Raw genomic sequence first — 144,179 nt, forward strand, 5'->3', positions numbered from 1 at the left:
TCCAAGGAGTCCCTCGCCTGCGAAATGGGAGTGGGACTCCATTACTCCCATAGGTCCGAGGCTTGCTTAAAATGTTCTGAGCTCGGTAAATTCATGAAGCAGGATGCTATCCTACTTGCACATAGTCCAAGTGAGGATCTCTCCTCTGACGGGTTATGGACCACCGGTGAATTGTATAGTCCTAGCCGCCTGAGCACAAGGAAGGCCATGACTCAGAATATGTTCCGAGATGCCCACTCCCTTTCCATAGCAACTGGTATCCCGACTCTCAGGACCACTTACTAGGCCACTCAGCCGTTGCCCATGGTTCACGAACTAGGACGTGACTACAGTAACCCACAAACATGAACCACAATAAATAAATAAATAAATAAATAAATAAATAAATAAATAAATAAATAAATAAATAAATAAATAAATAAATAAATAAATAAATAAATAAATAAATAAATAAATAACATGCATAGGCCTTACATCTTCATTATAGACTGTTATGCCTTTCGGCGTTCAGTCTGAAAGTCTCTGTGAATATACTAAACGCCGCCACATTCCTCTATTTATAACTAGCCCTTTGGCTCGTTTAGTTTATATACCATTTATCCTTAAACCATTAGAAACTGAGTCTCACCATTTTCGTCTTGATCTCCCTCTACTTCTCTTACCCATCATGACCGAGTTTATTATCCTCCTAGGTAACATATTCCCCTGCATTCGCCTCACATGACCCTGGTTCATGCGTAGGTACAGCGTCATCAATCGAGTTCAATCCTATCTTATCCTTTATCTCCTCATTCCGAGTAAACGCTTGCCATTGTTTCCATCTGTTTCCACCCGCGAATATTCTCGCTGCTTTCATGTCTGTTACTACTAACTTATGAATCAGATATCCTGAATCCACCCAGGTTTCACTTCCGTAAAGCAGAAAACAGATCGGTGTAAACATAGTTCTGTCCTGGAAGTGATTTCTTCCTATAGACTACTGTTGATCACTGCATTAGCCTTGCTGCACCTTGATTTAATCTCATTTATTCCATTGCCACACTGGCAGGAAACAGATCCTAAAATACTTTACATGATATAACTGTTCCTGTTTTGTATCCCCAACCTGACATTCAATTATCTTAGCTTTTTTACCTACTAACATCATTTTACTTTTGGAGAGGTTAATTTTCATATCATACTCATTGCACCTATTTTCAGACTCCAAGATATTAGACTGCAGACTTTCAGCAGAGTCTCCCATTAAGACCAAATAGTCGGCTCAGGCCAAACTGTTAATTACATTTCCATCTAAATGAATCACTTTATACCTTTCAGTAGATGATTCATGTAAACTATGAACAACAGAAGTGAAAGATTACAGCTCTGTCTAAATCCTCTAAGTGCCTTGAACCAAGAACTCGTTCTACCATCAATTCTCACCATTGCCCTATTGTCAACATAAATACCTCGGATTGTTTTTAATAATCTACACTTAATCTCATTGTCCTCCAGTGCGGCCGACATCTTTTCCCTAGGTACTCTGTTATGTGGCTTCTCTATATCCACGAAATATAAACATAACTGTCTGTTCCTCTCACAGCATTTTTCAATTAGGCCTACCTTGCGCATACTGAAAACCTGACCCTGATAGTCCCTCTGTGGTCTGAAACCATACTGGTTTTCATCAAACGTATACTTCTCAACCACTGATTGCACACTCCATTCCAAAATGCCAGTGATCACTTTGTCTGGTATACTGATCAATGAAATACCTCGATAGTTGTTGCAATCCTCCCTGTGGCCTTGCTCAAAGATACGTGCAATTACTTCTCTCGTCCAATCAGTAGTTGCCTTACCAAAATTCTATGTTAATCGTGTTATTCTGTGAATCCATTTCATCGCTACCTTCCCAACATATTTCAATATTTCAGATTTAATTTCATGTATCTATTCATGCCGATTTATGATAATGGAGCTTATTTACTATCCTTCCCAATTCCTCAAGCGTAATTTCACCAACATCATTGTCCTCCTCCCCATGAGCTCGGTTGTTCGAAACGTCACAAGAAATATTTCCTTTTACGTTGAGAAGTTTTTCAAAATATTCCTTCCACTTGTCCGGTGATTCCCTGGGATCTATAAGTTCACCTGTTTGACCCAAAATACCGTTCATTTCTTTTTTCCCTTCATTTCTAACATTCTTTATTACTGTCCAGAAAGGTTTCCCTGCCGCTTGACGTAGCCTTTCCAGGTTATTACCGTAATCCTCCCGTGACTACTTCTGGGAATTAACAATTATTTGTTTCGCTCTATTTCTTTCGCCTACGTCTGCTTCAATCCTTGTTTGGAACCACTTCTGATAAGCCTTCCTTTTAGTGTTTACAAGCTGCTCTCACTCAATAATTGCGCCAAGATATTTGCTTTTTCGATTATCTTTACACGCACAGTTGTTCGCAGGCATTCCTGTTTCGACTACAGCTATCTAGTTTCCTACCTGTTCTTTTTCAATATCCTCAGCCAGCTTACAGTGTATTGTTTGAAACCATTAACCATATCCATGTAATTCTGTCTAATTTCCTCGTCCTGGAGATTTTTACCCTTATTCGTCTGTAGACAGATTCCACTTTCTCTATGGTAGGCATAGAGAGAGTTAGTTCACTGCAGATCAGATAGTGGTCTGTATCATCAAACAATCCGCGGAATACCCTCAATTCCTAATAGATTTCTAGAATTCAAAGTCGGTTATTATATACAGTAGCCTTTTTCGGATCTGCTGCCCTCCCTGTGTTACGGTGAATAGCTTTGCGACTGAAGAATTTATCCGTAACTGCTAATCTCATACTAGCACAGAAGTCCAGTAAGCGATTCCCTTTCCTATTAGTTTCAGCATCTTCCCCCAAACTTAACCATCACCTAATCATATCGTTCAGTTCCATTTCCAACACTCGCATTAAAATTGCCCATTAGCACCATCCTGTCCTTGCTGTTGACCCCGACTACGATGTAAATCGGTGCTTCATAAAATTTGTAAAGTTCATCCTCATCTGCACCCTCACATGGTGAGTAGACTGAGACAATTCTCGTCCTAATTCTTCCAACAGCTAAATCTGCCAACATCATTCGCTAATTTACGTGCCTAACAGAAAGTCTGTTGCATGCAATAGTATTCTTGACGAACAGTCCTACCCCACACTCTGCCCTTCTCTTTTTAACACCTGTTAAGAACTCTATAATCTCCTATCCCTTCCTCGTTTTCTCCCCTTACCAGAATACCATTAACTCCTAACACATCCAGACGCATCCTCTTTGCTGACTCAGCCAGTTATAATTTCTTTCTTCCATAAGTCCGATTAATATTGATAGCTCCCCATCGAATTTCACTTCGTTCGTCAAGTTGATTCCAAAGAGTCCCTCGCCTGTCAAGTGGAAGTGGGACTCCGTTACTCCCTCAGGTCCGAGGCTTGCTTAAAATGTTCTGAGCTCGTTGAATTCTTTGAATTCTTTGTAGCAGGATGCTATCCTACTTGTCCTAGACAATATAGCATTGTTAACGTCTAGGACAAAATAAATTATATTTAGTGTAGTAATAATCAAATAATTGTGAGAGGAAAATGTAATGCATGTATCAAACTTTAATGAATTGCAAGAAAATAGTGATCTCCCCTAGTTTCAGACGATCCGGAACTAGGGGATGGGAGTACTCTATTCTACCCTATTCTATTCTACTTACAAAAAAATGAAATGACGTATGGCTTTTAGTGCCGGGAGTGTCCGAGGACAAGTTCGGCTCGCCAGATGCAGGTCTTTTGATTTGACTCCCGTAGGCGACCTGCGCGCCGTGATGAGAGTGAAATGATGATGAAGACGACACATACACCTAGCCCCCGTGCCAGTGAAATTAACCAGTTATGGTTAAAATTACCGACTCTGCCGGGAATCGAAGCCGGGACCCCTGTGACCGAAGGCCAGCATGCTAAACATTTAGCCATGGAGCCGGACATCCTACTTACACATAGTCCCAGGAAGGATCTGTTCTCTGACGGGTTATGGGCCACCGGTGGAATATATAGCCCTAGCCACCTGAGCAAAAGGAGGGCCATGACTCAGAATAGGTCCGAAACGCCCACTCTCGTTCCATAGCAACTGGTATCCCGACTCTCGGGACCACTTACTAGGTCACTCATCCGTTGCCCATGGTTCACGAAAAAGGACGTGACTATTGTTACCCATAACATGAATCAGTAATAATACGAGGACGATTCACCTCCTCCGAAATCTACCTCTGTGGGTTAGTAGTAGAAAGTTGGCATCCGGGTCTCAGGATCGCGCGTTCCATCCCCGGCGGGGATAGTCAATTTTCTGAAGGGTAGAGAAAGGCCAGTTGGACACTATGTCGTACGATATCGACATGTAAAATATCGTTGGTGACACATTTTGTGTTTACCAGACTACTAACAATCGAACGGAGACTCTTGTTTTTCTGTCATCTGGTAGAGTAAAACATAAGGTCAAAATTGCCGTGCAGGCAGTCTGAATGGCCTCATAATATAATGCCTGCGCACGATAGATAAGGCCATACGATTCTTAAATTATTATTATTATCATGGAATATTTTATCTGTAATTATTTGAGAGAGGGAAATACAAATAAAAAGCGTCGGTCTGACCTTTTTGACTGGACATCTTACCCGTAGTTTCCTGCGGTATGTATGACGTATAAATTAGGAGGAAGCGCCGCAATAGTGGCAGACTGTCGTGGCTGGAACTGAAACCTCAATCCACCGGAAACGACGGCTCTCCAGTCACGTATGTGCTGTACCTACTCCACAGATGCCATGAAATGTTTCTACACAAACCGGGCACACTCTTTTGGATCTAGTGACCTTTTAAATAATTTATCCCATCATCCTGTGTTTTAAACCAGGTCTGAACAATTTCCTCGACACTTGACAGTGTTCTAAGGGAAAGATTACATCGTGGGTAGAAACCTCACCGTCTTCCCCAGTTCTTGAGCCTCCTAGACACAAATTAGGCTTAAACTACGTAACAATGGACATTTAAGCAGAATAATATTCCACACTGTCCTTAGACTCTCGTTATGAGAGGTTATCAAGTTAATTTCCCTTACTTCGTGACTAGCGCAAACTCTTCGCCTACGTATGAACTCAAAGCCAATTACAACCAAATTTTGAGAACTAAAAGGAGGTACTGGTGTTGGTGACGAAAGCAGAAAGTTCTACTTTTCTTCTTGGCTAAGCACGATAGTCACGCGCCGTGAATCGTTAGATGTTGAGGGTATTTAAATACAACTCCGTGTCTTGGCGTCCTGTGAGACAAAATTCCGATGTCTTGGCGTCTCCTAAAACCTGCAGCAGTTGAAGCGACGTTAACCAATCATCATCATCATCATCATCATCATCATCATCATCATGCACCATTATAGGGCTGGAAAAGTGAATTATTCTGATGTTCTATTTTCGAAGCTAATAATGGCTATCTTGGACGTGACTTCTCACCAGTTTGTACTCATTCACTCCAGCAAATATTGGGATTGTACTTATTTCAAGTTCAAGGCACCAATTCCATTCTTTGGCCCAAGTAACTAAAATGACACAGATCCAGAGAACCCCTGAGTAATAGAGTTTGTCAGATATTTCTGAATAACAACGAGGACGACGACAATTTAAGCTCATTGTGTATCATCAAGTTTCGTTTCTTGCAATGGCTTTCGGTTCTCAAGATATTGACCCCGATGAATGAAGTCCATTTTTTTCAAAAATGCTGCATTCTGTTTATGCTTCCCTCGGTCTCTTACTCTCAATTAGTGCTTTAATTCTGGATGTCTTCCTGCCGTTGGAAAATAGGTTAGTGTAATACCCATCCATAAATCCAGTCACAAGCATAACCTCTCCTCATACAGACCCATTTCATTCTCATCTATCCTCTCAGCAATCTCTGAAATGATTTTACACTTCCATCTGATGTATTCTACAGCCCATTTCTGGTCAGACGAACAACACAGCTTTATGGAGCGTAAATCTTGCCTAACAAACCTATCTCTCCTCAACCAATATGCTACCTCCGCTATCGCTAAAAAAGACACAGTTCGACGACATGTACACTGACCTGGCTATAGTATAACCTACTCAAATACAAACTATTGTGCAGGTAATCTTTTAACACTTATAACAAACTATCTCCTCATTCGTCATGAGCTAGTCGTGGTTCCAAGTCCCATCTCCTCCTGGCTGAATGTCTCGTCTGAAGTCTCACATGGAGGATTTTTCTCTCATCTCTGCTATTTTCTACCTTTGTGGATGATCTCCCAAATGCAATAAAGAGTACCCCTTGCCCCATATTCCTATGCGCAGATGATCTACAAATTTTCAAAAACATAGTGAATAGTGATTGTGTATGTATTCAAAATGCTTTGGACTTGTGCTACAACTAGGTGAATTGATGGAAACTCAAAATTAATGCAGAAAAATGTGTTAAAATATCGATCTCCCAAAATGAACGTGAGATTACAAGGAGGTACGAAATAAATGCCACTCAATAGAAGCCTGTTCTCAGGTCAAGGTCAAAGATCTTAAAATAATTTATGATAACAAGCTCAATTTCTCTCTTCATAGACGAGGTAAAATTCCATGCCATGAGATCTCCTGGAATTTTGTTCAGATTTACTGAAATTCGTGACTCCAAAGGCTCTTAAATTATACTTCTGTTGATTTCTGTTCCGCATTAGTAGTATAATGGGAGAGTTCTAGCGCCTCCTCCGCCGCACGCCTCCTCCTCCGCCGCCTCCTCCGCCGCCGCCGCCCGCGGGAAATTTGAATTTTGGCGGGAAATTTGAATTTTGGCGCGAGATTTGAATTTGTAAACAAAGCCATGTGCTTTTTGACAGCTGTCATCGACAACAACGCAACGCTAACCTCACTGCTGCCATCTTGACGGGCCTAAACCTCACTAGTGCCAACTTAACCTAACTAGCATGAGGTAAACAAAGCCACGTGTTTTTTGACAGCCACGTGCTTTTTGTCAGACAACAACGCATCGCTAACCTCAGTACTGCCATCTTGACGGGCCTAAACCTCAGTAGTGCCAACTTAACCTAACTAGCGCGAGGTAAACAAAGCCACGTGCTTTTTGACAGCCACGTGCTTTTTGACAGATTTGTAAACAAAGCCACGTGCTTTTTGACAGCTGTCATCGACAACAACGCATCGCAAACCTCAGTACTACCATCTTGACGGGCCTAAACCTCAGTAGTGCCAACTTAACCTAACTAGCATGAGGTAAACAAAGCCACATGCTTTTTGACAGCCACGTGCTTTTGACAGATTTGTAAACAAAGCTACGTGCTTTTTGACAGACAACAACGCATCGCTAACCTCAGTACTGCCATCTTGACGGGCCTAAACCGCAGTAGTGCCAACTTAACCTAACCAGCGCGAGATAAACAAAGCCACGTGCTTTTTGACAGCCACGTGCTTTTTTGTCAGCTGTCATCCGCCATCTTTAAACTACAGAGCACCGTGCTGCCCTCTTTCGTCACCTGTCATCGGCAGTGCTGCCATCTTGACGGACCTAAACCTTAGTGCTACCAACTTAACCTCACTAGCTCGAGATAAACAAATCTACGTGCTTTTTGACAGCCACGTGCTTTTTTGATAGCTGTCATCCGCCATCTTTAATCTATAGAGCACAGTGCTGCCCTCTTTAGCTGCTTACCTTTGAAATGTGGTGGCGGATAATTTGAAAAATGCTTTTCGACAAGCAGCCATCTTTAATCCAGAGAGAACAGTGCTGCCCTCTATGTGGTGGCGGCAAATTGAAAAATTCCACGTGCTCTTGTTTGAAAACAAACTCACGTGCTTTTTTGACAGCTGTCATCTGCCATCTTTGAGCACAGTGCTGCCCTCTTTAGTTTGAAATGTGGTGGTGGTAAATTCCACGTGCTCTTGTTTGGAAACAAAGCCATGTGCAGCTGTCATCCGCCATCTTTAATCAACAGAGCACTGTGCTACTATCATGCGGGCAATTTCATCACCTGTCATCCGCCATCTTTAATCCACAGAACACCGTGCTGCCCTCTTTATGGCTACTACCTTAAGCACGTAGTAGCGGGCAATTTGAAAAGTTCTGTTAGCTATCATCCGCCATCTTTAATCAAGAGAGCACCGTGCTGCCATCTTTAGTTAGATACCTTTGAAATGTGGTGGCGGCAAATTGAAAAATTCCACGTGCTCTTGTTTGGAAACACACTCACGTGCTTTTTCGACAGCTACCATCCGCCATCTTTAATCAACAGAGCATAGTGCTGCCCTCTTTAGTTTGAAATGTGATGGCGGCAAATTCTACGTGCTCTTGTTTGGTAAACATAGTCATGTGCTTTTTTGACAGCTGTCATCCGCCATCTTTAATACAGAGAGCACCGTGCTGCCCTCTTTATCGTAGTAGATGTAAATTCGTCACCTGTCATCCGCAGTGCTGCCATCTTTAGCTAGATACCTTTGAAAAGTGGTGGCGGATAATTTAAAAAGAAAAATTCTACAGCAGCCCTCTCTCGACGCTAATTGCATAAGATGGCGGCTATACATGACTCCTTAAGGGTGCTTACGCAAGATGCCTGCTATACACAGGTTCTTATGAGACGCCCTTGGGATGCTTGCGCAAGATGGCAGTTATACATGACTCCTTATGAGATGCCCTAGGGATGCTTGCGCAAGATAGCGGCTGCTCTTATGGGACGGCTTAAGGGTCCTTGCACAAGATAGCTTGAGACGCCCTAAGGATGCTTGCGCAAGATGGCGGACACAAGATGGCGGCTATACACAACTCCTTATGAGACGCTTTAAGGGTGCTTGCGCAAGATGGTTGCTACTCTTAGCTTAGAGGCTAACGTGTCGTGATAGTTCGATTCATTAAATTTAGGGCTTAAATGCAAAATGTTAAATATATCGAAAACGGTGCACCGTAGAGCAAAACGGACAAAATTTTTCTGCCTAATACCTAGGTTCGCAGTATGAGGAACAAGAAAATCATAGTCTAATGATGGGATCAACGGTTCGGTTCCTACTTAGGCCCTTTGGCATTTGCTCTGTTTTAGCTTGTATTGAAGCGAGTCTTCGTAACATGATCAGGTCTAGCTATGGTAGAGAGTATAACGTACCGTGCAGGTTCGATTCATTAAATTTGGAGGCTTAAATGCAAAATGTTAAATATCTCGAAAACGATGCATCGTAGAGCAAAACGGACAAAATTTTTCCGCCTAATACGTAGGTTCGTAGTATCAGGAACAAGAAAAAACATAGTCTAATGATGAGATCAACGGTTCGATTCCTACTTAAGCCCTTTGCCATTCGCAGCTATCTATTTCTACAAGATGGTGGCTGCTCTTATGAGAAACAAGATGCCTTGAGACGTCCTAGGGATGCTTACGCAAGATGGCAGACACAAAATGGTGACTATACATAGCTCCTTATGAGACGGCCTAGGGGTGCTCGCACAAGATGGCGGCTACTCTTATGAAGAAAGCTAGCTTAGAGGCTACTGCGCAAGATAACAGCTGCTGTTATGCATGTGGTGGAGGGCAATTTGAAATTCTATGTGCTTAATCAACAGAGCACCCTGCTGCCCTCTTTAGCTGAAATGTGGTAGTGGATAATTTGAAAATTTTTTTTGACAGCTATCATCTTTAAACAAAGGCGACTATACATAGGCTGTTAAGGCCTTATCATTCTCCTCCTCCTCCTCCTCCTCCTCCTCCTCCTCCCCCTCCTCCTCCTCCTTCTCTACCTCCTCCTCCGCCTCTTATGTCAAGGCATAGCTTTATATCGAACAAGTTTAAACCTGCATCGCGAAGGCAAGCGTGTGCAGCGATAACATTATTGTGCATGTTTAGACTTTCGAAACATAAGAAGAGTAGAATCAAACGCTGTACTCGATACGACATGTGATCAGAACATTGATTGATGCGTTCAGAAAACAAAATAAGTGATCAAGACTAGAATCGAACGATGTACTCAATACATCATGTGTTTAGAATATGTCAGGGGATACGCTTGTTCTAAGAAGATCAGATTGAAACATAACAAGACTAGAATAGAACACTGTAATCGATGTTGTTAACTTCAACATGTGATCAGAACATTGATTGATGTGTTCAGAACACAAAATAAGTGATCATGACTAGAATCGAACACTGTACTCGATACAACATGTGATCAGAACATTGATCGATGTGTTCAGAACACGAAATAAGTGATCAAGACTAGAATCGAACACTGTACTCAATACAACATGTGTTTAGAACATGTTAGGGGGTACCCTTGTTCTAAGAAGATCAGAATGAAACATAACAAGACTAGAATCGAACACTGTAATCGATGTTGTTAACCTCAACATATGATCAGAACATTGTTTGATGTGTTCAGAGCAAAAGTACAATTTTGATGATTTGCGCAGCTAACTCGCTCGGTAAACGATATAGCCAAAGTATATCTTCAAATTATTTACCTTCCATCATTCGTCTTGTGTGTAAAAATCAGTCGAACAAGTTATCGCATAAACATGGCTGAAAAAAATCGTGATAGGGTATGGAACCCAGGGGTTACATCTTATCAGAAGGGCAAAAAGGATGAAAGGACTCTTCCTCCTCCTTACCGCACATTCCTTGGCTAAAGGGCTAATGGGCTAAAGGGCTAATGGGCTAAAGGGCTAAAGGGCTAATGGGCTAAAGGGCTAAAGGGCTAAAGGTGCAACAACCTCATCGATCGCTATCAGCAAGAACGCTTGTACTTTGTAGAAAATTAATCTTTATTCGTAAATGGTTTTATGTTCAGAACAAGGAATGGAACCTAGGGGTTACGTCTTACGTAATAAAATCCCCGAGGTGCGATGAGTTACGTTTTTCGAACTAGTGTTTGGAACACTGAACTTTTCAAGATGGCAAGAGTGAGGTTAGCAATGTTCTGTTGTTGGATTTTAAATTCCACGCTACAACATGCATAAGGTGGCAGCCTTGAGGTTTACCGCCGTAAAGATGGCAAGAGTGAGGTTAGCAATGTTCCGTTGTTGGATTTTAAATTCCGCGCTATAACATGCAAAAGGTGGCAGCCTTGAGGTTTACCGCCGTAAAGGTGGCAGCAGTGAGGTTAGCGACGCTCCATTGTCCTTCAAAGTGAGGTTAGGGTTCGTCAAGAAGACAGCTGTCAAAAAAGCATGTGGCTATGTTTACCAAACAAGAGCACGTGGTCGTGACGTCACGGTCACGTAATCAATCCTTAGCTCGACGTCGCTAAGAGCAGCATTAGGATTAGCTATTCTTAAAAGTCTTGGGAACAGAGCAGCAGTATGAATTGCTATGTTTCAAAGCGTGTACACATCACCTATCGATTTTACATACATCGACCATCGAACTAAACTTCATCCGCTAGATCGTGCTGCTATCTTAGCATGACTTTAAAGTACAATGAATAGCCATGTTTCAAAGCGTGTACACATTACCTATCGATTTTGCACGCATCGACTCTCGTACTAAACTTCTTCCGCTAGATTGTGCTGCTATCTTAGCATGACTAAGATGCATGAACTGAAAGTACGAAGAATAACCATGTTTTAAAGCGTGTACACATTACCTATCGACTTTGCATGTATCGACTCTCGTACTAAACTTCTGCAGGTAGATTGTGCTGCTATCTTAGCATAACTTATACGCATGAACTTAAAGTACAGAGAATAGCTATGTCTCAAAGCGTGTACACATTACTTATTGATTTTGCATGCAACAAATATCGTACTAAACTTCTTCCTCTAGATTGTACTGCTATCTTAGCATAACTTATACACATGAACTTAAAAGTAGAAAGAATAGCCATGTTTCAAAGCGTGTACACATTACTTATTGATTTTGCATGCATCAAATATCGTACTAAACTCCTTCCGCTAGATTGTGCTGCTATCTTAACACAACCTATACGCATGACCTTAAAGTAAAAAGGTGTGTACACATCACCTATCGATTTTGCATGCATCGAATCTCGTACTGAACTTCGTCCGCTAGATTGTGCTGTATCTTAGCATAACTTATACACATGAACTTAAAAGTACAAAGAATAGGCATGTTTCAAAGCGTGTACACATCAACTATCGAATTTGCATGTATTGACTCTCATACTAAACTCCTTCCGCTAGATCGTGCTGCTATCTTAGCATAACCAATACGCATGACCTTAAAGTAAAAAGAATAGCCATGTTTCAAAGTGTGTACACATTACCTATCGACTTTGCATGCAACAAATATTGTACTAAACTTCTTCCGCTAGGTTGTGCTGCTATCTTAGCATAACCTGTACGCATGAACTTAAAGTACAAAGAATAGCCATGTTTCAAAGCGTGTACACATTACTTATTGATTTTGCATGCATCAAATCTCGTACTAAATTTATTCCGCTAGATTGTGCTGCTATCTTAGCATAACCTATACCAATGAACTTAAAGTACAATGATTAGTCATGTTTCAAAGCGTGTACACATCAACTATCGAATTTGCATGTATTGACTCTCGTACTAAACTCCTTCCGCTAGATCGTGCTGCTATCTTAGCATAACCAATACGCATGACCTTAAAGTAAAAAGAATAGCCATGTTTCAAAGTGTGTACACATTACCTATCGATTTTACAAGCATCGACTCTCGTACTAAACTTCTTCCGCTAGATTGTGCTGGTATCTTAGCATAACCTATACGCATGGCCTTAAGGTACAAAGAATAGCCATGTTTCAAAGCGTGTACACATTACCTATCGATTTTGCATGCATTGACTCTCGTACTAAACTTCTTCCGCTAGATTGTGCTGGCATCTTAGCATAACTTATACACATGAACTTAAAAGTACAAAGAATAGCCATGTTTCAAAGCATGTACACATTACCTATGGATTTTGCATGCATTGACTCTCGTACTAATCTCCTCCCGCTAGATTGTGCTGCTATCCTAGCATAACCTATACGAATGACCTTAAAGTAAAAAGAATAGCCATGTTTCAAAGTGTGTACACATCACCTATCGATTTGCATGCAACAAATATCGTACTAAACTTCTTCCGCTAGATTGTGCTGCTATCTTAGCATAACTAAGATGCATGAACTGAAAGTACGAAGAATAACCATGTTTTAAAGCGTGTACTCATTACTTATCGATTTTACATACATCGACTCTCGTACTAAACTTCTTGCGCTAGATTGTGCCGCTATCTTAGCATAACCTGTACGCATGAACTTAAAGTACAAAGAATAGCCTTGTTTCGAAGCGTTTACACATTACCTAATGATTTTGCACGAAACGACTATCATACTAAACTTTTCCCACTAGATTGTGCTAAAATCATGTAAGTGTGCTGCTATCTTAGCATAACCTATCGATTTTACATGCATCTACTATCGTACTAGACTTCTTCCGCTAGAGCATGTAGCAATCGCTTTTGTGTATCCCTAACCCATGTGCACGAACTTAAAGCATAAAGATGAGCTATGTTCTAAAGCGTGTACACATCACCTATCGATAATGTATGTATCGAATATCGTACTAAACTTCTCCTGCTAGAGCGTACGAGTATCGCTTGTGCGTGCACGAACTTAAAGCATAAAGAATAGCAATGTATAAAAATCTTGTAAACAAAGCAGCAGCATTACGTATAGTCAAGATTAAATGCGTGCACACATCATGTATCCATGACGCACACAGTACTAAACTTATTCCATTAGAATGTACAAAGTTCGCATGTGTTTGTGCTGCTATCTTAGCATAGCCTATGTGAATGAACTTAAAGCATAAAGAATAGTGATGTATAAAAATCTTGTGAACATAGCAGAGTGTTAACTATGTAGGTGTAGACATTGAATTTTGCATGCTGAGGAAGCATACTACGTAACCGTGACGTCACGACCACGTGCTCTTGTTTGGTAAACATAGCCACATGCTTTTTTGACAGCTGTCTTCTTGACGAACCCTAACCTCACTTTGAAGGACAATGGAGCGTCGCTAACCTCACTGCTGCCATCTTTACGGCGGTAAACCTCAAGGCTGTCACCTTATGCATGTTATAGCGCGGAATTTAAAATCCAACAACAGAACATTGTTAACCTCACTCTTGCCATCTTTACGGCGGTAAACCTCAAGGCTGCCACCTTATGCATGTTGTAGCGCGGAATTTAAAATCCAACAACAGAACATTGCTAAACTCTCTGCTATCATCTTGAAAAGTTCAGTGTTCCAAACACTAGTTCGAAAAACGTAACTCATCGCACCTCGGGGATTTTATTACGTAAGACGTAACCCCTAGGTTCCATTCCTATCCTGAACATGAAACCATTTACAAATAAAGATTAATTTTCTACAAAGTACAAGCGTTCTTGCTGATAGCGATCGATGAGGTTGTTGCACCTTTAGCCCTTTAGCCCTTTAGCCCATTAGCCCTTTAGCCCATTAGCCCTTTAGCCCATTAGCCCTTTAGCCCATTAGCCCTTTAGCCAAGGAATGTGCGGTAAGGAGGAGGAAGAGTCCTTTCATCCTTTTTGCCCTTCTGACAAGATGTAACCCCTGGGTTCCATACCCTATCACGATTTTTTTCCAGCTATGTTTATGCGATAACTTGTTCGACTGATTTTTACACACAAGACGAATGATGGAAGGTAAATAATTTGAAGTTATACTTTGGCCACATCGTTTACCGAGAGAGTTAGCTGCGCAAATCATCAAAATTGTACTTTTGCTCTGAACACATCAAACAATGTTCTGATCATATGTTGAGGTTAACAACATCGATTACAGTGTTCGATTCTAGTCTTGTTATGTTTCTTTCTGATCTTCTTAGAACAAGGGTACCCCCTAACATGTTCTAAACACATGTTTATTGAGTACAGTGTTCGATTCTAGTCTTGATCACTTATTTCGTGTTCTGAACACATCGATCAATGTTCTGATCACATGTTGTATCGAGTACAGTGTTCGATTCTAGTCATGATCACTTATTTTGTGTTCTGAACACATCAATCAATGTTCTGATCACATGTTGAAGTTAACAACATCGATTACAGTGTTCTATTCTAGTCTTGTTATGTTTCAATCTGATCTTCTTAGAACAAGCGTATCCCCTGACATATTCTAAACACATGATGTATTGAGTACATTGTTCGATTCTAGTCTTGATCACTTATTTTGTTTTCTGAACGCATCAATCAATGTTCTGATCACATGTCGTATCGAGTACAGCGTTTGATTCTACTCTTCTTATGTTTCGAAAGTCTAAACATGCACAATAATGTTATCGCTGCACACGCTTGCCTTCGCGATGCAGGTTTAAACTTGTTCGATATAAAGCTATGCCTTGACATAAGAGGCGGAGGAGGAGGTAGAGAAGGAGGAGGAGGAGGGGGAGGAGGAGGAGGAGGAGGAGGAGGAGGAGAATGATAAGGCCTTAACAGCCTATGTATAGTCGCCTTTGTTTAAAGATGATAGCTGTCAAAAGAATTTTTCAAATTATCCACTACCACATTTCAGCTAAAGAGGGCAGCAGGGTGCTCTGTTGATTAAGCACATAGAATTTCAAATTGCCCTCCACCACATGCATAACAGCAGCTGTTATCTTGCGCAGTAGCCTCTAAGCTAGCTTTCTTCATAAGAGTAGCCGCCATCTTGTGCGAGCACCCCTAGGCCGTCTCATAAGGAGCTATGTATAGTCACCATTTTGTGTCTGCCATCTTGCGTAAGCATCCCTAGGACGTCTCAAGGCATCTTGTTTCTCATAAGAGCAGCCACCATCTTGTAGAAATAGATAGCTGCGAATGGCAAAGGGCTTAAGTAGGAATCGAACCGTTGATCTCATCATTAGACTATGTTTTTTCTTGTTCCTGATACTACGAACCTACGTATTAGGCGGAAAAATTTTGTCCGTTTTGCTCTACGATGCATCGTTTTCGAGATATTTAACATTTTGCATTTAAGCCTCCAAATTTAATGAATCGAACCTGCACGGTACGTTATACTCTCTACCATAGCTAGACCTGATCATGTTACGAAGACTCGCTTCAATACAAGCTAAAACAGAGCAAATGCCAAAGGGCCTAAGTAGGAACCGAACCGTTGATCCCATCATTAGACTATGATTTTCTTGTTCCTCATACTGCGAACCTAGGTATTAGGCAGAAAAAGTTTGTCCGTTTTGCTCTACGGTGCACCGTTTTCGATATATTTAACATTTTGCATTTAAGCCCTAAATTTAATGAATCGAACTATCACGACACGTTAGCCTCTAAGCTAAGAGTAGCAACCATCTTGCGCAAGCACCCTTAAAGCGTCTCATAAGGAGTTGTGTATAGCCGCCATCTTGTGTCCGCCATCTTGCGCAAGCATCCTTAGGGCGTCTCAAGCTATCTTGTGCAAGGACCCTTAAGCCGTCCCATAAGAGCAGCCGCTATCTTGCGCAAGCATCCCTAGGGCATCTCATAAGGAGTCATGTATAACTGCCATCTTGCGCAAGCATCCCAAGGGCGTCTCATAAGAACCTGTGTATAGCAGGCATCTTGCGTAAGCACCCTTAAGGAGTCATGTATAGCCGCCATCTTATGCAATTAGCGTCGAGAGAGGGCTGCTGTAGAATTTTTCTTTTTAAATTATCCGCCACCACTTTTCAAAGGTATCTAGCTAAAGATGGCAGCACTGCGGATGACAGGTGACGAATTTACATCTACTACGATAAAGAGGGCAGCACGGTGCTCTCTGTATTAAAGATGGCGGATGACAGCTGTCAAAAAAGCACATGACTATGTTTACCAAACAAGAGCACGTAGAATTTGCCGCCATCACATTTCAAACCAAAGAGGGCAGCACTATGCTCTGTTGATTAAAGATGGCGGATGGTAGCTGTCGAAAAAGCACGTGAGTTTGTTTCCAAACAAGAGCACGTGGAATTTTTCAATTTGCCGCCACCACATTTCAAAGGTATCTAACTAAAGATGGCAGCACGGTGCTCTCTTGATTAAAGATGGCGGATGATAGCTAACAGAACTTTTCAAATTGCCCGCTACTACGTGCTTAAGGTAGTAGCCATAAAGAGGGCAGCACGGTGTTCTGTGGATTAAAGATGGCGGATGACAGGTGATGAAATTGCCCGCATGATAGTAGCACAGTGCTCTGTTGATTAAAGATGGCGGATGACAGCTGCACATGGCTTTGTTTCCAAACAAGAGCACGTGGAATTTACCACCACCACATTTCAAACTAAAGAGGGCAGCACTGTGCTCAAAGATGGCAGATGACAGCTGTCAAAAAAGCACGTGAGTTTGTTTTCAAACAAGAGCACGTGGAATTTTTCAATTTGCCGCCACCACATAGAGGGCAGCACTGTTCTCTCTGGATTAAAGATGGCTGCTTGTCGAAAAGCATTTTTCAAATTATCCGCCACCACATTTCAAAGGTAAGTAGCTAAAGAGGGCAGCACTGTGCTCTATAGATTAAAGATGGCGGATGACAGCTATCAAAAAAGCACGTGGCTGTCAAAAAGCACGTAGATTTGTTTATCTCGAGCTAGTGAGGTTAAGTTGGTAGCACTAAGGTTTAGGTCCGTCAAGATGGCAGCACTGCCGATGACAGGTTACGAAAGAGGGCAGCACGGTGCTCTGTAGTTTAAAGATGGCGGATGACAGCTGTCAAAAAAGCACGTGGCTGTCAAAAAGCACGTGGCTTTGTTTATCTCGCGCTAGTTAGGTTAAGTTGGCACTACTGCGGTTTAGGCCCGTCAAGATGGCAGTACTGAGGTTAGCGATGCGTTGTTGTCTGTCAAAAAGCACGTAGCTTTGTTTACAAATCTGTCAAAAAGCATGTGGCTTTGTTTACCTCATGCTAGTTAGGTTAAGTTGGCACTACTGAGGTTTAGGCCCGTCAAGATGGTAGTACTGAGGTTTGCGATGCGTTGTTGTCGATGACAGCTGTCAAAAAGCACGTGGCTTTGTTTACAAATCTGTCAAAAAGCACGTGGCTGTCAAAAAGCACGTGGCTTTGTTTACCTCGCGCTAGTTAGGTTAAGTTGGCACTACTGAGGTTTAGGCCCGTCAAGATGGCAGTACTGAGGTTAGCGATGCGTTGTTGTCTGTCAAAAAGCACGTGGCTGTCAAAAAACACGTGGCTTTGTTTACCTCATGCTAGTTAGGTTAAGTTGGCACTAGTGAGGTTTAGGCCCGTCAAGATGGCAGCAGTGAGGTTAGCGTTGCGTTGTTGTCGATGACAGCTGTCAAAAAGCACGTGGCTTTGTTTACAAATTCAAATCTCGCGCCAAAATTCAAATTTCCCGCCAAAATTCAAATTTCCCGCGGGCGGCGGCGGCGGCGGAGGAGGCGGCGGAGGAGGAGGCGGCGGAGGAGGAGGCGTGCGGCGGAGGAGGCGTGCGGCGGAGGAGGCGCCAGAACTCTCCCATTATACTACTCGCATTTGGTCGTCGGTTGTCCCCGCAAATACCAATAAAATTACCCGTTTATTCTCATTCTCTGCGTACATTGAGAAAGCTCTTAAACTCGACCTGAGACAGTTTAGTACGAAATAAATTCTATCATACTTCAACATCATGACCTGAGTAAACGTTTGCAGTACACAGACCTCTCCTTTTATCAAAGAATTGTTAATGGCACTTATTTCTCGTTGCATGTTCCTCCACGTAGGATTCAAGATAGACCACTATTTCACGTTCCTCGTGTGCACCTAACACTCCAGCAACGCTCCATGTTCTACCGGTTTCCAACAACAGCAAATGCCCTGCGTGAAACCGACATCTTCATTTCTTATCATATCTTGAAAACCAAACTGAAATATGTACTAAAGGAGTAAGCTAATATTAAGCCCCGTCCTTGTTACATCTAACTATTTGTGTTTCTTATTGTAAATATTTTATGTTGTTATACAGCCAGTATAAAATGGAGTACTTCATACCTGTATCTGATTACTGCTAAACAAACAAAAATACAATAAGTACGAGATTTAACCCCAGCTAATAATAATAGCATGCCTGCCTCTTACGCGGAGGCCCCGGGTTCGATTCCAGGCCAGGTCAGGTTTTTTTTTTACCTGGATCTGAGGGCTGGTTCGAGGTCCCCTCTGCCTACGTGATTAGAATTGAGGAGCTATCTGACGGTGAGATAGCGGCCCCTGTCTAGAAAGCCAAGAATAACGGCCGAGAGGATTCGTCGTGCTGACCACACGACACCTCGTAACCTGCAGGCCTTCGGGTTGGGCAGCGGTCGCTTGGTAGACCAAGGCCCTTCAGGACTGTAGTTTCATGGGGTTAGTTGTTTTACAGATAATAATTGCGTGTGGCCTCCGAGGAGGCCTACTGCAGGTCTTTCGAGTTGACGCCGTATAGACAACCTGCGCGTCTATGAGAATGTGGCCCTACCTGTGAAGAATTCTAATGCTGAACACGGCACACACTTCCAGACCCCAAGCCATCGGAATTAACCAATGAAAATCAAAATCCCCAAGAGGGCCGGGAATCGACAAAGTTCAGCCCGCTAACCATTTAGCCGTGGGTCCGGGCTGGTGCTCCTATTATTATTATTATTATTATTATTATTATTATTATTATTATCATCATCATCATCTGATTTAACGATGTTAATGTTCAGTATTCACATAGCCTAGGTCATGTGGACGAGTGTATTGGGATATCTATAGACAGAATTAATAAAATATTAACTTTAATTCGTGAATGCTGAGAAGGGGAAGAGTGGCGGGCCGGAGCTCTCGGTCTCTCTTGCTTATATCCTACTTTATTGCTGGCTAACACAATAACTGTCCGTCAGTTAGGAAGACGTACTCTTTTCCATGAACTGGAGCTTGGCTAGGACACCCACACTCACTCAAGTGCTGGTTAGCGAATTAACGCCGGTAAGTGCTGTCAATGAGAACCCCTCACGCAACACTCTTCTGGAAGAGGACAACCATTATAATCTTTTATTGTTGTATGGAAGGATATTAGACCTAATTATATCCCTTTTACAGAGTATAACCTACTCTCTGTGACCCTGTGGAATACGAACATCCGAGGGCTCACACACTTGTATCATAGTTGTCTCTGCAGATATGGTGTACAGTGATGTAGAGTGTGGTTGTTCTGTTAATGTCGTACCGGAGTCAATTTCAAAAAGGCAGTTACTTGAAAACTTGAAGCTGTGTTCATAAATAATTTACAGCAAACCCCTTTGAATTTTAATCTGTGCGTTTTGAACCAATCATGAATTCCGATTCGTAATACGTACCTTTACTTATCATTTCCAGTTTTCCAACACTGAAATAATAAGCTTTTGTGTATAAAAATATGGATCTGTATTCATAGGCATGCTGAAGCTAGTTTGGTACCATGTCATATTAATGTTAAGGCAGTTACAGGTTTGAATGTGTTAATATAGGGAAGGTAGATTCATCGTCAGAAAGTATTAGGTACTGGGACAGACAAGCTTCCTTTATGTTATCAAAATATTATCCTTCAAGACAGATACACAATACGTCTATATTTATTTTCAGGAGGAAAGCATATTACTGAAATGTAATTATGATATGCAGGTTGTTCTGCTTTGTAAATAACAGCTGCTAGCCTTGATGCCAATTCATTAAAACGATCATTACAATTACCTTTTACAGGGGTTGGCGTTAAGTTTCACTTCTTTATTAAGTGAGTTCTTTTCTTTTTTCGTGACTGCAGACATCGCGATCTTCAACACGGGACCTCCAGTTTTACGTGGAATCCGAACCATAAGGACGTGACTTTCAATTTCAAAAACTCGACATGCATTGGCCAAGATTCGAATCGCGGTCGCCTTGGTGAGAATCGAGTGAATATGCCACTCGGCCATCGTGTCTTCCCTCACTTCTTTACTTTCGGCTTATCAGTCACATACACTTGTTTTGCTATAAAATAAATTACATTTCTATTTCTCTTTCGGATATAATGGTTTCCACGTACTTACTATTGTGACTCGTAATAATTAATCCCGTATATATAAAGTAGTTACTCTATTGGACACAGAATGTAAAACTGTTAGGATTAATGTACAGTAGAACCCCGCTTAACCAAACTTCGGTTAACCTAAGCCCGGCTTAACCGAAATGCTCTGGCAAAATTGTATTTTAATATTTTGTTTTTACTCCCTCGTTCTTAGCCGTCGATTTTAGTAATTCTCTTGCTATACGTGCTGAGAGCTACTAGGCCAACCCTATTTTTACATTATGACTTATGTCAGAATGCACGTGTAGCATAAAACAAAACAGTTTCTTACCCTCTAGTTTGTTCCATGATACATTTTCTCTAGAACCAGCAGGAATTATTATTATTATTATTATTATTATTATTATTATTATTATTATTATTATTATTATTATTATTATTATTACTGTATTATTTGTCATGAATATTATGCAGACGACTCCGACTTTGACAATAGCAGTTCTGAGAATCGAGTTGCAACAGATGATGGATTTAATGCATTGGACGTAAGATTGATTTCGATTTTTTATAAAATACAGTACCACACGCTTTAATTACACTACTGTAATAAAATTACTGTATACAGTATTCACTTCAGAAGTAACAAAAATGTTTCATTATTTCAGATTGCTTTGCGCTTTGTTGAACAAAGCAATGAATCTACACCAGCTGATGTATTGTTGATTAAACGGTGGCGCGATGTAGCTGCACGACAGCGCTGCACCAAGAAAATTCAGAAGAAGGTCACTGATTTTATACAATGAGTGACATTATGTAAACATTTTAATGTTAATATACAGTGTGCACCTTTGCTAAACAGAGTTTATGTATTTTTACTTCTACATTTAACTTTCGAAAATATTTGCCATCTATCAACCGAAGTGCCTCCGCCCCCTTTATTTCGGATAAACGGGGTTCTACTGTAATTGGTTTTACGTCTAACTACTTTCACGGTTTCCGGAGAAGCTGATGTTTTAGTTCCGTAGGAGTTCTTTCACGTGCCGGTAGCGTACCGACACGAGGCTGGCGTATTTCGTTAACTTCAAACACCCCTGGACTGAGGCAGAATCGAACCAACCAACTGGCCTCATGAGGCCAGCTCTCTATCTTCTGAGCAACTCAGCCCCGCGAAAAGACAAATAGATATCGTAAATTTATTAAACACTTTCCTGCACGAAAAGCCCATTTAATTAATGTTATTGGTTTTATGTCTCACTACCTACTTTTACGGTTTTCGGAGACGCCGAGGTGCCGGAACTTTGTTTTGCAGGAGAACGTGCCAGTGCGGGTAGGGTGTTGGTAGAATTTGAATCCACCTGTCTGAGCTATTCAATCCGGTTAAAACATTTTGAAAAGGTTTGTAAACTGCAAATCGTGCACCATAACATGGTTAAAGGGATCTAGGATATAAGATAATGATTGTTCTAACGGAGTTCAATGTGCGCAACCCGATGAATGGACAGACTGCCTGCGAAACCGCTCCGTATGCATGATATTCCGCGCTGATGTGTTTATCTATAATATGACAGACGTTATCACTATCCCAACATTTGCCTGGAGATGAAATAGAAAATCACAATAAACATATTCAGGGGTAGGGTGATGGTAGAATTTGAATCCAGCCAAGAATAACGGCCGAGAGGATTCGTCGTGCTGACCACACGACACCTCGTAATCTGCAGGCCTCCGGGCTGAGCAGCGGTCGCTTGGTAGGCCAAGGTCCTTCAAGGGCTGTAGTGCCATGGGGTTTGATTTGTCTTCTAAATCCAACGATGTTGGTCTATTGCCTCTTTATTTACACTGACTGACAGAGCAAATGCAACACCATGAAGAAGTGGTCAGAACTTTATGCCAATTGCAGGGTAGACTGACGTCACTGAGGTATGCTCATGATGTGAAATGCGCCGCTGTGCTGCGCACGTAGCGAACGATAAATGGGACACGGCGTTGGCGAATGGCCCACTTCGTACCGTGATTTCTCAGCCGACAGTCATTGTAGAACGTGTTGTCGTGTGCCACAGGACACGTGTACAGCTAAGAATGCCAGGCCGCCGTCAACGGAGGCATTTCCAGCAGACAGACGACTTTACAAGGGGTATGGTGATCGGGCTGAGAAGGGCAGGTTGGTCGCTTCGTCAAATCGCAGCCGATACCCATAGGGATGTGTCCACGGTGCAGCGCCTGTGGCGAAGATGGTTGGCGCAGGGACATGTGGCACGTGCGAGGGGTCCAGGCGCAGCCCGAGTGACGTCAGCACGCGAGGATCGGCGCATCCGCCGCCAAGCGGTGGCAGCCCCGCACGCCACGTCAACCGCCATTCTTCAGCATGTGCAAGACACCCTGGCTGTTCCAATATCGACCAGAACAATTTCCCGTCGATTGGTTGAAGGAGGCCTGCACTCCCGGCGTCCGCTCAGAAGACTACCATTGACTCCACAGCATAGACGTGCACGCCTGGCATGGTGCCGGGCTAGAGCGACTTGGATGAGGGAATGGCGGAACGTCGTGTTCTCCGATGAGTCACGCTTCTGTTCTGTCAGTGATAGTCACCGCAGACGAGTGTGGCGTCGGCGTGGAGAAAGGTCAAATCCGGCAGTAACTGTGGAGCGCCCTACCGCTAGACAACGCGGCATCATGGTTTGGGGCGCTATTGCGTATGATTCCACGTCACCTCTAGTGCGTATTCAAGGCACGTTAAATGCCCACCGCTACGTGCAGCATGTGCTGCGGCCGGTGGCACTCCCGTACCTTCAGGGGCTGCCCAATAATCTGTTTCAGCAGGATAATGCCCGCCCACACACTGCTCGCATCTCCCAACAGGCTCTACGAGGTGTACAGATGCTTCCGTGGCCAGCGTACTCTCCGGATCTCTCACCAATCGAACACGTGTGGGATCTCATTGGACGCCGTTTGCAAAGTCTGCCCCAGCCTCGTACGGACGACCAACTGTGGCAAATGGTTGACAGAGAATGGAGAACCATCCCTCAGGACACCATCCGCACTTTTATTGACTCTGTACCTCGACGTGTTTCTGCGTGCATCGCCGCTCGCGGTGGTCCTACATCCTACTGAGTCGATGCCGTGCGCATTGTGTAGCCTGCATATCGGTTTGAAATAAACATCAATTATTCATCCGTGCCGTCTCTGTTTTTTCCCCAACTTTCATCCCTTTCGAACCACTCCTTGGTGTTGTATTGTCACTGTCAGTCAGTGTATATCATTTTATTTTTATTCATTTATTTTAACCCTCTTGGAGCCAGCGGGTAGTGCGAGCATCAGCCCCTTAAATTGCCAGAGCCGATCTGGACGGTCTTTTAAAATCCAGTCGGAAGTTGCCTGTGGCGATAACATCGGCCGGCTTGAAATTCTATGATATACATAATTTTGTGGCAACCTATAGTGACGTGTATACTTTTGCGAAAACCTATGGAGAAAAGGCTACTAGTTATTGTGTGCGTAGCCTTACTTTGGGAGTTTTAGGAGGGTGTTCTAGCTTATATAATAGTTATTTCCTGTGTTTAGAAGTACTGCTAAACTGTTGGTAAGTGATTGATCCTTACAGTGAGTGGATTTGTGAAAACAAAATGGTAAGTAGTTCTCGTGATATTTTCTCGTCGGATGTTGATGACGATAAATTAATGGGGTGTTTGGAATATTGCGAAATTAACGCGGATGATTTGTTATCGGATAGCGATAGTGAATTTAGTTTCGATAGTAGTGAGGAAATTATACCGGACACGACCCCTGTATCACCGCAACTAAGGAAGAGATTTAATTGTTTCTAATGGCACTAAAGCTACTATGAATGTGGTGGTGGATAAAATTACTGATGATGATGACGACGACGATGATAATACACTGACTGACAGAGCAAATGCAACACCAAGGAGGAGTGGTTCGAAAGGGATGAAAGTTGGGGAAAAAACAGAGTCGGCACGGAAGAATAATTGATGTTTATTTCAAACCGATATGCAGGCTACACAATGCGCACGGCATCGACTCAGTAGGATGTAGGACCACCGCGAGCGGCGATGCACGCAGAAACACGTCGAGGTACAGAGTCAATAAAAGTGCGGATGGTGTCCTGAGGGATGGTTCTCCATTCTCTGTCAACCATTTGCCACAGTTGGTCGTCCGTACGAGGCTGGGGCAGACTTTGCAAACGGCGTCCAATGAGATCCCACACGTGTTCCATTGGTGAGAGATCCGGAGAGTACGCTGGCCACGGAAGCATCTGTACACCTCTTAGTGCCTGTTGGGAGATGCGAGCAGTGTGTGGGCGGGCATTATCTTGCTGAAACAGATTATTGGGCAGCCCCTGAAGGTACGAGAGTGCCACCGGCCGCAGCACATGCTGCACGTAGCGGTGGGCATTTAACGTGCCTTGAATACGCACTAGAGGTGACGTGGAATCATACGCAATAGCGCCCCAAACCATGATGCCGCGTTGTCTAGCGGTAGGGCGCTCCACAGTTACTGCCGGATTTGACCTTTCTCCACGCCGACGCCACACTCGTCTGCGGTGACTATCACTGACAGAACAGAAGCGTGACTCATCGGAGAACACGACGTTCCGCCATACCCTCATCCAAGTCGCTCTAGCCCGGCACCATGCCAGGCGTGCACGTCTATGCTGTGGAGTCAATGGTAGTCTTCTGAGCGGACGCCGGGAGTGCAGGCCTCCTTCAACCAATCGACGGGAAATTGTTCTGGTCGATATTGGAACAGCCAGGGTGTCTTGCACATGCTGAAGAATGGCGGTTGACGTGGCGTGCGGGGCTGCCACCGCTTGGCGGCTGATGCGCCGATCCTCGCGTGCTGACGTCACTCGGGCTGCGCCTGGACCCCTCGCACGTGCCACATGTCCCTGCGCCAACCATCTTCGCCACAGGCGCTGCACCGTGGACACATCCCTATGGGTATCGGCTGCGATTTGACGAAGCGACCAACCTGCCCTTCTCAGCCCGATCACCATACCCCTTGTAAAGTCGTCTGTCTGCTGGAAATGCCTCCGTTGACGGCGGCCTGGCATTCTTAGCTATACACGTGTCCTGTGGCACACGACAACACGTTCTACAATGACTGTCGGCTGAGAAATCACGGTACGAAGTGGGCCATTCGCCAACGCCGTGTCCCATTTATCGTTCGCTACGTGCGCAGCACAGCGGTGCATTTCACATCATGAGCATACCTCAGTGACGTCAGTCTACCCTGCAATTGGCATAAAGTTCTGACCACTCCTTCTTGGTGTTGCATTTGCTCTGTCAGTCAGTGTATTATCACTGCATATCATTTTGTGGACATTTCTCCGAATGAATATGACAACATTCCTCAATCTCCTATCTGTCTCCTTCATGAAACTTCCTGGACCTATACATGCCCTTCCATCTGATTCCACGCCCATATCATACTTCAGTTTTTTGCTAAACCTTATAGTCACAGAGACCAAACGCTACGCTGACCAACTTCTTACATGCAATATGAACTGTCACCTAATTCCCGAACTCGATGTTGGAGACGCGCCACGATTAATGAAATAGGGGCGTCCATTGCTGTCATCCTGAATATGGGACTGATAGGAAAACCTACTATTGTTTCCTGCTGGAATACTGTAGACCATTTCATTACCACTTGATTTGGTGAGATGTTTTCAAGGGGGAGATTTCAGCTTCTTTTAAATATTTTTCATTTAGTTGACAACATTATGCTTTCTCCTCCTGGCTCGCCAAACTATCATTCTGGTGTTCAATTCCAGCCTCTTGTATACCGTGTATACTCCTCACCAGTAACTATTGAACCGTGCCACATCTGCGTGGTATTGTCATTTACTGAGTACTTTATGCACATATTAAAACTAGCGTGGGGATGTGAACGAAGGAAAGCGTGCCAGAACTAGGGTACCACCCACGACGGGGACGGGTAGACCAGCGAAGGGAGAAAGCGAGCGGGTCTCATGGATTAATCTTCAGCTCTGCTAACCGAGCCACATAAATGCAACTGCATATATAAAAAGGCGGGAAGAGACAGTAGTGGAATGCTTGCGAGATTAACGGGTAATTACGTCTAGGATCCACATGACAGAAAACAGGAACGACAGAGAATATTGATAGGATGTATCTAGAATCTCGAGTTGATTATATCTATTAAGTTATGTCCAATATTCAAAATTTGTTATTATACTACGTATAACATACCGTGGGAACCGAAGCCCATTCAACACAAAGAGTTAGCGCGGTTCTGTCAGTGATTCCCCTAACTAGGCGTCGTTCCACGGATATGATAAAAAGGTACAGGACGTGGGGACATGCATGCTATTCTGATCCAGAGTTCAACGAAGAAGGTTGTGCGCGTGACTTAATACGAGTCTGTAGAACAATAGAAGCCGAGCCGTACTGCGACAGTGTACTAGTACTGGCAATTAACAAATGCAGTCTCCGAACTAACTAGGAGAGAAAAGTATTTCGTTGAGGTCAAAATTAAAATTACGAAGCTGAATGCTAGGATAGGGCGTTTGACTAGACAGAAAAGAGCGCTATTGGACGATAAGCAAATAAAGCGCGAAGGGAAAACTAGAAAATGTTCGAAGTAATGAACATGTTTTAATCTTTCACTGTCTTTACTGCTAAGCTCGAGATCTTCCAACTGTAATCCAGAAGGACCCGATGAACGAGACTACCATGGACCGTTGTGAGCTGCCGAATCGAAAGTACCTATACGTCTCAGGATCAGTAGGGAGCTATGTGGCGTTAAATCAACCTGTGATCCTTTTTAAGATGGAGCGGAGCGACAACACTTTAATAAGGTAAGTGTGAACAGATATAAGCATGGGATAGAATAGCGAGGTTCATGAATTTCTAATGTAAATAAATAATTAATCTGCCTATGGCAAACCATGTGTTAGTTTAGATAGGTTCAGGACCGTTGCATGTGTAATTTTAGTGTACATAGCTTTGCTTGAGTTGTGGTTGGTTATATGCGGGATAGGCGTTAGTGAGGTTTGATTCACTGCAATATCATATAATGTTATTCTTCTCTTGTCTGGAATTACGGCAGTTTGAGAGCTAAGATCATCCAGAGGATAAGGACGAAAGGGCCTGATAGTAATTGAAGTAGGAGAAGATCTTAGAGAGGACTAGCCAATCTAAAGAGTAGGATGTGCATCGTAGACTAATGATGAGCATGAAATTTCAGAGATCCAGAGAAGGCTGTAGACGAGGTGTCACCATAGTTGATTAGTGAGGTTTTTCAAGGAAATTCCGACAGGTTAATTCAAAGATGTGTGGGAGGCTCGAACCGGGGCCTAGTGAATGTGAAATAAAGAAATATTGAATATATTCCAGATAGTCCGATGTTAGAGTATACATCGTGGCCTATCTGATGTAATTTGCGAGTCTGGGGATAATTGTACCAGATTAATGTGATGATATTGTAAGAGTTATTTGAGAGGCTATGACTGCCGAGATTGTGAAGTTTGCCCCAGTGAAGGGATGGAATGGTTCACCCAGAGATGAGTCTCTTGTTTTCACGAGCAAAGAAGGGAGCCATAGCTGTGTTGACATACGAGCGCCAGCTGTGTAGAAACCTCGCCGTTCTTGGGAGTCTGAAATTCGTTTTGTATTTACAGACAGTGAAAGGGCCGTGCTTTGAATGATGACCGCCAGCCGACGGCCATGCTTATCTGTTGGTTCATTGATGTCTATGACCTTTTTCGGAGGGTTAATCAGGTGCCCCAGATGTGACCAGCCCATCAAGATAAGTGCATTTTCTTTTATGTGTATTTACAGGTGTAGTATTTAAGGTGTGTATTTTTGGTGTGTTTTGTTTTGATAATTGTTGTCATAGTAGTGTCCTTGTTAAAGGGAAATAAGACCATAATGCTTACAGAAGGGATACGAGTTTCTGAACTCATTCATTTGCATATTGGAAATCGTGCCAAAGTAGAGTCAATGAATATTTTTGGGGATAAATTTACGGCCCTGGACGAGTGTTTATGTATCTGTGTCCCTAATTCAAAGGGAAGTTTGTGGTGCGAACTTTGCTAATCTTTGCCCATATTTAATGAACATTTAAGAAGGAAAGATTTCATATCGGTTCAGACTAGGAAATTCACAATTCCACAAGAGAAATAAGGCATATCACATCACAGAAAAACTTGTATTGAACCATATTTGTCTGGGGAACAGACCCATCATTTGATAAATGTTTGCAGTGATTATTTCGGTATCAAGTTTATGATTCTTAAAAAGGGGAATTTATATGATTTTCGTAATGAATTTTGTCCAATTGTTACATGTTGATTTATCATTCACAAGTTGGTATTTTAGTTCCTGTCCTGTTTTTATTTCATTAGTATAGTTATTGAGTTTCTTTTGATCCAGTGAAGAACCGAAGACGAATCTCTACCGATGGGCAGCCGGATGAAGAAAGCAGGGTGACAGTAAGGTGATCTATCCATAGACGGAAGATAAGTTGGAACTAAATTACATTCACAACTACTTCAATATATTCCTAATAAGCACCATCACAAGTGGGGGATAACATTTTGGATGATGTGTTTTGCATTTACTCTGTATTGCGATGGGTTTTCACATACCGAGGAGCAAAATCCATTGAAGACTAAAACGAAATAAAAAATAATGGACTGGCCTACACTGTTATAACAGAACTTCTGACTCTAGGGAATTATATTATGAAAGGTGTTCATGTTTACGCAGACAGTTATACATCGATTCTACTTGCAAAACATTTATATTCAGTTGGAATATTTATTACCGGCACTATACGAGGAAACAGGAAGGGACTTCCAAATGCTCTGAAGACACCATTCAAATTAGTTTGTGATAAATATTTCAGGCTAGTGACTTTACGTCGCACCGACACAGATAGGTCTTATGGCGATGATGGGATAGGAAAGGGCTAGGAGTGGGAAGGAAGCGGCCGTGGCCTTAGTTAAGGTACAGCTCCAGCATTTACCTGGTGTGAGAATGGGAAACCACGGAAAACGATCTTCAGGGCTGCCGACAGTGGGATTCGAACCCACTATCTCCCAGATGCAAGCTCACAGCCCCGCGCCCCTAACCGCACGGCCAACTCGTCCGGTAAATATTTCAGAGAGGGGCCAATTTTACTAGTGGGATCTAAAGAGAAATACCTCAGACAAATCAGGTGGTGCTTGTAAGTACACGTGGAGCTGCAATAAAAACAGAAGTGATTGGAACTGCTAGAAACTGCAAGAGAAAACCTGATGTGATCTTGGATTATAATCGTTATATGGGGGAGATGGTATATTTTTATTTAGATGGACGTAGAATTTTGAAATTCTGGAAAACAGTTGCATTCAACATAATTTCCAGAATGGTGTTAAGTTCGTATCTGTTATAGTTATAAAACTGTAATGTAAAGAAAATAACTAGGCTCCAGTTCTACTTCAGTATAATTGAATCACTGATTGCTGAATAATTTGAGAACAGACAAAAATTAACACGAATATTTTTGTGTTTGGAGAAGACTTCCGTCAGGTAAATTGGAAAGACGGTGCATTGTATGTAACTTTCCGCAACAGAGGTTGAGTTCGCGAACTGTGTGCGCCAAGTGCGATGAAGTTCTTCGTAAGTGCCTTAAAGAAGCAAATGTATTTAAAGTTAGATCTATTTAAAAAATCACATTAAAAATAATGTTGCCTTAATCTGAGATTTGTGTGCGTGTGTGTACGGTTCCTATTAGTGTTAGTAATAAGTGTCTTAAACCTTGCTAGGGGCTTTACGTCGCACCGACACAGATAGGTCTTATGACGACGATGGGATAGGAAAGGCCTAGGAGTTGGAAGGAAGCGGCCGTGGCCTTAATTAAGGTACAACCCCAGCATTTGCCTGGTGTGAAAATGGGAAACCAAGGAAAACCATTTTCAGGGCTGTCGATAGTGGGATTCGAACCTACTATCTCCCGGATGCAAGCTCACAGCCGCGCGCCTCTACGCGCACGGCCAACTCGCCCGGTGTCAAACAACATAATCTATCTGGTGTTAAGACTTAAGCTCAACAATTTTCGGTGAAAATCTTGTTATTTTCCTTGCTTTTACTAGTGACATATATTTGAATGTTTATTTGTATTGTTTTTATTTTTCTCGTTCGGAGTTATTATTTTATAGAATTCTGTTTCAGGAATAAATTCTCTATCATTAAGAACATATCAGCCCTCGCGGGTTAGGGGTAGCGTACCTGCCCCGGGCACGATTCCCGACCAGGTCAGTGATTTTTACCGGGACCTGAGGGTTGGTTCGAGGTCCACTCAGCCTAAGTGATTATTATTGAGGAGTTATCTGATGGTGAGATGGCGACTCCGGTCTGGAAAACTAAGAATAACGAACGAGAGTATTCGTCGTATTGACCATGCATCACCTCGTAAACTACAGGCCTTCGGACTGTGCATTGGTCTTGCTTAGTAGGCCAAGGCCCATCAGAGCTGTAGCGTCATTGTTTTTCATTAGGCCTACGTATTATTCTGTTATATTTCAAATGATTTTTTTCAAATTGATACTGAAACCGAAAATAAGAAAATGCTTTTTCCTGAAAATAAAAACCATCGCCAAGTAAAACATGAACTATTAATTCTTGTATATTCTTATAACTCAAGCATAATAAATTGTTTGTTCTATGTAGTCCGCACGTCGGTATTTGCCATACATCGATACATATATGCGAATTTTATCGGTGTTATTTTCCTTCTTCTTACCAGAGGCATGTGTTTGAATTTGTGTTGTATTTAATCTTCTCGTTCAGAGGAGTCCGGAGCCTTGAAGCAGCCTGAAGCACACTTTCAATAATGACGCAGGCATTCCAAGGCGTCTACGTCCAAGCTGACCAATCTACGGATTGAGCTACTGTTCCTACAAGGAAGTATCAATAACTAAATAAACATTTTCTCATTCAAAATAATGCCAACGGCCGTAGCCGTGTTGAACCACCGGATCCCGTGCGATCTCCGAAGTTAAGCAACATTGGGCGTGGTCAGGAGTTGGATCGGTTGCCACACGCTGTTGGTAGAGGGGTAAGGGAATGGAGGAGCGGAAAGGAACTGGCCACCCTACCGCACGTAAACTCCGGCTCAGGAACACCTCTGCGGAGGTTCGGACCTGCCTTCGGGCAGAATAACCCTTACCATACCATTCAAAATAATATTTTTTTAGAATTCCGTACCGAAATACATTCTCTAACGTTACATAAATCCTATTGTATGGTAAATGATTTCTGAAAATAGATATTGAGACAGAAAATCTGATTTACCTGAAAGTGAAATTCATCCACAAATATAATATCAAAAATTAAAGATTTTTAATGATTTGTACCTCTCTGAATCAATTATTAATTCTGTGTAGTCGGCATGAAAATATTCCTGCCGGTATTTAACATACATGGATACATATGAGCGAATTTTATCGGTGAGTAAACTTCTCTCGTTCCTTCTTGTTACTAGTGACATATGTTTGAATGTTATTTTTTTATTTTTCTCATTCAAAGTAATTATTTTATAGAATTCTATTCAAAAACATATTTTCTATTACTGCGTATAATCTGATGTATTTTAAAGGATTCCTTCAAAATAGATATTGAGACAGAAAATTCGAACATTTTCTTTTCCTGAAAATTAACATTTTCAGCAACTACAATATCATCAATAAAAAGTTTCTAATGTATATCACTCTTAATCAGTTTATTCAATGTAGTCAACATGTAGGACATCTCTTGCCGGTATTTACCATACATCGATAGATATACGCGAATTTTTAAATACATATATTTGAACTAGAAAACGGCGTGGTTACAGGAGTAGACCGAGCGAGTGGCTGAGCGGTTTAGGTCACGTAGCTGTCAACTTTAATTCGGGAGATAGTGGGCTCGAACCCGACTGTCGGTAGCCCTAAAGATGTTTTTCCGTGGGTTCCTATTTTCCCACCACCTATCTGTGTCAATGTGGCGTATAGCAAATCGTAAAAAAATACTGTAGTAGAGTGGAGGCGGAGCCCTGGCGAGTTCAGCTTATTGTTAATGGCGGACCAGACCGGCTCCTGTCTCCAAGACGGTTAACGATATTAGTATCATTGCACTGACCTTCAGGCGGTATTTACTGCACAGGCAAGTAATATACACTGCTGAATAAAACGTGCAGTATCCTCAAGGAATGTGTTCAGTGGCACCAGGGTGCATACTGAAGGGTTGTTGTGTTAGTGATTCATTTATAATGGAAATCAGCGATCAGATGGCGTTCAGAAGGCACTTTGTTTTGAATCTGTAGGCAGTAAATGTGCTGAGGTGAACAGTGTTTGCAATATACAACCATGCCTCGCCAACGAGTACGTGCTCCTGTTGGGCCTGCGGGAAGCTGGATTGTCGTATCGACGGATTGCTGCACATGTTGGGCACGATGTATCGTTGGTGCGTAGCCGCTTTCATCAGTGGTCAGTGGACAATCCCCACACGCGTAGACCAGGCTCCGGATGTTCGCGTAGTACAGACGCACGTCAACATCGACGCATTGTACGAGCAGCGTTGGCCGACCGAACATCACCTAGGAAGGAAATACGGTCACATGTTGCACCTACTATGTCACCAACGACCATTGGAAACCGTCTGCTTGAAGCAGGATTATGATCACGTGTGCCTCTGGCCAGGCTACCACTGACACCACAACACCGCCCAGCACGGCAACTCTGGTGTCGTGAAGGAGTCGACTGGACTCTGTTGTCTTCAGGTTCTGTGTAAATGCAAGTAATAGACGTACACGTGGTGTGGGGTTACTACTCGCGGTCACAGCATGGTAACGTAACCAGTACCCGCTACATTGACCCCGTGTTACTGTCATTTATTCGACAGGAAGTTGATGTGCTTTTTCAGCAAGACAACACACGTCCACATACAACTGCTGAGACGCAACGTGCTCTACGTCTACGTATTGAACAACTGCCTGGCGAGCAACCTCACCGGATCTCTCGCCAATTGAACACGTATGGGACATGGTGAAGCGAAAACTTCTGCAGAACTTGCAAGAACCATTTCCGAATTGCATCAAAAGGCGCAAAATGCTTGGGACAGTGCATCGCCGGTTGCCATTCAGTAACTTCATGATCGTTTGCTTGCGCGTATACATGCCTGCACTGCGCCAGAGGTGGGTACACCGTGTATTGATGCGACTGTTTGGACACCCTTTACTTACTCTGACATGTGTGTTTCATTTGGTCTGAATTTGTAATCATATACTCCTGCAATGATAAACTAGATGTCACATCGCATGTGAATAAAATGACTTTGTCCTTGAGGATGTTGCATGTTTTCTTTACGGTAGTGTAATAGTGGTTCTAGGACATTTCGTACCACCGGACATTTCGTAGCACTTGACCGTCTGATTACCTGCGAAGTATCAGCCGATGACTTTAAAATATTTAGGAGAGGACATTCCATACCACTTGAAAGAGTGGGAAATATTGCGAAGTAAAAACAATATCCTAAAGAATGTAATTCATATGTATATTCATTGACCACTAGTGGCGTACGGTGTGACCACTACTGATGTTAACCTTCCGTCGAGTACAACTGATCTGACTGGCACATGTGTTAATTCTTATCTCGTATTCGTCATTCGCTGATGGGGGGTCTATATACGAGCTACTTCCACCTTTCAGTAGTGTCCTATTTCCCCGTGACCGCCCGGCTCCATGGCTAAATGGTTAGCGTGCTGGCCTTTGGTCACAGGGGTCCCGGGTTCGATTCCCGGCAGGGTCGGGAATTTTAAACTTAATTGGTTAATTTCGCTGGCACGGGGGCTGGGTGTATGTGTCGTCTTCATCATCATTTCATCCTCATCACGACGCGCAGGTCGCCTACGGGCATCAATTCAAAAGACCTGCACCTGGCGAGCCGAACGTGTCCTTGGACACTCCCGGCACTAAAAGCCATACGCCATTTCATTTTTTCCTCGTGACCTTCAAGCCCATATCGGCCAGTTCATCAGAATCTTTTATTTTATTTACTTGATAATGAAATAATGCAGGAGTTTATAAATATTCACAATAGTGGTAATATTATCCATCCTTATGCTCTTCAGGCACATTGCGCCCGAACACGATGTGTATTTCTATTAAATTGTTTTGTTTCAGGATTTATACTTAAAATTCGACTTTCTTGTGATAATAGGACCTATTTACGGTAACACAAGTGATAAGTATAGTCCGACTCGTTGGCTGAATGGTCAGCGTACTGGCCTTCGGTTCAGAGGGTCCCGAGTTTGATTACCGGCCGGGTCGGGGATTTTAATCGCTTCTGATTAATTCTTCTGACTCGGGGACTGGGTGTATGTGTCCATCCCAACACTCTCCTCCTCATATATAGACAACATACCACTCTACCAACCACCACAGAAACACGCAATAGTGATTACATCCCTCCATATAGGGTTGACGTCAGGGAGGGCATCCAGCCGTAAAACAGGGCCAAATCCAAATGTGCGACGCAGTTCGTGGGAAAAAGCGACAGAAAAAGAAGAATAAGTTATAAGTATGGTTTAAAGGACTATTATTAAAATTGTATAGAAGTTTTTTCAACAAATGTTGTAAATTATTTTTGTTTCTGATTTACAAAGTGTTTATGTCAGGCTCATTACGCCCGCTGGCGTGGAGATGGAATTCCAATTTGACATCAAGTTTTTCAGATATCCGTACCACTCGAAAGGTAATCTCTTTCGGGAAACACTGAAGCAATTTTTCCGCAGTGGATAAAGTATGTATATTACTTTCAACAATTAATTACAACTCAAGATTGAAAGACATTTTCTTTATATAGTATATGCAATGAGAGTGTTACGAAATATAAACATAAGCTTCGACCATGCTTTTATTGTTTGTGGAAAGGAATGTTTATCGTTATAGTTGTAACCATATAATTATGTGTATTAACTACGTCATCATTAGAGCGGAAAGGTCATTAAGGAAATACGTTCGGAATTACATCACATGTTTAGCATGATTTACTGTAGTTCTTTCAACGAGGACAACGCCTTCTCTTTCAAGTGCGTAGCGATAAACAGACAGCCGCGACTCTTCGAACTTTATACTGGGGTTTTTGTTTTACTGTTTCGAGCAGGGCCTCTCAGGGTGCATACGCGTGGTGCATGCACTGTGCACGGTGCAAAAGACGATTTCGCTTGGTTGACCAGAGTGCAGACCCCCCACTTCTCGATTTGGAGCAATAGCGCTTACTCTCTCTTTCCTCACGCCTGTCTTGCTCGCTCCGCCTGTCTCCCTCTTCCCAGCTTGCTACGTAGCGCTCCAAATCCGAGCTGAGTTGAGCCGAGTAGAGCCGAGCTTAGCCGAGTATCCCAGAGACGAAGCGTTGGTCCGAGTCGAACCGAGCGGCACCGATGCACAGTGCACGGAGCTCTTACGCCTCGATCTGCACGCGTGAGATTTTGGGCGTTTGAGAGGCCCTGGTTTAGAGACTACGGGCATCGCCATCATTAAAGCTGTGTTCATTTATACATGCGAATATTACGAAATACACGTGTTATTTTGGTGTCTGTAATAGTGTAGAAGCCGGCTCCGTGGTCTAGGAAGCATGCCTCTTACTGGGAGAGCCCGCGTTCGATTTCCGAAATGTTCAGTCATTTTTAACAGTCTAAAGGATTGTTCGAGTTCCACTCAGCCCACTTGAGGAATTATCTGACAGTGAATGGATCGATCTAGAATGCCAAGAATAACGACTGTGAGGATTCTGTGAGCTGGCCACGCATCACTTGTAATCTGCAAGCCTTCAGGTTGAGCAACGTTCACTTGGTAGATCAAGACCCATGAGGGCTGTAGCACCACGAAAGTGTTTTTAGTAGTGATGATAGCTAATATTATTTTATGCTTGTATTACGGTGGACATCTCGAGACTTAAGAAAGACAACAGCTCAGAATTTGAGTCGAATGATAATGGAAGAACCCGGAGAAAACCACAGTTAAGATGACATTTCCCCCCTAAAATAACAGCGCGAGCGGAATCCAAGCACTAACAACCAGTGATGCCAACCTGTACGATAATTATGGAAACAAACGATAACTTTGAGATTCGATGTGCGTTGCTAGGTTCTACGATACTGACAAACATACGATATTATGTCTTCGGAAACTGTTGATGATATCGTCCAAGCGTTCTCATTGTGCGATTTTCTCTTGTTCGTACGCTTGGCACGTTCAGGCGTTTGATTATTATCATGATGTAGATGCGGTGAACAGAAAACATGTGGAAATATAATTTCCCTCCGTAGTCATCAGTGGCGGTGGTAATGTTAGCCCCTAGTCCCTGCCTTTAAAGACACCGCCGAAGAATATTGCAGCTTCCAGAAGAATCGAGTAGAACACGTTTGGGCGCTACCGGAAAAGTCTCGTGAGTCTCGTGTCAGGGAATTCGCCCTTCTAACAAATTCAGGCCCTTGACGTCTTGCATAGTTTCGCTGACCGAATGCCGACGCCATGCCACCATCTTTGCCATCATTTCGACGGTGAGCAATAAAATACTCCTCTTCCTTAAACGCACTCTCTTGTATAAAACGTAGCGGTACGTACAATCGCCGAGTATAGAGAAATGAAACGCGTGTGCAGAATGTAACAAATTTGTTCATAGGTTACGGAATCAATCGAGTGAAAAAATAGTTCACTTTGTCCTGCGGTCATACTGAACAAGCGAGGCGTGTCACAAGATGGTGATGTGAGTGACGTCATGCCAGCGTCGGACTTATTATGGTCATCTTTTCGGATGCATATCTCTTGAATGGATGGATATATCTCGATTATACTTTCACCATTATGCTTGGCTTGACTTGGCTTGACGAGATCCATCTATGCTAGGCATTTCAGAGATACAATAGAAACGAAGACACAGGCCTCGAAATTCAATTGTAACCTCGATATTTCTACTTTCATGCGGAATTAGTATCACGGAATTGCAATTAAAATGTTAGCACCTTTTGTAGGGTGTATATCTATTCAGATTTGGAATGATACCTGAAACAAATCAAACAAACGACAGCTAGTCAAACGGTACTGAGCACGTGGTCGGGCTGCGCATCACAAGCGCCGTGTCACGCTCTGTTCAGTACGTACATCCCTTCGGGTGAAGACATCACGTCAGAAATCCATATACATTTTGAAGACTTTAGTAATCCGCGGTTGGAAACCCTGCTACCAACGTTCGCTAATTTCGGGGAGTTGTACCTTAAAGCTACCTCAACTAGGGGTGTGTTAGGATTAGGAAAGGACTGCGAAATAGTGCGCGACGGGAAAATGTTAAGTGAGGTGTAAGGGTCTCGTGGCGAGGGAGCATTAAAATGCGAGTTAGCTCGCTGGCGTAGCTCACGCTCGCGCTTGACTGCTGCTTCGTGCCTCGGGTATGAATGTACTGTGTGTGTTATCGTAAATTATCTTTTAATAGCAAATATATTAACATCAAAATATTGGAAAGCCTCATAGGATAAATGACTGACTGGATATCAACCCGAACGCCAGATATACCTAGGCCTATATATAATTTAAAGAGACAGGTTAAGTAAAGGAGGTTCTATAGTAGGATGTATTGTATGCAGCAGCAGCGAATGCATTAAGCGCCTCGTTAGCTGTTGGTGGGAGTTCTATCGTCTCCTCTGCACCCATGCGAAAGGAAAACACCATCTAACCATTATCAACCCTCTTCAGCAGATTGCATTCGAATCCTACATACTCTACTGTAATCCATTCGCCTCACATGACTCTACCCCTAAAGTTCACTGACTTTCTCTACTTCATACAACATATTATTGTTGGTGTTTTATTATCTGTTTAACGTGAACATATTGTCTCACGGCTTTCGGGGGTGCGACGGTGGGGAATGAAAGGACCTGGACTGGGAAGACCGAGCGTGTTGGCCGTGCAATTAGGGGCGCGCAGCTGTGAGCTTGTATTCGGGAGAGAGTGGGTTCGAACTCCACTATCGCGAGCCCTGACGGTGGTTTCCCGTGGTTTTCCATTTTCACACCAGGCAAATTCTGGGGATGTACCTTAATTAAGGCCACGGCCGCTTCCTTCCCATTCTTAGCCCTTTCGTGTCCCATGCTTGCCGTAAGACCTACTGTAGGACTGGGAAAGAAGTGACGTGACCTTATCTAAAGCAAAACCCCGGCATTTTTCTGGTGTGAAAACGGGAAACCACAGAACACCATTTCCATGGCCCTCAACGTAGGAGATTGAACCTACCATCTCCGAAGGCAAGTTTTCAGCTACGTGACTTTTAATGCGTGGCCAACGTGCTGTGATAATAATAATAATAATAATAATAATAATAATAATAATAATAATAATAATAATAATAATAATAATAATAATAATATCCGGCACCTTGGCTGAATGGGCAGTGTACTGGCCTTCGGTTCAGACGGCCCCGGCTTCGATTCACGGTTAGGTCGCAATCACTGCGCATAGACAATTCCTCTAGCTGGGTGGTTGTGATCGACATAGTGCATATAGTGTACAAACCTGCACACAACATATCAAACTACTGTCAACCACAGAAACACGCAAGAATGAATATATCCCTCTACATAGGGTTAATGTCAGGAACGACGTCCCGTCGTAAAACTAGACCAAATGCAGACCAATCATCTACCCTAATGAATTTGGTGAAAGGCTAAGATAATAATAATAATAATAATAATAATAATAATAATAATAATAATAATAATAATAATAATAATAATAATAATAATAATAATAATAATTGACCGGGAGGTACACCTCTACGCCGCACATTTAAATCTTGCGCCAGTTAAAACTCCTCTACAGGGGAAACACTGAACTTGAAACTAGACCTATTTAAACGTTTCCTCTGAAGATGTCACTACCGTAATTTTGTGATTATGAAGTTGCCAGTACTGTGTGAATTTCAACTTGTTTTTGTTTTCCGTTCATCAAGAAATTTGGACATTCTCTCCGAGAGGTCACTACAAAAACTATGATCATGCACCCTGGTGCGAAGTGAAGGAACTTTTTTGAAGAAAATTTGTATTCATAAGTTTTTCCTTTACTAAATTTCGTTCATTCATTTTTGGGTTGGCAATGTTTATCCTTTCTTTCCGCCTGTTTTGAATTTAACCAATCAAGAATTTCTGTAATTAATTTCCAACCAATCACGTATTTCTTCTTCGATTTTGAGTGTAAACTTTGTATCCTCCAATAAAATTCTGTGGGTGTGTCTTGATTACTCATGAAATGTCTCGAACTTTCCCCGAGGTTTTATAAACTGCAGATTTTCACGGTTCTTGGCCACTTGATCAACTTCTAACTAAGTGTGTGTGTGTGAAGCAGGAGGCGGGAGGTGCCTCTTTCATCAGGCAGCAGGTTTCAGCAAGGTAATGGCCGTTTAACATCTTTATTTCTCGCTAGCTCAGCAGTTTAAACCTCGGGAATGGTCCAAAACTTTTACCATGTAACCTACTTATCTAAAAATATATAATTTTCTGCCGGCTTATGTAAAAACTTCATAAAATCTGTAACCGTAATTTGGGGATAGAGAGTGATGCAACCTCTCGAGTTCCCCTTCATTTCGGTTTGAGGTGACTACGGTTTGGTAACTGATATTCTTCTCTTCCTTAATATTTTGAATTTCTTTCTTATACGGGTCACCTCCATAGTTTGGGAATAGCCTGTTTCATCGACCTAGTGCCTTTTAGGTTTTAGGAATGCATGTTTAGGAGTGCAAATACACGCCTCCATTCTATTTGGTGTTCCGGGCCATTTACTTAACCATTATTCGTGTTCCATGAAGGCCCAGTAGGTTGGGTACGAGATACCCCTGTTTCAATTGTAAGTTTGGCCATGGAAGGCCAAAAGGTATAAGATACTGTTGGAGTTGCCTTGAGTAGGCTTGTGAACTGAGAGCACGTTAGCTCTTTTTCAAGTGTTGTAATAGTGCCTCTGGGAGGCCTGAAATTGTCATTGTTGGAGCTAGTGCTCCATGTATTGGGGATTTTCTGCCCTTGCATTAAAATTTGTGCTTTGGTAAAATTGAGCTAGGAGCTCAAAATTGTAAAACTAGGGGCTTGTAGCCCAAGAGTGTAAAATTCACTAAAATTGGGATCTTTCTTGTCTTGTTTCTAGTTTGTCATTGTACCTGATATATTATTGTGTTCACTTAGTGAAAGATTGTTGAGTTTGAAATTCTAAAAAGGAAAGTTTTAAATTCCATTCTTGACTTTGTAGTTAGACCCGTTCACCCCGGCACCTTCTTTCACCTCTGCGTCCACGGGTAACCCCGTAATAATAATAATAATAATAATAATAATAATAATAATAATAATAATAATAATAATAATAATAATAATAATAATAATAATTGTACCGGAGGTACACCCGTCCCGTGCATTAAAAACTAGCGCCTTGTAGAAAGCCATCTAGATCAGGAAATATGAAACTCATTTTGGAAATAGTGTGCGAACATTTCTCAACAGATATCGCTACTATCAACTTATGTCATGCCCTCTAGGATGAAGATGAACTATTAAAATTCAAATACATTTTGTATGTTAAGGTTTCCTAATCTGGGATGTTTAGTGTTTGTTTTTGATGTTCGAAAGTTATCAACACTTATATCTCTTCCCGCCAACTTTAGGCGTTGGCCAATGGGAAATCTTGTACATTTATTTATCTACCAATCAAAATTCTCTAATATTTATTAAATTAACCAATAAGGATTGGGGATTTTTCAGGGCCTTGGCCCAGAGTTTTCTGGAACCTTCCTCTCCTCTATAAAAGCCGAGGGCTGGTGAGCCAGGTTGTCTTAATGATCGCTCCAGTCTAGAGTGTGTTCGTAACGGAGGCGGCGGCTGCCTCATCCATCTTCGGGAAGTCCACCAGCTGAAGGTAATGGCAGATTCCGATTAACATGTGATAGTCTTTGAAAGCTAGCTCGAGAGGAAGGTTTCAAATCTTCAGTAATATAACTTTTATTTTCTCAAATGTAAATTTCAAACCAGTCGAAAGAACATAAGCGAAATCAGGGAATAGAGAGTGAGGTGCCCTCTTATATTCCCTCTCAACTTGATCTTGAGGTGACTATAATTTTGCAACCTTTAAAATCTATCTTGTAATTTCTGTAACTTAAATATTTTTCTCCATCTAGTCACCCCCGTAGTATAGGTTTAGCCTCTGTAACGTCGGGCCGTAAGCCCAAATAGGGTTTTAAGCATTTCTGGTAAAGTTCAAGGAGCGCAAGTGTTCGCCTCGTCACCATTTTGATTTTTGGCCAGTAACGTTAACCTTTGGTTTTTACCAAAGGCCAGGAAGAATGGGTACTCGTTACCCCTGTTACAGTTAACCTCATTCATTTCATTTTTAAGCAATTCGACTGTTGAGCAGTTAAGACAGTGAATACTGTTTAATTTTGTTAAATGTAGATTGTGTCTGGATAGGCCTGGAACTTGTAAATTTCCAGAATAGTCTACTAAAATGTGAATTTGTAGAGCAAAGAAGCTCTTCCACTGATGTAAAACATTGGGAGATCCATCTCCTTGATTGTTGATTGAATGGAGCAGTAGTGCTCAAATAACATTTGTAATTAGGGATCTTCAAGCTCATATTGTCAAATTATTATCTGATTGTTCTAGACCTCTCTGTACCTAATTATCATTTGCTTGGCAAAGTATAAGGTAAAAAAAGGAAAGGTTAAGAAAGGAAATAAAACTGCCAATATTAAAGTTTTAAATCAATCTTTCGATTTTTGTATATCCCCCATTCATGCCCGCACCTTCTTTCGCCTCTGCAAACTACAATATTTTCGCAATAATAATAATAATAATAATAATAATAATAATAATAATAATAATAATAATAATAATAATAATAATAATAATAATAATAATAATAATAATGCCATTGATGCTTTCACGGCCCGTACTTATAGACATGATACTGTGTAGGCTTTTGGGCTTATGCCGTGTCAAGGAAATAAGGTGAAAGTCTTTACGTTTCGCAGAGGACTGTGCTCTGCGTCATCAGAAGAAAATCTCGACTGTCCACGAGAAAGGCTTATTAAACAATGACTTTTTGAAATTTAGACGTTATAATAGAAGTGGAAATGGTGCGTTCATTCGCCACCAGATGGCTCCCCGGACGTGGCACAGCGCTAGCGTTCGAAGCGGAAGCTGACCGAACCATCAGGATCAGTCTATGAGGATCACATAACATGTGTACGTAACATATGATATTGACAGGTGTATGACATTGACACAAGCCTGGAATGAAACTACTGGCGATGAGGAACGTACGAATTTGGAAAACACTGAGACGAAATAACAATAGTGAAGTGACAGGGAAGGGAACTACCTACGTAAATCCTTAATGGCTGGCAACCAGGTATTAATTAATTGATAGCCAGTGTCCCTGTTGAATTGTTAGGATTTCTACGTATTTCCACAGCTTCCTGTGTAATCCTGGATCTGTAGTGTCTAGTGTGGGTAAGAGCTCGAGCATCTTGGAACATGACATCATGACCCGACGATAGAGCGTGCTCAGCTATTGCTGATTTGTCTGGCTGATTGAGACGAATATTACGTTCATGTTCCATGATATGAGAACCAATGGACCGGCATGTTTGGCCATTGTATATCTTACCGCAAGTACAGGGAATTTCGGGTACGCCAGGATGTAAAAGGGGGACAATTTGTCGTTGGTTTTACTCAGACTGTGAGCAATTTTAGTGGCGTTGCCAAACACGGTTTTTATATTGGGTTTGCGGAGGACCATGGCAATTCGATGTGTGGTGTTGTGAATGTAAGGCAAGTAGGCAGTTCCCTTCACTTCTTCCTTCTGTGAGCTTTGCTTGGTCGTTTTTCTGGGATGCATGGCTCTATGAACCTGCAAATCGCTGTAACCATTACCCATGAACGTGATTTTGAACGTGTCCATCTCCACCTGGATATTTGATGGCTCACAAATTCGTCTCGCCCTCTTGGCGAGTGTCGTGAGAATGGCTTGTTTTTGTGCGGGATGGTGTTGAGAATCTGCAAGAAGATAGCGATTTGTGTGGGTAGGCTTACGATAGACGGTATGTCTTAAGGAGCCGTCCGGTTCTTACTAGAACATCCAAGAAAGGAAGGCATCCGTCCGACTCCATCTCCATAGTGAATTTAATTGAAGGATGTTGCTGATTTAGGTGGTTTAGAAATAGATGAAGTTTCTCATGACCTTCTGTCCAGACCACAAATGCATCATCAACATACCTCCACCATATCATAGGTTTGACGGGCGCCGAAGCAATAGCCTCCTCCTCAAAACGCTCCAAGAAGAAATTGGGCACTACGGGCGAAAGTGGACTTCCCATAGCCACTCCGTCCGTCCGTTCGTAAAAATTCCCACCCCACAAGAAATAGCTGGAAGTCATGCAGTGTTAAAATAGCTTAGTAATGTCCTTAGGGAACAGGTGTTCAATGAGAGACATGACTGAGTCAATCGGCACTTTAGTGAACAAGGACTCCACATCGAAACTCACCAAAAGTGCATTAGGTTGAAGGGTTATGGTTGATAGCTTGTTGACGAAATACCGAGAGACCCTGACGTATGATTCAGTACGTCCTATGTGTGGCTGAAGCAATTTGCTTAGGTATTTAGCCAGAGCATACGTAGGAGAACCTATCGCAGTAACAATAGGTCTGAGGGGAACATCTTTTTTATGGATCTTAGGCAGTCCATATAATCTAAGTGGCACTGCATCCCCCGGGGACAGATGTTTAGCCTTCTCTTTTGGAACTGAAGATTGCCTTAAGAGCTTCACGGTGGCGTTGGGCACACGAGTGGTGGGGTCACGTGAGCTCAGTCTGTAAACAGGCTCTGACAATATAACCGAGATCTTATTCTTATACTCGTCAGTGTCCATAACCACTGTCGCATTACCTTTATCAGCTGAGAGAATGGTCAGCTCAGAATCATCTCTTAAGTTCCTTCAGAGCTCTCCTTTCGCCTCTTGTTAAATTGGGCGCGGGTACAACAACGGACCTTGTGAGTCTCACACATTTCTGTCTTAACTCCTCAGCCTCATCCGTAGGTAGTTCGTGGATGGCTGCCTCAACGGAAGTAATTAACTCAGTGGTAATTTTAGAGGGAGCGACAGTGAAATTAAGACCCCTGCTGTTTAGTTTTAGTCCAAGGACTTCTTGGAAAGATTGACGACAGTTTTACAAGCATCCGGGTTCGTGCGAGAGACCGCCTGTTTCTCAGCTAGTCAGAGGACCAGGTGTCATTTAGACAGAAATCAAAGTTCCTCCGACTAGCTGAGAAACAGGCGGTCTCCCGCACGAACCCGGATGCTAGTAAAACTGTCGTCAATCTTTCCAAGAAATCCTTGGAAGTTCCTCCTACTAGCTGAGAAACAGGCGGTCTCTCGCATCATCATCATCTTCTTCTTCTTCTCTTTTTGTCGTTTGAGCCTACTGAAGACCACGGGACACGTACTTTCTCTTCATTGGGCCTTATGTTTTCCTCTCTTCTTCTTCTTCTTCTTCTTCTTATTATTATTATTATTATTATTATCATGGGGCCTCCGTGGCTCAGGTGGCAGCGCGCTCATTCCAGCAACACTCTCCAATATCACTTCATTTCATTTCATTAATCATGCATTAATCATTGCCCCAGAGGAGTGCGACAGGCCGCGACAGTCGATACAAATCCCATCCTCGCCCCTAGAAGGGGGCTTCATTCATTCCATTCCTGACCCGGTCAAATGACTGGAAGCTGGAAACACCTGAGTAGCCTAATAAGTTGTCCTGAGAGTCGGGATACAAGTTGCTATGGAATAGGAGTGGGCATCTCGGACATATACTGGGTCATGGCCCTCCTTGTGCTCAGGCGGCTAGGACTGTACAATCTACCCGCGGTCAGTAACCCGCTACAGGAGAGATCCTCGCTGGAACTTTGAGTAAGGAGGGTACAATCGTGCCTCAAGTGGTTTTCACGAGCACGCCCAGAACGTTTTAAGCAAGCCTCGGACTTAGGGGGTGATGTAGTCCCACTTCCATTTGACAGGCGAAGGACTCCTTCGAAACAACTTGGCGAACAAAATGGAATTCGATAGGAATCTATCAGTATTAATGAGGCTTATGGAAAAAATAAAGTAGAACTGGCTGAGTCAGCCAGGAGGATGCGTCTGGATGTGTTAGGGGAGTTAATGACATTCGGGTAAGGGAACAACTATATGTAAAGATGGGGAAAGCGTACAACTTGATGGAATAGTGAAGTGAAGGCAGTATATAAACATAAAAAAGGCATATCAGAAATGGCTCCAAACAGGAACTGGTGCAGATAGGGAATTGTACTCGATGACTAAAAAACCAGAGTGAAACAAATAATAATTGTTGAATCCAAGAAGTAGTCACGGGAAGAGTAAGGATGTAAAGGAGAGGGCATATAAGTCTCTGGTAAGACCCCAACTAGAGTATGGTTCCAGTGTATGGGACCCTCACCAGGATTACCTGATTCAAGAACTGGAAAAAATCCAAAGAAAAGCAGCTCGATTTGTTCTGGGTGATTTCCGACAAAAGAGTAGCGTTACAAAAATGTTGCAAAGTTTGGGTTGGGAAGAATTGAGAGAAAGAAGAAGAGCTGCTCGACTAAGTGGTATGTTACGAGCTGTCAGCGGAGAGATGGCGTGGAATGACATTAGTAGACGAATAAGTTTTTTTTTTTTGCTAGGGGCTTTACGTCGCACCGACACAGATAGGTCTTATGGCGACGATGGGATAGGAAAGGCCTAGGAGTTGGAAGGAAGCGGCCGTGGCCTTAATTAAGGTACAACCCCAGCATTTGCCTGGTGTGAAAATGGGAAACCACGGAAAACCATTTTCAGGGCTGCCGATAGTGGGATTCGAACCTACTATCTCCCGGATGCAAGCTCACAGCCGCGCGCCTCTACGCGCACGGCCAACTCGCCCGGTACGAATAAGTTTGAGTGGCATTTATAAAAGTAGGAAAGATCACAATATGAAGATAAAGTTGGAATTCAAGAGGACAAATTGGGGCAAATATTCATTTATAGGAAGGGGAGTTAGGGATTGGAATAACTTACCAAGGGAGACGTTCAATAAATTTCCAATTTCTTTGAAATCATTTAGGAAAAGGCTGGGAAAGCAACAGATAGGAAATCTGCCACCTGGGCGACTGCCCTAAATGCAGATCAGTATTGATTGATTGATTGATTGATTGATTGATTGATTGATTGATTGATTGAAGATTTCGGTACAAACCCGGAAAGGCTACGTCAAGCAGCAAGGAAGCATTCTTGGGCACTAATAAATAATCTTACAAGGGGGAGGGACAAAGGAAATGAATATCGTGTTGTGTAAATCAGGAGAACTTACAGATCCCAGGGAATCACTGGGTAGGTCGAATATTTTGAAAAACTTCTCAACGTAAAAGGAAATCTTTCTGGTGACGTCGCGAACAACCGAGCTCATGGGAGGAGGATATTGATGTTGGGGAAATTGCGCTTGCGGAAGTGGGAAGGATGCTAAAGATACTATTGTCAAATCAGCAGGAATAGATGTAACTAGACCTAAAATTATGAAATGTAGTGGGAAGGCAGCGATGAAATGACTTCACAGAGTAATAAGATTAGCTTGGAATTTTAGTAAGGAACCTTCTGATTGGATGAAAGCAATAATTGCATCTATCGGTAAGCAAGGGAACAGGAAGGATTCCAAGAACTATCGAGGCATTTTATTGATCAGTATTTTTTTCTTTTTTTTTTTTTTTTTTTTGCTACGGGCTTTACGTCGCACCGACACAGATAGGTCTTACGGCGACGATTATTGATCAGTATACCAGGCAAAATGTTCACTGGCATTTTGGAGGACAGGGTGAGATCAATGGTTGAGAGTGAGTTGGATGAAAACCAGCGTGGTTTTAGACCACAGAGGGGCTGTCAATATATTTTCAGTGTGCGCCAGGTAAGTGAAAAATGCTACGAATGGAATAGGCAGTTATGCTTATATTTCGCAGGTCTATAAAAGGCATATGACAGAAACGAGGGAAAGGTTGTTGGCTCTACTGGGGTATTATAGGATTAATGGTAAATTATTGAAGGAGTCAAGGAGATTTATGTTGAAATTGGGCTGCAGTGAGAATTGATGGTAGAATGAGTTCTATTTGTTCTTATTTTAAGTAGTTAATATATTCTTCCTTTCCCTGCTGATCATTCGACGAATTGATTACAAAGGACTAAAACCACCTGTGAGGTAAATGAAGTCTGTAAGTATTTGCTTACGATGCCAAGGTTCTGAGATCGGTGACAAGTGTACAGTACTAATGTTCCCTTTTAAACGCAGAAAACTGATGAATCAATCCCAACCTCCTGTCCCCTTAACAATGTTTGACCATTTTTACGCCTGCACCACCATTTACAATCAACTTTGGGGCAGTACGATATGGGTTGCGGTCTAATGGCATCGAGCGGAAGTAGCGGTGTACCTGCTCTGGTTTGGTGGGAAATTTCATTGAAACCGGGAACAATACACAATATGAGAGGTCTCGTAACATTACTTATAGAACAACCTCCGTGCAGCTGTTTATAATTGTCAGATGAAGTGCGAGTAATTTAATAATAATAATAATAATAATAATAATAATAATAATAATAATAATAATAATAATAATAATAATAATAATCCACTTTTCTCATTTTTATTGAGGTTGAGAGTCGATGTGGATTTGGCCCAGTTTCAAGGTCGGATATCCTTCCTGACGTCAACCCTATGTGGAGGGATATGGTAGTTGGCAGTGTGGAGGGTAGAGTGTAGATGAATAGAAATGCATTAAGCTGAACGCGGTTACGCAGTCCCTGAGCCAGATAAATTAACCATATGCCGTCAAAATCCCAGGCTCGGTCAGGAATCGAACCTAGGGGCCTTTGAACCGAAGGTCAATACCCTGACCATTCACCCAAGGAGTCGAAATAATAATAATAATAATAATAATAATAATAATAATAATTGTTCAATACGTTCCTTCAATTACTATAGATTCTAAGAAAAGCTGTGGTGTTGCAAATTTTATCTCACAAGAGTTCATACACGTGCCAATGGCCTTCGACACGAAAATGTCCCATTTAAACTTTATACGTCACTGATCTCAGCGAGGATTGAACCAGTTATCTGGAAAGCAGAATAATAACTACCAACCGACTGCGCCACTGAAATCTGCTGGGAGTCATTTACTATTAGATATTAACTGATCACAGGGGTCCCGGGTTCGATTCCCAGCAGGGTCGGGAATTTTAACCATAATTGGTTAATTTTGCCGGCACGGGGGCTGGGTGTATGTGTCGTCTTCATAATCATTTCATCCTCATCACGACGCGTGGGTCGCCTACGGGCGCCAACTGAAAAGACCTGCATCTGGCGAGCCGAACTTGCCCTCGGACACTCTCGGCACTAAAAGCCATTCGACATTTCATTTTTACTGATATTAACTTGTAATATGACCAAAGCCGAGTGCTTCCATACTCGCCTAGGTGAAAGCAATCCCCCAAAGTTTCTAAAGTCACTGAGGAAAATAATACTTAGGCCCGGGGTAACTTTTTCAACGTTAAGACCATCCGGTTGCACGCACGTTACTGTGATACAGGTTAGTAAATTAGGTCCTAACACGCAAGTACACAAGTTTGATCGTCACCAGACTACAACAAACATATCTTAGAGAGTTCTCTTTATATTTTATGATTCTCAACACACAAAATGGAGTACGGTTCTATTATAACCCTGTGAGCGTGTAGTAGAAGCACATCCACCGTACCCCTGCGACTCAAGGGTTCCCAACTTGGCAACTTGGAGACGTGGTTTGGCGGCGAAAATGGGACTCCTAGCTGAGCCTGCCATTGCTTCCACTTGTGTTAGGCTTATTTTCATCTTTCCCTTTTATTAATATCTGCTTTTCGTCGCATCGACACAGATAGGTACTATGGCGACGATGGGATAGGAAAGGACTAGGAATGAGAAGGAAGCGGCCGTGGCCTTAATTAAGGTGCAGTCCCACCATTTGTCTTTTGTCTGGTGTGAAAATAGGAAACTACAGAAACCATCTTTAGGGTTGCCGACAGTGGTGTTCGAACCAGTTATCTCCCGAATGCAAGCTGATGTGACACATACCACGCAGCCACTCGCTCGGTTTCATCTTTCCTTGCTCTCTCCCGAGTCCTTGAATATCCAGCCCTTTCCTTTACAGATATGAAAAAACGAATGAAAACCTACAACCTGTTTTCCAGTGATTGACCGGGTCAGGTATGTAATGAATGAAGCATATAGGCTGTTATTACAATGGGGTCGCCACTCCCAAGGTGATTTATTAATGAGTGATAAATGCTATGAAATGATAATGGAGAGTGTTGCTGGAATGAAAGATGACAGGGAAAACCGGAGTACCCGGAGAAAAACCTGTCCCGCCTCCGCTTTGTCCAGCACAAATCTCACATGGAGTGACCGGGATTTGAACCACGGTATCCAGCGGTGAGAGGCCGACGCGCTACCGTCTGAGCCACGAAGGCTCCTTTTACAGATACTGTAACTTTATTCTTCGGAGGATCGAATCTCTCCCTTTCTTTACTTCTGCTTTGTGATAAGGGAAGATAGTTGCCTTTTGTACTTTCACTAGGAAAATAATCACCACGATTGTGCAAACATTGCCTCGGGCACGCGGTTCGGGTCGCATAGCTTTGAGCTTGCATTCGGGAGATGCTGCGTTCGAAACCCACTATCGACAGCCCTGAAGATGGTTTTCCGTGATTACCGATTTTCACACCAGGAAAATGCTGGGGCTGTTCCTTAATTAAGGTCACAGCCGCTACGTTCCCAATCCTAGTCCGTTCCCTTCTTTGCTTCGCCGGAAACCTTCGATGTGTTAGTGTGGCGTTGAAATGAAATAAAATGGCGTATGGCTTTTAGTGCCGATAGTGTCCGAGGACATGTTCGGCTCGCCAGGTGCAGGTCTTTTTTATTTGACTCCCGTAGGCGACCTGCGCATCGTGATGAGGATGAAATGATGATGAAGACGACACATACACCCAGCCCCTGTGTCAGCGAAATTAACCAATGAAGGTTAAAATTCCCGACCCTGCCGGGAATCGAACCAGGGACCCCTGTGGACAAAGGCCAGCACGCTGTCCATTTAGCCGTAGAGCCGGACAGTGTGGCGTTAAACCACTGGCAAATGAAAAAAGAAAGTCTGCTAACTCTCCTCGCTCCGTGGACACTCAATAGCTATGACAAACAATTAATGCCAGCGCCACGTCGCTCTTATGTGTTCCTTTTTTGGCCCTCTAACAACTATGCAGTTAACTACTGTCTTAAAGTGGCACTCTGGTGAGCATTATCGTACATACACACTTCCATAATGTTAAAGACTGACGCCATGACTGGCTCAGGGCAGTAGCCAGCGTGATAAGAGGAGAAAACCAGGAGAGAGTCCACGAACTGTGCGGCATATGAAATCAGGGTTTACTTTCACTCTAGTTTTGATACTTCCTCCCTTGTTTGGTTCACATTTGTCTACCTGCTGTATGAAGAGCACCTCACCATACTCTCACAAGAGTTGCAAGAGGTGAGATGTTTGAAAACAAGGGTCTGGAAAACAAGGAACTGAGACATGTGTATAACAGAAATTAAAGGAGCATTGAAAAATGATATGGCGTATGGCTTTTAGTGCCGGGAGTGTCCGAGGACAAGTTCGGCTCGTCAGAGGCAGGTCTTTTGATTTGATGCCCGTAGACGAACTGCGCGTCGTGATGAGGATGAAATGATGATGAAGACGACACATATACCCAGCCCCCGCGTCAGCGAAATTAACCAATTATGGTTAAAATTTCCGAACCTGCCGGGAATCGAACCCGGGACCCCAGTGACCAAAGGTCAGCACGCTAACCATTTAGCCATGGATCGGGGAAACGAGCATTAATTGAATTTAAGAAAGAAGCAAAAACTGTGAGTCGCTTCATTAAAGTTCATTGAAAATAGTAAGAAATATCCGTTTTGTATAAGTAACTTCGTAAATGTGTATTCAAACAAGTTACTCTCGGATACGTCTGCGAACGGGACATAATGGGCATTCGAACTTTTCCACTCGGAATGATTGGAGCTATTTCCTCTCAAAGCAGGGACACATACATGCAATTTCTTAATTCTAGCTTTCAGACCCTAAGTCCAATATTCTTCGGGGCAAGGCAGATATTCCCGTTCCTGGAATTTCTTCTTCAACTTCACCTTCCCGCAGACTACTCAGGCTCAATACTTAGCTGGGCTTTTATGACCAAAGCCATTTCTGTCGGGGCGTGATATACGAAAGGCATCGTCACTGACGTCTCAACAAGGTGGCCGCTGCTCGACTACCGGCCAATTCATGCGGGAGTTTTGAAATCAAATGTCTTGTCCCTGTAGTTCGGATTCGATGTAAAACTATAAGCTTGCTTGTTTACTTGCTTTAATAATTTCTGTTGCCACGCACTATTCTTATTTGAAAAATTCTACCACCCTCAGTCCGATGGTATTTGAAGGTGCTCAAATACGCCAGCTTCGTGTCGGTAGATTTAGTGGCACGTAAATGAACTCCCGTGGGACAAAATTCTAGCACATCGGCGTCTCCAAAAACCTTCAGAAGTAGTTAGTGGGACGTAAAAACATTATTATTATTATTATTATTATTATTATTATTATTATTATTATTATTGTTATTATTATTATTATTATTATTAGTACGCATACCATTTCTTTTCTTGGAAAATGACCTATAAATTAAATAGTTCTCTAATTTACTCTTCATTATCATTTTCATGAAATCATTCTCTCGTTTGAGACGGAGGTGGGATGATGGCGGAAATCAAGAGAGAAAATGTAATGTTAAGTTAAACGAGTTGACGAACGTAAATGATACAGAGAAAATTGTCGAGATATACAGAAGGTTATGGGCATGAACTATGTGTGATCACAGGGCGTCGCTCTAAAGGTCGAACGCGTCCCGCAAGCGTTCACTCCCACGCGCGCCAGCTCCGCCGCCCACATCTTGCAGGTTCTGCTGTGCGTGGGACTCCTTGCCCAGGGCAGCTCATATGTCTGTACGTAAATACCTAGAACTCCAAATTCCACAGTAGGCTTCTTAAGTACTAAATTACCATTGAGTATCTTGGTTATCTGTGTTACCAATAGTGGGCTGGTATGAAGATCAACTGGCGCCAGACTACGCCAAGAGCTCCTGGAAAACAAGGAACTGAGATGTGTGTACAACAGGAGCAAAGCTATCTCCCTTCTGGCTATTGGAGCTCCTGGAGGACTCGAAACTTCCATTGCCTGTAACCTAAAGTAAGTAGGATATAGTGGTTAGTCCTATACCCGGTCACCTCTGCCGCCAGGGATCAACCTGGTTCTCATTTCTGTTGTTGTACGCTGAGTTTGCATCCTACTTTCATAAGAAGAAGTGGATTATTGTACAATGGACCTCTTGATTCAGTAGTCAATATCTCTCTCTCACGCTGTCGACTCAGGTCCTGACAGTTAATAGCAAAGAAGGCGAAGGCCCGTCCTGTGAAATCTATTGAACACCTCCTGCAAAGGAGTTTACATCAAAATGATGAGGGCGGAGGAAATATTCACTTCAAATTTCAAATAAGGTGTCTACATTTATATCTAGACATTTATATCTGCGGACAAGAGACAGGAGAAGAAAATCCACAGAGTGTAGTATACTGTATAAGCTGACAGGCTGTTACTGTCTTAAGCTATCCAGCAATTCCTAACAATTGTGGACCAAACTGTTTTTATAGTCGTTTTAGGCTACGTCACACCAACCCGAAGTTTATTTTGGCGACAGTGGGATAGGAAAGGGCGAGGACTAGGAAGGAAGGTACCATGGCCATAATTAAGGTCATACCAGTGGCGTGCATTGAACCCCACCTCCCCCAGCGCTGCTGGGGTAAAGAATTTTGTATTTTCATGCTTTTATTATTTATTAGAACGCCCCTTTATCTAAAAAAACTGCTAAGTCAAGGCAAAGTACAGCTATTTCGATAACCCGTTCGCTTTACCAGGTCTCTCCAGCGAGCTGCGTTTCTCGGTGCGAAAGAGCGCTACCCCAGCGAAATTTAAAGTCATTTGGTTGACGCGTGAGCTTCAAGCCGCCTTCTCGTGGGCTGGCGGGGTGATAGCTTTTGGTTGGCCTCACTCGAGCATCTTCCGGCGACAGAGCAGCTAGCTTAGGTACATCTTAGTTGTTATAGTTAACACTCGAAGTGTTCAGCGCCACATACCAGTCACCAAGAAGAATACCGTATAGACACTTTCAGATAATCTTGCTAATAGAAATAGCCATTTTATGAAATGAACTGTAATAATGATATTTTATTTTTGGATTTCGGCATGTATGAAGTTTTTGGTAGTGATTATTGATGGCACGCCTCGAGTACGTTTTTCGATGGACGCGGAAAAATATTTAGATTGTCCGGCATGAGTATGGAGTCAAGCGCGAAGTAAAACAATTTTTTATTTGGTTGCTCTGTACAAGTGAGTTTGCCTGTAATGGCGATATATTGTGAATTTTTGTACGTTTCTCTTGTATTACAGGTGAATTTTTCGCGTGTTCTGTGACACTCTTCGTGAATACATCAGTGGTATACGTCGTGAGGAATATTTCCCCTCGTTTGTCGTTGCTGTACCTACGGTGTAACACTGTAACACTTCGGCGACGTTAAAATACCTGCTAAATTTTGCTACCGTCACTGCCGTGAATACCAATTTGGAAATATGCACGAGTATGTGGTTGAAAATATTCTTAATCAAATGAGTTATGATAAATAAGTTCTTTAATACCTTATTTATGTATGTATTTATTTATTTATTATCTGATCTGTTTGCTTGTTTTATTACCACTCAGTTATAGAGTTAATTTATAGAATAATAATGTTGGCTTTAGAGAAAGAGAGTTGGGGCTGCCATTGCTTAAAAAAATTGCAGCTGGGGTAACGAATGTATTCACCGCACGCCACTGGGTCATACCTAGCATGAGAAATTACGGAAAACTATCTTTAAGGCTGCCGACAGTGGGGACCGAACACGCCATTTTCAGAATGCAAGTTAACAGTTACATGGCCCGAATCGCGTAGACAGCTTACTCGGTAAACTGTATTATTTGTTTCTTTGTTTTGTTCCCAAAACAGAGGAATTAACTAGACGTGGTTGAAATCCCTGTCTGGGCTGGGAATCGAACCCGAGAACCTGTGAACCGAAGGTCCCTACACTGGTCTTTCAGGAATGGATCCGGACTCATTATTATTATTATTATTATTATTATTATTATTATTATTATTATTATTATTATTATTATTATTATTATTATTACAGTATTTATTGTACAAGTATAGTCTGAAGATCTCTAGCCAGTGTTCCATGTTTAACGGCGCACTAGCACAGATAGTTTTCCGGCGACGCAGGGATAGCAAGGGACTGAGAAGGTGGGAAAGTACAGCTCCGGCATTTGACTGATAGCTCTCCCTGTGGATCAGGGGCTCGCATCCGGATCAGAATATTGGGGGTTCAAACCAGGACAGATAGTCGGTGAGAAAAATCCATTCGGCACTTCATGTCATACGTTGTCAGCATGTAAAAGATCTCTTGCGACACATATGTTGTTTACCCGAAAAAAATTGAAACTGAGCAACGGACATACATTTCTCTTCCATTAGGTAGAGTAGAACGGAACGTAGGAACTGACACGCATACAATCAAAATGGCATCAAATCAAAATGTCTGCACATGGTAACTGAGAAATTATTATTATTATTATTCTTAAGCCTCCGTGGCTCAGGCGGCAGCGCGTCGGCCTCTCACCGCTGTGTTCTGTGGTCCAAATCCCGGTCACTCCATGTGAGATTTGTGCTGGACAAAGCGGAGGCGGGACAGGAATTTCTCCGGGTGCTCCAGTTTGGCCTGTCATATTTCATTCCAGTAACACTCTCCAATATAATTTCATTCCATCTGTCATTCATTAATCATTGCCCCACAGGAGTGCGAGAGGCTTCGGCAGCTGGCACAATTCCTATCCTCGCCGCTAGATAGGGGCTTCATTCATTCCATTCCTGAACCGGTCGAAGGGCTGGAAACAGGCTGTGGATTTTCATTGTTGTTGTTCGATTCCTTGGCTGAATCCTCAGCGTTGAGGCAGGGTCAGGTATTTTAATCGCATCTGATTAATTTTTCTGGCTCGGGTTCTGGGTTTTGTGTTCATCCTAACACTTTCCTCTTCATATTCAGACAAAATAACCTAATATTAAACTATCAATCACCACAGAAATACGCAATAGTGATTACATCCCTCCATATACGGTTGGCGTTAGGAAGGGCATCTGGCCGTAAAACAGGGCCAAATCCACATATGCTACACAATTCGCACCCGGAATCGCATAAGTGTGGGTGAAGCGGATTATTTATTATTATTATTATTATTATTATTATTATTATTATTATTATTATTATTATTATTATTATTATTATTATTATTATTATTATTATTATTATTATTATTATTATTTGCTTGACATTAAAGTGGGAAATAACCGGAAAACATTCTCAGAGCTGCCGACTTTATGGTTAGGGTCCAGTATCTCCCGATAGCAAGCTTACGCCTAACCAACTGGCTCGGTGATCTTGGTGTCTGTGATAGAAATACCTTAGTAAAAGAGAACATACCATTATTAAGGCAGGATTGACGCGCTTGAGGTAAAGCCGAACAAAATAAAGTTACTGCTGTCGTCGGTATTTAGACTACTGACGTCGGTAACAGAATTTTTCCTCTCTGACGATGTTATAGCTTGAACTATGCCAGAGGGTAACGAACTGATGCAGGAGAGTGGTTCGTGGTTGCCTGGTGGATTATTTTCCGATCTATGTAACTGCAGTGGTATTTCTACCATGAAAAATGAACTTCCAGTAGGTTGCACTACACGCAAAGTTCTTTTAAATATAGCAAATGGTGGGGGATAGTAACTGCTGGATGGCATGACTTCGCTGAAGGGGTCATTAAATCAACAGAACAGGCAACAGCTTAGAAGGTGCTGACAATGATTTGTATGGTTTCCGGGTAGTGTAAATAATATGCATACATACATACATACATACATACATACATACATACATACATACATACATACATACATACATACATACATACATACATACATACATACATACATACATACATACATACTCCTCACTTACGCTTATCGAGCGTGTTGGTTATACGGTTCGGCCCATGCAGATGTTGGTTTTTATTCGCGAGATGGTGGGTTCGAACTTCACTACCAGTGGCCCTTAAAATTATTTTCCACAATTTCCGGTTTTCACACCAGGTAAATGCTGGGACTGAACCTTAATTGAAGACATGGTCTTTTCCTTCTTTGTCCTAGCCCTTCCCTATCCCATTGACGCCAAAATAACATGTCTGAGCTGTTGCGACATTAGAACACTAACGAAAGAAACGATGTTAAGTTTACGCATTTCATTCTTTCGTCTGCGAGTCAGATTTATTACCATGTTAAATATTCTATCGTCATAATCATCATCACTATGTTGACAGCCCTGCACATGTAAAAATAAGGCATATTAAAAATACTCCAAATAAGAATTGATATATAGCCTAGGTATAGGGAGCAGTATGTAAAGGAATAAAGCCAAACAAACAATTTTACGGTCCAGAAAAAATCATGGTAAGAATTTGGAAATAACCTGGAAAGTGTAGGACTGGAGGCTGGGAAAACTTTCTGGACTGTAGCAAAGAATGTTGGAAAGTGGAGTGGGATTAGGGGAATAAAGAAAAAATAGCGTTGTGGCCATTTCAAGTGAACTCCTTGTAGATCGTGGGAAATGACTGGGAACATTGAAGGAATATTCTAATTATTAAAGGACATCTCACGAACAACAGAGTTAACTGGTATGGGAACAATGGTGGCAATGAAATCATACTCGAGGTAGCAGAGAGGGTGATAAACGAACTACAGTGTCATAAGCAGGACTGGTATTTCTATTCAAATACATATTTGTTTTCTTATTCGCTACAGTTACAATTTTGTCATACATTTATGAATTAGGATATTTGTAATAATTGAAAACATATTTTATTTTCCATATTTGTCCACATTGAAACACAAACAGCTGCTAACAACAAAGTGCAGCTGCGTTCTGCTAACCCTGGAGGATCTGCAGTAACAGCTCTCCAACCAGGACGTCAACGAAGTACAGCGATGAGAAAGCGAGGAAGAAGATTTGTCCACATTTACATATCTGAGAGAACTCACGTACTGTATATTGACATTATTTGGCAATTTAAATACGTTCTATATTTCATGGTTTTTAGGGTAGGTATTCTTGTCAGAAAAACATTTACAATTTATTTTTCTTTCTTTCTTTCTCTCTTTCTTTCTTAATCCGTTTACCTCCCAGGGATGGCTTTTCCCCCGGACTCAGCGAGGCATCCCAAATCTACCGCCCCAAGAGCGGTGTCTTGGAGAATGCGACTTTGGCTCGGGGATAAACTGAGGAAGAGGACCAATACCTCGACCAGGTGGCCTCACCTGCTATGCAGAACAGGGGCGTTTGTGAGAAGATGGAAAGATTGAAAGGGATAGACAAGGAAGAGGGAAGGAAGCGGCCGTTGTCTTAAGTTAGGTACCATTTCGGCATTTACCCGGAGGCAAAGTGTGAAACTACGGAAAAACACTTCGAGGATGGCTGAAGAGGGAATCGAACCCCCCTCCACACAGTTGACTTCCCGAGGCTGAGTGGACCCCGTTCTATCCCTCGTACCACTTTTCAAAACAATTTATTTACATGCAACAATATTTAAAAACTGGATTCTGATAGGCCTATTTCTGTGAAATATGGAAAGCAAATTTGTCTATATGCAAATTATTTTCTTCTTTCTGGCATTGGCGTTGTCATTCAATCCTGTTCTGTGGCTTTCATGTTTAAGTGATAAATCATTAACTGTACTTTTTATCTTTCTTTCTTTCTTAATCTGTTTACTCTCCACGGTTGGCTTTCTCCTCGGACTCAGTGAGGGATCCCACCTCTACGGCCTCAAGGGCAGTGTCCTGGAGCGTGAGACTTTGGGTCGGAGGATACAACTGGGGAGAATGACCAGTACCTCGTCCAGATGGCCTCATGTGTTAAGCTGAACAGGGGTCTTGTGGGGGGGGGGGAAGGGACGATTGGAAGGGATAGATAAGGAAGAGGGAAGGAGGCAGCCGTGGCCTTATGTTGGGTACAATCCCGTCATTTGCCTGGATGAGAAGTGGGAAACCACGGAAAACCACTTGGAGGATGGCTGAGGTGGGAATCGAACCCTATTCTACTCAGTTTACCGACCGAGGCTGAGTGGACCCCGTTCCAGCCTTCGTACCATTTTTCAAATTTTGTGGCAGAGCCGGGAATCGAACCCGGGCGTCTAGGGGTGGCAGCTATAAAGTACACATATTCTTTACATTATTTTGCACCATTTTTATTTTTAAAAATTATTTATTATCTTCCATACTTTGAAAAGTGTTAGCCCATATGTATGTACATATTTAGCTATTTCTATTACATATAAAAATAGCCCTGGCCATAAGGTAGCAGGAATTGATGTACTCAGAAGATGCTTTACTGAAATTGTATGCTAATTCTAGTACACCTAAAGCCATTTCATAACTGCCTTCCTGTTATATTTCATCATTTCGGGTATAGTTCAGACCGCTGAGTGTCCCATAACCAGATGTATCAAATAATTGGAAAATCGAGGGGAAAATTTTGTTATGCTTATATTTCTTAGATCTGAAGAAGGCGAATGGCAGTGAACCAAACGAGTCAATGTTAATAATAATAATAATAATTTACTTTACGTACCCCTAACTGCTTTCACGGTTGTCTGAGACGCCGAGGTGTCGGAATTTTTCCCGCAGGAGTTGTTTTACGTACCAGTATATCTAGCGACAAGAGGCTGCCGTATTTGAGCACTTTTAAAGACAACAGTACTGAGCCAGGATCGAACCTGCCAAGTTCGGGTCAGGAAGCCAGCGCTTCAACCGTCTGAGCCATTCATCCCGGTGAAAGAATGTGAGATCAGGGGTAGGTTACTATGGGCAATGTTGACAATCAGGCCACGGTGATAATTCATGGAAGAATGAGTTCTTGGTTCAAAGCTGTTGCAAGGCTGTAATCGTTCACCATTATTGTTTATAGTTTATATGGATCATTTTATGAAAGGTATAAAATGGTAGCGAAGGATCCATCTGGGTGGAAATATTGTAAGCAGCTTGGCCTAAACCGTCGCTTTGGTCCTAATGGCAGACAGTGCTGAAACCCTCCAGTCTAATATCTTAGAGCTTGAAAAGTGATAAGACGTTATTAAGAAAATTAGCATTTCCATGTATGATTTCAGCTACGAAGAAACCTAGGAGTCCGCCTCTGTAGTGTAGTGGTTGGCGTGATTAGCTGCCACCCCCGGAGGACCGGGTTCGATTCCCGGCTCTGCCACGAAATGTGAAAAGTGGTACGAGGGCTGGAACGGGGTCCACTCAGCCTCGGGAGGTCAACTGAGTAGAGGTGGGTTCGATTCCCACCTCAGCCATGCTGGAAGTGGTTTTCCGTGGTTTCCCACTTCTCCTCCAGGCAAATGCCGGGATGGTACCTAACTTAAGGCCACGGCCGCTTCCTTCCCTCTTCCTTGTCTATCCCTTCCGCGCTTCCTATCCCCATCGAGGCCCCTGTTCAGCATAGCAGGTGAGGCAGCTGGGCGAGGTACTGGTCCTTCTCCCCAGTTATATACCCGAACCAACGTCTCACGCTCCAGGACACTGCCCTTGAGGCGGTAAAGGTAGGATCCCTCGGTGAGTCTGAGGGAAAAACCAACCCTGGAGGGTAAACAGATTAAGAAAGAAAGAAAGAACCCTAGGACTGAATGTCAGGTAAGAAATACAAAACTACAACGGGAGAATAATTTCAAGTACTTAGAACGCGTGGAGTCCGCCTCTGTGGTGTAGTGGTTAGTGTGATTAGCTGCCACCCCCGGAGGTCCGGACTCGATTCCCGGCTCTGCCACGAAATTTGAAAAGTGGTACGAGGGCTGGAACGGGGTCCACTCAGCCTCGGGAGGTCAACTGAGTAGAGGTGGGTTCGATTCCCACCTCAGCCATCCTGGAAGTGGTTTTCCGTGGTATCCCACTTCTCCTCCAGGCAAATGCTGGGATGGTACCTAACTTCAGGCCACGGCCGCTTCCTTCCCTCTTCCTTGTGTATCCCTTCCAATCTTCCCATCCCCCACAAGGCCCCTGTTCAGCATAGCAGGTGAGGCCGCCTGGGCGAGGTACTGGTCATCCTCCCCGGTTGTATCCCCCGACCCAATGTCTCACGCTCCAGGACACTGCCCTTGCAGCGGTAGAAGTGGGATCCCTCGCTGAGTCCGAGGGCAAAACCAACCCTGGAGGGTAAACAGATTAAGAAAGAAAGGAAGAACGCGTTGCTTTATGTCGCACAGGCACAGATAGGACTTAAGTCGACGATGAGATTGGAAAGGGCTGAGAGTGGAAGAAAGTGGCCTAGGCCATAATTAACGTACAACCCTAGCATTTGCCTGGTGTGAAAATGGGATATCACGCAAAATCATCTCCAGGGCTGCCGACAGTGCGGTTCAAAGCCACTATCCCCCGCATGCAAGCTCACAGCTGTACATACCTGCAGTGTAGTAGGTGAAATCGAACGAAGATATAACAAGGCTAATGAAGTGAGCTGTTTACGATCAACGGTATTCTAAAATGAGGAAGTGGCTGCAAGCTTGCACTCTGGAGATGGTGGGTTCGAACCCCACTGTCGGCAGCCCTGAAAATGGTTTTTCGTGGTTTCCCATTTACACACCAGAGAAGTGATAGGGCTGTACCTTACGTAAGGCCCCGGTCGCTTCCTTCCCACTCCTAGCTCTTTCCTATCCCATCGTCGCCATAAGACATATGTGTGTGTTGATGTGACGTAAAACAAAAAGGTGTTGCTAGTACAAACAGGTGGGATTAATGGCAGAAGGGTACTCGGTATGAGAAGATAGCAATGAACTCTATGGATGAAGCTGTGGGTATAAACGGGCTTCAGTGGTGGGATCATGTTAGGCGATTGGATGAGAATAATGACCTCAGAGCAGCAGAGTTACAGTAGATCAACACAACGATTGTTAGAATCGGTTCTTAATAATTTAAAGAACTAAATGAGGCCACGAAGACAGTTGCAAATAAAGTATTGTGGAGGCGCATAGGGTTCTTTTTTCCTAGTGGTTTAACGTCGTACTAACATACCGAATCGAAGGTTTCCGGCAACTGAAATATGGTGTGAAGGGCAAGTGCTGGGTAGGTCGCGGCTGTGTGTGTATGTATGTATGTATGTATGTATGTATGTATGCAAAAACATTCTTTAATAAACTTTCACATGCGTGAAACTCGTCTAATTAATTCGTTTTTTTCTATATTTCAAATTACCGTGAACTGAGAACAGCACATCAGCCATTTTTCTGATTTCAAGACAGTGGCATAAAATAACGCAGTCCACTTGTATATTCGTTTGATTGAAGTGCTCTTAAGTTATTTAAAAAATATGGAATATTCGTGACATCATTATGTCTTCTTCACTAGTATAGTGATAGAAAGTTATCTCTAATTGTTTTTGCTAAATGTTTATAACTTGGGGTGTCGAGTGTATAAGTTCAGTAAACTTATTACGCTGTGAGAAATGTCTGATATCACGTTACCGTCGTGTAGGTAAGTGTAGTTAATTCGAACAAGGGTAGGAAAAAGAAGGGCCATGTCCTATGACAAAGGCATCATTCTGACAACTCGAAGCTGTTGAAGCAGGAAAGCGATTTAAGAGTGGTTAACATTGGGACTGGAACACACATACATCTTGATTTCAGAAAAAACTTCACACATTTGAGAGGCCGTTCATTTACATTCCCCATGTGCTCGACCCTGTGATATGTCGATAATACGTGTGTGTGAAAAACTTGAATAAAGTGAACTTGTCGACCAGTAGCAATGTGCTTTCCGAGCCGAGCGCAGCAGATCGCCTACCTAACACTGATCTGCTCGGGAGATACGCCTGTGGTGGGGAACGGGCTGAAAAATACACGGCGCCAGCTATGAGACTTGGCGGTGTCTCAAGAACACTGTATCCTTGTTCAGGTTGCACAGTTCTCTGAGATGAGGTATCAATGACATCACTCATCAAATACAACATTCTACATAACCTGTCCAATTTTCTTGTCGTATGTTCGGTGTTGCTAATCTTGAAAGTTTATCAATGTAAGTTACTGTATATTCAGCTACAATTTTCTTGGGGTCCACCGAGTTCTGAGGTTAAGTATAATTGCTCCCACAGATTGGTCTGGGTTTGATTACTGGCTGTGGCACGAGCTAAATGCTGTGTTGCCTCAGGCAACAGAATTGAGAAGGGAAACGATCAGAACACCGCTTTCGACCATACTGAGAGTGGTTTTCTGAGTTTTATTACTTCCGTTCATGGTTAATACCAGAATATCTAGCGAGCGAGTTGACTACGCAGTCTGCTCACATAGGTGTTAGCTTACATTCGGGAGATAGGGGGTTCGAACCCCACTGTCAGCAGCCCTGTAGATGGTTTTTCCTTGGTTTTCGCTACTTGCTTTACGTCGCACCGACACAGATAGGTCTTATGGCGACGATGGGACAGGAGATGGCTAGGACTGGGAAGGAAGCGGCCGTGGCTTTAATTAAGGTACAGCCCCAGCATTTGCCTGGTGTGAAAATGGGAAACCACGGAAAACCATTTTCAGGGCTGCCGACAGTGGGGTTCGAACCTACTATCTCCCGAATACTGGATACTGGCCGCACTTAAGCGACTGCAGCTATCGAGCTCGGTCCTTGGTTTTCCATTTTCACACCAGGCAAAAACTGGGGGTGTACCTTAGGAAGATCTATCTGTGTCGATGCGACGTAAAGCAAATAGCAAAGCCACGGTCGCTTCATTCCCAACGACTTATTAATCGAAAAATCTATGGAGGTAGTTACCGGAGTAAGTATTAAATAGTAATAATTTTTGCTCATTGGTGCGGCAGTTTCCCTTTGTCATAATATACAGAAATTATGTGTAGAGTAGTTGACAGAATCTTCTATACCGTCGTTGCGCCTCGAAATACCCTTATGTGACAATGTTGAGGAAAGAAATACTGGCCCACAGCATATGTATCACTTAGAACGGAAATTTGTTGACATAGTTCATGCAATACTGAACCTTCGATGACAGAACATTCCTAGACGGAATTCTAAGCTAAAATCTTATCACATAGCGGTTTTTGTGGGCGCAACGACAATATACAAGATAGAAGAAAATTAGTGAGACATTCACCTGTCAGTAGCGGAAGTTCTTCCAGTATACCGGTAGTGATGAAGATCTCGGTTTACTAATGTTTATACAGAAACAATTTTCTGAACATTTCATCAATTACGGTGAGTACCAAGAGAAAAATATTAGTGTAGTTCCCATACTTTGCAAGTGTGCCATCCATGACTGTTACATATTATTGAGTTCAATTTACGTCCGCCTCTGTGGTGTAGTGGTTAGTATGATTAGCTGCCACTCCAGGAGGCCCGGGTTCGATTCCCGGCTCTGCCACGGAATTGGAAAAGTGGTACGAGGGCTGGAACGGGGTCCACTCAGCCTCGGGAGGTCAACTGAGTGGAGGTAGGTTCGATTCCCACCTCAGTCACCGCGGAAGTGGTGGAAGTGCTTTTCCATGGTTTCGCACTTCTCCTCCAGGCAAATGCCGGAATGGTACCTAACTTAAGGCCACGGCCGCTTCCTTCCCTCTTCCTTGTCCATCCCTTCCAATCTTCCCATCCCCCCCGCAAGGCCCCTCTTCAGCATAGCAGGTGAGGCCGCCTTGGCGAGGTACTGTTCCTCTCCCCAGTTGTATCCCTACACCCAGAGTCTGAAGCTCCAGGACACTGCCCTTGAGGCGGTAGAGGTGGGATCTCTCGCTGAGTCCGAGGGAAAAACTGACCCTGGAGGGTAAACAGATAAAGAAGAAGAAGAAGAAGAGTTCAGTTTAGAAAATATTAATTTCCTCTCATTTAAATCTCAATCTTTATTATTACAGACACAAATTTAGAAGTTGCTGAGCCACTTGACCTGGAATAATTTTCTTCCGAAACTACCGAGCTTATTTGAGAATATGCACGTAAATTCTGTTCCAATCTCTAACTTTCATGAGTAGCTCGTATCTATGACAGGGGAATTGAGATTTATATTCTACTTTCTATGTTCTTGTTGAATAAACGAGAGCTGTAAATAAAGTATTGGCAATATTTAATGAAGTAACAAATACACTGACTGACAGAGCAAATGCAACACCAAGAAGGAGTGGTCAGAACTTTATGCCAATTGCAGGGTAGACTGACGTCACTGAGGTATGCTCATGATGTGAAATGCGCCGCTGTGCTGCGCACGTAGCGAACGATAAATGGGACACGGCGTTGGCGAATGGCCCACTTCGTACCGTGATTTCTCAGCCGACAGTCATTGTAGAACGTGTTGTCGTGTGCCACAGGACACGTGTATAGCTAAGAATGCCAGGCTGCCGTCAACGGAGGCATTTCCAGCAGACAGACGACTTTACGAGGAGTATGGTGATCGGGCTGAGAAGGGCAGGTTGGTCGCTTCGTCAAATCGCAGCCGATACCCATAGGGATGTGTCCACGGTGCAGCGCCTGTGGCGAAGATTGTTGGCGCAGGGACATGTGGCACGTTTGAGGGGTCCAGGCGCAGCCCGAATGACGTCAGCACGCGAGGATCGGCGCATCCGCCGCCAAGCGGTGGCAGCCCCGCACGCCACGTCAACCGCCATTCTTCAGCATGTGCAAGACACCCTGGCTGTTCCAATATCGACCAGAACAATTTCCCGTCGATTGGTTGAAGGAGGCCTGCACTCCCGGCGTCCGCTCAGAAGACTACCATTGACTCCACAGCATAGACGTGCACGCCTGGCATGGTGCCGGGCTAGAGCGACTTGGATGAGGGAATGGCGGAACGTCGTGTTCTCCGATGAGTCACGCTTCTGTTCTGTCAGTGATAGTCACCGCAGACGAGTGTGGCGTCGGCGTGGAGAAAGGTCAAATCCGGCAGTAACTGTGGAACGCCCTACCGCTAGACAACGCGGCATCATGGTTTGGGGCGCTATTGCGTATGATTCCACGTCACCTCTAGTGCGTATTCAAGGCACGTTAAATGCCCACCGCTACGTGCAGCATGTGCTGCGGCCGGTGGCACTTCCGTACCTTCAGGGGCTACCCAATGCTCTGTTTCAGCAGGATAATGCCCGCCCACACACTGCTCGCATCTCCCAACAGGCTCTACGAGGTGTACAGATGCTTCCGTGGCCAGCGTACTCTCCGGATCTCTCACCAATCGAACACGTGTGGGATCTCATTGGACGCCGTTTGCAAAGTCTGCCCCAGCCTCGTACGGACGACCAACTGTGGCAAATGGTTGACAGAGAATGGAGAACCATCCCTCAGGACACCATCCGCACTCTTATTGACTCTGTACCTCGACGTGTTTCTGCGTGCATCGCCGCTCGCGGTGGTCCTACATCCTACTGAGTCGATGCCGTGCGCATTGTGTAACCTGCATATCGGTTTGAAATAAACATCAATTATTCGTCCGTGCCGACTCTGTTTTTTCCCCAACTTTCATCCCTTTCGAACCACTCCTCCTTGGTGTTGCATTGTCACTGTCAGTCAGTGTACAATTGCATTACATCCCTTTAATGTAGTCACCCGCAATGTCGAGAACCTGTGGGGACGGTTCGCAAGGCGTTCTCTGTTGATGACAGCTACGGAGCGCCTTAAGGGCGCCATAGACGGTTCGTCTCACTGTCCGTCTTGCCTGCGCAGTTCTAAGATGAGAGGTAAGACGGAACACGGAAGAGGACACAGACGCTTCGTTTTGCTGTCAGACTTGCGATCAGTTTTCGCTAGTCGTGCACGGATAACATGTTAGAGGAACTTCTAATTTACACCGCTCTGAAATCAAATAAAAATCTAAATCAAAAGCTAAAAAGAAAAGGGCTTGATCAAATTGGGCAAAAGCTTGGTTACTTAAACGAGGTACACTGTCGCATATAAATCTAATGAAAGATTTAACTCTTGAACCAGGTGACTGGTACAATTATTTGAGGATGGACAGTGAAACGTATTTACACCTTCACTTGGTAGCGCCCCATATCAGAAAGAGTGACAGTGCAGTGAGACGGGCAATAACACCGCATGAACGACTCAACGTCACACTTCGTTTCCTAGCAACCGGAAGAAGTAACGAAGATCTGAAATTTTCCGCTGCAATTTCAGCCCAGTCTTTGGGAGCAATTATTCCTGAGACTTGCGCTGCAATATATAAGGTCCTCAAGAAACAGTATCTCAAAGTAAGTAAAATTTATTTTTAAGTTTCTTGTACAAGGTAAAAGGAAATGTATTTCAAGTTAATTTAATATAAAACAAGGTATAATGTATGCTCAGAGTACAATAAGAAAGAATTATATTATATAACGGAGTGTGAAAATTAACAGTCTTCGCCAACCAACCAGCCAACCAACCAACCAACCAACCAATATTTTCTTAAACAATTGCAGAGAATTTGGAAATTTACAGAAAAACCCCCTTGGTAATTTATTCCATTCCCTAACTCCACTTCCTAAAATTACTCAACCCGATTGGTGGATTCGATCCCGATTCAGTCTGATTGTATTTGAATGTGCTCATATACGCCAGCCTCGTGCAGGTAGATTTAGCACCATGTAAAAGTATTCCTGTAAAACAAAATTTCCGTATCTCGGCGTAAAATTAGTTTGTGTATCGCAAAACTGATGTACTTTACTATGACTTTGCCAACAGTCGTAGCCGTGTTGAAACACCGGATCCCGTGAGATCTCCGAAGTTAAGCAACATTGGGCATGGTCAGGAGCTCGATGGGTTGCCACGCGCTGTTGGTGGGGTGTAAGGGAATGGAGGAGCGGAAAGGAACTGGCCACCCTACCGCACGTAAACTTCGGCTCAGGAACACCTCTGCGGAGGTTCGGACCTGCCTTGGGGCAGAATAACCCTTACCTACTATGACATTCCTAATAAAACACTGGCATTGTGCGACTCCTTATTGTCGTAAGTTAACACGTTTTTAGAACATTTCAAGTTTACATTTAGAAAGAAATTCTTTTGACTCGTGAACATTTTAACATTGAAATGTGCAATATGTGTGTAAATAAACCCCTTGACGTCATGGAAATGCTTCCTTAAATTAGCTGCTTTCCACGCCCAGGTCTGAAATGTTGTCCAACTAGGAAATGTAATATCCTCAGCAGCAAGGACCATTACCTGTTCATAAATACATTGTCCCTACCCAGCCATTATCCACGTTTTAATCCGAACTAAAATATGTATTGATATTTCCTTCCAAATGAGATTCTGATAGTTAGTCTTGTTCTCAGGCTTTACATCCCATTTGATGTGTAATATTAGGAGCACAATGTTCGCTGTACTAATCTCATCATGGTAGGTGTATTCTACCATTAACTATTACTGCAAATAACGGAGGAAAGTACAACTAGCCACTTTACTCCATTTGTGTCATAGTTTACTTCACTTCAGTAGCATCGCCATGGGTTTTAATAATCTCTTTAATCACATAACCTGTCTTAGTGCCTCTAAAGGATCTAGCGAGTCGTCGGGATGAGGATCCAGAAAATATATAAACACATGCCTGCCCTTAAACAATACAACTTAAAGCAACAATGTGTGTTTGAGTGTTCTTCTATACGTAAGTAGTAATGCTGATCTCTTCACTCATATGCAAGGCAAACGGCGGTAGAGACAAACCAAACTAGTGATCACATGCTGGTTTCCATGCAATTTATGGATGATTATCAAAGTAATTGGTATTTCAGAGTAACTCTAGCCAAAAGGATGGATCCAATCTGTTGACGTACATGCAGCTAGTGGTTTTGCTGCTAGTAGCCGGGATAAATTTTGACGTGCTTGTAACGGTCAAACTGAGTGAAACCTACCCCATCCCCCAAAGTACCTCTCATGCAGTGGCCGGAAAGAAAATGTTTACTCTTAGGGTAAATTTTAAATAACAATATATTTAATAATAATAATAATAATAATAATAATAATAATAATAATAATAATAATAATAATAATAATAATAATAATAATAATGTCCGCCTCTGTGGTGTAGTGGTTAGCGTGATTAGCTGCCACCCCCGGAGGTCCGGGTTCGATTCCCGGCTCTGCCACGAAATTTGAAAAGTGGTACGAGGGCTGGAACGGGGTCCACTCAGCCTCGGGAGGTCAACTGAGTAGAGGTGGGTTCGATTCCCACCTCAGCCATCCTCGAAGTGGTTTTCCATGGTTTCCCACTTCTCCTCCAGGCGAATGCCGGGATGGTACCTAACTTAAGGCCACGGCCGCTTCCTTCCCTCTTCCTTGCCTATCCCATCCGATCTTCCCATGCCTGCACAAGGCCCCTGATCAGCATAGCAGGTGAGGCTGCCTGGGCGAGGTACTGGTCATTCTCCCCAGTTGTATCCCACGACCAAGAGTCTGGAGCTCCAGGACACTGCCCTTGAGGCGGTAGAGGTGGGATCCCTCTCTGAGTCCGGGGGAAAAACCGAACCTGGAGGATAAACAGATGAATAATAATAATAATAATAATAATAATAATAATAATAATAATAATAATAATAATAATAATAATAATAATAATAATGGTACCGGGCGGTACACCTCTACACCGTTTATTTAAAAGTTGCGCCAGTTGAAACTCCTCTTCTGGAGGAAGGTTGAACTTTATCTACTCTATTAATTCTCTACTTTATCAGAAGATGTCACCACGTGGAAAATTTTGAGTTTTTGAACTGTGTCACTTTTGATGTGTTTTTGTTTCGCTTGAAGTAAGAAGTGTGAACTTTCTCTTCTAGAGGACACTACTGAAGATCAACAATAGCGCACCCTAGTGCGGAGTCAAAGAACTATTTTGTTGGAGAAATTTTTTCAAAAGTTTGTTTCTTGTTAAATTTCTTTCTGTTATTGTTTAAGTTGGCTGTATACCCCTCTTTTCCCCTTGTTTTAGATTTATCCAATCCCGAATTTCTTTTAGTAATTTCTGACCAATCTGGTGTATCTTCCCCCAACTTGTATCTGTTGCGGGGTCCTATCCAATAAAAACATTGTGGGCGGGTGTTTTCATTCCCCTAACGCCTAGAAACTTCCGCGAGAGTATATAAACTGCTGATTTTAGGGTCTCCGGGCCACTTCTGTTCCATCTTTTAGTGTATTAAGTACATAGCAGGAGGCAGGAAGCGCCTCTTTCCTCGGCGGCGGTCAACAATAAGGTAATGGCCGATTAATAAATTCTTTCTTTTCTTGCTCAGCAGTTTAACTTTCGGGGCGGGTTCTAAGCGTTCAACCATGTAACCTTTTCCTAAAATGTAAAAACAACTGGTATCTATTCTATTTTAAAACGACATATCGGGATAGAGAGTGCTTAACCCTCTCGAGCTCCCACTCACATCGTCTTGAGGTGAACTTATTCTCTCAACCAATTCTTCCGTAATGTAATGTAAATTGCTATTAAGTCACCTCTGTAGTATGGGATTAGTCCTTGTAATAACGGCCTAGTGCCAAAGTAGGTTTTAAAATCAAAGTGTATTAGGAGTGCAAGTTCGCCTCCTCTCAAATTGTTTTAGAGGTCATTCAATTAACTTGCTTTTCATTTAATAGACCTCAGTAGATTGGGTATTTTACCCCTGTGTTTATTGTCCGTTGAGGACAACTTGAAGGTGGAGTTTGGTGTGGCCTAGGAGAGGCTTAAATTAAAGAGCGTGTGGCTCTTTTGGAAACGGAGTGTTGTATGCCTCGAGGAGGCTTTACTGTGTAATTTGGAGCTAGTGCTCCAGGGTTTGATTGGGGTCTTCTGCCCCTTTGTTAAAATTTGTATATCGGAAAGTTGGGCTAGTTGCTCAAAAATTGTGAACTCAGGGCTCGAAGCCCAAACTCTGTAATCCCTGTAATTGTACATTTCAAATTGTGTTTCGGCTACTAAGTACCTGTTCTTTGTTATTACTTAATATTGAAAAGGAAATATAACCTTGTTAACTTTTACATTAACTTTGATTCCGTAGTTTGAGACCCATTCACGCCCGCACCTTCTTACACCTCTACCTACCACCAAAACTCGGTAACAATAATAATAATAATAATAATAATAATAATAATAATAATAATAATAATAATAATAATAATAATAATAATAATAATAATAATAATATAACTGGTTTAACGTCCCTCTAACCACCTTCATGGCTTTCGCAGATGCAGACGTCATGGAATTTTGTTCCGCGGGAGTTCATTTACGAGGCGGTCGATCTATCGACAGGAGGCTGATGTATTTGAGCACCCTCAAATACCATTGAACTGTGCCGGGATTGAACTCATGAACTTCAGCTCAGAAGGCCAGCGCTTCTACCGTTTTGAAATTGCCATGTTCGAGGTTGAATATACCACATATTTACGGTCTTACAGATATGTAGTCAGTGTGTGATACAACCTAAGTTACATTTATTGTTAAACTTTAAAGTATTAATCTTACTTTGTATGAGCAGGGCGCTTAATTCTTGTTTGTTTGTGTTATGTGTAAAATGATAATTTTTGAGTTTAACCAGGCAAAGTCAGCACAATGTAGTGTGATGTCGTCTGGCAATGCTTTCTACGAGGCTCCACAGCCGAGTGCCTGTCCCCAACGCATTTTCAAAATTGAAAGTGATTCAGATTCTACTTAAAATTGACGTTCTAGTGGTTATAATCATGGGAAGAATTGTCACGTAAATCGACGAACTTGCTTGCTTTGCTGTTGATTTCTGGATTTACCGTGAAACACAAGTAGAGAAGCACAGATTGAGAGAGTAAAGATGAAGGTTATTGATATAAAACATAGACAGAGTTGGCAACAATGCAAATAATTGATGGCCAGCCAAGAAATAGCAGCAGAGCATGGTTTGGTGCTTGTAGCAACTGTTTTGACTCGTTTGTTCATTGACACTGTTGAAAAGTATAGAACTTTCACATATGTTCGACCTCTGCACAAGAATGGTAACTAGGATAATACAAATTACAGGAATGGAACATAACTTGCCATAGACGTTCTCGTAAAACAGATGAGCATGATAACATATACAGTAAATACTACAACATTTTCACATAACATGACCTAAAACACTGTACTGCACTGATCAAAACAGTCTGTCACCTTTGTCCTCTAGGTTTTCTATGTGACTTATCTTGAACTTTCTGCACCTCACTAATATATTCTCACGACGTTCGTTATATAGATACCTGCACATTCAATAAATGCGTAGAGAAACAAACCACACTGTTCTTTCAATAACCATTACAGACATACAGTAAATGGAGGACTTGTAAATATTTCTAAAATTAATGTGGTCCTCTTTTTCCACCATCAAGGTGATTTGCCCCAGACTAGTCCGCCGCTCGCAGGCGTGCTGAGTTCGAACAACTTAAACTATGAAAATAACTTAAAATGTCACTCTGGATTTGATGGGGAACATATATTTAATATGGACGAGACGAGGTCAACTGATAGCTATAAATGATGCAAGTTGAGGCATGACGTCAGTTTTGAGGAGAACATGTTTATAAAAATAAACAAGAAATAAATAGAAATAGACCACTCAAATCAAAGTGTGAAAAATATTTACATGATTCAAAGGTTGTCTCAATCTTTCATAGAGTTTATCTTGAGGAAACATACATTTACAAATAAGCAATCGTACGCCGAAACACGTACTTAACATTTACAGAAGAAACAGAAACTTTAACACTTCTTAAGAGGCGATTTGGCTAGCGTGCCCGCACAACGCGCCTGGCTGGTTTGTTAATTCTTTCCATTTCAGATGAGTATCTCCCTTTACTGAACACGTTACATTGCAGTGGAGGACCCTGACCTTAAAAGAAAAACGTGTTTTAATGCGATTCGGGGTGAAAAATAACTAATCTAACTGTACACATAAAAATACGCTGAGTGGTAAAACATCCTACCAAAATATGCACCTCGATAACGAGTATCCACATAAATACAAATCAGCTGTGGATCGGAACCACACACAATAAAAATTACATACATGGAAAAATATACACAAGTCAAAGAGCAAAAACATGTTGTCATATTTTCCCTGGCATCACCAAGAAAACCACACCGCATTCAGGCAACTCTCAATCACACAGTCTCGATGGAAAATATTAATTAAATCAATTTTACACTTTGAGCAATCACTTCCTATTCAACGTAGGTTCCTGACGTAGAATGACGACATGACAAAAAATCAATGATCTGGTGGACCTTACAACGTCAAGCATAAATCAACGTGGGTTCCTGAAATAAATGCATGGCACAAAATTCATGAAAATAAACAGAGTGGGCTTTGACTTTCATCACATAACTCAACATTGGTCTCTGGAAAGATTGCATGACCCAAATAATTCTCAGCGCGGACATATCATAAAGGAGTACTCAAAAGCTAAACGTCCGTCGCGTGACAAAAAATCTTGTCTACAGCATCAACCGTAGTGACATGTACAAAAAAGCAATAAACTCAACAAAATAGGCCGCTGTACAAAACTCTTCTCGGTAGAAACACAAATCATCTTCGCCTACCACACGACCGAATAACTCAAAAGCGGAGATTCAGTCTCCCAAAATTGCAGCAAATACTAAAAATATCCGGAGTCCAACCCTTAACACACGTTGCCCACAAGTCCTCCAGAGGCAAGTTACTCAAACATGAAAATGCAGGCCTTTAAGGATGAGGAACTCGTCCTCTTACTCATCATCACACAATAAATAACATGTCCTAAGTTTCCAAATCTGATACAAATATAAATGACGTCGTCTTACTTTTGCTCTCTATAAACAATACCGCGCTGGTCACGTACAAGAGCACTCGCGTTCCGTAAGTTAAAATTTAAATAAAATGACCAACTCCGCTGTAATACAATAATTACAAGACTGAAAAATCACCACCATGGACATAATTCGCACTTAAAAATCTGGAAGTTACAGAAATATCTAACACTTCAAACTCGAGAAAACCGCATCAATAATAATAATAATAATAATAATAATAATAATAATAATAATAATAATAATAATAATAATAATAATAATAATAATGACGACAAGATTTAAAGAAATCTGATTCTAATATTTGGAACTTGAACTACGCAACTGCGATAGAGAAAATTGTGAGCCAGTCACAAATTCACACCAATAATGACAACGAGCTCCCGACGCCACGAAGTAGGCTATACTCATATTTACAATCAAATAATCATGAAGATGACTAGCGTGACCTAGGTGTAATATTCGATACAAAATTACAATTTAAGACCCACATAGAAACATATAAAACCAAGGCTATGAAATTACCATTCTCTACCGCTTCACAGAAATTTCTGACCCCATTGCTTTTCGTCATTTCTTCCTCACGATCATTCAACCTGTCTTAAACTACTGCTCTCCGATTTGGACAACAGCGTCCCACTCCAACACTGACCAGTTAGACAGAGCAGTGTCCTTCTTTGCTGCAATTGTCAGGTACAGAAACCCCAAGCTCAGACATCTGTCTACGCAGCAGGTATTAAGGGTAATAAATGTGTCACCGCTGTACATCAGGCGACAGGTAACTGTCCTGAGTTTCCTCCACGGGATCTTAAACGGGCATTACCGCTCGGAACATCTTGTCTCACTCTTCTCTCTCCGTGTTCCTTTCCGCTCCACCAGAACCAAAGACCGTCTCCATATTCCCCACACTCAGCACTCAATACTTCAACGATCTTTCCTAATCCGCCTCCCAACACTCTTCAACAATATTAACAGGAAACAAGAGCTTGATATAGCATCAAATAAAAGTATATTCGAGAGTGGTGTAAATAGTCTTTTAAAGATAAGTTGATGTGAGGGGATTATACCGTCATCTTGACCCACGACGACTTTGCTATGAACATGGACATTCACATGGTTTTCGATCTGGACAGTTGTTATTAGTAAGCTATTGTACCTGATCTTGTTATATTTTGTTATGTTTGTTATATTATGAAAGTTTATATTTGTTAATTAGTCTGTTGACAGTGCAAGTGAAATTTGCTCAGTGTAGCTGTATCTTGTGCTTCGTGAATAAATAAATAAATAAATAAATAAATAAATAAATAAATAAATAAATAAATAAATAAATAAATAAATAAATAAATAACAAAGATCGTGGATCCACGCTCCACCAACACACACATTATCATCCACACTTCATGCAATAAATCGGAAAACGTGATGGCATGTTCTCGTACACTTTGAAATCCCATTAGCTAATAAAACTAGTCTTTCCTGACATTAATTTACATCCCTTTCACATTTACAATTAAGTCCCGAGACGTTGATTGCTTCTCAAACATCAATGAAAATACAAATTATGAAACATGGCTAAAAGCAAGAGCCTGACTTACAAAACAATTACATTAACCACTCAGCTATAGAATCACGATAAAAGAAAAAGGCAAGCTGTGACCTCATGTAATCGGTCCACATGTACTATACAGTTATTTAAATATACAAGCTTCCCTACAGTTTACTGAGATAGGACGTAGTCCTACCAACCAACAGCTAAACCTACTGAAATTACATAATAAACCTTAACTTATCCCCTTAGCTACATTAAGACACATGCACAAGTACATTATGACATTGGAAATCTAGTACTCATCTCTTGTCGATTCCACCGCCTGCTTTTCGGTCACCCGACTTCCATCCTTTCTAGCTGGCAGCCTTTCTCACTGTGATGTTTTCAAACTCAAATTCGTGCAGTCCGTGCATCTCCATCCTGGCGTAGAAATCACGTTCCTGATGTCTTGCTGCTTCTGCTGGTTCGGAGCTTGACTACAATATTCCGTTTATTCTCGATATTACAACGGGGTCAATGCAACCTGCCAGTTACTATCTACAACACTCGGTCATAGCTTCCCCGTGACCGTGAAAACCCATTCTCAATTAGCCCCGCGACAACTCACTGCTTATCTAACACTCTAACTATGTAAATTTTTCCTTTCATTCCGCACTTCACCCGTATTATGTCACAACTCTACATGTGGTCACAATACACAATGCTGGACTAGAAACTGTGCTTACTATCAGGAATTCGTGTCCCATGAAAAATCTACTTTACTCCGCCCAGGTATAAACTTCAAATAGGCAGGCGACTATACGTGTAAGTGTTCATATCGAATTGTTCTTCCCACCTAAATTTTGCAGACAATAAAATGTCGCATTTATCAGAGTTCACTTCCACCCAGAAATGTTAGTGCGTAATGATCAAGTTGTTATCTCGGCATTGTTCTTACAGGCTCCCCATGGCTACAACATATTCTTAGCTCGGTTCTAATGATGAATAACTAAGTAAAGTCTGAGCATATTGAGCTAGTGTTAAAATGTCCCAACAGACTTATAATACTTGACTTCTCTAACTCCGCACACGCGGTAAGTAAACACTTCTTCTCACAACTTGACTACTGCGAAGACTCCTGCCGAAATGGCAGCTACCGGGCGAGTTGGCCGTGCGGTTAGGGGCGCGCAGCTGTGAGCTTGCATCTGGGAGGTAGTGGGTTCGAATCCCACTGTTGGCAGCCCTAAAGATGGTTTTCTGTGGTTTCCCATTTTCACACCAGGCAAATGCTGGGGCTCTACCTTAATTAAGGCCACGGCCACTTCCTTCCAAATTCCTATCCCTTTCCTATCCCATCGTCGCCATAAAACCTATCTGTGTCGGTGCGACATAAAGCCACTAGCAAAAAGAGTTGCCAGCTAACCCACGCGCTGGTCACTCTTATTAATTCGCCTCTACAGCCGTTGGCCTACGCTCATTCATGGCAAATCTCTCGTTTTAGCCAATGTCTTGCCAATATTGAAATAATGCTACCTGTCCATTGTTTCAAATCATCGCGTCACCTACGCTTATACTTTAAACTCATGTCATGTGATATTCTAGCCTCGTATAGGCCACCCGAAATGTGGTCCGTTGGTCTCCACCATTGTGTTCCGTCATTCCCTTGTTCTGAAGTATGTACGTGAAGGTGGTGCGCGCGTCATGTACCAACCCTTCTTCTTTAATTTAGCTTGCAGAAAATAGACCACCGGCGCCAAACTTCCTGTCCAAGTGTGAAATATGCCCTGGTCACTCCAAGTTACCAAGACTTAATAAAACGAATGTTCACTATATTCTCAATAAATTATAGTACAACAATAAAATGAACACTTTAATAAGGGACCAATATACTTTAAAAGACGTCGATAAACTAGACGAGAATGTTTTTCTTTTCCATTTAGTTTAACGGAATGACTGTACGACGTTCACTTAATATTCTACACTTTCGTAAGTTACTATTGATTTTTACACCAACTTGTTCACAAATCACATCCTGTAATTTAGACACTACTGTGGATGTTAGTCCACAGGGTAATTTCTTACAATTCCTGAAGCTAGACAGAGCATGTGGCTGCGCGGTTTGTATCACGTAGCTATCAGCTTGCATTCGGGAGATAGTGGGTTCCAACCCCACACGACTGTCTTCAGGCCTTGAGATGGTTTTCCGGGTTCGGGTTCGCCAATACTTGTTTTTGTGCGCTGGGGACACGCTTTCCTATTGTACATGAATCAGCTGAATATGTGCCTCCAGTCTAACTGAAACTGTATCAGTAAGTTCCGTCTTATCTACGTGTTGTGCTGGCTGTTGTTTTTTATGTTGATAATTGATATTACACTACCTGGGCTGACAGGCAGGTCTGGGACCGGACACGTTGTGGTACTGTAAACTGATTTTCCTGGTCTCCCTCTTGTGTCTCTACAGTCTCCTCTCCTTCCATTAATAACCGAGTGTTTCCCTGATTTGTAATAAGTGAACATTCCCCTGATATATTGTAAGTCCGACTGGTCTGTACCGTTCGATTCCTCTTGTACTGAGGGAGCTGTTTAATGAAAGTCAGTTATTTGTGAGTCGAGAGTTTCATCATCTTCTGCAGGATCTGCTACCAGAGGAACACGTTTTGTGGATAATTTTTCACGTACTAAGCTGAACCATGTAGGACTGTCAGCATTGTCAGCGATTTGTGCTGACTGTCTACGACGAGGGCATTGCCCACCTAGGCGCCAAATTTTATTACAGATTGCGCATGTAGTCTGCTGGTTTCCGTAACTAATTAGTGTTTTGAAACTCGTGATGAATAAATAAGAAGGAATGTATTTCTTCACCATAATTCTAACCGCTCGTGCACTATTGTTAAATTTATACTTAAAGGTCGAACTCCAGGTCTCGACATAAATGAAGAGGATTCTTCCGTATGTGCTGAGCTGTTCTGATATCATCCGGTGTGAAACCCCTATTGGCAAATTTAATATACCGACCAATTTAGTTCCGAAGCCTGCAGAATCTACTGTGCCTACACTACGGGATACATTACTTTGTGTGAAGACTTGCTCACTTGCGAATTGTTGAAGGAGTTGGTCAGTAGTTTCCTGTCTCTTGCACTTCATGAACACTTGTTTTTATTTGCCATTTAACTGTATCATCTATATTTCACATTCTTTGAGTTTAAGTGTATCAAAATTCCACTCGTGATTTTCATAAGGAGCTGGTCGAGGGAAGTCAATATCGGTAAAACTTATCTTATCGTATTTTTACGTTCAAATGACATTCTATCGGTTTAATTTAACTTTGCGAATACTATGAGTACTTCTATCATTGTTCAGTTTTGTTGTCACCTTTGTTCGGGAAGAGCACTTCTGAACTTGCCCTGAGACAAACTTTCACGGAGCGCGCTATCAAGTGGTACTTGCTCGTGTACCGGTCTGCGTTGAACTGACTGTAGTATGTGGTCTGTTTGAGACATGCATCCAGAAAGTAGAGGAAAGAGTTGAAGAAACAGTGGATACATCCAAAGGAGTATAACGTGGCCTGATTCAATTATTGTGTAAAGGAGTTGAATCAGACGGGAAAAATGATCTGCGATAACGCACACCCACACACTTCTGACCCAACAGTGGACACACTGCGCTGCACATGCCTTAGATCCAACATCTGTCCCTTTGCGACTAACACGACTTTGGGCCGTGTAAGCAGGCCCCGAAGAGTACACCACCGGTCAAAGTGGTTCGTGATGCTGTGCAAGAGTGTTTCAATCTGCAACCAGCGTCGTCCTTTGTGGAGGGAAAGAGAAATTTGTTGAGCCTTCGGAGAGATGCCTGAACGGTTGGGGTTATTATCTATAAACCCTCTTGGAATATTATCAGTTTGTTGATATCGTGATACAGTTGATGTTGACCAATACGCGCAGTGTAAGGTCCTAGGCACTAGTCTATGTTTCAAACGAAGAACCATTACAGTGAACACATAGTGATGGCAATTCTCATGGCTATAGGCCTAAGTATGCGTTATAGACTCAAAGTATTAATAAATGGAGTTAAAGCAAATATTGTATTTATGTAACTTAATAAAGTATACAGTTTTCACATAATAAAGTCAATTGCTTTTAACCCACAGTAAATAGGAGCACAATACTATATTTGAGATCTAATAGTGTCTAACAGAATTTTATATTATTAATATCCTAACCTACAATAGGCCCTACACACATGTATAGAGCATTTTATGTACATTAAGTTCTATCTGTTAGGTTGGGTCCTCAAACAGTACCACCAGACGTCATGCGGTTATAGGGAAACCCTCAAAGTCTCTATAATGTGGGGTAGATACATGATGAGGAGTGAGGTTCTTGCCAATGCTTTCCTTACTAGACCAAAGAGTACGACCGTAACCATGAGTAACACCTTTCATAATATACACTAGTTGACCTCTAAATCCCATACATCAGAAGCTCCTTTAATATCCCGGCCATACACTAGGCTGAGGCGGTGGTGGTATCAAGACACAGGCGCAAGAATACTGCAATCATCAAGAAATAGCTACAGGCAGTACGTAAAGTTATGAAATGAAAATCAAATAGAGTTTTGTGTGGACATTAAGACGCCTTTGAGAGCAACTATTTGCCGGGCTGAGGGGCTCAAGTTAAGGCGATGACTTTCTGACCCCAAGTTGGCAGGTTCGATTCTGGCTCAGTCCAGTGGTACTCAAATACGTCAGCCCTGTGTCAGTAGATTAACTAGCATGCTAAAGAACTCAGGCAGGACAAAATTCCGACACGTCGGCGTCTCCGAAAACCGTAAACGAAAGTTAGTGGGACGTAAAACCATTATTATTATTATTTATTTCTTTCTTTCTTTCTTTATTTATTTATTTATTTATTTATTTATTTATTTATTTATTTATTTATTTATTTATTTATTTATCGTATGATGAAAGGAGGAATATCAGCTATTTAAAATATGTACAAAAATACACACATATACACACACTCTCGAGTTCATAAAATTATTCACAATACTATGTCCAGATGGTTAATCCACTCAACGGCTTCTTGTGTTAGGTTGTGGAGATCCTTCATTGAGCCTCTAAACGCTCTGAGGGGACATTCGAGCACTATGTGATCCATGGTCGCAGTCGCAATGAGGAGAGGACTTGTACAGCATTGCTCCGCATCTTCCTTGGCCAGTCCTTATCCCATTCAGTACACACCACTGTCGTCGAGCCTGCGGGCTGCTCCCCAGGAGTTTTAATTAAGTAATGATGTGTCAGGGACTTTTGGCTCTGCCACTGATTGTTACATGCATCTATTATTTTGAAGTTATTGTCTTGTAGGTTGATTGCTGTGATTATTATTATTATTATTATTATTATTATTATTATTATTATTATTATTATTATTAAGTAACTTATTGGGCATTTTTGATCTAAATAATTCAAGTTCTTCATTTATGAAACGATTGCCCACATTGGATCTAACTGCAGTGGCTGGAGCTTTCCTGACCATCTCTAGATCGCTGCTTCTCTCAACCAAGCACTGAGCATTTGAAACAAACATGCAAGTTGAAGAGTTAGGCTGCCTGGTTGGTTTCAGAAGGGGTTGTGGCTGCGGAGTAGGTCACACCGATCGTCTTGCCTTCAGCTACAGCGTGTATTCAAATTCCTATCACACACGTTGAGGGCTTGAGGGGAGGACTGAGTAGATAACATTCTGCTGCGCCAATGAGTATAGCGGTGTACGTACGTTGTTGTTGCAGTCCTTCCGCGTCCACATACAAGAAGAGTCGGATTTCATATTTTTAAAACTTTTTTTACAATGTAGGCTACTTTACTTCGCATCGACACCGATTGGTCTTATGGTGGCGATGGGATAGGACTAGGAGTGGAAAGGAAGCGGATGTGGCCTTAATTAAGGTGCAGTTCCACCATTTGTCTGGTGTGAAAATAGGAAACCATGGAACCATATTATTCAGGGCTGCCGACAGCGGGGTTTCTCCTATTTAAATTTTTACGTCATACTGACACAGATATGTTTCATTGTGACGATATGATGGGAAAGGCCTAGGAGTGGAAAGGAAGTGGCTGTGGCGTTAATTAAGGAACAGTCCCTGCATTTGCCTAGTGTGAAAATGGGAAACCACAGATATCCATCTTCAGGGTTGCCGACAGTGGGGTTCGAACTGCTACTTCCGGATGCAAACTCACAGCTGCGCGCCCCTAACCGCACAGCCAATTCGCCCGGTGACAGTGGGGTTCAAACCCACTATCTCCCGAATGTAAGCTCACAGAGAGTCGCATTTACGAGACTCCGGTGGAGTGCTTGCGCGGGTTATGTCAGCGGCGTATGTTCAACTATCAGGTATTTCTGGACGAGTGAACCGGAACATGATACGCACGTACAGTATTTGTATCATAACAATAAATGATAATGTCATTAGTTTTTACGTTACACTAACTACGTTTTTACGATTATTGGAGACGCTGAGGTGCCGAAATTTAGTTCCGCGGGAGTTCTTTTACGTGCCAGTAAATTTACTGACATGAGGCCGACGTATTTTGGCACCTTCAAATACCACCGGACTGAGCCAGGATCGAACCTGCGAAGTTGAGTTCAGAAGACCAGCGCCTCAACCGTCTGTGCCACTAAGCCTGGCAATATTTGTATCGAAGTGGGTGATTACCATGTCGAGCCGCTTTTGTAAGAGGAAGCAGAAACACTGCAACAACAACAAAGTACGTACTCCGCTCCGCTCTTTAATCACGTGGTTGAATTTGCTTGTAATGGGGAAACAATACGCTTACGAACATGGGTTCCTATTTGAAATGTTATATACTCCCCCCCCCCTTCAAGCCCTCAAAGTGTGCAATAGTAATTTAGTTACACTCTGTATATGCTAACGGCAAGCGTGCCGCATCATTTCAAGTTTCTTCATTTGCTACTGTAAGGATACTATCAAATATTTCAAGAGCATATGATAAGAAAATAGTTGTTTGTGAAATTTAAGGTTGACGTTATATACGATGTTGAAGGCGATATCAGTGATTTTCACGATAAAGATATGTGTACGTTTGGTAATACGTAGCAGAATCTTATCACTCCTCGCAAAACATTATGTTCTGTAGCTATGATCACAATATCAACAGTCTCGTAAAACTACAAGCCTACTTGTTAATTGTTTCTAGCTAGCCTGTGCTGCACAGTTGGTTAGTTAGTGTCCTTTTTTTTTGTTATTTGCTTTACGTCGCACCGACACAGATAGGTCTTATGGCGACGATGAAATAGGAAGGGGCTAGGAGTGGGAAGGAAGCGGCCCTGGCCTTAATTAAGGTACAGCCCCAGCATTAGCCTGGTGTAAAAATGGGAAACCACGGAAAACCATCTTCAAGGCTGCCGACAGTGGGGTTCGAACCCACGATCTCCCGCATACTGGATACTGGCCGCAATTAAGCGACTGCAGCTATCGAGCTCGGTAGTCACTGTCGTATTCTGCTGAAAGTTGCAATCTCAAATCCCGACGCTGTAGGTCAGTATTTAAGTCAACTTAAATTCGAGAGTACCGAGCTCGATAGCTGCAGTCGCTTATGTGCGGCCAGTATCCGGTATTCGGGAGATAGTGGGTTCGAACCCCAAATGGTTACTAAGGTAAATGCTGGGGCTGTACCTTAACTAAGTCCACAGCCGCTTCCTTCTCACTCCTAGCCCTTTCCTGTCCATCGTCGCCATAAGACTTATCTGTGCCGGTGCGACGTAAAGCAACTTATAAAAAATCGAGACACGCGTATCTCTATGTTTGACATCACAAGACGAATTTCTTGGTCGCTAAAAGGCTGTCATTTTGTTCCATAAGAGTTCTTAACGAACTGAAAACTAACGGCACTCAATCCTACAACCTCAGCTCGTATCGAACCTGCTGTCATGAGAATAGAAGACCAACGACTAACCAACTCACTAGCAGATAAAGGGACGAAAATTCAATAATTTGCAAAACTATATTGTGCACCATGAAGGAGCCATTGTAGGGGCACCGAAGTGGGTACAGGCGCATGGCATTTTTGTATAAAGAAAATATCAAAATATTGCAGCATACATTCTAGGGTAACAAACAGTTGCTGGATGCTGTTATTACCACCCGTAGCACAAAGACAGGCGGCGACACTGTCGACCATGGAGGCATACAGATGTCCGATGTCTTCTTCAAGAAGATTCTTCCACGGCTGTCGTAAATCTCCAAATCTGCCCTAGTTGCTGCCCAATTAAATCCCAAACGTTCTCGATCGGCGTGAGGTCTAGAAAGCCAACAAAGTATGTTGACGTCAAGAAGGCAGGCCAGAGATATCCTGCTGTGTAACGCTGGGCATTATGTTGCTGGAAAATGGCGTCGTCGAGCTGCGCAAGGAAGGCGAGCACGCATGGTATCATAATATCCTAGACTTACCACAGCGCCGTAAGAATTTCTCCAGTCACCACCAGGAAGGGGGGGGGGGTGGTGGTGAGACGTAGGATATGGCAACCCACACCATGAAACCTCTCCTTGGGGTGGTGTGCCGTAAACAGTGAAGCGTGGATCACAGCACTCACTAGACGCCCCCAAACTTCAATTCGGTGGACGCCTGTATACAGACAGAATCACGATTCATCGCTAAACACCACTTGTCGCCAATCCACAAGTTGCCATTCCGCCCGTTAGTAGCAGAAGTTCAAACGTGGTCGGCGATAATCAGGCCGTAATGGTAGACATCATAATGGACACTGCGATGACAGATCCTGCTCTGCTCGCCGCTGGATATGGTACTGGTGTCCACTGGCTTTTCCCCAGCTGCCATGACATGTCTCGGGATATCGCGCAGTGACGCCCGTGGTATGCTTACAGCGCGTCGCACAGTGAAATCATGACGAATATATATATTATATTCGTCATGTCGAAATGATTCTCCCTACTGGTGGTCCGCTGGGGTTGACCCAAGCCTTCTTGATGCGTATGTGTACCGTCACGTTCCCACTGAGAACAGGGTAGTCAGAACTGTTCATGTGGTGAGTAATGTGCCGAAACGTCCAACCTGCCTCTCTTATTCCGACGATGTGGCCTCTCTCAAACTCATCTAGCTGTTCATCGGCTTGTCCAATGTGCCGTCGGCCCATTCTGTGTGTTCACTCAACTTAGCTCTGTGGTTCATCCTGCTTACAGTGCTACTCAGGCTTCATTCGGTGTTTCGCATCTATGAATGAGAGAGAGACATGCATGTCTCGTCCTTTCTCCAGTTAAGTTACAAATACACACAACATTGCTGGCACAATGGCCACACTGGCTATAAACAGTTTTGACGAGCACAAAGTGCAAGAGGGTGTTGACGATATGCTTTCTCACTTAGACGGCCGCAGGTCGAATCCCGGCCAAAGCATACGGGAATTTTTGAAACGAAAAATCGCGTCCCTGTAGTTGAGACTTCGCGTAAAAGAGGAGGTCCCATGGCTGTGCTCCCGATATGAAGAGTCATGTAAAACTACAAACTTGCTTTTGGCGATAACGACATCCCTTCAAACCACATAAATGAAGTAACAACACTACACCTCTCTCCATACGTGTATGTATGTGTGTGTGTGCTTGTGGGTAAGAATGAACGTTTACAGTTCGTCAGATACAGCTTTTGAGTCTTCTGAAGCGAGCAGTGGATGTGGAAGGAATTAACTTCCATCCGCTTGGTATTTGAACAGGAACAGAGCCCAGTCAGCTTTATTTATGATGTCACAGAGTGTGCACACAATCACTGCAACATAAATGAGATTAGAATGTGAACCCACGCAGCGAGACAAACTCCACTCCCCCACGCAACGCCCTCGTTATATCCTCGGCATACCACGTCTTTCTTTAAACGTCCTTTGCCCTCGTTTGCAAACCAGAAGTACTTTTGACCCAGGAATTTGTTCGTTACCGGGAATAATTTATGGCATGGAGTTTGACAATTGTTATATATCTGTTAAAGTTTCCTGGGCCAGTTTGAGTGGGTTAGGTGGTAGAGCGCTGGATCCCTGATCCTAAGTTAGCGGGTTCAATCCTGGCTCAGTCCGGTGGTATTTGAAGGTGCTCAAATACGTCAGTGTCGTGTCGGTAGATTTACTGGCACGTAAAAACTCCTGCGGGACAAAATTCCAGCACCTCGGCGTCTCCAAAAACCGTCAAAAAGTAGTTAGTGGGACGTAAAGAGATTATTATTATCTTCCTTCAGAACGCTGTAAACGTTGTAGCAGTGACTGCTTGACATTTCTGAGCGCATGAAAGGGCCGAAAGTGAGGTTCTACTTGTTAACTGAGATATTTCCATACGAATATGTGAACCAGATGTGCCCTTGTAACGAACAATATTTCATTTCCTAATATGTTGCATTTTGCCGACCCTAAGAAGTTTGGGAGAAAATGGCCAGGAAGAAGAAAGCTGTTTAATTTCTTTATTGTTACTTGTAACTTATCTAAATAATATAAGATGAACACATTATGCTCAGTCCATGGCCCACCATCCTAACAGTTTGCTTAGTTTAGGGTCCATCATTCAAACAGTCGACAACATCCATGAAAGAACAGATATCATCCAAAAATCAGTCCATAGCTGTATTGACTTGCCCACATGACGCAGTAGACATCTAGTATCTAAGTAACTGTTTTATATCTTCTCCCTGGCCTTTTCCTCCTATTTATTGCAATTGGCACTTGATGTGGATGTGTCCCAGTTTTACGGCCAGGTGTACTTTCCGCAGCCAACCCGATTTGGAGGGATGTATTGACTGTTATGTGTACCAAACAAGTAGTTACGCGGTAAGACTGGCGAAGCTGTCAACTTCCATTCAGGAGATAGTGAGTTTGGATCCCATTGCCGGCAGCTCTGCAAATGTTTTTCCGTGGTTTCTCATTTTCACTTCTGGCAAATACTGGAGATGTGCGGTAATTAAGGCCACGGTTGCTTCCTTCCCACTCAAAAACCTTTCTTATCCCATCGTCACCACATGACCTATATGTGTCGGTGCGCCCTGAAATAAATTGTAAAAAAATTCGTGAGGTATATTTGAAGCATGGCCCGACCTACAATCAAACCAGGGACCCTATAAACTGGAGGCCAGTACGATGAACATTCAACCAAGTAGCCGGACAAGTACCTGTTTTATATTTACAAGAAAGTTTCTTATATAATGTTTTTGTGTTGAGTGCCGTAAGTAACTACAGTGTCATAAATATTCACTTTCCACATTGTTGAACGTAGATATTTTGAAATTCGACATAGTATAAAATATCTTACAATTAATACTCGACAGAGCTAGCGCACCACTATAGTACATTCTGGCATTTTACCTTACAGTCTTAACTCCGCGAACTACAGTAGTCACCTGCTGAAGATACTAAAACATTCATGAGCAATTACTTCAGAATGTGAGAAAAGTCCATGTTTTATTCATACCACAGTAGAGTTACTACCCTGCGACTGTGTGAGAAGTGAACGATTGTTCAACCTCGAGCAGGTGAAACTGCTGACAGGTTTTATTAATATATATGCGAATAGCCACTTCAGCTTTCAGAGCTAAGAGTAATTCTTCTCTATTATTCATTTTTACACTGGTCAGTTCTTAAAAACCATGACACAATTCACCTTCACGCCATTTCTTGAATGATGGATAACTGTCATCAGAGAGTAACGAGGTGAGAAATTTACGTAGGCTACCTATAATTGGTCCAGGAAGAAACCAAAGAGCCAGTTGGATGTACGTTTCGACCGTGTAGCTATTAGCTTGCGTTGCGGAGATCGTGGGCTCGATTCCAACTAATGGCAGCCTAGATGATGGTTTTCGTGGTTTCCCACCAGGCAAATACTAAGGGTGTAGGCCTAACTTAATTAAGGCCTATTGTGCTTCCTTTCCAGTCCTAGTCCTATCACATCACTTCGTCTCCAAAATAATGGTCTCAGTAGGTGCGAAGTTAAATCGTTAGGAAAAAATCACCTACCATTACCTACTAATGAATTATTGTTTCTCGTTCATGGAAGAGATCTGGAACATCTCGATCGCGAGTCCAAGCCAAAGGATTATGTTTAACTCTTGTTTACCACAGTATTATTTCTAGAACACCTAATATTTCTTTAGATGTTACATATTAGCATTTTCAGTTCATAATTTGTAGTTTTAGCATCTTTATTTAGTTCTTTTTTTTTTGCTAGTTGCTTTACGTCGCACCGACACCGATAGGTCTTATGGCGACGATGGGACAGGAAAGGGCTAGGAGTGGGAAGGAAGCGGCCGTGGCCTTAATTAATGTACAGCCCCAGCATTTGCCTGGTGTGAAAATGGGAAACCACAGAAAACCATTTTCAGGGCTGCCGACAGTTGGGTTCGAACCTACTATCTTCCGAATACTGGATACTGGCCGCACTTAAGCGACTGCAGCTATCGAGCTCGGTTTTATTTAGTTCAGAGTGACGAACTATGCATTAAAGGTGTCAAACAGAAGTTTTAATAGTAATAAGAAAATTGAAGAATAATGTATTTGTGATGTATAACAATAGTGACCATGCCTAGCCGAAGCGATCAACACGTATAGGGCCTACACCTTAAAAAGCTTTTTTCACCACCTGTAATTGCGGGTTTCTAGTTTGGTGATGACCCCAGGGAATGTGTGGGATGCAAATATACACTTTATCTCAAGCATAACACGATTGAAGTAAAGAAAAAGCAACGACAGGTGCAACATAAACCCTATTCTTCGGCAACGTGCATCCGTCTATCGAACACGGGAATGTGATTCTGCCTCTGAGTATTATGGTGTTACGTCACCCTGTGCAGTGAAGCATGATCGGATCCGCCGTGGTATGCTGTCCACAAGGCGGTTGAGACTGTCCTGGTCGATCGTATCCCACTTTTGGACAGCAGCCCTCCGGAGGTCGGTCGGGGTTAGAAGTGGATTCGTTTGTCGTCGCACTGCATGTTTCAGCATATCCCAGGCATCTTCAATGGGCTTCGTGTCCGGAGACGCTGTAGACCAGTCCATTCGATGGACGTGGGCCTCCCTGAGAAATACAGTAGTTAGAAAAGATTGGAGCGGTGCGGGTGAACGTTGTCATCTTGAAGAATGAATCTGCGCCGAAATGTTGTTGGAATGTTCGATAAATGGGCCCGAGAATTATGTTTCGGTATTGTATACCAGTCATATTGCCCTCTTCGACGTCCACCCTGTGATAGTACATATATCACACCCCCGAATTATATGTAGAAGTTAGAGATATTATTGTCAGTATTCGATTTATTATTATTATTATTATTATTATTATTATTATTATTATTATTATTATTATCAGTATTTCCTTTGTATATTTTGCCATTTATATTGGTAAGCTGGAAGATATCCACATATGTAGGTATGAGTAATTTGTTTTGCACGAGTGGGAAAACATTGCTTTAATAACTCTGGTTATTCTATGAGTCATGTAAATATCCCAGTGTCGTATGAGATGTATTTGTTGTGGTCGTCGGGAAGTTCGTGTGAGTCATGTATATATCCCAGCCTGATGAGATGAGCTTGTTGTTGTACCAGGGAAGTTTGGTGATTCATGTAAAACTCCCGAGTGTTTGTTTATCTCTTGGGAGAAAGGAGAAGTTCAGGGCATGTCTTGAGAAGAGGACCACCCATGATTGGCTGGCAAGCACCAATCCAGACGTATCATCTGAGAGGAGGGGGATGTTGATGTCTATAAAGGTTGATGATACGGCGGCAACCGGAACATTGTAAGGAACATTGTAAGGGTGATTGTAGAGGTGATTGTAAAGGAACGAGAAGGAAGACAACTACAACTACAACTGACGCAGTGTACGGGAAGGAAGTGGTGCTGATACACGGTACTGGAGTGAGACGGCTGCAATGGACTGGACTTCAAACGTTCGTGGAGCGTAGTCTTGTTATGTTTGTGGAAAGTGGCTGATTGTGGAGAGTGCTTGCGCATTAAGTATTGTAGCACTTGTGGCGGCCTAGCATTATATGTTGGTGAAAGCTATCTCAAACTTTCCATAAATTTATATGTTGAGGATCGACAGACGTGTGTATATATCTTTACAACAAGTGTTAAAATATGTGAACACAGTAGTACAAGGTACAGTATCTGTGTGATGTGATAACTGCCGATTATGAGAATCGGTAAGTCGAATTGATATAGAGACAGTGAAGGGTATTTATCTTCATACATGTACATTGTTCATCGGACTATTTACAAATGGTAACTTAGTTCTCGCTTTCGTTTTCCCACTGTTTTCATTATTATTATTATTGTTGTTGTTGTAAATATGGAGTCTTCCAGCAATATTTTATGTGTGTATTATATGTATAATGTTGTATGTTGATGAGGTGCTCATGCACGGAATTTGTTAAGAATATAGTTAGCTATTTTAGAATCAGTGTTATTGATAAACCTAGGTGCAGTTCCTACCTAATTAGTCGTTTTCAGAAGGTTAGGTAAGGCCTGCAGCAGATGTACCAGTACGCAGCATTATGTACACGCCCTGGGATATACAGTTTATCATGCTCTTATCTAAATTCGAGGGATCCATTCTGGTGAACTCTGGCGCCCATACTACGGACATTTCGGTTAATTATGCTTATTAATTTTATTAAGTTTTTGAGTAATTTTATTTATATATATTTTTATTCATGATTTTATTTAGTATTTATCAACTTATTACAATTGGCTTCCCAACGTGAGGCTGAATGGTTGGTACATCTGTTAGGCTTATAAGCGTAGGTGCACTTGTCAGGTGTGGTTGGAATTCTGCAAACTATGTCAGTGAAGTGTTTTATATGTTTCATGTGTATTTTGGAGTATGAAGAAATGTTGTAGCGAGTCCAGTATTATAAAATTGAGAAGTAGAGAGGTTTTGAAAGTTGCTGGTACTAAGAATCAGGAGAAGAGAAGGCAAAAGAATTCCACCACATTGAGTTTATCTAATTTAAGTAAGAGTAGCGAAATGGCTGATAGTAGGAAGGATCTATTGGCAACAATGGGTGAGGAACCGAGTAATCCGTCTCAAACTCAGAACGTAGGGGATCAAGGCGAGGCTTCAATGCTCATTATGCTTAAATCGCTACTTAATGAGTTTAAGAGTCAATTGTCCAGTAAAATCGATAATAATAAGGTTGAATTGTCTAGCAAGATTGATAGTCAGAGTAAAGAGTTGAAGAGTGAATTGAGTTTTTTAAGTAATGAAATATACAGTATTAATAGTGAATTAAATTCAGTTAGTACGGAACTGTCCAGTAAGATTGAGAATCAAAGTAAGGAGTTAAATTTAGTGAGTGTTGAATTGTCTAGTAAAATTGATAGTTTAAGTAGTGCTGTGAATGGTAGAATAGATGAATTGAACCAGAAGTTTGACCATCAAAGCAGGGAAATTCAGGAAGTCAATAATAAGGTTGAATCTCAATGCTTGGAATTGACTGAGAAAATCGAATGCCGATTTAATGTTGTTAGGAAGGAATTTGTTGAAAAAGCAAGGAATGTGATAAGAGAATAAAAATAGTAGAAGGTAAAGTAGAAGAAATAGATAGAATTAAAACCAGCCAGAATGTTTTAGCGAAGCGAATAGATGAAAAGACTGAGAAATTGGAGAAAGATCTCAAGTCAGTAGAAGGAAATGCCAGAATGGTAGTTGAAGAAGGAATTAAAGCATGTCATGTAAAGTTAAGGCAGGAGATCAGTCAAATCCAAGTAGGTAGCAGCATATGCAATAGGTACGTATCTTGCACGAAGGACTCTGAATTACCCAAGTTTAATGGTCGGCAGTTTAATCCGATGGAATTCTTGAAAACGGTGGAGAAACGGTTTTCCAAGAATCTTGACGATGGTTTGATCGAGTGGAGTATGGTTGATGAGATGTTGGATATTGCATTTGTTGGAGAAGCGAGATCCTGGTTTCAAGTTTATAGACAGGGTATTTCGAGTTTGGAGGAATTTAGGGAGAAATTTAGTTCTAAATTTTGGAGTGATGCTATTCAGGGAAGGGAAAGAGATCGCGTGCTATTTGGCAAATATAGACCTCAGGAAGGTGTGTCTATGACGGAATATTTCTTGGCGCATGTTCTGATCAGCCAGAATATTGAAGGTCTAGCATCGGAGAGAGATACAGTCCGCCAGATGTTGAGGCATTTTCCTGAGAAGGTCGGATTAGCTGCATGTATGCAGAATATTATTACGATCAAGGAATTAGAGCAGCTGTTACAGAGGTTTGATGCTTTGGAAGGGCAGGGGAGGACTAGGCAAAGTGAAGGTAGAAATTACGGGGATAATGGGAGACAAGGTAATCAGCTAGGGGGAGATAGGAATAATCAGAATTTCAGTCATTCTAGGCAAGGGAATCAGGGTGGTAATTCCGAAAGGGGAAACAGACACTCTAATCAAGGAGGTAATCACCAGGAATATTATGGCAGAAGTCCTAATCAAGGGGAATCAGAAAGTAGGGGGCGTACGGATCAAAGACCGCCAGATCAAGTGCAGAGACATGATAATAGTGAACAGTCCACGTCAAGTAATTTAAACCGGAATCGGACTTCTTAGTTGGGTCAGATAGGCAGTCCGATACCGAAATTCCTATTCACGCGATGAAACAGGTAAGTTACGAGGTAGACGTGAAAGAGGAATTATTGTATGACCATGTGTTTTGTGTTCAGGGAGATTTTGAGAATAGGGGGCGTGTTGAAAGTAAGAAAGTTGTGTCGGATGTCTTACTTTGTGCTAGTGGTGATGGTAATAGCGGTGCTGTGATCGATAATCTTGTAGAAGTTTCTGAAATTGAAAGTGAAGTTTTTTGTGAAGTTGATGAAGGTTGTTTAGTAAGTGAAGAGTGTTCACGGAGTATACATCATGAGGATGTTTTTGTTGATTTAAGTGTACGTGAGGAGAGTAAAGTTAGGTCCATTATGTGTGAAAATGGTGACTTTGAGATTAATGAAACTTCTGATAAGAGAGTCGAAAGTAGCAGTGTTGTTGGCATGAAAGTGGTGCAAGTAGGAGCTGATATGGAAGGTGGTGAACATGGATTAATTGTTGGGTCATTAAGTAGTAATGACAGCAATTTCGAAGTGTATTATGGTAAGAATTTCTGAAATAGAGTGAGCGTGAGTGAGAATGGAAGTGTGCGTGAGATGAAAGAAAGTCTTTTCAAGCGAGTGTGTAACGTTTTATTTAAGACTGAGAGTTGTGTGAAGGATTTGAATGACGTGCTGAGTGATAGCGATGTGGAATGTGTGAAAAAGTATGTGATCTGTTTACTTGCATTAATTATGAGTTTGTGGAAGAGTAAACACTGTGAGATTCCCGAGCATTTCAGAAAGAGAGATTTCTTGGTTATGAATGTTCCGAATGAAAGTTTGTATGATTCTTGTGTGACTGGATGGGATGAATGTTTGTGTGTGAGATAGTTGTATTCTAGAAGTAGTTAGTTTTATTATGGTACGCATTCCTCGCTTATCGATGCTGATGTTAAGTTTATGTATAGTTTTTTTCATTTATATCAGGGTCCGTATACTGTGGACAGTAGAATAGGCAAGTGTGCTTAGCAGTTTCTAACCTCTGACAACAAGGTCTTTGTAGATATTGTACCCGTAAAAATGTGTTCATAAGGCAAGCTCACTGTAAGTCAGGATGTTCTAGAGGATTACTGTTACTGCAGCCCTAAATGCACAGTTCTGAAGGTTTAAAACATATTGGCAATGAACTGAATAAGTAGCACTCGGAAACTGTCCTGTTGCATTAATAAGCGAAGTGAATAGCCATTAAAGAAAGTAATATTTGAAAGAAAAAGTCTGACTTCATAAATTATGGATCACTCAAAATACTGGAAAGTTCTAGGCTTTCTGGAAATGTGATATGCGTATTCCGAATTGTCACAGTCTTTAAGAATCAAAACATAAGTCCCTGTGCAGCACTTGGAAAGCATTGCATATTTCACAATTAAACGTAATGTTTAATGTCCCCTAAGTTCAATGTTCCAGAAATTGAATCAAAAATATAAGTTCGCGTAAGTTCAATGCGATACACAACACACGTGAAAATTCAATCGTCGTCGAATAAGTAAGTCCTTATGTGGCACTTCAAAAAAAACAAAGTTCCAATGTGTAGAAATAATGAAGTTCCAACGTGTCGAAATGTTAAAGTCCCAACACGACACTCGAAGAAAATAAAGTTCCAACGTGTCGAAATGTTAAAGTCCCAACACGACACTCGAAGAAAATAAAGTTCCGATGACAATGTTCCAGTACGTCACCTTAAGAAAATAATAAAGTCTTATCGCGACACTCGGCGAAAATAACTAAGTTCCAATGAGACGCTTCAGAAAAAAAATACAAAGTTCTTATACGGCACTTTAAGAAAAAAAACAAAGTCCAATCACGACACATGAAAGAAAAACAAAGTCCCAATGCTTCAATATGACAAAGTTCCAATACGTTGTCCGCAGAAAACAAAGTCCCATTCAGGCACTTCAAGAATATGGCAAAGTCCTGATACAACACTTAGAGAAATACCGAACTTGGATATCGCAGACTGTCGACTAGAAGTTCGACACACACAAGACTTCTCTTGTCACCCGTGTCACAGAGACGGCGGAGTGACAGACACTGAATTTGTAGGTCGGGTGGTCTTCCTTTTATACACGTTCGCATGGAAGTGTCTAGAACTCGGGTACTATCTACCCTTATAGCTTCTATAATACTCGGTGGATTTTCTTGAAATCTGAACAGATGATGTCTATTGTAAGGGCCTTCAAGATGGCAGTGTCAAAATAGCGATAAATTAGCTCAAAGATGTACTTTTGAGGACGAGCTGGATCATTACCATATATGGTAGCGGATAGGTGGCTTACGGCGGCCACGTCACTCGCTGGGTACGTCACTGCGTTCGGCGGGCTGCCTACCTTCCATCTCGCGCGAAGTTCAACAAACATACTTCGAACTTCTCTCGTAGCGGTGTTCCCGGTACATGTCCCCCCCTCTTAGGGCAAAGAAAATTCGACAAGGATTTTCTTTAGGCTTCTCTCTCGAAGTATGTTTTTAAGCTAGAAGCATTATATATTCCCTCGGCGGTTCCATGATGTGTGTTCTTGCTTATGCTCTGCATCTCCATACTATGGAATAGGGACGTCTTTTATAAGTGGAAGTATCCTTGACATCTAAATGATATTTAAAATCTCGGATCTCTCCGGGTTTATCATTGAACACGTCTGGATAAGTTTCGAAGATTTCCTTGACTGAATCCGCAACGTCTTTGTTGGCCACTGGGTCTTCAATCACACTGATTAGGGAGCTGACATAGTCTGGACCGTCGTCGTACATCTCATCTATTAGGGGTACATCTTCGACGCGTCCCACTTCTTCGGGATCACCCTCTTCATCTTCGACTGGTGCAGCATCGCTATTTCCACCATCGAATTCTTCTTGCGGGGTATCTATCCCTTGTATCCGACCGTCGTCTCCTTCGATCAGCTGTAATTCTACAGGGTCAACGTTATAAAATGTAATGACATTTGCTGTGTAATCAATCACTCCTCCGTATTTGATGAGAAAATCCGATCCAAGGATAACATTGAATTTCATCTGAGAGATTACTAGAAAAACATGCTCAAATTGAACATGTCCCACGACGAATTCCATAAACGTCTGTAGTTTACATTTAATGCACTTATCTGGAATAATCCCTTTGATCCTAAGTTGGGAAACAGGCATCACAAGTACATCACGTCTCTCCTTTATGGCTTCTAATAGTCTGGCTGAAATAAGCGAGGCTTGAGCTCCTGAATCTACCAATGACATAACTTTAATATTGCCAACCCTAATGGTGATTACTGGCAAGCTACGTTGGATTCTTGGCCTAGACGGTGTCATATTTTCATGGAGTAGTTCCGAGTCCTCTACGTGCCAATAATGTACCTGAGTTACGCAGAGCGGCTCTTCCCTCCTTCCATTTTCAGGCAATCTTCTTAAGAAAACATTGGAGTTTTTTTTTTTTTGCACCCGTCGTGTTAGGGTTCGGGGCAGGCGTTTCGTTTTTCTTACCAGCGGCTTGCTGATACTCTAGCGAGGCGGCTCCTTCTTGATCCTCGCCCTTTCGCTGTTCTTTCAAGTACTCTTGAGTATCTCGCCATCGTCTATTCAATTCATCCCGATAAGAAACCCTATCCTCTACTTGTTGGGCCTCTGTTGGCTTTTTCCATGTTAATCTATTTTGGTATGGCGCTTTCTCTCGGTCCGGCTGTCCTTTATACCCTCGATATCGGGTAGGTGTGTTTTGTGATGTAGGCCGTTCCTCTGGTACTTCCGGATCTGGGCGTCCTGGTGTCACAATGGCGACAGGACTGGTAGTCATTTCTTTAGTCTTACTCCCTTTCGGTAAACATTGAGCGTGGGCTGTGTCCAATCTACGAAGTATCCCATCCATTTGTTCTAAAGATTGTATGTTAGCAGCTACCAAAATCTCCTGAACTTGGGCTGGGAATTGCAACGTGATCGCCTGGATCAGCTCTTGCTCAGGCAATGGTGGATCCAAAAATTGCATCTTCTTAAGTTGCCCGATAAAATAATCTGAGTAACGGGATGTGTTTATAGAAGTATTGTACTTCTTAGCATACAACTGCAACTTAATTAAATGTTGCGTCTCTGAATTCCAAAAACGCTTCAATAGAGCTTCCTTGAATTCAGAATAAGTGTTAAAGCAATATTTAAAAGCGGAATACCATGATAGAGCGCGTCCCTCTAGTAACTTGGAAACGACACGAAGCTGTCGATCAGGACTGATTTTATTTTCTTGAAAATATTCTTCAATGTTGAGTAAAAATTCCCTAGCGGTGTATTCCTCCTTCCCAGAGAATTTGGCAGGTTTTTCATCGGTCATCCGGATGATAGTAGTAATGTTTGCGTTTTCATTATTTTTTAATAGACTAGAAGAAAGTAAGGGAGTATCCTTCAGTTCTAAATTAGAGACTTTACTACCAAGGGTTTCTATCTGTTCTTGTAGTTCTGTTTTAACATCCTTCACCTGTTGTTTAATAGTATCTTCTACTACCTTAACTTCATCTTGGAGATCCTTTTTTAATTCGGATACGTCTCGACATATACGCGTAACCTGAGTGTGTGTAGTATCTAATTGAGATGTAAATTTTTTATCAAACTCTCCCTGTTTACTCTTTATAAGACTGACTTCATTGTTTACTCTTTGAATGTCATTTTTAAGCGTATCTCTAAGATTCTCCTGAATAGAGGCTATTTTAACCTGGGCTAAAGATAATTGTGAATGTGATTCCTGTAACTGAGTTTTTAAGCCTTCCATCTCTTTAGCAATTGCCTGAGAAGTGGGGAGAATGGCTTTGAAGTCATCTTTAAGAAGAGCTACAACTTGGGTTTTAATTTCTTCTTTCATGACCTCCATGTTACTTTTCAATTGGTCATTGATTTCGGAAAATTTTTCATCTACCCTAGCGTTGGACTCTTTAAATTTTTGTTCAATGCGAGCACCAGCCTGAGTAAGTCTTTGTTCTAGGGCGGCATTCGCTTCTACAAACTTCTTATCTACTTCAGCATTAATTTGAACTACGGATTCCCTAAGTTGACGTTCAAGATTAGAATTAGACTCATTCAATTGTTCTCTCAATGACTGTTCGAGATTGGAACTAGACTCATTAAGTTGACGTTCGAGATTAGAATTAGACTCATTTAATTGTTCTCTCAATGACTCATTAAATCTGTGTTCGAGATTAGAACTAGATTCACTAAGTCGGTGTTCTAAGTTTTCAGTTGCTACTTTCATACTAAGCCTAAGGGCTTCAATCGCTGCCATAATCTCCTCCATTTTATTAAAATATATAACGCTAGTACCAAGTACAGAAATAATGATTGACACACTTCAAAAAAAATTGAAAGATTTTCGAAACTTACATTCAGTCAAAAGTTCAAAGTTTTAAGTCCTAGTGCCAATGTTTCAACACACATTTAATTAAACCAAGTCTTTGCAAATCACCTCTACCAAATCACTTATATTATGCACTTATATTTCAGTTAAGTTAGTGTCCACTGAAATTTGAAAACACTCCTATTCTGATTGAATTTAGTCACCATAGTTTGAGCTGTACGTAAGTCTTTCATGTTAAGCTCCAATGAAATCTGGCCCCTAAAGGTGGGCGCCACGTATACTACCTCCTCTCTGTACCCGTAAAAATGTGTTCATAAGGCAAGCTCACTGTAAGTCAGGATGTTCTAGAGGATTACTGTTACTGCAGCCCTAAATGCACAGTTCTGAAGGTTTAAAACATATTGGCAATGAACTGAATAAGTAGCACTCGGAAACTGTCCTGTTGCATTAATAAGCGAAGTGAATAGCCATTAAAGAAAGTAATATTTGAAAGAAAAAGTCTGACTTCATAAATTATGGATCACTCAAAATACTGGAAAGTTCTAGGCTTTCTGGAAATGTGATATGCGTATTCCGAATTGTCACAGTCTTTAAGAATCAAAACATAAGTCCCTGTGCAGCACTTGGAAAGCATTGCATATTTCACAATTAAACGTAATGTTTAATGTCCCCTAAGTTCAATGTTCCAGAAATTGATTCAAAAATATAAGTTCGCGTAAGTTCAATGCGATACACAACACACGTGAAAATTCAATCGTCGTCGAATAAGTAAGTCCTTATGTGGCACTTCAAAAAAAAACAAAGTTCCAATGTGTAGAAATAATGAAGTTCCAATGTGCCGAAATGTTAAAGTCCCAACACGACACTCGAAGAAAATAAAGTTCCAACGTGTCGAAATGTTAAAGTCCCAACACGACACTCGAAGAAAATAAAGTTCCAACGTGTCGAAATGTTAAAGTCCCAACACGACACTCGAAGAAAATAAAGTTCCGATGACAATGTTCCAGTACGTCACCTTAAGAAAATAATAAAGTCTTATCGCGACACTGGGCGAAAATAACTAAGTTCCAATGAGACGCTTCAGAAAAAAAATACAAAGTTCTTATATGGCACTTTAAGAAAAAAACAAAGTCCAATCACGACACACGAAAGAAAAACAAAGTCCCAATGCTTCAATATGACAAAGTTCCAATACGTTGTCCGCAGAAAACAAAGTCCCATTCAGGCACTTCAAGAATATGGCAAAGTCCTGATACAACACTTAGAGAAATACCGAACTTGGATATCGCAGACTGTCGGCTAGAAGTTCGACACACACAAGACTTCTCTTGTCACCCGTGTCACAGAGACGGCGGAGTGACAGACACTGAATTTGTAGGTCGGGTGGTCTTCCTTTTATACACGTTCGCATGGAAGTGTCTAGAACTCGGGTACTATCTACCCTTATAGCTTCTATAATACTCGGTGGATTTTCTTGAAATCTGAACAGATGATGTCTATTGTAAGGGCCTTCAAGATGGCAGTGTCAAAATAGCGATAAATTAGCTCAAAGATGTACTTTTGAGGACGAGCTGGATCATTACCATGTATGGTAGCGGATAGCTGGCTTACGGCGGCCACGTCACTCGCTGGGTACGTCACTGCGTTCGGCGGGCTGCCTACCTTCCATCTCGCGCGAAGTTCAACAAACATACTTCGAACTTCTCTCGTAGCGGTGTTCCCGGTACAATATAGAGATAGGATCTGCACCTTGGATGTATATATTATTAATTTTGAGTCAAGTGTACTGTAGTAAGAAGGGATTGTGTTCAATGGTATATGAAACAATCGGAGTTGTGTGTATATAGCCATATTATTATTATTATTATTATTATTGTTTGGACAAATTGTATTTCGTGTGTGCGAATACAATGCAGTAGACGCAATGTATATATCATTATTACAGTAAATTAAGTGTTCAGTTATGTCATTATAAGGTTATGTATGAAGTTCTGTTTCATGGTGAATCATAATATGTGATATCATCGATTCACCAAGGGGGCGTTATGTGATAGTACATATATCACACCCCCGAATTACATGTAGAAGTTAGAGATATTATTGTCAGTATTCGATTTATTATTATTATTATTATTATTATTATTATTATTATTATTATTATTATTATCAGTATTTCCTTTGTATATTTTGCCATTTATATTGGTAAGCTGGAAGATATCCACATATGTAGGTATGAGTAATTTGTTTTGCACGAGTGGGAAAACATTGCTTTAATAACTCTGGTTATTCTATGAGTCATGTAAATATCCCAGTGTCGTATGAGATGTATTTGTTGTGGTCGTCGGGAAGTTCGTATGAGTCATGTATATATCCCAGCCTGATGAGATGAGCTTGTTGTTGTACCAGGGAAGTTTGGTGATTCATGTAAAACTCCCGAGTGTTTGTTTATCTCTTGGGAGAAAGGAGAAGTTCAGGGCATGTCTTGAGAAGAGGACCACCCATGATTGGCTGGCAAGCACCAATCCAGACGTATCATCTGAGAGGAGGGGGATGTTGATGTCTATAAAGGTTGATGATACGGCGGCAACCGGAACATTGTAAGGAACATTGTAAGGGTGATTGTAGAGGTGATTGTAAAGGAACGAGAAGGAAGACAACTACAACTACAACTGACGCAGTGTACGGGAAGGAAGTGGTGCTGATACACGGTACTGGAGTGAGACGGCTGCAATGGACTGGACTTCAAACGTTCGTGGAGCGTAGTCTTGTTATGTTTGTGGAAAGTGACTGATTGTGGAGAGTGCTTGCGCATTAAGTATTGTAGCACTTGTGGCGGCCTAGCATTATATGTTGGTGAAAGCTATCTCAAACTTTCCATAAATTTATATGTTGAGGATCGACAGACGTGTGTATATATCTTTACAACAAGTGTTAAAATATGTGAACACAGTAGTACAAGGTACAGTATCTGTGTGATGTGATAACTGCCGATTATGAGAATCGGTAAGTCGAATTGATATAGAGACAGTGAAGGGTATTTATCTTCATACATGTACATTGTTCATCGGACTATTTACAAATGGTAACTTAGTTCTCGCTTTCGTTTTCCCACTGTTTTCATTATTATTATTATTGTTGTTGTTGTAAATATGGAGTCTTCCAGCAATATTTTATGTGTGTATTATATGTATAATGTTGTATGTTGATGAGGTGCTCATGCACGGAATTTGTTAAGAATATAGTTAGCTATTTTAGAATCAGTGTTATTGATAAACCTAGGTGCAGTTCCTACCTAATTAGTCGTTTTCAGAAGGTTAGGTAAGGCCTGCAGCAGATGTACCAGTACGCAGCATTATGTACACGCCCTGGGATATACAGTTTATCATGCTCTTATCTAAATTCGAGGGATCCATTCTGGTGAACTCTGGCGCCCATACTACGGACATTTCGGTTAATTATGCTTATTAATTTTATTAAGTTTTTGAGTAATTTTATTTATATATATTTTTATTCATGATTTTATTTATTATTATCATCAACAAATGTTTACAACCCTAAAACATGACTCATCCGCCTCCCGGGTGGGGATTTGGGATGGCGTACCGGACTCGTCTGGCTCACTCCAAACCCTCCTCCGACGATTATCCGGCGTCAGACACATTAGGCACTCATCCGTGAAGAGGACCCGCTGCCATTCTTCCAGAGTCCGGTCCAAGTGCTCCCTTGCCCATCCGTACCTGGCCCCACGGTGTTTGGTGTAAGTAAAGATGCTCGTCAAGGAACTCTTCAGCGTAGGTGGCCTCTATGGAGACTATTTCTGATTGTCTGCGTAGATGCTGCCCTACTAGTTGCCTGCCGTAAGGCAGTTCTGTTGCGGTGTCTGCCTTGTTCCTGCGAGCCAGGATTTGCTCGTAACGGTAGTCAGCTGCTGTTGTTCAACACGGACGACCACTACGAGGACGATCTTCAACATTTTGTGTCACGCGATAGTGGCTGTATGTCCTGACAACGTCACTGTGGTGTGCACCAACCAGGCCGGCAATTGCCCTTACAGAGTGGCCTTGCTGCTGCAATGTCACTATGCGCGTACGGTCAAAAACGATAACGACTTGTCAAGGCATGTTTTTATACTGCACAGGACACATATGTGCTCTTGTCATATGTCCACAGGCGACAGTAACAGCGCACTCTTCTGGACTGTTCTGAGACTGCGTGTATTATGTCCATGGCCACTAGCAGGTAGCGTTATATGTCATTCGGACGTCTGATTGTCATGGAATAACTCTTAGAGCGAACATCCTTCACGAACACAAAAATACAGGTGATTCAACACTGTTTATTTTAGGTGTGTACATAGTTCACTGGAAGATTGTTCTTCACCAGGAAGTGAAGAAATTTAGAAAACAGGCTAGGCTACCACTTCTGGATACGAAGTTGCAAGAAGAATAAGTATAGTAACAGATTAATTCCTGGGGGTAACGGCTGCCGGGCATAAAGCCAACTACTTTATCCCACTTCGTTAAACCTTCTACGCTTCCAGTGACCTTCATGGCCTCGGCGAAAACGGCACAGCCTTCAGTTACTGTGCCACTTTTCATGAATTTCCATCAGCATAAAAATGAAATGAAATAGATTTGCCGGATTGAGTGCCTTACGTGGCACAGCACTGGATTTCAGAGCCCAAATTGGCAGGTTCGATCCTGGCTCATACCGGTATTATTTGCAGGTCCTCAAATACGACAGCATCGGTACTTGGCTAGCGAGAAAATATAAAACCTCCGTAGCGTAACTGTTAGCACTATTACCTGCCGTCTTCGAAGGTCTCGATTCCCGATACCACTAGGAATGTAAAAATGCCAGGAAGGCTGGCATCTGGTTAAAGTGGTATGCAGCTCATCTCCTCGTCCCGGCGTCTTCGAAAACCGCAAAAGTAATTAGTGGGACGTAAAAATAACAACATAATCTTGTTTCCTGGCCTTTTCCAAATTCTCTGGGATTGGCACAAAACTTTCCTCAGGTTATCACAGTTATGTATGGGCCATTGGAGGCACCCAGGCTCAGTTTCATTTTTTTTATCTGGGGGTTTAAGGGCGGATCTCCTTCCTAACACCATGTAACTTTTCAGATGTAAATTCCAACCCGGGATCGAACCTCAGCCATCCGAGCAGAAAGCCAGCAACTAAGACTGCACTATTCACGCCCTCCCACAAAACCAATAACATGCTGCATACAGGGTGGTCGGAAGCAACATAAAGCGGGTATATGATTGTTAGGGAGTTGGTGATACTGATAAATTACTGGAAAACAATAATTTGATATCTCTCGCCGTTGTAATTTTATCAGCTGCTGAAGTTAGCCAATCAAATATGCACGTGGCTTAAGACCGGCATGACAGCCATGCTGAGAAATCAGCATCAAACACAAACACTCCGCGGGTTTCAGTCGGTGTCATCGTAGGCTACTTGCTATGGCGCGGAGGTAAGTTCTGCAGCTGATACAATGACAACGGCGCGAGATATCAAATTATTTCCCAGTATGACCAACCCTCCAACGCTCCTATACCCGGGTCACGTTGTTTCCGACCACCCTCTGTAATGTTGTCTCTACTCATCAAATGCTTGTCTCATACTTCGTTTTCACCTCGAAAGAAGTACACTAAAGTCGAAAGTAGGTTCATTTCAAGTGCTGTCTGCCAGTCTTTCTGTCTGTCTGTAATGCCATCACGGAAATATGGGTCAAAAGAATATCTTGAAACTCGGTATAAGTTCAAGGAGAACCAGACTCTGCACTAGGCTATATATTATGTGAATGGTACACGGACACATTAATGGAGCCAAACAGGGAATGCCAAAATTCTCCGCTAATACTTATCGATGGCTTTCTTTTTTAAACCTATTATGTCCCAATATGCCGCCTCTGTGGTGTAGTGGTTAGTGTGATTACCTGCCATCCCCGTAGGCTTGGGTTCGATTCCCGACTCTGCCACGAATTTTGAAAAGTGGTGCGAGGGGTGGAACCGGGTCAACTCAGCCTCGGGAGGTCAACTGAGTAGAGGGGGATTCGATTCCGACTTCAGCCATCCTCGAAGTGGTTTTCCTTGGCTTTCCACTCCTCCTCCAGGTAAATGCCGGGATTGTACCTAACATAAGGTCACGGCCACTTCTTTCCGTCTACCTTTTCTGTCCCTTTCCATCTTCCCATCCCCCCATAAATGCCCCTGTTCAGCATAGCATGCGAGGCCGCCTGGCGAGGTACTGGTTCTCTCAATTTGTATCCCCAGACCCAATTCCTCACACTCCATGACACTGCCCTTGAGGCGGTAGAGGTGGTACCCCTCGCTGAGTCCGAGGAAAAACCAGCCCTGGAGGATAAACGGAGTAAGAAGGAAGGAAGGAAGGAAGAAAGAAAGAAAGAAAGAAAGAAAGAAAGAAAGAAAGAAAGAAAGAAAGAAAGAAAGATGTCCCAATGCTCTTCCAACCCATTATATTCATTAAGACTGGTCACGCCTCCCAGCTACATATTTGTATGCAGTTCATCATAATAATGTTCTTTCTATTCATTTTCCTATGCTAAAGTGTAAAGGAAAATGAACCTTAAATACATTATACTGTAGAAGTGCGTAAATTCGCCATAAAAGTAATATCCCTACGATACGGTATGATAAGGTCCATTTTCCTCTACACATTAGCGTAGGAAAATGAACACAACAAAAATTATTCTGATGGACTGCATATAAACATGTGGCTAGGAGGTATGGTAAGTTTTAAGGAATATAGTGGGTTTGGAAGAGCATTGGGACAAACGGGGTTTTAAAAGAAAGCCATGAATATGTTGATCTTTTAGTAGTGGCAACTATTCATTTTCTAGATACATAGCATACATATACGTTTCTAGGTTTTACAGGCTTTCAATGTGGCCACCAGCGTTGCGTACAACGTGTTCCCGTTGACGCAGTACCCTTTGGATACCATCGACATGGCCTAATCTCTTCAGCTACGTCTTCAGCTCTTCTCACGCAGTGCTTCCTCCATCAGGGATTAGGTTGAAGTCACAGAGAACTAAATACTTTTTTCTAGTGGATTTACGTCGCATCGACACAGATAGGCCTTATGGCGACGATAGACTTTAATCTGAGAGTATGGGGAGTGGTAGAGCGCTTTACAGCCCCAGTGACTAAACAAATTAGACACAGCTTCTGCTACATGTGTCTTACATTGTCGTGAAGAATGATGGGTGTGTTATGGATAAAGTGTCCCTGTCACCGATGGCGTTGCTATAATGGGATATACCGTAATAGGTAAGGGGAGGAGTGAGGTAGTTTGCTGCTTCCTTCCTCACTGAACCAGGAAATGGTATTGCAGCCACAACTGACCCCAAGAGTAACACCTTTCACGGCATCCAGACCCAGTAGTCGTTCTCTGAATATCATTACACAGCAACAGGTTCCATACTGCCACGGGCATACAAGGAACTGAGACTTCAGCGGAAGCTACATTTTGCAAAATGTCCTGGAAGAGAAGAGAGTTGATGCTGCTAAGTTCGTCCATAGTCATTACTGTTGATGACACCATGTAAACTTAAGCTTTAATCCTTGAGCAGCAATGATCTAGTAACAAGAACTACGTAATTACAAATACAACTTAGCAAAAAGTGTTGATCCCATGTGATATTAGAATCCAAGTCCTCCTGATTTCCGTCAAGCGCATTATCCTCTACAAGTGATCCACTGCAAAGGTAGCACATTATTATAAAGATGGAGATGTGACTAGAGACTGACTGGCTGGTAATATATATCGTGAACCCAGTGATCCGGTAGATGACAACCGATCAGAATTAAAATTAATCGAATTAGATGTTTCTGACAAGTCTACAGGTAGCGGATTTACACATAGTAGTAGCCTCTTGGAAGACCCAGGGAAAAGGGCGACGGGTAGAGAAATGTGTGGTGATACGAGCGTTTTCAAATCTATCGACAGAACACTTATTTGTTATGGTCAATGAGTAGAGATCCTCCACAAGAGGTTAATTATTATCTCTGAGTCTGAGTACTGCCTAGCGTCAGTTAGACGTGAAAAATTCCAACACATAGTTGTATCAGTTTTGAAGAAACTTTTCAAGTTACGACGGAATGTGACATTGGGAGAGATTGGGGAGAAGTAAAATAATAGATAATAGTGTCGCACATTGGGCAAATTATGCTTTCATTTATTTCTTACGGATTCCATCTGACTCTACTCCGATGAAGAAGAAACTTTTCTTATTTATACCGGCATAACTACTAATCATTTCAATATCCAGCAATATCACGGAGGTTGTTATGAATATCTGAATAAAAGGAAAGAGGCCCGAAAGATAGCAATGTTGAAGCAGCGTATATTTAATAGCTTCACGGAAGATCTACGTTCATCGTCCTTCACACCAAGCGAGATGGCCATGCGGTTAGGGGCGCGCAGCTGTGAGCTTTAATTCGGAAGATACTGGATTCGAACCCCACTCTCGGCAGTCCTGAAGATGGTTCTCCGTTGTCTCCTATTTTCATACCAGGCAAATGCTGGGACTTTGCCTTCATTAAGGCCACGGCTGCTTCCTTCCCACTCCTAGCCCTTTCTTGTCCGATCATCGCCGTAAGACCTATTGTGTCAGTAATGTAAAGTTGGGGGATTCGGCGGCATCCGGGTGCCGGTGGCCGTCTGGACGAGGCCTGATCCGGTGAGTGACCAAGAATGCCAGCTGAACCCAACTACCAACGTGATTATTTTCAAGAGTGCTAGTTTACCCAAACAGGCACGCATTTGACGCCAGACTTAACCTTACAAGGGCGTTACAGACTCAAGTTTGAGATTCGATCCCCTAGCTTAACGTAACTAGACAAGATGAGACATGGTCCAGGGGCTTTGATGCTGAGATTGGTGGAGCTGAACTTGAAACAAGATGGCAGCTACACATTGGACTAGGAAGATGGTGTACGCTTTATTCATACGGGGTGTAACATTTGGAAGCAACTTCGAGTCTCTAAAACGGAGTTGGCGTTTGGGACTCCCTTGAGCTAAAAGAGAACTACTGCAAGACTAAATTTTGGTACTTCGGTGACTCCAAAACGTATTTAGTAGGACGTAAAGCCAATATCATTATTAATAGTTGACCAAAAACAGAGATCGAGTCTGGGTGCGCCCTTGAACAAAAGTAACATTGGTCAAAATATCTAACCTACACAGAGACCAAGGCAGGACTACTTTGAGCAAAAGAAGAACAGATATCGAACTTGAAACTCCCTTAGACTGAAGCTCAAAATTAACCAGGAAAATCGAACACTAGATGTTTTCTTGGACCGAACCGACCCGACTAGGATTCGAACCTAGAGCTTACTTGGACTCAGAACTAAAGAGCTGAAGTGTATAAGAGAAAAATTCGATCACAAGCTTTACTTTCCCCCGAACACTGGACTGTTAGTACGGAGTGAGAAGATGATTATACTTGGAAGTACTTGCTGAGACATGAAATAAAATGTTAATTGTTTTAGCATTTAGCTTAGTATGCACATATCAACAAAAAATTTACTCCACGTGCAAGTTGATTAGACTTGGAAATATTTGCTGAGATATGAAATACCAAGTTCATTGTTTTTCGCATTTAGCCTAGCATGCACATATTAGCAAAAATGACTATATGGGCAACTTGACTAGCATTGGAAGTAACTTATTTGCTGAAACAGGGAATGCAAAGTTCATTTTTTCCACAAATTCGCAACTTAGATACAATCACGCAGGAGGACCCAACCTATCTTCGTACTGAATACTCAAAATATAAATGTACAATAAGAACAATTGTGTGGTGCTGGAATTTAGCTCCGCAGAATTTCGCGTATTATCAGAATTCCCGAATAAAGACTAAAATCCCCCGACCCACCCTTGAAGTTCGTTACCCTTGCTAACTGCAGTAACCTAACCGGGTGCCCTTCCTTACAGTAGCTCGGACATAAAATTACACCCTAGCTAATTGTGCAGGCTTAAGCTCACGCTGACCAGGCGTTAACCTAACTTAACCTCCCAAGACTTCGAGCTAAACTTGGAACTAGATGGTGGCTATAAGCCTTAATACGCATGCTTCATTCATAGGGGCGTAATATTGGAAAGCGACTGAAGGTAGCTTGGAGCTGAACAAGATGGCGGCTATAGGGCTCAATATGTATGCTTTATTTATAGGAGCGTAAAATAATAATAGAAGGCTGACGCAGTTTGCTAATGTGAAGGATGGCCGCTATACAAGGGCTCTGATAGGACTAACACCGAGAAATTGCAGCTGCACACTATATCAAGGTGTCAGTTGACGCAGGAGACTCAATTTCATCAGAAATATATCAACATATTACCTATATGAACTATAACGTCAAGGCTATCAGCCATGAAAATTTACCAACAAAAATATTTTTTACCCTTTTCCTATCATCAGATCATTAATATAAAGGTGCCATTCGAACGATCAACCCTTACTTCGATATTTCTATCGAAACAGATTGACTATTTTTCATAAACTGCAAGGCTATCAGCGTTCAAATTGCTAAAATGTTAACTTCTAAACAATTGCAGCTATGCCCCATATCAAGGGGTCAATCGACGCAGGATGCTTGATTTCATCATAAATATATCAACATATTGCCTATATGAACTCTAACGGCAAGGCTATTAGCCTTTAAAGTGCCAAAATGTTAACTTCCTAAATAATTGCAGGAGGCTCGATTTCATCGAAAACATATCGACATATTGTTCATATGAACCATAAAGGTAAGACTATCAGCCTTCAAAGTGCCAAAATGTTAACTTCTGAACAATTGCAGCTATACCCTATATCATGGTGTCAATCGATAGAACAAGATGGCGGTACATGTCTAGGGAGATGGCGTAAGAGTTAATATATCTGCTTTATTCATAGGTGCGTAACGTTGGAATGCAATCTCTGGGGCTTGGAGCTGAACTTGGAATTCCGAAAAAAAGATGCAGAACAAGAGTGACTGCAGACTCAACTGCGCTAGCGTTTGGGATGATGTGGAACGCTCTGTTATTTTTAGTGTCTGGAACGCTGAATTTTTTATTTTAACTTTTCGAGCTGATATTTTAAATTTAGAGACTTCCAGTTGCCTGCCGTAATATTTAAATCACTTAGAGATTAAAACTTAATGTTCAGAACCGAAAAACAGTTCGCGCTGCAACTGTAGTGGGAGGCTGCGTGTTTTTAACTTGGTGCTGTAAGGGCAAAGGGGCAGAAGAGCAGAAGGGAAAAAGGTCAAAAGGGCAAAAGGCAGAGGGGCAGAAGGGCAAAAGGGTAGAAGGACAAAATGGCAAAAGGGGAAATGGAAGAATGGCAAAAGGGAAGAAGGGCAAAATGGCAGAAGGGCAAAAGGGGAGAAGGGCAAAAGGACAGAAGGGCACAGAATTACCTAATAAAGAATAAAATCCCCGACCGATTATTGGCGCACTGAGTTGCGTTTCCTAAAAGAAATCAGTACCTGCTTGATAGTTTTTAGTTTTTGGAACATTGAATTTTCTATTTCAACATTTCATGCTTATAGATTTGAACTCTAGAGACTTTCAATTGCCTACTGTAATGTTGACATTACTTAGAGATTAAAACTTTGTGTTCAGAACAAAATAATCCGTGCTACACACATGACAGTGAATGGAACCAAGGGCTCACGTCTTATCACAATTACGCAAAAAAGAATAAAATCCCCGACCTATTAGTGGTGCACTAAGTTGCGTTTTCTAAAAGAAATCAGTATCTTCTTATTCGTATTTTAGTGTTTGGAACACTGCATTTTTGATTTTAACATTTCATGCTTATAGGTTTGAACTCTGGAGACTTTCAATTGCCTGCTGTATTGTTGACATCACTTAGAGATTAAAACTTCGTATTCAGAACGAAAAAATCCGTTCTACACTCACGACAGGGAATGGAACCCAGGGCTCGCGTCTTATCAGAAGGGCAAAAAGGCTCATCCTCCTTCGCTTCATCCGCCTGGCTAAAGGGCAAAAGGCTCCTCCTCCTCATCCGGGTGGCAAAAGGGCTCCTCCTCCTCTGCCTCCTCAAGACTTAGTAGGGTATGACTACCTCCTCCTCCTGAGTGCAAGGTTAACATAACAGGCACGGATTCAACTCCAAGCTTAACCTCACAGGCCCTGGATTCGACCCTAGGCGTTAGAAGGAGGAAGAGGAGGACGAGGAAATCTATGAGGAGGAGGAATAGGTTGTCACACGCTACTAGGTTTATGAGGAAGAGGAGGAGGATATTTAGATAGATTATATAATAAAGTATAGACTTCCTCCCCCTCCTCCTTATCCTCCTCCTCATAGACCTAGAAGGGCTTGGAGCAGACCTTGGAACAAGATGGTAACACGGGACTACTTGTGCTTTATTCATAGGGATGTAACAGCCACACTGATAGGACTAGGGAGACATGTTCTCCTTGCGACCACAAAAAAACAGCTGATTCTATCAATATTAGTATTCTGTTAACATATTATCGATAATGTATGGAGCTCATCTGTAATATTATCGTTCGATATCGATACCTCTTGAGTATCGAGGTATCGAAAGTATCAAAAAGCCATCTCCAATAATTAATAATAACAAACAAACCAAACCCCCTAGTGAACAGCCCCGAAGGGCCATGGTCTACCAAGCGACCAAGCGACCAATGCTCAGCCCGAAGGCCTGCAGGTTACTAGGTGTCCTGTGGCTGGCATGACGAATCCTTAGCTTTCTAGACCGGAGACGCCATCTAATCCCTCAGATAGCTCCTCAATTGTAATCACATAGGCTGAGTGGACCTCGAGCCAGCCCTCAGATCCAGGCAAAAAGCACGGACCGGGCCGGTAACCGAACCCAGGACATCCGGGTAAGAGGCAGGCACACTACGCCTACACCGCGGGGTCGAAAATCATAATAATTAATAATAATCTATATATTTAAAACACTACGCTGATATTCTTACATCGATTTTGAGAGAACGGCTGAACCGATTGACATCGTGAAGTATTCTGACGAAACCTCTTGCCCTGTCGATTTGCAGAGCGTCCTTAAAAGCATACCATTTCTTGCCGCATATGTTTACATTATTAAAGAATAATGTAGCATTCGGATTGGCTGGTGCGCTCGTCTACTGGCGAGTCCAAGCCACCTGCACTGTGAGAGCGCTGAGCAGCAGGCACGATACGGGTGGTGGAAGGGGAGGAACCACGTATGCGCAGTCACTGTCTTACTGGTTAGATGTACTGTACTTCGTTGACAGGAATAGACGATGTTTTGCTGCCCAGCTGTTGAACAGTGCACATTACATTCAACATTCTTCTAAATTTTAATGAAATTTTGGTGTCTGGTTTAAAATTAAATTCCAAAGCAGCTGGCGATATTCGATTATAACGGCTCAGTATGGGATAAACCCCGAATGGAAAATAGTCATTCATTAATGTGTGTGAATCGTCTTCTAAAATATATTATAGATAACGACAATTCATTCCTTCTGTGGGAAAATTATTGTTCTTGGGCGAGATTTCATAAAGGTTTTGTCTCTTTTCCCACATGCTTATCGCCAAAGAATTATTTATTTATAATTGTATTAAACAATCCTCTCTTTGAACCTTTTTCAAAATAAGCCACTTATCTAAAATTATACGGACATGACCACGAAAAAGGGAATTCGCTGAGGTTTTTTGCAAGAAATCGGTCACGGTGACTGCTCCTGTATAGATGGTAACGGATCAAATGTTACTGAACTACCAGCCAGAATTTTAGCACATGATATCCTAATTGAAGCCGCCTCTGTGGTGTAGTGGTTAGCGTGATTAGCTGCTACCCCCGGAGGTCCGGGTTCGATTCCCGGCTCTGCCACGAAATTTGAAAAGTGGTACGAGGGCTGGAACGGGGTCCACTCAGCCTCGGGAGGTCAACTGAGTAGAGGTGGGTTCGATTCCCACCTCAGCCATCCTCGAAGTGGTTTTCCGTGGTTTCCCACTTCACCTCCAGGCGAATGCCGGGATGGTACCTAACTTAAGGCCACGGCCGCTTCCTTCCCTCATCCTTGCCTATCCCTTCCAATCTTCCCAATCCCCTACAAGGGCCCTGTTCACCATAGCAGGTGAGGCCGCCTGGGCGAGGTACTGGTCATACTCCCCAGTTGTATCCCCCGACCAAGAGTCTGAAGCTCCAGGACACTGCCCTTGAGGCGGTAGAGGTGGGATCCCTCGCTGAGTCCGAGGGAAAAGCCGAACCTGGAGGGTAAACAGATGATGATGATGATGATATCCTAATTGAAATTGATAGCCAAACGTTCACTTCTGCGAAATATGTTATAATTTTCTCTGAAGTTGCCATTCTTAATTAATTAATTAATTAATTTTGAAAGCCTATTGGGCGTATACCTGGTAATTCAAAACCATACACTAGCGTCAAAATATTAGTAATGAAAGCTAGCTACTTCATTTTCCTTCATAGTTCTTGAATTCCTTGGAATGACTGGTTTGCCTCAACATATTCTTATTTTACAAATTTGAGCCATAGTTATGCTCCTTAAGAAACCGGTACGTTTCCCAACGGCTCCTAAATGGAACCAGAATAGGGCCTAATTCTAAGATGTATGTACTAAAATTGTTTAGATTTGGAAATAATAAGTGAAGATAAAGCTGGACAGAGAGCTCTCATCCCTCCAACTGAGTTGACAACATCAGATAAAAACAGTTCCATTTTCTTTCAAGGGCATCAATTTCCAATTTGCTCGGCATTTTGTATCACGATCAATAAACTTCAAGTGAGCTGAAGTCCGGCTCCATGGCGGAATGGTTAGCGTGCTGGCCTTTGGTCTCTGGGGTCCGGGTTCGATTGCAGGCCGGGTCGGGGATTTTTAACTTCGTCTTGTTAATTTTTCCGGCTCTGGGGCTGCGTGTTTGTGTTCGTCTTAAATGTATAAGTTCAATTCATTAAGTCAATTAATAATTAATACTTAATAATCACAAACGTACAGAGTTGTAGCTGGCTAAATGGTCGTTAAGACCGAAAGACAATTTTCTCTAAAAAGGGGCGTGAAGGCTTCTGCTTACCTCAGCCAGTTTTCAGCCATGGCCAGTTAAATGTTGCAGTGTCAAAAGAGCGATTTTAATCTTGCAATAGTGCCGAAAGGTACAAGGTTTGAGGTACAAGGAATGCACCGCGCAAGGGTCTATGTGGTTTGTGTCACGTAACTATCAGCTTGCATTCGGGAGATAGCGGGTTCAAAACCCTCTGTCGGCAGCCCAGAAGATGGTTTTTCGTGGTTTCCAATTTTCACACCATACCATAATTAAGGCTACGGTCACATCCTTCCCACTTCTAGCCATTTCCTATCCCATCGTGCCGGTCTGACGTAAAGAAAATTGTAAAAATTAAAGTACAAGGAATGTCGTATATAAGGAGATCATTCAATACATGTTTACCCCATTGACCGTCATGTCTTGACGGGTTTCAGCTAATTATTATTATTATTATTATTATTATTATTATTATTATTATTATTATTATTATTATTATTATTATTATTATTATTATTATTATTATTATTATTATTATTCATTTACCGAACAACGTTTTATATATGGGCGAATCTAGTTTACATGTGTCAAAATGTGTAACTACTGCAGAAACTATAGGGCAGTTCCTATAATTACGGATGAAACAAATTTTATATAATGCCATTTAAAAATTCATTGGATTTTAGTCCATTAAATGAGTTAGTAGAACAAGAACAAATAATACAGTTCCAGATTAATTATGTGCTCCACTAACTTCCTGTGGTTTACTTTTAATAATAATAATAATAAATAATAATAATAATAATAATAATGGCGTATGGCCTCCGGAGAGGCCTGGTGCAGGTCCTTTTCTAGTAGACGGGCTATTAGGCGACCTGCATGTCTGTGAAGATGAGGGACGTACCTAGGATGATTTCTAATGTTGAATACGCCACACATACCCAGCCCCCGAGCCATTGAAATTAACCAGTTAAGGTTAAAATCCCCGATCCGGCCGGGAATTGAACCCGGGACCCTCTGAACCAAAAGCCAGTACGCTGACAATTCAGCCAACGAGTCGGACTACTTTTGATAGATATCATGAGATTCATTTTGTCCGGCAAGATTAAGGTTATTAGGTCTTCCCTTCCATCTAATCAGAAAATAGAACATTTTACGTACAGCATTTAAAAGTACAAAATTTTACGAACGACACATGAATCATAATGTATCTACTAAACAGTACGACATTATTATTATTATTATTATTATTATTATTATTATTATTATTATTATTATTATTATTATTATTAATCCTAATAACAATAATGTAAAATATTGTGATAACATGGCTATAGTATTCAAAAACTTATTAATTAATTCTATCAAACTCTATTGTAACGATTTATGTATACACATAGGTTGAATAAGGGGCAACCTCAATTAACAAAACATAAAAATTAAAAAGCCAATGCTTTAACTACTACTTAATAGATGTTGGTGGCAATATTGCCTGGAACTAGAAAGTGAGGTCCCTGTTACAGAGACAGGTGGTATATTCCACTGTCGTGTAGAAAAAAATAAGAAAGGAATTTGCCTTGTGGTGAGGTGGTATCGACAGGAATGGACCAGTTTTTGACTATCTTCCGAAATTTTGTTTGAATGAGATGTAGGGAAATCGACGGTACAAGTAGGGAGATGATCATAAGGAGAATATTCGGTGATGGAGGCATAAAAGGCATGAAGATTACTGCGCTGCTTGAGTTTTAGGTAAACAAGTTAATTGTATGCGGACACAATATTGTCATAGAGACGTAGGTCACATATGTAGCGCACACGGATGTTTTAGGTTTGTCACTGAAAGTACCAGTCATGTCATACGTGGCGTCATAGTGGTAGAAATTAGGTAATACCAAAGTGCAAGTAAAAGGTTCCCTCAATAGTCGTGGAAATATACTCTGAAATCTTCTACATGAGTTTAGCGTCGCGGATACTTTTCCAATGTTCATTTGTGATATTCTTGTATATCTTGTTCATTATTGGTTATTACATCGTCCACTACGAAAATGAAGAAAGAAAATTAATATTGTAAGGTACGTATACTTGAGCTTCATTATTCTTCACTAAAATATCTAAGTCCAACATAACGGAATGCTTCTTTACATATTGCTTTTAAATAAAGGTTATGTCAAGTCGTCGTAACATCATAATAGAAGTGTTCCACTTCCCAAACGTGGTGTAAATTTCTTTGATAAATTATTAAAACTCGCATAATCAATTAGATTGATTATGCATTGCTTTCATCTAGATCAAAGGACAGGGCAGAGTGTTAAAAACTCCCTGAATATATCGAGGCTGGACTGGGTTTGATCATACATTATACTATGTATTTGTACATGTAAGTAATCGGATCTGTATCGTATCTATTTGTATAAAAGTACATATTACTGGCAATGAAATATGATGACCTTGTTGAAAAACTTTGGGGCAATAGGGAAATTATTTGACTCAATAGGCTATCATGACGAGAGTGAATTATACATTTTATCGATCCTGCTTTACTAACTACACGTGTTCATTGTTCAGTCTCTATTGTTGTTCTTCCGTGAATTCAAACCCTTGTTCTTTAAAGAGATTATTGTTGTATTAAAGTGTCTAAAATGTTGGTCGTTAAACCATGATGAAGAGGGTGATTAATGGGTTGAAATAAAGAAGAAGTAGAAAAGGAAATTTCGTAAAATTCATGAAGAAGAGTCTTGCCTTGGAAAAATGTGAAGATAACAAAAAAGAGAGGAAATAGACCGAGCCACTGAAGAAGGAATCAGGAAGGAAGAATTTTCAACTTCCAAACTTACTAGTAGTAAGCCTGTTGATGTCTTTTGACTAATATTCAGGCTGCACCACACGCCGGTTGTCTGGAAAGTCCTTAGGGTAGGCATGGGGTATCGTGGACATATTCTAGGAGACTAGCTACAAAAGAGGACCGTCGAAGGACGAGCGTGTCTGGTTAAAAGTGAGGCGGACAACTTGATGGGAAAACGAAAGGAATCTCTGACCTCTGGTACCCTCACTACTTGCCGACCTCAGAGTTAGTTGTTATTCTTCTGTTTCCAAGATCGTGGATTCCATCTCGGCTGAGATCCGTGGTATCCGAGGGTTTTCAAATGCAATAACACTATGTCGCTCCATCCAGAACACGAAGGAATTCCTACGGGGAAAAGATATTCTGACGCCCTGGCGACAGCAAGACCGTTGGCAATATGAACGGACGTTGAAAGTAAATGGCATTATCATTACATCGCAACTGTAGGGCAGGAAGAGGAAGCGAGTTGATCACAGGGATTTGGAACGCAAGAGTGAGAGGAAGGTAGAACAGAATATAGGCGGAATGTTAGTGCTGTATGCTGCTGCAGTGAGAAACTTGCATGAAGTCAAACAATACGTCCTAATCTACACTGAATGGCTCAAAAAACGCAACACCCAATAAATGATGTGTAATTAGTGTTTAATTATCTATTTAATTAAAAAGAAGCACTTCAGCCAATTTTTTAAGACGGGGTATGTTATTGGCGTTGCTTTGCGAGGAAACAGTGAAGTGTTGATTGTTTTTGCATTAGTCTCAATTGTATTTTCCCGCGCAACCTGGAAAGCACATCACTGGATGTGAGCCAATGATGCTTTCCCGCTCTTGTAGCGCTTATTGCTGTACCTTTAATTGTTCCCCTTTCAATCACACGCGTTTGTAGGAAATTTCTGTGACTGTCTTCATCAGCTTTCTGGAATAAACATGCCGTAAAGCCCTGAACAAGCTGCGAAAGCTGTTGCTTTGGAGGAAGATGGTCGCAGCAAGAAATAAGTTACAGAAGTGTTGAGGACTACATCTTCCACGATTTCCAGAACAGTATGAAGGTACAGGGAAACTGGAGGCGTTACAAAGGGATCAGGATCAGGTCCGAAAAGAGCAACATCGGATAGAGATGGCCACTTCTTACAAGTTCTCCGAAACCGTCACACCTTCGCCGTTGAAGCGCGAAATCGACTCCACCAAATTCGAGGGGTCATTATTAGTGAGAGAACCGTTGGAAGAAGACTGGAAGAAGCCAATCGTAAGTCCAAAGGACTTGCTACAGATCCGGAACTCACCAGAGAGCATCGCACAGCTCGACTACGTTTCGCAAGGGAACATCTTGGCTGGACAGTACAACAATGGGATCAAGTGTTGTTCACCGATGAGTCGCGAACTGGCCTCCGATCACCTGACGCAAGAGAGAAAGTCTGGAGAAGGCCAGGCGAAAGATATTCCCCTTGCACATTCTCATTCAGGACGCCTTTTCAGGGTGGTTCGCTGATGGTGTGGGCAGGAATCAATACAGCTGCAAGGACGGATTTGGTCTTCGTGAAGAATCGGAGCCTTGTCACACATCAGTATGTGGAGGAAATCCGTCTGGAGCATTTTGTGCCTTTCGCTCCATTTATTGGTGATGATTTTACACTAATGCACGATAGTGCACGCCCACATGTTGCGAGAACTGTGGAAGAGTTCTTCGTGCAATGGCTTGGCTTGCTCGAAGCCCTGATTTGAATCCTATTGAGCACGTTTCGGACCATCTGGGGAGAAGAGCCCGTCATCATCTAGAGACCCTACAGGACCTTGAGAAGACCCTCCTGGAAGAATGGGAGATGATTCCTCAACAGGACATTACTGCATTAATCAGGAGCATGCCTGAAAGGTTGAATGCCGTCATTGGTGCAAGAGGTGGCAATATACGTTTTTGAAGATGCGAACAGAAGTCCCCGAGATCGTCTTTGAAGTTTGTGAAGTGAAAAAGTGAAGTTTATAACATCAAAACGGAAGTGCATTACTTTTATGAGCTTACTCAATATTTTCTTGAAATCTGCATGTCTGGCTTAATTTGTTTAATTTGTTTATAATCGTCTTTTCTTTTCATTGTTAGACACTTAGATGGGACCGTACCACAATACTCTATCACAAGGTAATGGATTGGTGTCATAAAAGTGTCATAAATTTGAAATAAATTTCAGTTTTGAAAGAAATTGAAGTGTAGCGTTTTTCGTGCCGCTGGGTATACTGTATGTTTTGTTTTACGGAAAACTCAGGTCAATAAAGGTTTCTTTCACATTCGCGTAAATCGCACGATAATAATAAATAATACTATTCGTAACTTTTCATCAAATACCAACGCTCTTAAGAGAGCTTTCGTACTGGAATTTTACCTTGAAATGGGCTCCATAATAAGCCACAAAATATAATGATACAGATCTTTCTTATTTAAGCTCCGTTAGATGTCAACCGTCTGCGCTAGAGTTTGGCCCTGCGCACTGGAGCGCAGAAGGAAAGCTCCTAAACAAATATCCTATTCAGTCGCCTTTATGAACTAAAATTCCTTGAATTGATATAGGAGACCTATTACTTTTTTTGGTTTAACTTTGATAAAGCCTCTCCATGTATTACACTACTTAGATATTTTAGAAAAGTAATAAATGTTAAAGTGTCGTCCAACACTGCTTGGTTCTTACTGCAGTACAACGTCAGCTTAATAGAGAGAACAGGTTATTGCTAATATGTTTACATTCGATCATTCTCTGTCATCATATTTACTGCATATGTCATTCAACGCCCATCATTAAGAACATGACGAAACGTAAATCTTACGTCCCACTCTGCGGAAAGAATGCATTTTTAATAACTCCCCTCCAGAGATTGATACGATGAAATTTATGTATACAGTATGTATGTGGTTAAGTTAATGCCCATGTATCCTTAATAGAACTGAATCATCTCATGGTAAAAATAGGACTGAATTTATGTTCAGTTCAAAAAGTTACTTACTTTTAGAAATTCACCCTTTATGAAGCCCTTGTAAGTAACGCTAGTCATGTATAAAGATGGTAACAGAACTATACCGACAAAAAAGTCAGAGATGCTCTTCGTGTTATGTTAAGAACGATGGTGTAATCGGATTGGCGGAGTACATTTTTCTTTTCGAAACAATGAGGTTACTGTATTACTTCCGGGCACGCGATTCAAATTACGAATTTGCTGTATTTCCTATGCCAGAGAGACAGCCGCTGCCTGTTGCTGTGCGTCAGAAGAAGGACGGGAAGGGAGGGGAAGTGGGAAGTGGGAGACAGAGATAATGCTCCGCGCGTGTGCACAAGTTTCCTCGTTCAACTCACACAGGACTGTCCTTGCATCTTACAGGCTGCCTGGGAGACTGATTACCTCGGATCGAGTAGGGGTATTTCAGTCGCCTTGACAGAAAGTACTGCAATATATTTGAAACGTCGGCAAACTGTACGGAATGTACAAAAAAATCAACAAAACGGTTCATCCCGAAGAGGAACTAAATAATTCTGAAAATCATTGAAGTTTACCACAGTTTCAAAGTAGAATATTCTAAAATATGAAGATGACCAAACGATGACTACTAGCATGTACATTTTAATGGTCGTTACGGGTTGATCTTCTGAATTTCCTTACTTAAGAGTACTAGATACGCTTTCAGAGTAAGAAGCATACACTTGCTGACTTCCTCGTCAAACTTGGTAGTGACCAACTTGGTAAATTTCCTTAAAAGAGAAGTGATGTGCCTACAGACTTTTCACACGTAACAGAACGGATATTACAGTCTTCAACAAAATTGTTTTACTCTGTATTCCAGGAAAAAGAAAGAAAAAAGAAAAGGGAAGATAACGTACTTACAGAACGTCGAGAGCACACGGAAGGGTGCAGTTCCAGACTTGGTCTTCTCTGGTTTTGAGGCTCATGAACGTTCGGTAGCGAGACCCATCTCTCCGGGCTGGACCTGCAACAAAGACGGGTAAAATTACTGCCTTCTTAGTGTATTGAAGCTTGCGCATTTCTTTAATACAGTCTAAAGCTGAAGGACTCTTCTGCTTCACTGGATATCTGTCATCAGCCCAGAGGGTGTTGGATCCTCAAATAACACCAGCAAAGTTTACACAGTTATCGAAAAACCAAAAAATCCCAAGGTGGTCCTATAACGAGGCTAGGTAAGATGATGAGTAAAGTGGCTTGCTACTGCCTTCGTTACATAGCCAGATAATGGTATTGCAGCACAACTGACCCTATGAACAACCCTTTCATGGCATCCAGAGACGCTAGTCGTACTCTGACCGTTAATACTCAGCACCACTCATACTTCGGCAGTTTCATACTGTCACAGCAATAAATCTGAGATTTTAGTCAAAGCTAAATTTTGCTCGGCCAATGCCAAAAGATAGGTAAAAATACTGCATCCATCAAGAAGTGGATAACGTACTGTAATTGTAAATAACGCGGAGGCTGTGATGGGTATTTTAACTAATACTTCCCGAATTTAAACAGTATCGAAACGTAAGGAGATACGTGTGACTTCGATTTTAAGAATAAATAATTAGTTTAATACTTTGATTTAAATTAGTTTGAGTTCTCCATGCGAGAAACCCACATAATTACCATTGGAACGTCGTCGTCAGTTCTGGGAAGTTAACGAAAGAGACCAGTGTATTTGGGCATAGATAACCAAAGAAGCAGGGAGAGCTAAGTAGACAATGATTACTCTCTGCATTTAATTTCAAGGCAATAGACGATGCACAGATAAAACTAGATGCGAATAGACTCTCTCTCTTTCTCTCTCCTTTTTGTGAGTGGTTTAACTTCGCATTTACACATCGAAGGTTTTAGGCGACGGAAGGATGGGAAAGGGCTAGGAATGGGAAGGTAGCGGCCGTGGCCTTAATAAATGTACCCCAGCATTTGCATGGTGTGAAAAAGGGAAACCACGGAAAACCATCTTCAGGGCTGCCGACGGTGGCATTCGAAACCACTTTCTTCCGAATGAAAGCTCGCAAGCTGCGCGACCCTAACCGCACGGTCAACTCGCTCGGTGGTACGAACAGAGCCAGTGTGGCTATGACCACGTTTTGCGAACAGACGATAATTGAAACTCTAATTCTTCAAAAGAAGCTTGCAGACTGAGTTTTGAGAGGTGTAACAGACTATAATTGAGGTGTATGGAATAATAATAATAATAAGTCGTACGATGTTGGCATGCAAAAGATCTCTGGTGACACATTTGGTGTTTACCCGACAAAATTAATTAAAACTCAGCCAGGCGCCCAAGGAAGAGTCGGCTTATTTTGAAATCGAATAGACCTAGAGTAAAACGGAACGTCAAAATTGACGAACAGGCAGTCATATGGCGTCAAATTAAAATGCCTGAACACGGTAGCTGAGGCAAAAGATTATTATTATTATTATTATTATTATTATTATTATTATTATTATTATTATTATTATTATTATTATTATTATTATTATTATTATTATTATTATTATTGTACCGGAAGTAAGCCTTCTCCGTGCATTTGAACTGATCGCCTTTTAGAAGGCCATCTGTGCTGTAAACCCTGAACTGTGTATTGGAAGAAGTTTTGGACTTTAAACTTCAGATGACTCTACTGTCGACTTACGTGCCCCATCTGGTGGGAGGACGGACAATTAATTTTCAAAGGAATGTTGCATTTTCGATATTTGTTAACCTGAAGTGTTTGTAAATTGTTTTTTATGTGCTGAATTTGTCAGCACTACATAGCCTCCTTCTTCCTGAAATTATTAGGTAATCAGAAATGTTGGTATTTATTTTGTTAGCCATCAAAATTGGGGGTGTGTACAGGCCATCGGCCCAGAGAGTTCTGGAACTTACCCCTTAGCTATAAAAGCTGGGAGCTTTTGGGCCATGTTGTCTTCATTGCTCCAGTCTAGAGTGCATACGTTAGTGGAGGCAAGGAATGGTCTTGCCCCCCGTCGGGATGCCCACCAGCTCAAGGTAATAGCTGACATCTTTTAAATATGTGATAGCCCCTGAAAACTAACATGAGGGGAAGGTTCCACAATTCTTTCTTAATGTAAATTTCTAAAGTTTAACATCACCGTTTAAACGTACATTTTCAAGCAAGTCTAAGGACTCTATTCTAATCCCTGCTGGGAAAGTTGTAACTTAGGGAACAAAGAGTGTTCGCCCTCTTTTAATTCCCATTCAACTTGGTATGGGGATGACTAAGATTTCCTAAAACTTTAAATCTTAACCTTATTTTGGAACTTAATATTTTCACCATCTAGTCACCCTCTGTATTACAGGCTTACTCTCTGTAACTTCGGGCCATAAGCCCAGATAGGATCTTAAGTGTTTCAGAGTGTATTCCAAAAGGAGTGCAAGTGTTTCGTCCCCTAGCATTTTGATTATGGCATATTTCTTAAACCTTTTCTTTTGATCACTAAGGCCATTTAGAATGGGCACTTATTGCCTCTGTTTAAATTCTACTTACTCGTAGTCTATTGTGGATCAGACTGTCGAGCAGAAAATACAGTGAACTCTGTTTTCTAGGTTTATCTAGTGTTTGGATAAGAAAATTGTGCCTTGGAGGCTAGATCAGAGCCTCTCAAACGCCCAAAATCTCACGCGTGCAAATCGAGGCGCATGAGCTCCGTGCACTGTGCATCGGTGCCGCTCGGCTTGGTTCGGACCAACGCTTCGTCTCTGGGCTACTCGGCTAAGCTCGGCTCAGCTCGCCTCTACTCGGCGCAACTCAGCTCGGATTTGGAGCGCTACGAAGCAAGTGCGGAAGAGAGAGACAGAGAGAGCGAGCGAGACAGGCGTGAGGAAAGAGAGAGTAAGCGCTATTGCTCCAAATAGAGGAGTTGGGGGTCTGCACTCTGGTCAACCAAGCCAAGTCGTCTTTTGCACCGTGCACAGTGCATGCACCAAGCGCATGCACCCTGAGAGGCCCTGGGCTAGATTGTAGTAAGATTTGGAGCTCAGTATACTAGAGTGTAAAGTGAGTGGAGCAACGGTGCTCTTTGAGAACAGTGTAACTTGGAGCTACAAACTCATTTTGTAACGAAAATGTTTACTGTGAGTCAATGCTGTGACCAGAGCTCACCATTTGTCTATTCCGTTGTTATTTGGTGTTGTTCATCGAAGTTTAATGTCAGAAAAAAAGGAAAGAAAGCAAATTTCAAATTTTAGTGTTTTAAATTATGCTCTCACCTTTTCTCCGTCCACCCATTCAAGCCGGCACCTTCTTGCACCCCTGCAACCTACAATATCCACGTAACAGTTATTATTATTATTATTATTATTATTATTATTATTATTATTATTATTATTATTATTATTATTATTATTATTATTATTATTATTATTATTGTATCGGGCGGTACACCTCCACTCCGCTAATTTAAAATGTGCGCCTGTGGAAACTCCTCTGCTGGAGGAAGTCTGAACTTTATTTACCCTATTAATTTTCTAGTTTCTCAGAAGATGTCACCACCTGGAAATTTTTGAGTTTGTGAACTGTGTCATTTTCGACGTACTTTTGTTTTGCTTGAAGTAAGAAGTGTGAACTTTCTCTTCTAGAGGACACCACTAAAAAAAACTACAATAGTGCACCCTAGTGGGAAGAAAAATAACTGTTCTTTGGAGAAAATTTTATTTCAAAAGTTTGTTCTTTGTTAAATTTATTTCTGTTATTGTTTAAGTTGGCTGTATACCCCTCTCTTTCCCCTTGTTTTGCATTTGACCAATCCCGAATTTCTGTTATTAATTTCTGACCAATCATTGGTATCTTCCCCCAACTTGAATATGTTTCTATACCCTTGCCAATAAAAGATTTGTGGGAGGGTGTTTTCTTTCCCCTAACACCTAGAACCTTCCGCGAGAGGATATAAACTGCTGATTTTTGGGTCTCCGGGCCACTTCTGTTCCATCTTTCAGTGTATTAAGTACATAGCAGGAGGCGGGAAGCGCCTCTTTCTCCGGCAGCGGTCAACTATAAGGTAATGGCCGATTAATATATTCTTTCTTTGCTAGCTCAGCAGTTTAACTCTCGGGGCGGGTGCGAAGCGTTCCACCATGTAACCTTTTCCTAAAATGTAAATGTAACTACTCTTTTCATCTATTCTCTTGGAAAGCTACATTCTGGGATAGAGAGTGCTAACCCTCTCGAGCTCCCACTCATATTGTTTTGAGGTGAACTTATTTTTCTCAACCTATTCTTCGTTAATGTAAAACAAATTGTTCTCTTCTTAAGTCACCTCTTTAGTATGGGATTAGCCCTTGTATTAACGGCCTAGCGCCAAGTAGGTCTTAATCTAGTATATTAGGAGTGCAAGTTCGCCTCCTCTCAAATTGTTATTTTAGAGGTCATTTAATTAACATTCTTTTCGTTTAATAGACCTCAGTAGATTGGGTATTTTACCCCTGTGTTTATGTCCGTTGAGGACAGCTTGAAGGTGGAGTTTGGTGTGGCCTGGGAGAGGCTTAAATTTGAGAGCGAGTGGCTCTTTTGAAAATTGTATGTTGTATGCCTCGAGGAGGCTTTTCAGTGTAATTTGGAGCAAGGGCTCCTAGGTATGAATGGGGTTTTTTGCCCCTCTATTAAAACTTGTGTTTGGGGTAAAACGGGGCTGATTGCCCAAGCATTGTGAACTCGGGGCGCGAAGCCCAAATTCTGTAAATATTGTAACTACCTTATTTTGACTTGCTATTCTGTACCTGCCATGCTTGTTACTTATTTATTTTGAAAAGAAAATATAACCGTATTAAATTTTAAATTTACTTTACAGGCACTATAATTTCGTAGCTTGAGATCCATTCACACCCGCACCTTCTTTCACCTCTACCTACCGCTAAAACACGGTAACAAGTGGTAGCCGAGCGTGGTTGAATGGGTCTCAATTTAGCCCCTTTTGACGGCTAAACATTGTTTGTTCCGAACTCTAACTATTTTCCCAGTTGCTGGAATTTTTTGAGTTTTTCAAAATTGTTCTGTCACCATGCCCGGCCCTCGCGATGTTCTCCATCTTAACTATTTGCGCAAGGAGGAGTTGATCTATGAATTAACTATCAGAAATGTGCAATCTGGAGGCACGGTTGCAGTAGACACTAACAAGCTTAGAGAGTCCCTTGATTTGCCCATTTCCATCCCCAATTTGGGAGAGAAAGAAATTGATGACTCTCTTTCCACGATCGTCGAGAATATTACTGGGCTAGCTTCTGTAGTTAGTTTTTTTGATGAAAATGATCCGTCTCCTAACCAAATTAAGCGTGTGCAAGGCAGGCTATATCATTTTTCGAATAGGGTTAACGATCTGTTGTCTCTAAAACTGAATGACGTTCAGAGGAAGGAAGCTAGTACGCTCCTGGAAAATATTTCCGAATTATCTAGTAAGGTCACTCAATTGTTAACTGGGGAAGTTCCTCCCAAATCTGATCAACCCACCATAGTGAATGCAGGTAGTGAGGAAGCGCCTCCCAAGGGAGAAGTTAATAGGATAACCGTTGCTGCTCAAACTATCCCTGCCCCATTGGACAACGAATCTGAACGTCGTGCATCTTTGAGTAACATCCGTTCTGAATTAACTTCCTTGCCATTGAAACCTTTACCTACTATGTCACCCGGGTTTAGCAGCTTGCCTCATCCATTGGCAATGTTGCTCAGAGGTATCTCTAAGTTTTCCGTTAATACCACCAGTGATGTAATTTCTTTTTTAAGATTTCTAGTTGAATTTCAGGATCATGCCCTTGTGTTTTCTCTTTCTCCATGTCAAATTTTGCAAATTATCTATCCGTATGCTATTGGTATTCTCTCAGATAAAATCGTAAGAGCCATTGCCGAGCAATCATCTATTGAGGATTTCCATGCCCATTTGCTAGCTAACTTCATCCCGGCTAGGGCCAGATCCTCCCTTATTCAGAAGTACTATTACCGTGTACAACGCTTGGATGAAAACTTGGCTGATTTCATACAGGACATTAAGTTTTATACTAGGGTGTTTGCTCTTCATTTCCCTGAGGATCAGATTGTACAAGCTATTGTGGAAGGGATTTCACCACCCTACAGGTCATATTTGTGTTTCGCGGCGTGCCCGCAAACTTTCTCTGAACTTGAAGCGTTGGCCGTCTCAGCGGAAGGAGTTAGATACGCCGATTCTTTGCGTGTCGCGAAAGAACCCCCGCCTTCCTTTAGTAATACTCGGCCTCCACCTCGCCGACCAGTCAATCCCCGTAAATGTTATGCTTGCGGGTCGCCTGACCATCTGCGCAACAAGTGTCCACTGATCAAGTCAAGTGGGACAAGGAATGGAGCCGGGTCATCACAAGGCTGTTTTAAGTGTGGGGCCTTCTCACATATCGCCAAGAATTGCCCAAACTCAAATAGCACCCCCTCCTGCTCAACTTCTGGTGCAAATTCCACCTATGCCAATAATAAAAAGTGACTAGTGGCTTCGGCTGAGTCAACTAATCCATCTTCCCGAGACTCAGCCCCTAGTAAACAAGTTGTAAATGCAGAGAACGATCAGCCTTCAAATTCATCTCTTGAATGCCCTAAAGAATGTCTTAGGATTGCGGCGGATACCCCCGCACCTGTTCCTTTTCTTAAGATTGAGTTAAATAACGAGCCTATAACAGCTCTCTTAGATTCAGGCAGTGTTTGTTCGATTATTTCGGCTGAATGGTATTCTAAATTGAAAACGGTTTGTAAACTTCCTGACTATGTCTCTTCTCCTGTTCAATACGTATCGGCTAATTCATCTCCATTAGAAATTCTAGGTTCCTTACTGGTCAAAATTCGTATTTTTAATTCGTATTATATTGGGAGCTGACTTTATTTCTCACACTGGTCTTGTGCTCGATCTCCAGTCTAGGTCGTGCACATTCAAATTTGCTTCTAATTGTAAAATCCCACTATTAAAGTGTAATTCTGTGTCATGTTCTTCTATTTCGCCTACCCAGGATGAGATGTTGTTAGACCTTAGACATCTACCTGAGGAGCAGGCTGATGGTATTCGCAAACTGTGTCTGTCGTTTCCCGAGGTGTTCTCTGATACTCTTGGTGTTACTGACCTTATTGAATACAAAATTGAGGTCACGGATTCGATTCCTGTCCGTTTTCCACCTTATAGGCTATCTCCACCTAAAATGAAGGCTCTGAAAGAAATTATCGATCAGATGTTGAAGGATGGTATTATTAGGCCCTCTAAGTCGGCGTATTCATCGCCTATTTTTCTAGTCCCGAAACCGCAAGGAGGCTTCAGGCCTGTCATTGATTACAGGGCTCTCAATCGGAAGGTGGTGTTGCAATCTGTGCCCCTTCCTGACCTACATTCTTGTTTTTCATGGTTTCGTAAGGCCAAGTTCTTCACCATCTTGGACTTGAATCAGGCCTATAATCAAATTCCCCTTGCCGAAGAGTCTAAACACCTTACAGCGTTTGCCACGGACTGGAATTTATATGAATACAACCGCGTACCTTTCGGGCTCCCCACGGGGGCAGCTGTGCTCACTAGGCTACTAGATAGGGTCTTCTCCGACATCAAATTCGAGTACTTATATCACTACTTAGATGATGTCGTCGTATTTTCAGAGACTTTTGAAGAACATCTAGATCATCTGCGAGAAGTTCTCGATCGCCTTCGTAAGGCTGGGTTAACTGTTAAGTTGTCCAAGGTTGCCTTTGCTAAGCCCTCTATGTCATTCCTAGGGCATATTGTGTCACCCGATGGTGTAGCAGTCGATCATTCTAGAACACAGGCCATCCGTGATTTTAAACCTCCCAAGGACATTAAAGGTATCGCCAGGTTCATTGGTATGGTGAATTTCTTCAGGAAGTTTATTCCTAACTTCGCTAATAGAGCGGCGCCCTTAAACCTTCTTCGGAGGAAAGGCATCAAATTCGAGTGGGGACCTTCTCAACAAGCCGCTTTTGAAGACCTTAAATTAGCACTTTGTAATGCCCCTGTACTTGCTATGCCTGATTTCTCGAAGAAATTCATTGTCCAAACCGACGCATCGTCGTCGGCGGTAGCTGCAGTCCTTCTCCAAGAGACTGAACTAGGGAGGCGCCCCATCGCTTATGCATCTAGGACTCTCTCGGCTCAAGAAGCAAAGTACTCCATATATGAGCTTGAAGGTTTGGCAGTCTTATTCGCCTTAGAAAAGTTCCGTCTCTATCTGGAACACGTCAAATTCGACCTGGAGACAGATAATCAAGCCTTAAGCTGGGTCTTAGGTAGACCGCGTCGTACTGGTCGTATAGCCCGTTGGGCCATCCGTATTTCTGCCTTCCAATTTGATGTTAGACATATCAGAGGTATCGAAAATGTTGTTGCTGATGGACTCAGCCGTATGTTTTCTAACGACGTCGAGACCCACGAACCGGTCGACAGTTCATCACCTTCCGAGTCCATACTATCTGAGGTTAATGCCATCCTAACAGATGCTCCCATGCTTTTTAGGGATATCGAGAAATACCAACGTGAAGATCCGACGCTGGCTCCGATAATGGAAACCCTTTCTTCTGGGGAACATGTTGTCCCTTATGTTCTGAGGAATGGGGTTCTATGTTGCCCTTCGAGGCATGATAAGATGATGAAAGTTGTTGTTCCAGCTGTTCTTGTACCTATGATCTTCAAGTATTATCATGAGACCCCATTAGGAGGGCATCTTGGTATCTTTAAAACTCGTGAAAAAATTCGTGATATGTTCATCTGGAAAGGTATGGACGGTGAAATCCGTGAACTAGTAAAGGCTTGTAAATCCTGTTTGCTTAGTAAACCGACCATGTCCACCAAGGTAGGCCTCTTGTCTTCTCAGCAAGCGTCGCGCCCCATGGAACGCCTGTATATTGATTATGTAGGACCCTTCCCCCAGTCAAAGGGTAATGCCAACAAGTTCATCTTTGTGTGTGTAGATGGTTTTACCAGATTTTCTTGGTTATTTCCGACTAAGCTGGCTACCGCTCAGTCCACCATTACTTGCTTAAATTCTATTTTTGCTTCTTTTGGTCCGTGCCAATATATGGTATCTGATAATGCTAAGGCTTTTACATCTAATTTATTTCGTAAATTCTGTTTTGACTTGTCCATCTCTCATGTAACTACTTCGGCTTATTACCCTCAACCATCTCTGGCTGAACGGGTTAACCGTAACCTCAGGTCCGCACTTATTGCCTATCATCATGAAGATCCTTCCAGGTGGGACACGTCCCTGCATTGGATAGTTTTTGCTTTGAATTCGGCGGTTCATGAAGCTCACAAGTTTACTCCAGCTTCTTTGATGTTCAAGTTTGTTCCCAACACGCCGCTCTCTAACCTCTGGTCTCTGAGTGACATTCTACCCGAGACAATAGATCCGGACAACATTAAAGATCTTTGGAAGAAGGCTAAAGCCAATCTTAAAGTGTCTCATGAAAAGGTTAGGGAAAGGTATGATCGTGGACGGAGACCCACCCCTTTGAAGGTAGGTGACCAGGTTATGGTCAAGAATTTTGTTCCCGCGGGCAAGCTTGCCCCCAGATTTCATGGGCCATGCATCATTCTCGATTTTCTTACTCCGGTTACATTGTTAGTAAGCAATCCAGCCACCGAGAGGATATCTAGGGTTCACCTGTCCCAGGTGAAACCGGTGTAAATTTGTTTCAACTTGCTTCATATAATTTGATAGGAATATGATGGTTATATTTTTTTTGAGTTCCACTCTTAAGGCATTCTGCTCCTTCTATTTTATTTTATATGTAAGCATTTCTTGTAAACCTCCCCCGATTGTTAAACTGCCATCCTGTCCTTGTCACGGCCATTACCACGCTCCCGTCTCCTGCTCCACTACACACAGTGGCTGGCTTAGATGAAATGCCATGGATATCTGCACGCCGCTGGCCCCTCAATCTCTCTACATGCCTGTGCCCTCAAAAGAAAAATGATGGTCCAACACAATTCTGCCGCCTAGCTTTAATGTTTCAGTGCCCCCGCAGCCGCGCGGCGCTGTGCCGCGGCTGGGTTCGAGGACGGGCCCCCTCGGCCCCAGCGAGGACGACATGTGCACGGCGAGCCGGAGCTCTCCTCCCGGCCAAGGCTGATGTGCGGCGCACGACCTGCTACTTGCCCGCAGCCTGTATATGTTCACCGCGGGTGCGGCGTGCTTCAACACCTCTGCTCCCCTCATAGTGCGGGCGAGCGGTATCTCAGGGTACTTGAGGGGTCCGAGCGGCTTCCTTTGGACGCAAGCTGTAACGGCCGGTCTGGCCATCCAACTTAGCCTACATCAACTACATAGACATTCCTGTTCAACCTTAATACCGTTTCATGGGAATTCAACAGCAATATTTGGTGGACATTGCAAAATTTTTCTTCACTTTTAAGTATTAAAAGTTTATCCTCAGAATTCAACTTCTACAAACAGAAAGACTTTACTTCACTTGCAACAACAAAATTTTGAAACTGAAACAAACCAAATTAAGAAAATCTCATAAATGCTTCTGCAATCTATCTTCATATTCACATCATAACTTGGAACTTGTTTCAAACTGACTTCATGTGTCATCCCTCGAGGGACTTTTGGGGGGGGAGGTCTGTACCGGGCGGTACACCTCCACTCCGCTAATTTAAAATGTGCGCCTGTGGAAACTCCTCTGCTGGAGGAAGTCTGAACTTTATTTACCCTATTAATTTTCTAGTTTCTCAGAAGATGTCACCACCTGGAAATTTTTGAGTTTGTGAACTGTGTCATTTTCGACGTACTTTTGTTTTGCTTGAAGTACGAAGTGTGAACTTTCTCTTCTAGAGGACACCACTAAAAAAAACTACAATAGTGCACCCTAGTGGGAAGAAAAATAACTGTTCTTTGGAGAAAATTTTATTTCAAAAGTTTGTTCTTTGTTAAATTTATTTCTGTTATTGTTTAAGTTGGCTGTATACCCCTCTCTTTCCCCTTGTTTTGCATTTGACCAATCCCGAATTTCTGTTATTAATTTCTGACCAATCATTGGTATCTTCCCCCAACTTGAATATGTTTCTATACCCTTGCCAATAAAAGATTTGTGGGAGGGTGTTTTCTTTCCCCTAACACCTAGAACCTTCCGCGAGAGGATATAAACTGCTGATTTTTGGGTCTCCGGGCCACTTCTGTTCCATCTTTCAGTGTATTAAGTACATAGCAGGAGGCGGGAAGCGCCTCTTTCTCCGGCAGCGGTCAACTATAAGGTAATGGCCGATTAATATATTCTTTCTTTGCTAGCTCAGCAGTTTAACTCTCGGGGCGGGTGCGAAGCGTTCCACCATGTAACCTTTTCCTAAAATGTAAATGTAACTACTCTTTTCATCTATTCTCTTGGAAAGCTACATTCTGGGATAGAGAGTGCTAACCCTCTCGAGCTCCCACTCATATTGTTTTGAGGTGAACTTATTTTTCTCAACCTATTCTTCGTTAATGTAAAACAAATTGTTCTCTTCTTAAGTCACCTCTTTAGTATGGGATTAGCCCTTGTATTAACGGCCTAGCGCCAAGTAGGTCTTAATCTAGTATATTAGGAGTGCAAGTTCGCCTCCTCTCAAATTGTTATTTTAGAGGTCATTTAATTAACATTCTTTTCGTTTAATAGACCTCAGTAGATTGGGTATTTTACCCCTGTGTTTATGTCCGTTGAGGACAGCTTGAAGGTGGAGTTTGGTGTGGCCTGGGAGAGGCTTAAATTTGAGAGCGAGTGGCTCTTTTGAAAATTGTATGTTGTATGCCTCGAGGAGGCTTTTCAGTGTAATTTGGAGCAAGGGCTCCTAGGTATGAATGGGGTTTTTTGCCCCTCTATTAAAACTTGTGTTTGGGGTAAAACGGGGCTGATTGCCCAAGCATTGTGAACTCGGGGCGCGAAGCCCAAATTCTGTAAATATTGTAACTACCTTATTTTGACTTGCTATTCTGTACCTGCCATGCTTGTTACTTATTTATTTTGAAAAGAAAATATAACCGTATTAAATTTTAAATTTACTTTACAGGCACTATAATTTCGTAGCTTGAGATCCATTCACACCCGCACCTTCTTTCACCTCTACCTACCGCTAAAACACGGTAACAATTATTATTATTATTATTATTATTATTATTATTATTATTATTATTATTATTATTACATTGGTTTTTCGTCATACTGACTACTTTGACGAGTTTTGAAAACACCGACTTGTCAATATTTTGTCCGACATGAGTCCTTTCCAGTTAATGATAAATCTACCGGCAAGTGGCTGGCGTATTTGTGCACCTCCAAATACCTCCGGAATCTAATACTCCAAGTTGTGCTCAGAAGGCCAACGCTCCATCGACAGAGCCACTCTGCCTGGCATATAATAATAATAATAATAATAATAATAATAATAATAATAATAATAATAATAATAATAATAATAATAATAATAATAATAATAATAATAATAATAATAATTATTATTATTATTATTATTATTATTATTATTATAATCATCATCATAATAATATTAATAATACGATCTTTCGTTACACATTCTTTTTCGGTATTGGGAATGAAGAAGTTACCTTTCAGGTTATGAACGATGTTGTAACAAATTTTAATAATTTAGTTAACATCAAGCAAGGATTTTTAGTGATTATTCATCTATCAAGAAGGCAATCCAAAAACTTCCCGTATAATTTCTTCGTGTGTAGCAATATCGGCGTCAGCTCATAAAAATGAGTTATGAAATCATTGCCATATGGAGGACATGGTAGACAGCAATCGAAGTATATTGCATCGGCGTTTAAATTATATTTATGATGAGTGTGGTTTGTGAAGGTCAGGACCAGCTGCAGAGTTATCAGCTCTTTGGGAAGGCTGAAACTACATTATTCCTAACTTGTCAAACTACAGGGAGCATGTACTCACTAAGGCGTAAATAATAATAATAATAATAATAATAATAATAATAATAATAATAATAATAATAATAATAATGCCATGTGGCCTCCGGAGAGGCCTGGCGCAGGTTAGCAGGAAGAGGAGATGCCGAAGCTGAAGATACTGCTCAATTGATGGTACTTCTCAGAGTTTTATGAGAATCAGTGGGATTTTCCTATGTTCTACTCGAAGAATTTCAATTCGTAAACATTTGAAAACCAACGTGGAACTCACCGTTACTGCATGTCAATTTTTTTAAAATTGGCTTTACGTCGCACCGACACAGGTATGCCTTATGGCGACGATGGGACAGGAAAGGGCTAGGACTGGGAAGAAAGTGGTCGTGGCCTTAATTAAGGTACAGCCCCAGCATTTGCCTGGTGTGAAAATGGGAAACAGTGGAAAACCATCTTCAGGGCTGCCGACAGTGGGGTTCGAACCTACTATCTCCCGAATACTGGATACTGGCCGCACTTAAGCGACTGCAGCTGTCGAGCTCGGTCAGTTTTTTAAAATACTTGCGTTTGTTACTTCCTCACAAACAGTGAATACGTATATCCTTTATTTCAGTGTGATAGAAAGCAGAAAGTAGTGAGGAAATATAATGAAAGCGTCCAAAAGCAATACCTTGTTTCATCAGTGAAACGTGGAGGTGAGAACGTTCTTCGTTGGAGTTACATGTCTCGTCATGGGGAAGGCAATTTACTGTTTCTTGAAAATAAAATTGAGAAATTGAAGTATCTGGATATTTTAAAGGAAAATCTGAAACAGTCTGCTAAAAACTTGGACTTAAAAATGACTGGGTTTTTCGACAAGACAAGGTCCTAAGTATACAGCTGTAATAATGAAAGAATGGCTGCTTTACTATGTTCCTAAGCAATTGCATTCACCTCTCCAGTCCACCGACATTAAAAATACTGAATACGTTTGGGAATAATTCCACTGGAGGATTAAGAAATATTCCATCGAAAGAAGGACAATTTGAAACTGACCATAAGGACAGAATGGTATTAAATTTTTTCGGAAGTGACCAAACTACCTAATGGAATCGATGCCCCAGTGTTTAGAATCTTTGATAGCTCCAAACGGTGGAAACACAAAGTACTGAATTTAATATGGGAGTAATGAAATGGCGTATGGCTTTTAGTGCCGGGAGTGTCCGAGGACAAGTTCGGCTCACCAGGTGCAGGTCTTTTGATTTGACACCCGTAGACGACCTGCGCGTCGTGATGAGGATGAAATGATGATCAAGACAACACATACACCCAGCTCCCTTGTCAGCGAAATTAACCAGACCCTGCCGGGAATCGAACGCGGGACCCCTGTGACCAAAGGCCAGCACGCTAACCATTTAGGCATGGTACCGGACAATATGGGAGTGAAAAAATAGTGAGTATATGTTCACTTTTGTTCCAGAACATCTGTTTCGTTTCATAAATGAACGATATATTGCCTTTAACTCTACTTTTAGTCAATAATGTCATAATGTATCTACAAGTCTATTATTTTATTTTGTTAGGTACAGATGAGGAAAATGTTCTGTTTTGTTTACATTTACATGAGATTTTGAGATGTAGACTTTTGTTTCCGGCTGTACGTTACTCACGAGGGTACGAAACTTCACTTCATCCATGTCTCGAGTTTGGAACACTTTTAATGCTTGTTATTTAAAGAGGCCTAACATCTAGAGCCATCGGTCCCAGGAACAATTTTCTAGCTTCATAAAACTGTAAGCGATTTTCCTGTAAGTGTGGTGTTTTAGAGTCTCCATTTTTCCATGGTTTCGATTTTAGCCTTTAACAAAGGTCAATGGAAATGACTGTCGACTTTTGAAGCTAGTAGAAGAAGTGGGCTGAGTGACTCAGAGGCGCTGGCCTTCTGACCTGGCGCAGTCCGGTGGTATTTGAAGGTGCTCAAATACGTCAGCCTAGTGTCGGTAGATTTACTGGCACGTTGAAGGAATTCCTGTGTGACTAAATTCTGGCACATCGGCGTCTCCCAAAGCCGTAAAAGTAGTCAGTGTGAGGAAAAGCCAACAACATTATTAGTAGAAGAAGAGAGTATGTAGTAACCGTGCCCGACGTAAACTTTCATGTAAGTACGTGTTGCGTAGCTAGTTGGTCTCAGGACACACAACCCTGTAAAAATTAACGTTGTGAGAACAACAGCCACCAATAGTTCTATACCGTAAATGTCTAAGAGACACTCCATTACCGCGCGAACAGGTAGCTATGTAAATTCATGTTCCATCATGCCTTTCCATCCCAAGAAAGATGAGCTACCATACCACAGGACTGTGTGAATATCAGTCTGCAATAACGGTCAGTGTGGATTTCAAGAGTCCACATACTTTGGTGTGTTGCCTCCGGAGAGATCCTGGTCCTTATCTTTCGAATTGACGCCCGCGGACGATCTGCGCATCTACGAGGATGGGGCCCTCCATGGGATGAAATCTAATGTTGAAGACGGTACGAATACCCTGTCCACGGAGACAGAGGAAATAACCAATTAATGTTAAAATCCACGACTCGACGAGAAATCTAACTCGGGTCCCGTTGGACCGAATGCCACGAGATGGACATACTGTACCTTGGCTGCCCAAGGCACAGGGGCTACAATACCGAAATACTGCTCGAACATAAGCCTGTGGTAACTGTCTGTGTGGACTTAAACAAGTCCACATACCTTGGCTGTCCAACGCATACGGACTTCCTTACTGTATTACATTTACAGATATCACCCCTTGCGACAGACCGTGTGGGATTTAAAAAGACTAATATCTAGGCTGTCCAAGATACATGGGCTTGCTAACTGAATTACTATGCGAACAACAGCGTGTGATGATCGCCTCTGTGGGCTTCAAGAACTCTCATGCATTGGTTGTCCAAGACACACGGGCTTGCTCACTGCAGGTGGGAAAAGTTAAGGTTCGATCGATCCTGCCCACCACTCTGCCTCCTGCAGTTCGTACATTCTTCTTTACCCACTTTTCCTCCAACCAGTTAAATGCTGTTGGAGAAACAGGAGTGCGTATTCGTCGTCTCAGTCTCAACGAGAGAAGGGTTCATTTATTACACTTACTTCTTAGTTAAATACGCTTAATGAAACGCGGAGGATGGAACAGATGCCATTTGAGTCCATAGATTTCATCACGGATATTTCTCCAGGTTGTCAAGAAGTACTCATATGCAGCATTTTATCGTGATATATAGATGACTTTTCCAGTTACCTTTATGCTACACACGAAAATAGAATTACAATGAATAATTCTTTACAATCGGAAAAGTACAATACCAAACCACTGGATTAATTTTTGCAACCTTGTGAATTCTAAGTCTTTTCGTCTAAATACTTCAATGATTTGTCTACATGGATTACGATAGCTGATCGTGTTTAATCGCTGGTCACTGTGTTCGCATACGTAGACACGGTACTTTTAATACTATCAAAGTCATCTTTAAAGTTATCTTCCGAGTTTTCTTTGTTTATGTTCATGATACAGAGACCATATCTTTCTCAGAGACTTTAACTCCATTGTCCACAATTCTAATCGAAAATCAGTACAAAAGCAAACGATGAAGGGTGGCTAAGATTATTTGATGGCCCGATCTTCTTATACTACAAGGCTCGATTGGGCAAACGTGATGAACCTATAACTGCGTAAAGTGGATAAGCTTCTCTGCCTGTATGAGTTTAACTGCAAGACCCGTATGGTCGTGCGTCGGGTTTTTAATACTAGAATGGGTAAAATTCCTTGTTGACTGTGGTTTTCACCTTCATAGAATAATAAAACAAAACAACCCCCATGGCGCTACCGCTGCTGAGCCCGAAGTCTGCAGATTACGAGGTGACGCGTTTGCAACGCGACAAATCCAGTCTGCCGTTATTCTAGACTGAGGGCGTTATCTCACCGTCGGATAGTTCCTCAAATTGCTCTCATGTAGGTTGAATGGACTTCGAACCAGCCCTTAAATCCAAGTAAATGTCGAGAAAATCGAACCCGGGGCCGCCAGGTAAGAGCGTGGAGCTAGTTCAGAGAGTAATATCCATAGGAAACATTAGTTTACAACGAAATGTTCCCAGTTAAATATAATTCGCCGGGCTGAGTGGCTCAGACGGTTAAGGCGCTGGCCTTCTAACCCCAACTTGGCAGGTTTGATCCTGGCTCAGTCCGGTGGTATTTGAAGGTGCTCAAATACGACAGCACCGTGTCGGTAGATTTACTGGCACGTAAAAGAACTCCTGCGGGACTAAATTCCGGCACCTCGGCGTCTCCGAAGACCTTAAAAAGTAGTTAGTGGGACGTAAAGCAAATAACATTATTAAATATAATTCCATACCTCAGTCTCAGGCTTCCGTGTGGACATAGCCAAGTGTAAACAAATTCTTCTACGCTAGAGCTCGATAGCTGCAGTCGCTTAAGTGCGGCCAGTGTCCAGTATTCGGGAGATAGTAGGTTCGAACCCCATTGTCGGCAGCCCTGAAAATGGTTTTCCTTGGTTTCCCATTTTTACACCAGGCAAATGCTGGGGCTATACCTTAATTAAGGCCACGGCCGCTTCCTTCCAACTCCTAGTCCTTCCCTGTCCCTTCGCCGCCATAAGACCTATCTGTGTCGGTGCGACGTAAAGCAACTAGCAAAAAAAAAAAAAAAACATAAAAAAAGGTTATCTAGAATGATAGCGAATATAAGTCAGACATATTTTCGCGATTGTTGAAGGTCAAGGTTCATTGTAATAGCACGAAATATCGGAAAACGGAATGCATGGCATCATTTCGCACAAAGAATGCAGTATATTGTAAAATTATTATGTTAGAGTAAAAATCACTCAAAGATCAAAATTGACACACATGAAAGCCAATTAAAACATTCTCATGACGTTATGCGATCATGATACGAGACAAAATATTACCACATTGTTGCTGGAAGACGACTCGTCTCTAAATACGCTATCTTATAAAAAGTATCCGGACACTCCAGGGTAACGCGCAATTGAACCGTAAATGTCATGAGAGGCGGACCAGTTGTCAATAGAGAAGCAGTAACAGCAGAATGGTTCGGTCAGGATAGCTCAGTAATTTCGAACGTGGACTGGTCATTGGATGTCACCTGAGTAACAAATCCGTCATAGACATTTCAACCCTTCTAAGGCTGCCCACGTCGGCTATTGGTGATCTGATTGTGAAGTGGAACAACCGCAGCTAAACCAAGACCAGACAGACCTCATTTAATGACGGGCAGGGACCGTCGAGCATTGTGGAAGGTGATCATAAAATATCACAAGAAATCAGCGGAAGGAATCACTCGTGAATTCCAAAGTGCTACCAGCAGTCCAGCCAGCACAATGACTGTGCGTGGGGAGTTTAAAAACAGAATGGGGTGCAATGGTCGAGCTGGTGCTCATAAGCAAAATATTTCTGCAATCATTGCTAAGCGACGCTTGAGGTGGTGTAAAGAGCGAGTGGATGACCGGAAACGAGTCATCTGGAGTGATGAATCACGCTATACACTGTAGCAATCCGATGGAAGAGTTTGGGTTTGGCGAATGCCTGGAGAACGTTACCTGCAATCATGTGTAGTATCAACAGTGAAGTACGTAGGATATGGTGCTATGGTGTGGGGCTGTTCTTCGTGGTTAGGGTGTGGTCCCCTTATTGCGCTTAAGAAAACTCTAGATGCGGAAGGATATAAACACATTTTAAACCATTGTGTACTGCGTACTGTAGAGGACCAGTTCGGAGACGATTGTTTGCATCAGCATGACAATGCACCCTGTCATAAAGCTGCATCTATGAGGCAATGGTTTGTGGAGAATAACATTCCTGGTATGGACTGCCCTGCCCAGAGTCCCGAATTTAACCCAATGGAACACTTCTGAGATCAGTTAGAACGTCTTCTTCGCTCCAGACCCTACCTCCAACATCACTACGGTACGTTCTCTGGTTTCTGCTCTTGAGGAAGAATGGGCTGCCATTCCCTCAGTCCCACCTAGGCTCAAACACATTAATTAGTATTCTACTAATTATGCATTTCAAAGTCAGTTCCTGACAAGTTACAGAAACAACTGATATTCTATTAGTGCAAGCTTTCGCTACTGATTACACTTGTGACGGTATAGAACAGATAGTTTTCAACTATCGAGAACTCTAGCTTTTCAATGAACTTTCGCATCAAGGTAGATTCATGTATATATGTATATAAAGTGTACATTTTTAGGAACTTCAGTCTTCAAGCAACGTTAACTGTTTATAATTTTCATACTGCTTCGAGGAAAGTTTTATTTGAATGTATGTATATATGTTGTTAAGACTATCTGAAGCAATAAAATATAGTTGTGTTCCTGAATACCTGTTCTTGTATACAACGCATTACTGCATGTTTCTGTAGTGGTTGGTATTGTGATGTGTTGTAGATGTGCGTTAAGACGAACACAAACAAGCAGTCCCGAGCTAGAGAAATTAGATTAACTACTAATAATGTCTTTACGTCTCACTATCTACTTTTACTGTTTTCGAAGACGCCAAGGTGCTGGAATTTAGTCCCGCAAGAGTTCTTATACGTGCCAGTATATCTACTGACACGAGGCTGACGTGTATGAGCACCATCAAACACCACCGGACTGAGCCAGGATCGAACCTGCCAAGTTGTGGTCGGACGGCCAGCGCCTCAACCGTCTGAGCCACTCAGCCCGGCAATTAAATTAACCAAACGCGGTTAAAATCCCCAGCCTGTTCGGGGATTGAGAACGCAGGTTCCTCTGAATCGAAGGCCAATGCACTGACCATTAAGCCAAACAGTCTGGATTCAAGTAAAACGACAATGTTTTCATTCATAAAGTATGTCTTGTAGAATTTCAGTTTCCTTTTGTTGGTTCACTATCAAGCATTTCATGTGCGGAGAACTTCGTCAGTCGTGATGAATGTTCAGCATAGTGGCCTTCAGTTCAGAGAGTCCTGGGTACAATTCCAGGCTGATTGGGGATTTTAGCCACTTCCGGTTAGTTCTTCTGCCTCGTGGGCTACGCATTTTTGTTTCTTAATCCAACTCTCTTCATTACACATAATACACCACACTGCCAGCCTCCACATAAAGAAGTACCGTAATAGAACACATCCCTCCACGTAGAATAGGCGCCAGGAAAGGTATCCGGTGTCAAAACTTGGTCAAGTACATATGTGCGAGTCAGACCGCACTCACAATACAGTAAGTCTATTAAGGTCATTGGTCGACCTGACGACTGCTGCCCAGCGAGATGTCCTGCAGGTACTGAACTTTTCTTTTGCTATCGGTTTTAGTCTGCATTGCTCCGACTCAGACAGGTCTTATGGCTACGAAGGGCTGGGAAGATGCGTCCATGCCCTAAAGGTACAGGCCCAGCCTTTATCTAGTGTGAATGTGGGAAATCACGGAAATCATCTTCAGGGCTGCTGAGAGTGAGGTTCGAAACCACTATCTCCCGAATGCGAACTCACAGCTACATTACCCGATCCACGTGGTCAACTCACTCTCTGGATCTGGACAGCCACAGGGTCAGTATGACGACATCCTCAGTCGTATTACTTGCTTTCTGGACCTAGTCCGATCCCTCTCGTACCAGGCGGTTCTTCGCTTTTATGAGGCTGAGTGAACCTTGTTCTAAGGCTCAGCCTGGAATTCAAATCCCTGGACTGGCTGGGAATTGAATCTGTACTCACCAAATAAGAGGCAGGTACGCTACTCGTACACCACCGACCTGGCGCTTTACTTTACTGAAATATTGCAAACTTTGGGCTGGAAAGACTTGGGAGTAAGGAGACGAGATGCTCGACTATGTGGTATGTTTCGAGCTGTCAGTGGTGAGTTAGCTTGAGTGGAGCTTTTAAAAGTAGGAAAGATCAAAAGTATGAAGATAAACTTGGTATCTAAGAGGACAGATTGGGGCAAATATTCGTTTACAGGACGAGGAGTAAGGGATTGGAATAAATTATCAAGAGAAATATTCTATAAATTTCCAAGTTCGTTGAAAATATTTAAGGAAAAGCTAGGTAAACAATTATAAATAAATGTAAATATGAGTTAAACAATTGATAGGGAATCTGCCACCTGGGCGACCGCTCTAAATGCAGATCGTTGATGACTGATTGATGATTGCTTGATTGATACTTCTATTTTATAGGTACGCATTAATTCATAATCGATTTCTGCCTCAGGAAGTTTGGATAATTATTCTCATTAATGTACGACAATATCTCTATGGTCGTCCTCCCTACAGTGAAATATAAGAACAGAAAGTATAGTCTCGATTATTACAGACTGAGAACACAAGGCAACACGGCGTGGAATATGAACTTATAATTTGCCATATAACTAACAAGAGAATGGGCGATTAACTGTATTAACTTCTCTGATTATATAGTGAGTACCACAAATTTGACACTATAGCAACTAACCAACTCAATACAAACACATCGTACAGCAATATACGCTTTACCCGTGTATAAATATCCCGTTCTGGTCTGTCGTGGAACGGACAGTAATAATGAATAGGTTGCAATGACATTTCCCACATTGAAACATAGTGCAAAGGCCGAAGTTTTCCCATATAGAGCAACTGGCAAAACCTAACAGATTCCCATTCATTAGAATCAGTTCTGTTTGGATTCGGTATCTGTATATCGTAGGCATATTATTGCGAAGGTGTCCCATGTCCGTTCTGTACGTTGGAGTCCCGGTGTCGAGCAAAGAAATCTTCAAAATCTCTGTCACGCAATGGAACTACACTAGTGCCCAAAAGTACAGCATAAGTTACGAGTAAGCATGGCAACAGGAAATAGACCGCAAATCGCACGAAATATGCACCTACCAACCTTAAGTGTTCGCTCTGTATAGGAAAAGAGTGTTCCCTGTTTTGACTAGCGGCGTAACCGAAAGGTAAACACAGCCAGCGCCTGCGCCCCATATTCCCTCAGTCGTGTTTGCCCTGTTATAGTGTGCGGAATATAGCCTCGTGGTGAACGTCACAACATAATGGTACAACGACGCCATTTGGACCCCCTTTTGCAGGGTAGAATACTCGGCCGCCTGGAAGCAGGCCAGACACAGACCGAAGTCGCCGTATCCTTGAATGTGCCAAAAAGTGTCGTTTCCAGGCTTTGGAGACGATTTCGAGACACAGGAGATGTCAGCCGTAGACCAGTACCAGGTCGACCAAGGGTAACCACCCCACAGCAGGACCCATATCTGGCCTTAACCGCCCGACGAAATCAGAGTGCATCTGCAAGATAATTGTCGGCGGAGCTTGCGCCGTCTCAGAGGTTGCCTTTTCCAGGCGAACTGTGTACCGGAGGCTCAGAACAGCAGGGCTGTTTGCCCGACGTCCAGCGGTGTGCGTCCCGCTCACTCCAGCACAGAGACGGGCCCGTTTACAGTGGAGCCGTCAACATCGGAACTGGACCATTAATGAATGAAGGCATGTGCTCTTCATAGATGATTTTTTGCTAGTTGCTTTACGTCGCACCGACACAGATAGGTCTTATGGCGACAATGGGACAAGGAAGGGCTGGGAGTGGGAAGGAAGCGGCCGTGGCCTTAATTAAGGTACACCCCCAGCATTTGCCTGGTGTGAAAATGGGAAACCACGGAAAACCATCTTCAGGGCTGCCGACAGTGGGGTTCGTCGTTCACAGATGAATCCCGCTTCAATTTTCAGAACGATTCCCGTCTCACATTAATCTGGAGAGAACCGGGTAGGAACATCGTGGAACGGGACCAGTATGGTGGTGGTGGCGTCATGGTGTGGGGCGGCATCATGTTGAATGGCCGTACGGATCTGCACATCTTCATGGGTGGTCCAAGGAACACTGTTAACGCTCGAAGATAGAGGGATGAGGTACTGAGACCACATGTTCGACTCTTCAGAGGTGCGGTTTGTCCAGACTTCCTCTTATTGTACGATAATGCCCGGCCGCACCGCGCTGCTCTGGTGGATGAATTTCTGGCTGGGGTAAACATTCATCGCATGGACTGGCCGGCGAGGTCTGAGGATCTGAATCCTATCGAACATGCCTGGGATGCATTGGGGAGGCGAATTGCATCCCGTCAGCCTCCACCACGGACCCTCCAAGACCTTCGCATTGCCCTGTCGGAGGAATGGGATCGACTGACACAAGAGCTCTTGGACCATCTGATAGAGATCATGCCACGTCGCTGCGAAGCATGTGTGGCTGTTAGGAGAAACCATACACCCTATCAACAGGATATTTTGTTACGGAAGACATTGCCAAGTTTTGTTAGTTGTTGTTAAACGTGTACCTTAGTTATCAGAACCTTTCTGACACTGTTTTTTTGGACAAGTTGTGTGACATATGGTGTGTGATTCAGCTTCCGTTTGTTCAGCAATCCGTCTGACATTCCTATCAGGCGGTATGGCCTCAGTTAGTGATTAAGCTCAACTTTTGGACACTAGTGTATTTCGTTGCGATACTGAATTGCAATTCTCATGGCAATGCCGAGCGTGCTGGCTATGCGGTTTCGATCATGTAGCTGTCAGTTTGCAGTCGGGGGATAATGTGTTTTGGCCCCTCTCTCAGAATCCCTGAAAATGATTTTTCCGTGGTTTTCCATGCACACTATTAACTGAATTTTCGTCTGCATTAACGATAATATCCCTTCACTCGCCCAAAGACTAAAAGCTGCCACCACATTATTCTACCTTAAGTAAAATCCACTTTACTTGGGTCAAAGTTAATTTTCAGTTTTTACGACTTCATTTTATAATTGCTCTTCGCTAGTTTGAAAATGGGAAACCACGGAAAACCATTTTCAGTGCTGTCGACGGTGGAATTCGAACCCATCATCTCCCGAATGCAAGCTCACAGCTACGTGATCCTAACTGCACGGCCAACTCGCCTATTAATAATAATAATAATAATAATAATAATAATAATAATAATAATAATAATAATAATAATAATAATAAATGTATAATTTCGTGTGGCTATTTCTACTCAAGTGCAGCCTTTGTAAGTCAGACCCTCCGATGAGTGTGGGTGGGATCTACCATGTGTAGGTAACGGCGTCTTATTGTGGTGGAGGATAGTGTTAGGTGTGGTGTGTGAGTTGCAGGGATGTTGGGGACAGCACAAACACCCAGCCTCCGAGCCACTGGAATTAACCAATGAAGGTTAAACTCCCCGGCCCGGCTTGGAATTGAACCCGGGACCCTCTGAACCGGAGGCCAGTACGCTGACCATTCAGTCAACGAGTCGGACAATAATAATAATAATAATAATAATAATAATAATAATAATAATAATAATAATAATAATAATAATAATAATAATAATACGATTTCATTAATCCTGTTTCATACATGTTATGTAAGCTGTGTTTTCCTTTCCTTGTTGTTGATATTGTTGATAGTAAACCATTAGGAATAGGCTACCACGTATTTTCCCGTATTTCCTTAAGCATATCAAAGAACTCATGTTTCTTCTGAAACGATCGTACTAACCAGTAACACAACAGCCTATTTTATGAAGTCAGGTTGTGTGGACTGCATCCACTGTGAAAGTGTTGTATCCACGTCACTATGTGCTGAGCCTCTGCGTGCACGAGTGAATGACTCGAATTCCAGTGAAAGTTTCGCGTGACTCCTGACTTCCCAGCTCTAGCGATCAATTGTCCAGAAAAGGCCGTTACTCACCCTCGTCTCGTATAAATATAAAACACACTTCCATTGTAAGTCGTGACGTGATAATTCTGACTTGGAGTTCCCAAATTTGTCTACGTACGTTCTGAGAAGGAACTCCCACAGGCTGG

Source organism: Anabrus simplex, chromosome 2 (genome assembly GCF_040414725.1).
Source record: "Anabrus simplex isolate iqAnaSimp1 chromosome 2, ASM4041472v1, whole genome shotgun sequence".
Taxonomy (NCBI): domain Eukaryota; kingdom Metazoa; phylum Arthropoda; class Insecta; order Orthoptera; family Tettigoniidae; genus Anabrus; species Anabrus simplex.